The 122,510-nt window shown below is 49.2% G+C and overlaps 1 protein-coding gene and 3 long non-coding RNA genes across 12 annotated transcripts; 2 read left to right on the forward strand and 2 right to left on the reverse strand.

Annotated features, from left to right (window-relative positions):
• Positions 1-16,525: 16,525 nt before the first annotated feature.
• On the forward strand, positions 16,526-30,028 carry LOC137855434 (uncharacterized). Of its 5 annotated transcripts, none has more exons than XR_011095717.1 (5): positions 16,526-16,747; positions 18,500-18,697; positions 21,199-21,300; positions 21,458-27,915; positions 29,019-30,028. It is a non-coding gene; the product is annotated as an uncharacterized lncRNA (long non-coding RNA). The 5 variants fall into 5 exon arrangements; XR_011095718.1 differs by having other exon boundaries at positions 21,458-21,719; XR_011095720.1 differs by lacking the exon at positions 29,019-30,028 and adding an exon at positions 18,034-18,125 and having other exon boundaries at positions 21,458-28,849.
• Positions 30,029-54,563: 24,535 nt separating this feature from the next.
• Positions 54,564-101,815, forward strand: SMOX (spermine oxidase). Of its 4 annotated transcripts, none has more exons than XM_068679571.1 (7): positions 54,564-54,755; positions 80,485-80,719; positions 85,129-85,355; positions 92,442-92,615; positions 94,872-95,571; positions 100,033-100,193; positions 101,311-101,815. In XM_068679571.1, exons 2-7 carry the CDS (start codon positions 80,512-80,514, stop codon positions 101,446-101,448), a joined length of 1,608 nt encoding a protein of 535 aa, XP_068535672.1. In that variant the 5' UTR covers positions 54,564-54,755; positions 80,485-80,511; the 3' UTR covers positions 101,449-101,815. The 4 variants fall into 4 exon arrangements, with proteins under 4 accessions (XP_068535672.1, XP_068535673.1, XP_068535674.1 ...); XM_068679572.1 differs by lacking the exon at positions 54,564-54,755 and adding an exon at positions 76,059-76,291; XM_068679573.1 differs by lacking the exon at positions 54,564-54,755 and adding an exon at positions 76,059-76,248.
• On the reverse strand, positions 87,925-91,423 carry LOC137855436 (uncharacterized). Its single transcript, XR_011095721.1, has 2 exons — positions 90,788-91,423; positions 87,925-90,436 (listed from the first exon to the last, which is right to left on the reverse strand). It is a non-coding gene; the product is annotated as an uncharacterized lncRNA (long non-coding RNA).
• A 13,216-nt stretch (positions 101,816-115,031) lies between the features above and the next one.
• On the reverse strand, positions 115,032-118,706 carry LOC137855437 (uncharacterized). 2 transcript variants are annotated; one of them, XR_011095722.1, is made up of 2 exons: positions 118,284-118,706; positions 115,032-115,742 (listed from the first exon to the last, which is right to left on the reverse strand). It is a non-coding gene; the product is annotated as an uncharacterized lncRNA (long non-coding RNA). The 2 variants fall into 2 exon arrangements; XR_011095723.1 differs by having other exon boundaries at positions 115,032-116,123.
• Positions 118,707-122,510: the final 3,804 nt, after the last annotated feature.

Genomic DNA, 122,510 nt, shown 5'->3' on the forward strand with positions numbered 1-122,510 from the left:
AGAAGGTGAAATGCTCGCCTTTCTCCTCGCTTCTTATCCAAGATGGTTTTGCTTTGTGGTGATCTCCTACTCGGGGTCTCAACAGGGCTGCCAGGTTGCGGTGTGGACACCGCCACCTCCTCCCCTCCATAGCTTTTCTTGAGGGAACCAAGCCAGCCCCAAAACCTTCCTCCTGCCCCAGCATGAGTTCAGGACCACGAGTGCCACCACAGCCCTGTTGTCCCCCCAGGAGAAACGGGGTGACAGGGCAGCCATGGGACCTGCGTGTCCCTTTGGAACTGGGTGGAAACCAGAGTGATGGCAGTCCCCGGGGTTCTCCTGCTCCTCTGGGGTAGCCATGGGGCCACAACTGGGCTGAGGGACAGGGACAGGGGCTTTGCCACTGAATTTCAGCCCTGCCTGCAGGCGGTGGCAGTTTTGGGTTCCCCTGCTCTGGGTGAGGCCTACTGCCACCCGCACAGCCCAAGGGAAGCCATGATCTGCCTCACGGCCCCTCATCTGAGCAGAAAACCCAGAATTTGTCCGTGAACACCAACCTAAACAGCTCTTGGGTGCCACATGTGTAATTTCGCGTGTTTGAACAAAAATTCATGAGGTGATTTTGGGGACAGACCCCGTATTTGCCATCGCAGGAGGCTGGCCCATGACTGGTGCCACACAACCCATGGGGGGCTTTGTAGGGCTTGGCTGAGGTGAAGATGAAATCGGGCAGAAGAAAAGCACCGGCAGCTCTCGTGGGAGGATTCCCGTTTGACCTCGTGGTTGAGATTCAGCCTCCGGTGTGGAGGAGGAGGCTGCTCCCCTCAGGCTTCTTCCCAAACTCTGTTTCTGGGTGAGGTCCGCGCTGCCGAAATCTCAGCCCTCGGCCCCTCTGCTGGTGGCAGAAGTTGTGGTGTGGGCTCGGGTCTGCCAGCAGAAATGGGATTTGGTCACCTCGCTGGGTGTCAGTGGTACAGAGGACATAAAAACAGCCTGTCTGGACTGTCTGTCCCCAAAACTTGGCTTTGCCTGGTCAAGGGGACTTTGCCAGGCTGGTTATAGAAGTAATGCAGAAAGGAGACCTGGTGGGCCGAGGAGGAGATGGGCTCCTGCAGACCCTCTGTGGTCCCAGCACCCATGGCATATTGCTGCCAGCTCCTGGCCACCTTCACCCTGCGTCCTCCCCCAGCTCCTTCGCTGGAAATAATCACCCTCGTTTGCCCCTTTGTGATGCTTTCATCCAGCACAGGAATTTATCCTTGGCTCCCCTTCTCCCTCCTTTCTCTCCAGATCTACGGGATGGCTTTGCTGTCTGATCCAGGAGGCAGTGCAGCCAAAAAATTGGCAAAAACGAGACATTTCGGGAGTTCCCACTCCATCTCTGCCTTGGAGGTGGGACGCAGAAGACCACCAGCAGGGTCTCCTTGGGAAGATCTTGGGAGGATACTGGGGAGGCTCCTCCAGGAGGAGGCATTATCGGGGCTGCTTCCTCTGACGTCTTCTCCACTCCCTCTGTGGCATCAGCAGGACTTTGCTTCTGCCCCGTGCCAGACCCATGTGGAGCAGGGTGGAGCAGGGCAGACTCCTTCTCCTCCTCGATTAACCTGGGGCTTTGACTCATGCGTGGCTTTGTGAGTCAGGGGACAGCGCCGCTTCCACGGGGCTTGCCCACGGCTGACCCACCTCCTCGCAACCCACCCAAGGCACCTCGTGCTCAGCCTCAGCTCCAGCTGAACGAGTGGAGCAGGTATTCCTCCTGGGTGGCAACCCCAGCCCCGCGGCTCTTCCTCTCCTTCGGCACGCCGTGGGGCTCTGCTCCGCTTTATAGGAAAGGGGAATTGGGGTAAGCAGCGCCTGCATCCACGCTGGGAAACCCGTGGGGTCGGGCAGGATGGAGAGCCAATTGCCCAGGGTGTTTTCCTCCCACTGACGTCAGGAAAACGTTTCGAGTGTCTTTTTCCGGAGCACGGATCCCTCATTCCTGGGAAGCAGGAGATTGCCTGAGATGTTCTTGGGAATTGCCGTGATGCAGTCACATCTTCCCGTACCCCATTGATGCATTTGGGCTCTGCCTCCGCTCCTTTCCTGCAAAAAAGACCCAAATCTTTTCCCTCTGGTCCCACTACAGGAACCAGCTGGGGTGCTGAGACCCAGGCAGCTCTCGGTGCTCTGTGCAGGATCTGGCACAGGGATGGATGCAGGGGACAGAGAGAAGAGTGAGTGCAGCGTGGGTGGAAAACACAGATATTACACGAGAAAGTGCCCTAAAGGGAGGTCGAACCAGCTCTTCCAAGACATTATATGCATTATATCCAAGCAGACAGGGACTGATGCAGCCTCACCACACCGATGCTGCTGGGGCCACCCCAGCTTTGCTCTTTGGTTGCAATTTCCACTCGTTCAACAAAATCCACCCCAAACTGGGCAATAAGGACAGTGGTAAGGGATCCTCCTGGCCCAGAGCCACCGGCGGTCTCCTCCAGCATCCGGCCGCTGGCTGGGACCCTGAGGAGCTGCTCAGGAGGAATGCGAGGCGAGGGCCAAGCGAGGGTAATGCTTTCCACATTATATTTTCCCAGCTTCCGGCAATTTGCTGCTTCGGGACTTCCCGAGCCAGGGGGTTGTCTCCGGATCTCGCTGTTTAACAGCGCTCGGTGGGCTGGTGGAGACAGGGGGGTGAGCACAGGCACCGCATTTCCCCAGGCAAAAAAGTGCAAAAAAAAAATAAAATAAATTAGTGAGAGCTCGGAGTGTACGGCTCTGTGCAGCTGTGGTCGCGTTCGATGTGCTTTAAATATCCTAAATGTTTAAATATCCTAAATATCCTAAAACGCAGCGAGCTAACATCACCCTCCGCCTCTCCGCTGGCTGTAGCGTGGAGGGCTGAGCAGGATTTCCACAGGAGGCCGCGCTACGAAACATCTGGAGAACATCAGCCGTAAAGAGGCAGGAATGCTCCAAAGCAGGAACGGGGCCAAACGGCTCCTCGCAGCCCCAGACGGTCCCGCATGCACACACTGCCTCTCCCCAAATCCCTGCTGGGCCTTCGGATGGGTTTTAGTGATAGCTGCATCCCATCCGGGAGCATGAAGTCTCTGCCACCCCGTCCGTTTCGCCAGCATCCCCTCAAGACTCAGCAATTTTAGGGATTTTCAGCTGCTACGTGTGAAACAGGAGGTGATCCCACCCTTACCAGGAGCGGCAGCATCCCCCAGCATCGATGTAGGAGTGGAGGCCAAAATTCGTCACCACACATGGGTTCGGAGGACGGTTTGCTTTTTGGAACAAAAATTGGGTGGAAATAGGGATCTCACAACCAGATCGGGAGGATTGGAAGCTCAGAACATCTGTGTTAAATGCTGTCCCTCTGATCCCGGCTGTGATATTTCAATTTGGCACCACTCTTGCCTCAAAATTAGGCTGGGAAAATCCTAGCAGCAGCATCCACAGGGAGAGCTGGGGACACTTTAGCATGGGGGAAGGTGGTGGGATGTCCCCTGTCCCATGGCAACAGGAGCTGGGGACGCTGCCACGTGCAAGGGATGGCAGCGTCTGGGAGGAATCAGGAACATCCAGCAGCATTGGGATGAGCAGGGTGGTTTTGATCCTTTACACATCAGCTTTTGGAGCCGAGGACACCGGCTTTGGGACGAGGAATGCTGCTTTGGCAACCTGCCTTTGTGGAGCAAATCACAGCGTTGCTAACCCGCAGGAAGGAAGGAAGAAAGAAGGAAAAAAAGGAAGAAAGAGAGGGGAAAATAAATCCCCCAGAGCCTCTGCAAGAAATGACATCTCCAGCTCCGTCCTTGTGGCTACCAGTGGCCTGCAGCCGGAGGGGCCAATTCGCCTCCCTCTTCCATGCCTGAAAAATCTGGCGCAGCAGTCATCAAACGTCTGCGCTCGTTGCGTGCTGATTAGAGACAGATGCTGCTCCCGGGAAGCTGCAGCGAGGAAAGTCCCCACCCTCCCTAATGCATATTGCCTCCTGCAAGTACAGGCAGGGCGGAGACTCCCGATAGCATCGCTGCTCTTACAGACCAGAACCCCCCAAAAAACACCTCTGAGCGCTCCAGCATCGAGCAGGTTGAGCCTGGTGGGGACAGCGGGGATAAGGACACGCAGCAGATGGCACCGACAGATCCATCTGCGGCAGGGGTGACCCCAAATCTTCCCTAATCCTCCCTCCAGCGCTTGCTCCTCCAAGGGGGGTTGCAAATCAGCTCCATCACCCGCAGCAGCATTATGGGATGAAGAAATTCTTCCTGACATCCAATCTAAACCTCCCCTGGTGCAACCTGAGGCTGTTTCCTCATGCCACCATGTCCCAATGGGATTTTGCAGCTCCCAGCACAATTATTGCACACAAGCAAGGTGACATGGGACTTCCAGGGCGCTGAGGGTGTGAGAGGAAAATCAAGAGCCCGACTGGACCCCAAAATCCTCTTGGGCAAGTGTAGGGCTTCATAAGCAGGGGATACACAAGGTGGTTTTCTCCTCTCCACCGCAAAATCCTCCTGCCAACCCCTCTCCAGCAGGAGAAATCCCAGCCCAGAAGCGCTTTGCAAAGCAGGAGTTGCACCAGGATGGGATTTTCTCCTCTCCTCCCACCCCAGCGTGCAGGTCTGGTAGGGGAGGAGAGGCACCAGGACCGCATAAACCTCTCCGTGATCACCCTTGGGATAAACAGGAAGGCTGGAAGAGCCGGGCACGGCGACTGCAGTCATTTCTGGGCGGGGGGAAACCCAGCGCATCCGTCCCTGCCCGTCACCCTGCTAATTGTGGAGGCAAGGCCGTGTTTTCTCTTCCTGGGCGGTGCTGGGTTCCCACCTACATGATGCCCGGGTCCTGCCCTGGCCATGTTTATTTATGGACCTCAAAACATCCTGGAAGGGCGCTAATCCTCTCGTGGTCGATAGGGAAACTGAGGCACAGCCCACAGAGGGTGACCTGTTCTCCCCAGAGGCATCCGGCTTTGTAATCTTGTCTGGGCACTGAGAGAAATTGTGTCCCTTGGGGACAGAGTGGGGAAAAGCAGCAGCAACTTCTAGACCCATGGGAAATGTGTAGGGGACCTTCGCATGGAGAAAAGGGAGCAGGAGGTCCCGGAGAACATCCTACAGCTCCCAAAAGATTGGGATGTTCACGGGCTGAGCCTCGGAGAGGAATAATACCTCTGTGGAGCAGGGCTGGGAGAGCTGCAGCCCAACTTGGGGTTATCCTGAAGCCCTGGGAGAGACTTTCTGCCCAGGTTGACCCAGAAAATCCATCTGCTGCAGCCAGGCCATCCTCTTGAGGTCCTCCATGAACCACTCTTCACCAGCCCCACGGAGAGCCACGGCTTCCCCGTGGGTCAGCAGGTTATAGCAGGTTTTGGGAGCTATTTAGGATCACCGGAGAAGGCTGTAGGATGCCCCTGCCTCCATTCACGTAGCTGATGCCCCGTTTTGTGCTTTTTGGAGCACTTGACCTGGACGATGCTTCGTGCTCCTCTTGGCCGGGCGCCTTTCCCGTGAAGCCGGGGCGCAGCGCGTCCAGCTGGCAAGGCGCGAGGGAGCTTTGACTCAGCAGGGCTTGGCTCTGCCTCTGAAACCTCAGCCCCGGTCCCCCCCGTGAAAACCTACTCTCCTCGCTGGGAGGAATGCGCTGGATGAGCCGCGGGTCTCGCTCTGCCTTTTTATAGCTCTGTTTGGGTGCAGAAAGCCGAGCCGCCGCACGGAAATCCCCAGGGGAGGAAAAAAGAGCCTCGTGTAGGGTCTGGGTGCTCGGCGACACCCTCCAGATGGGGCTGACGGTGTCCTGTCCCCAACAGGGACCAGGCTGGGGTCCTCCTCTGAAGGCATTGAAGGGGGTGAGATCAGCAGTGCTGATCCGTCCTGCTTCTGCACCTTTTTTTTGGAGCAGGATGACCTCTTCCCCAGAGCCAGCAGCTCCTTCTCCATCCCTGCAGCGCCCGTGCCAGGTAGTGAGCGGGGAGCCAAGGTTTGGGGGATCTGTTTCCACCCCTGCCCTTGGCGCAGCGGCAAGCCCTGGCCACCCCTGGGTGTTATGCAACCTTGTGGCATTAAAACACGTACGTCAGAGGCTTTAATTAGCAAAGGGAATGCGTTTCGGGGACGCTGCTGGCAGGTGCTGTGCTGGGTCTCCCTCCCCGGTCTCTGGGGAAGGACGAGGTGTTGCTGCGCCCCTCCAGCACCCAGCGGCTGGAGCAGATGGCCAAAGGGCCACGTCCCTGTGTGTTCCCGGGGGTCGTGGGGACCTTTATTCCTGTTCTTTTTTTCTCCTAATCCCCTGATGTGGGCAGCTGGTGGCAGCTCGAAGCTCTCCTGGGCTGGACTTAGCACACAAAGCCAACAGCGGGGTGGAGACAGGGCCAACAGGACCCACCTGAGGTTCAGCAGATGTCCAGGACAGGATGGCTCAGCACCCAGCTGGGGGCAGCTCTGCAGAGCAGGACTTGGGACCACCACAAAAGCACATCTGGAAGCCGGGTCCCATTTGAGATTGCCTGATTCGGACTGGCTCAGGTTTTACAATTCCTCACCAGGAGGAACGTTTCCTCACCGCTGTCCCTCAGGCAGCACATTTTTGGCACGGGTGGGCTTCCACTTTGACCAGTTCCAGCGGTCAGAACAAAACTGCTGGTGCGTTATCGGTGTCCGTAGCTGTGCCTCAATTTACCTGCCTGGGGAGACCGAGCTCAGCTATGGGGCAGGGTCACCCTGGAGATCCTGCACCCCAAAATGCCCCCTGTGGCTCCGGCGCATCCCGGTGGAGCATTTTTTGGCCACCTCGTGTTTCCAAAGCTGGATTTCGGTGATTTCCAGCATGCGGTGGGAGACCTAGGACATTGCCATCCTCTAGTGGCTGCATCCAGAAGCACAGCAGCGGCGATGTCTCCGGAGTTAAAACTTTAGAAACCCGTATTTAAAACCACTGGTGATGTTTGGCTCAGGTCCATGTTGGACATGTTTTTTGGATAAACGGGGTTGCTGCATGACCTGCAGCGTTTCCCCATCACCACGTGCACCCTGCAGAGAGACCCCCTGCTTCTCTTGGGTGCTGATGGCCAGAAAAATGGGAATTGGTCAAAAAAAAGGATGGAAACAGCATGCCTCCCTGCTGGCTTCTGCCACTGCATCTGCTGGCTCTCTGGTGGCAGATGCGTGTGGTCAGGTTTGGTTTTGGGACGCCGACCCTATTTCCCTATCAGTCTCCTGCCCAGCAGTACAAAGGTTAGAAATGACAGCCGGTTTTTGAAGTTTGGTGCAGATTTGGAACATAGCTTGAAAAAGTCGTGGAATTCCTACCTCTTGGATCCTGCTTCATGAAAGGGTAGCTTAGGAACCAAACCAATGAAATCGATTAATAGAAAAATTATTGAAAGAAACAAATTAAGGAAAATACAGCAGGGATACAGATGATGTTGGCTGTTGAATGGGATCTCTGCTGCTTTTCCTTACTGCCCGGAAAAGAAAGAAAGAAAGAAAGAAAGAAAGAAAGAAAGAAAGAAAGAAAGAAAGAAAGAAAGAAAGAAAGAAAGAAAGAAAGAAAGAAAGAAAGAAAGAAAGAAAGAAAGAAAGAAAGAAAGAAAGAAAAGAAAGAAAGAAAGAAAGAAAGAAAGAAGCCCCAAGGAGATCTCTAACAATCCAAAAATTCCTCAGTCGGTGCCCCCAAGGTCTGAGTGTTTTGGTCGCTCTGTCCTGCTGATCCCAAGCGGGCTGTGAATATTCTTGGCTGAAGCAGAGTTTCAGATTGTTCGCAGCTTTTGCTGTAGCTGCAATCCTGACGCTTTGTGGTTACGATGGAAATTTGCTACCCTCCAGCTGTCTGTCACTGGATTACAGGCTCTGGCTGCATTTCTAGCTCTGCAGTGAGGTTTCCATGCATGTCCAATGCCTGAGCTGCCTGGAAACCCCAAATCAGTCTGTGTGATTTAAGATTGTATCCCCACGATGCTTTTGGTGTTCTCAATGCAAATCCCACATCCTGGCAGCTGCTGAAGCCCCTCAAGGAGGAGCCCCCCAAGCTCTGGGCAGCCTGTGCCAGGGCTCCAGCACCCGCCCGGCCCAGCAGTGCTGCCTGAGGGGCTGCTGCAGGTCTGGAAAAGACCAAGAGCTTCTGCAGACATCAGGGAAAAAATGAGTTTGTACCCCCACCCCTTCTCCCCGTGAGATGACAACTGGTGGCATCCATATCATGGGCTGTGGGGTGGCTGATGCCCGTGGAGAGCGGGCTGGGAGGACCTCCTCTGACTGTGGTTGTGCTCCTAGGGCTTCATCTGGATGTCGTGAAAAACATCCTGCTCTTTATCCTGAGCAGGGGATGGGTTTCCCAGCTTCTTACCACTATGCTCCATCCTCCATCCATCCATCCATCCATCCATCCATCCATCCATCCATCCATCCATCCATCCATCCATCCATCCATCCATCCATCCATCCCTCCACCCACCTTTATGGATGATCATCTTTAAAGGAGAGCAAATCTCTACTGTCAGCGTGCTCCTTGTTTCCAATTAAAAGACTTTGCCATTAATTACTGATAATCCAGCCAGACTCTCGTTTTTCTCCGGGCTGGCTGGCTGCCTCCAGGCTGAAATGTTTTTTGAAAGTTTCGGCTAAAATATTGCAGCGTTTTGCAAGAACGAGATTAGGAGAAAAAAAGTTTTGCCCCCGTTGGGTGGAGAGGGAAGGTTCCAGCTGTTTTCTGCAGCTGTTTCCTGTCTTGTGCACTGGAGAGGGCCCTGAAAGCCAGGGGACTGGAGGAATGGTCCTTGCTTTCACCGTACAGCAGGGTTTGCCAAGGATGGGGCTCTATCCCTGGGCAGATCTCGTCCTCAGATGATAGCACGGCAGGGCTGCTCCTTCCCGCAGTGCTTGATCAGGAAAAAGGGATTAAGGGCTGTATGCAGCTGCCCTGAAACTCTTTACGTCTTCCCGAGAATCCTTTTCAGTTCCAGAGAAGCCTGTAAAATACTTTTTGTCTTCAGCCCTCGGATTTTTGAGTGGTCCTGTGAGGACCCAGGAGTTGGACTCGATGAACCTTGTGGGTTCCTTCCAACTTGGGATATTCTGTGACTCCGCGATGAGTACAGAGCCTGCTACCCAAACTAGAGCATCTGGTTCTTCATTTTACCTCCTCTTTATCCACAAAAAATAAATTGCATCTCCTCCTGGGACTGCTCAGCTACGTGCTTGTAGCTCTGGTACACTGGTACTCTCTTCATTAATTTGCTCCAATTATTTCTTCCGCAGCTGTGAGCCTTGTTTCTCCTTTTGGTTGAATAGCCGTTGTTTCTGGTGGCTTTGGTGGCACGTAGGGACCTGCAGGAGAGCGTGCTGAGAGGTCACCGTGTCCCTTGATTTGTATGGTGCTTGAGGGTTGGATGGGGACACTGGAGGACCTCCTGCTCCCCTGTCACAGGATGTGTCTCGTAGCATTTCTGGCCTGACCCTAAATGGCTGCCCCAATGTCCTCCCACAAGAGGGACAGCCACGGGGCACGCAGGCGGCTGTGTAAATAAGTGAGTGTCGCTTTCAGCAGCTTGCCCTGAAAAATCAAAGGGAATTTGGGGCTGAGTCAAACGAGGTAAATAAACAGAACCCCCCCCCCCCCATTGAAAACAGAGTCTGAAAAAAAAAATAAAAAATAAAGGAAATCTGACTCAAAACAAAAGAGTTATTTTGGGTTTGTTTCTAGCCTTAACTCTGTTTTGATTTAGTACTGCTGGTGTGAAAAAGCCGTGGCAGATGTTGGCTGTTCTGAAACAAACCCCGCGCTTTTGTGTACTTATTTATTTTTTCATCTGGACAGAATGATTTGCCAAATTCAGGATTTCTTCTGACCACTTAAATACACATTTTTTCAGCGGAAAGGGCCATCTGAGCCGTGACTCATTTAGGACACTCATGCAAGCGCTGACCCACAGCTCTGCCTCAGCTCGGGGTCTCCAGATGCTGCTCTTTGGCCCTCGCTGAGATCACCCAGCCCCTTGCCGATGGTGCCTGGAGCTTCTCCGTGGTCCGCGGGTCCCTGGTGGGGCAGCTGTCGGGCTTTGTGATCCATCTTCTTGCTTCATCCTACCTCGGTACCCCATGAGGTGACAAATACCTCAGGGCCTGAGCAGGGACCTCTCCTCCTCACATGGTGAAAAAGGGCTGAAACAGCGTGCCTTGCTCTTCTGCAAAGATATATCCGTGTTGCTGAACAATAAATACACCTGGGTAGGCTTGTTAATTCATAATGAGGCCTGGAAAAACCCGTCATCATTTCAGTTCTGCAGCTGATGGGAATGAAGGAAGAACGTTTGGCAACAGGAGTGGTCTTCTGAAGTCTTGGCCATGGCACTGGGCCTAGCGTTAATTAGGATTGGCTTTTCGTTTGACAAGAGAAACAAACGAAACAAACTCTCTAAAACAGGCTTACTTGACTCAGACTTGGCTGAGATGTGGATTTTGGGTTTTGCATTTTGGGGAATGAATGGCCGTGAGGGTTCACCAAGTTCCCTTGTTCCTTGCCCACCAGCGCTCCTTCAAGGGCTCTTTTCAGAGCACCTTGTGCAAGCCAAGTCATTAAGCTTCATAATATCTCCACGTTAATGAGAAGGTGATTATTGCACCCTAGCTGCTGAGAGGAAGCCCACCTGATGGGTGACACCTGACCGTGGAGCTGTGCCCCGCACCCACGTGCCACATTTTGGCTGCTGCACAGCCCTTGGGAATTCCAGCAGGATCCGAAGGAGGCAGGAGATAACTGTACTAGGGGCCCGGTGTTAATGACATAGCCCTCATTAAAAATACTGGAGGGTTGCTGATAATGAAGAAGTGACAGGACCTGGGCTTGATTTGCCGTGGGAGGCAGGACCTCCAGCAGTCCAGGAACTTTGGTTTGCTACCCCAAAAAGGTTGGGGGTCTAGACCACATCTCCTGTAAGGAGAGGCTGAAGGTGTTGAAGGATAGCTACAAAAACCATGGCTCAGCCAGAGTCTCTCCTCTTTTCCACTGAATTTCACCAGGATGGACCCAAACCCAGACTCTGGTGGGCCCTTTGCAGCTCCGAGAAAATTCAGATCCAGAAGCTGGAGTCTGTCTCTTTTGTCTGTTTGTCTGTCTTGTTCTGGGCTCCGTCAGCACAACGCTCAGGTAGAAATGTGCTGTCAACTCATGACATCTGGAGGCAGGTCTGAGCACTTTCCTTGGCCAGCATCCAGGCAACAAATCCCCAGCCCGCTGGCAGCCCTAGCTCAGGAAGCTGTGCCTTTCAGCTCCTTCTCTCCATCGCTGTCACATCGCCGACTTGTTGGCCAGGAGAGGGTAGGAGAAGTTGCTTTCTCCTCCCGTTTCCTGAGCCAGCATAAGAGGCTGAATAAGGTGACACTTTCTGATCCTGGATGGTTTCTCCAGGGCTATACAAATTATTTGAGTTGCTTACACTTAAAAAATACTCTGATATGTTAATACTGGAAGGAAAAGCCAACAGAATATCACTCGCCCTGACGCTGGTGAATGCCCACCATTAACTTATATCCCATAACCCATAACAAGTAATCCCTAGCCATAAAAATCCATAACCCATGAGCTCAAGGTGGTTGGGTGCAGATTGTGGTGGCAATGTGCTGGGGAGTGGAGGGAGGAGGAGAAGGCTTCTTGCTGGTGGCCCTCTCTTATCCCCAGCCCTGCTGTCCCCGTGATGTTTCAGGCTTAGTGGAAGAAATAAGGAGATGAGAAATGATGAAAAATGGTAGGATGGCAGCAGGTGAGCAGAATATGGTAGACTTTGCAGGATTTGCTTTCCAGTGTCTCTTGTTGGGCAAACCAACAACAGTTTGGGATGGTGGAAGCAGTCACCTGCAAAAGAAGAAGACCCAGATGCACGGCTGGAATTTTTCTTTTATGCAACTGCATCAGAGCATGCCCTCACAGCCCAACTATATCTGGGCTCTGGTTCCATGCTGCCGGGTAAACAGGATGTTGATATAATTAGCTTTCCTGTCATCAACCCTATAGTAGCTGTAGAGTGGAAAAAACCCTCTTGGCAGTGTTGGGGCATTTCGTTATGGAAAGATCCAGTGTCTGATTTCAGCCCCCTCATTCCTTCTTCCTCCAAGCTGTAGGGGGGAGGTCCCAGAGATCTCCTGCTTCTCTTAACACTTCGCCTTCCTCACCATCTCCATTTGAATCCAGGAGAAAAGGTGTTTGGAGCTTGGCACAAGTTAAAAAAATGCCTGTGGGACAGGGAAGGAGACTGGCCTGCTCATTGCCAAGGATTTATATGGGGATTTAGGGATTCTGGGGATAAGGAGCCCTGTAAATACAGGGCAGTAAATGACAAAGAAACAGTCTGCATGTCCTAAAGGAAGGACTGAGCATTGAGTCCTTCTCCCAGGAATGCAAAACTCCCCTAACTATTGGTATGGTGACTATTGCAAGCACAACGAGACTCATTTCAATCTGGAATGCAGCAGCAAAACCAAAGCAAAACCCATCAACCCCCTCATAACCTCGCATTTTAGGAGGATGCAAAGCAAGAGATTTGCACAACACCAAACCTTTCCCAGCTGCCCTGAGCTGGGAAAAGCAATGTGAACGAGTCTGTCCCGTGGAGACACACATCCATATGTTCTGTGATTTTTGATTAGAGTATCCCTGCCTTGCTGATGTGCTGAAGCCCGGAGGCCGTGGGCTGGGGAGGGTTGTAGAGGTGTTTGTGTGTGTGCATGGCTTCCCAGACGTGTCCTTGGCTTGGGGCTGGGGTAAAACCAAATTGGTTTTGGTTGAGAGAGCTCCTGGGCCACAGGGAAATGTCCCGGCCCTTGATGTGAGACCGAGTGGGGGCAGTTTGGGGTGATTTGGGGCTTTACTTCCACAGCGTGGTGGGGAAGGGGCTGATGCAAGCCAGGGTATCGCTGGGATGTGGAGTGGGGAGGATGAGGCCTTGGGTGGGCTCTGAAGTCACAGGATCCCAAAATGTGAGAGCAGGCAGGGCCCTTGGGTGCTGGTGGTGCCCCCTGAGGGGCAGGGGGAGCCTCCGGGGCTCCAGGCTGAGGCCTCTGGGCCTGGCCCTGAGCAGAGCCTGGCTCCGGCCCCTCCACAGCCTATTTTCATGTATTTATACACCTCGCTAAGATCCCCCAGACATCAATAAAGCCTCCCAGTGTCTGTACAGAGCTTGTATTTCAAAGGGCGTGTTGCCCTCAGGCTCCTCACACGACTTCTCCACCGGGCGCACCACCTTGCTACGAGCACGCTGACGCCTGGCCTGGTAGGGCCGTGTGAGCAGGTTTCTTCACGAGGGGAACCATAACCCTAAACCAATGCAACTCTCGGCCTGCTGGTTGTTAACAGGCTGGTTGTACTTGTGCTGGTAGTTAACAGGGTCTTGCTCAAGGCCGTGCTCTGCCACCTTCCCCTTGCTGCTGTTTAAACGTGCCTCGGGGTGCTCCACACCTCGGTGGGCTCCGAGGTCCTGCTGGCCTGATTTTCAGAGGCTGTGACTGACACAGACTGCTCGCAGGGGCTGGCCTGGCCTTGGTTCACCCACGACACGATGGAAATACCGTGGTTTGTGCTTTCAGCCCATGGGAGCCCGCCCTGGGCTTGCTTTTTGCCTTGCAGCCTGAGCAGAGCCTTGCCTGTGGCCCGGCCCTCCGCGAGTCCTGCCCTTCCTCCAAACACGCGGAGCTGGTTGACCTTGACAACTCAGTGCTCTCGCTCTTTATTTTCCTCGCACAGACATCCCTCGGGGCTTTCCCAAGCTAGATTAAAAACAGAGCACCCACGGATTACAAAACAGAGCTGCAGTCACATCTTTTTCCTATGCTATTTTCCTACTCCCACCCCGACCGGCTCTCTGGAGCAGAGGCAGACCAGCTGGAGCCACTGGCACTAAAAAAGCATCCAGGACCCCAGAGCCACCCACGGCTCCTATCCAGCCAGCCAAAGACACTCAAACTGAGCTCAGGAGCTGTGAGGAGAAGCAGCAGTCAAATCCGTGGAGATTTAGGCTGGGTTGACCAGGAGGGCTCTGAAGGAGGGGATGTAGAGAGGCTTTGAAAGATTACACCAAAAAACCCAGCTGCATGAAGCTGTGGGCAGACATGATCTTACCTGCCAGCAGAAGTTACTGTCCCAGTGGATTTTCCATCCCACCCAGTGAAACACCAGCTACAGCCATGCCCTGAGCTGCTTCAGGTAGAGTTTGGTTACTCATGGTCATCGGCATCGCCTTCTGAAAACAAGAAGGGTATCGCTGGCTGCAGTCCGGGTTGGGTAGGTTGTCATCTCCTGATGGCCAAAGTCATTCCATATTGGCTGGCCAAGCATCCTGAAGTGTCCCCATACGCTGGAGAGATATGCTAGGATCAGCTCATGCTGCAAAGTACTCAGTACCACCTCATTTACTTGTTCTTTGCTTGTCTTCTTTCATGTAAAGCTCTTGCTCAGTTAGATCCTCTAGCACTTGGGAGCTGGATTTGTTTTTCCCCCAGCACGTGGGCAGGGCTGGGCCCGGGCACCATGATAATTTGAGGTGAGCGGCCATCCTTCCCTCGATTTCCAGATCCAGGTTGTAGATGTTATCAGAGAGGTGGGGTGGTGAGGCTTCACAGGAAGGGTTTTGCCATCTTCTTGGTTGTCTTCTCTGTGTTAAGGCTTCCTCTCCCTCTCACCCTCCAAAGTGACCACCTTTTTGCTACCTTTCTGATTGCTACCTGGGGCAAGGGAGCAATCTAGGACCCTGGTGGGCTGCCAGCCAGGTCGGTCCAAAGTCCCCTCCGTAAATAAAGCCCTCCTAGCAGAAGCACTGCAGGTCCTTCTGTGGCTTCATCTTCAGAGGTCCCGCATGAGCCAGGGCTTACAGAAACAGCCTGAATTTCAGGCCTGGGTTTGCCAAGGGCAACCCTGGCTGATGCTGTTTCTGTTTTGCTTGGGCTGCTGGCAGGCTCTCCGCAGCCTGCAGTGAGCCAGCTTCGCCCAGGGCTTGCAACGGCGGGCAGGAGATCTGAAAGCAGAGGGATTCCCCGCTCACATTACTGTTAGCTGCAGCCGGGGGTCGTGTGTATTGCTGCCAGGCAGCAGAATGGTGGGAAATGCCTACGGTGTGGCTCAGCCGGGCTGGTTGTGTCTCTGCGGGGTGGGTCCTGCTCCCACCTTTTCCGTGTTTTGGCAGAGAAGACCTGGAGGAGCATCTCCAGCATCCAAAGAGAGCTGGTGCCTCCTTCCCTCTACATCCCATCCACTGACCATGGGAACCAGAGACCCCACGTGCCCCAGATGTCTTCAGGTCGGGTCTGGACATCTAGCAATGACCCCATGGGGGTCTGCCAGGGGAGAAACCTAGAGCTTGTGTCATGTTGATCCTTGAATAACCTCTTCTTAGCAGTGGGTGGTGGCAGAAGTCAGACTGAGAACGGAGGTAACATGCTGCTTCACTCCTTGCACAGCCTTTCATTGCTTTTCCAGGTCCCTAAGATAATTGTTTGCCACCTTACAGGTCCAAACAGGGTTAGGTGAGGAGGAGCTGGGGCTTGGTTCTGTCTCTTCCCAGTGCTTGTGTCCTCGGAGGCACAACTCAGACTTCTGGGGCAGCTCACAAAGAGATTTCTGCTCATTATAAGGTCTTTATTGCTCTCTTGTATGGCCAAGGTCTTCTGAAGGACTGACCGATCCCTCAGTGGTAAGCTCACAACCTGTGAACCCTCGTGTGGACACACTGATGCTGGCATGGGAACTGACCTTTCCTAACGCTGAATTTAGAATCAGCTTTTAGTGTAAAGGCATAAAAAGAAGACTGCCTTCCTTCCTGGGGTGGGACTCTTTCCCCTTCGGGCACATGCTTTTGTTTGCTCGTGGGTATTAATGTTCAGGAGAGATAATGTCCCCAAAGCGATCGGTTGGCGTCATAGCGGGATAGTTTCCCTGCTGGGCTGCAGCAAAACCGGGCCCTTTTGAACATAAATGTCAGGATTGCTAAGCTCCTTAACTTCCAGTTGCATTACCCACTGGTCAGATGACTTCCACACTTCAAAGGGTGAGAGAAAGATGACGCAGGCTTGCGGTCTGCGTGCATCTCCTGGAGCACCACGGCACCGCTTGCCCAAGGGTCTGAAATGCTTCACCGAGCGGATGCTGTGCCAGCCCTGGGGCTAGAAGAGAGCAACCCTGAAACAAAGCCACCCTTGGGATAAGGGAGGACAGCGGGAGAAAGGCAGGAGGGTGTTTTCAACATCTGAAGACAAGATATTTGGGCATTTCTGATGTGAAATGACTCTGCAGGCCCTTTTGGGATCTGTGTCGCCTTCACAGCTGGATTATCTTCGCTGAAACTTTCAGCTGGTGTGGCTGCAGGAAGGGTTTTGATCCTGCTCCATTCAACTGTCCGCACACAGGCACCTGTGTCACCTGAAACGTCCTTGGTGTCAGGGCTCCGAGGGCACTAATAAGCCTTAACAGCCCTGAGCACCTCCACCTGGGGCCTCCACCCCACCCACGGACCCAGGAGCACTATTTATACTCAGCCTGGGGCCTTCAGACCATATTTGAGCTTTTTTTTCTGGAAGAGTGGTTGTATTCAGCTAGTCCATCAGCTCCTTGTTTTCTGCTTTGAGGTTTGGTTTGTGTCTCCTGAATGTTTGCTAAACCAGAGTGAGCAAAAGAGTGCTTCCTGCAGCATCTCTGAGCGTGCATGCAGAAAAAAAAGTATGGGATTCAGCTCCTGGACTGAGATGCTAATGGTTGGAAGTATCAACAGGCCAAGCCTGGATGTCCTAAGGTAGGCATGCTGCTGTTTGAGATGTCTGAGAACATCCTAGATTTCCATAGAGTGCTCGTTAGGACAAGGTAGACCTTTATTGCTGAAGGGGAAAGGCAGATTGAAGGCATCTCCAGAAGCCCTAAAAGCCTGAGCACCTGGATGGAGATATTCCAGCCTGCTGTGACTGTCTCCAGCTGGAACTCTAAGCTGGTCCTAAAGGGTGGCCTCCAGACCTGCCCATTCCCAGCATCTTTTCTCTTCCAGCCTCACCTCACAACTGCTGCCCTTGGCTGTGTTGCATTACCTTGCTCCCTGTCACCATGGGGTGACATCTTCCACCTTCCCAAGGCCCTATTAAGACTCTTTTTTTTTTTTTTCCTGGTGTCCCAAGCAGTAACACCCATCTGCTTGCCCTGCTCTATGACCGTCTGACTTCTGTATGGCCCACGGGGTCTTGAAACAGGAGAGCAGCTGAGGGAGGCTGGCCAGAGGACGAGCTCCTCGCCCTGTGGGGTGCGATCAGAAGCACGGCACCCTGGCAGGTTGCCACCCGAAACTGAACCGGGGCCACGTTCCTGTCATCAGCCGGCCTTGGCACAGCTTGCAGGTGCTCTGGGGTTTTCCAGGATGCTGGTTTCAGCTCAGGGCTTGTAATGTAAGCCTGCCCTGTAATGAATTTGGGGGTTGAGCTCCCGAAAGCGGCACGCTGTTCACTCTGTGGCTGGTGGTTGTGAGCACTGAGAGGTTAAAGTTCTGTAAGGGGGCTGACAGCAAACCCTGGGGCTTGAAGGCAATATGGTAAGTGACTCTTAGGATGGATGTAGTGGGTCTCTACTTTTTTCTATGTTGTAAAATGATTTTGAGGTTATGTGTAAGGATAACTTCACTTGATCACGCTGTCCCACTTACTGAAAGCTTTGAGATGTCTCGTCCACAGGAGTTTTCTCTCCACCTCTGTCACTAGCTGGCATCAGATCATGTCCCTCAGTCCAAACCTGTCAAAATTGTCCCACATCCCATCTCTCCCCTGCCAAGCATCGCTGTGGGTGTTCTTTATATACCATTAAATTGCCCTGAGGCAGTGAGGGTTGCTCAGCCAAGACCCCAAAATCTGGGGGATGCCAGGCTGCCTATGCTAATGTTCATGTTGTTCCTTGGGTGTGTGATGGCACAAACTGGAATCTTCACTTTCCATTATAGATATGCTTTTTTTTTTTTGTATTATGTGTGCACCAAGGAGGTTATTCAGGTTTATTTTTGTTTCCTCCCTGCTGCCCTGGGTGACTGCTGCCTGTCCTCTTCAGGCGGAGCGTGAAGCCCCGCTGCTGCTGGAGGCGCTGCGTGAGCTGATGACGCAGGTCTCCCTGCCACCGTGGGCATCTAGGAAATAAAGAAGGTGTGAGCGAGCAATCCCTTCCTTCTCCTCCTCCTACTTGAGGTGATTTAGTGTGGCAGCAGAGGTGGTGTCAGTATTTGCTGACGACATGCAGTGGCTTTTTTTTAGCAGCAGCCCTTCTCTTCCCTGCCTCGTGCAGGGCACTGTCCCCTGACCCCCCAGGAGAGCTGCAGACCCTGATTTCCTATTATAGGGTTCAGATTTGGTCCCAGAGCTGCTTTGTCCTCACCCCGAGCAAAATGAGGTCTGGTGGGGATGAACGTGAGCTCTTACATGCACCAGGACCTAGGGTGAGGATGGGGAGCTCTCCTGATTGAAGCATCCTCCATCACGTTAAAGTTTGACATCAGAATCTTCATTTTCTCTTAATGCAGACATTTCTGGCTATGAATAACGTAATGAAAGTGAAACATAAACCTGACACAGGTGCTCCAGCATGGGAGTTGTTCTGGATCATACGAGGCTGAAGGAGTGACAGCAGATGCTGCTTGTGGAGCTGTCAAAATATTTAATCCTTTGCTGGAAGTCGTTACCCAGGGTGTCACCGTGAAGCAGGAGATCAAAAGAGCACAGTGAGTATGTCAAAATAAAACCAGAGATGAAGGGAAGCAGCTAGCAGGGGATAATTACCAAACAAAATACAGAGATCTCTTCATCTCTGGAAATTCCCAGTGCTGTGAAAAGGTACGAGGTGGAAGTCAGGGGCTGCAGTGTCTCCTGCAGCCTGCAGAGCCGTGCTGCTTCCCCTTGCACGAGTCTGGCTCACTGCTACAAGCACCGTTTGGTGTTGGGACACGAGTTCCAAACTCAAAACTGTTTTGTCGGATTTATTTTATTTCCTTTTAGGGCTCCTAAAGTGCAATCGGTCTCTTTTTCCTTATCAATTCCTTTTGGGTGAGCTCTGCATCTCCCCGCCAGGCAGGAGGATGCTGCAGGGCTCTCCTCGCTGGCAGTGCCTTTATCCCCTGCTTGCTTGCTCATGTCTCTCTGCTGCACGCACGCCCACTTAATCCCCAAATGATTTCCTTTGGATGAGCTGTGCTGGCAGGGCACGTGGATTTTGCGTTGGGTACGGAGCAAGGCTCTGCTGAATGATGCCCACACCTGCACGTGGGGCATTAATTCTGGAGCACATCCACAACATCCTCATCTGCAGCATCCTCCTGGCCTGAGCAGCTGTCACAATCCCTCCTTTCTAAGGGATACAGGCTGGGATTTTGCTGCTGCCCTCCTGGCTGGCTCCCTGCCTGCTCTGGAAGTGGGGGAGAAAGCCACGGGATGCTACTCCAAAGTGTTTCTTCTGTAATTGTCACCTTAATGCTGCTTTTTTATGCAGGAGGAGCATTTTTAGGTATTTCCCTGGTGGCTTTCATTTTTCTCTCCTGCCTGTGGGTTTCTTATCTGTGATGGAGAGGAGCTATAAAACTATTACAAAGCTCATGGTAGGTCTTGGTGCTGAGTTTTCGGTCTGAATCTGTTTTATAAGCCCTGAATCAGGGATCCAAGGCAGGAGACGGACTTGGACTCCTCCCTCCTATCTCTGGTTCCTTTCAGGCACTGAAAAAGCGCACTGGAAACTTCCCATGAGAAGGAAGATCCTCAAAAATCCCAATTCAAGTGCTCCCTGAGCTCCTGGAGACCTGTTCCTGTACCTTTGGTCTGCCGTGGCACAGAAAATCCTAAAGGGATTAGGGATGTGAAGGCTTTTTGTGTGGGAGTCTGTCCTCGGAGTGTCTGAGGCATCTGTGTATGGCATAGGGGAATCATTACTTTCCCCCACCAATCTGCAAAACCCATCTTAAAGCTGGGGCTTTTGCTTTCCCTGCAGAACGAGCACGGGAAGTCCCCTGGGTGTGTTGGGAGATGCTCCCGCAGCTGGCATGGGGAGTGTTGATGTTGGATGAGCAACATCCAAGCAGTCTGGGTAAATGAGATGTGGCTCGTTCCCAGCGCTGGCACAAGATCTGTGCCAGAGCAGAAAATCAGAGGGAAAACCTGCTGGCTGCCACGGGAGAGCTGACACCCAGATTGTCTTTGGTGGCCTGAAAATGGGCATCTGGTGGCATTTGAGACACCTCTCCTGCTACAGCATTGAGATGCACACATTTTTTGTGCCATCTGAATCCTGCCTCTGATAAGGGATTTGCAGGATGGCAAATACAGAGGTACACGGTTGAGGGGAGAGCAAGGCTCACCCCTACCCACATCAGCATGGAGGAGCTGTGCAGAGGTCTCCTGGACACCTGGAGGGAAGCTCGGCCCTAAACCCACAAGAAACTCAAGAGTGGGGAGCTGGAGAAATGCTCAGAGGTGTCTCAGTCCTGTCTGGATTTGTGCTGTGTAGAGTGGTTTTTGGAAATGCCTTTGGTGATGGCATTCCTGGCGGAGCTTGGGTGAGCTGGTGGCAATCCTAGGGGGTTGGGAAGTTCAGATTTTCAGATGGGGAGATCCTGGGGGCTCCAGCCATTTGGGACCAATGCTGGGAAGAAAGTGGAGATGCAGCATGGGGATGTAGTCAGGGGAAGGTGATCCTGGGGGAAAGCACGTTTAATAGATGTGGCAAAGAAGAGGGGTAGCAGTGCAGGGGCAAGGCTTTTGTGGTAAGGAAGTGATGTGCTTTGGAAATGCTGCGTCTGGGAGAGAAGTTGGGCAGGATTTATCTAAGGCTAGTCAAAAACCAACAACAAAAACACCCAAAGCACTGGGAACTTGAGATGTGTAAGCTGCTTTGAGGCCGGGGATTTTGTCCCTTCGGGGTTCTGTTTCTAGTGGGTTTAGCTTTGATATTTAATCTTTCATTTTCTTTTCTTTCAGACTTTGTGCCTGTGTTTGAGGTTAACCCCGAGCCACGTACCGCAGCGTGCTCGGGCAGATCCTGTCGGAAGCAGCACTCGGTCAGGAGCTCGGGTTTGGGGGTGAGGCGGGATGTGGGACCCCCGTGAGGCCTCACAGACATCATCTCTCATCATAACAACGAGATCTCCTTGGGAAAACAGCCTTGGGATTAGAAGGGAGGTGCTCCTGGACTGATTTCCAAAGCCAGCTCATCCTGCCTCTCCTTTTTTTGATGCAGATGCCCACTTCTATGGATCAGAGCTCATGCTGGGTGGTGAGGACTCCTGGGAGGCATCCAAGGGTCACCCACGATGACCCAACTGATGAGCCAAGCAGGTATGTGATCACCTGGGTGCTTTTTTGGAGCAGGTCACACCGCCCTGCCTCCTCTCCAGGAATGTGGCACCCTGCGCATGCAAGGACGGGCTCCGGTGCCCTTTGCAGCTGCCTGCTTTGCACCTGGCTGCTTTCATCTCCCCCCCCCTTTCTCTGGGGAGAGGCCTCCAGAGCAGGAGAGGGCTGCCAGGTGCTTTCCCGTGGAGCTGGAGCTTCGTTGCTGCCTGTCCTGATGACGAGGCCTTTGGGATGGGTTCCTCAGCAGCTCTTCTCCCGTGTGGTTTGCCTGCACTGCCAGCAGCCCCGTGACAAAAGGCAGCAACCAGAGCCTGGGCTGGAAATCCCATCTGAGTGTGCTGAAGCCACCAGGTTCTGCAGTGCCTCCAGGACCTGGCATCAGGTGTAAACAATGTTTTTGGAGAGGTGGGTAGTGCAGAATGAGGTGATGAAGCTGGACCTGATGAAATTTCTCACCTGGTGATATTTTCACATCACATTTCTTTGATGTGTTTGGAGGTGCTGCAAGGAAATGCAGCACAATGAGCTTGGTTTCCCTAGTTTAGGATAAAAGGATAGGAAAAGCCCTCCAGAAAGGTGAAGCAGCCTGCTTGGTCAACAGGGTGACACTCGGGATCGTGTCCTTCTGGAACAAAAGTCCTTAGAAAGAGCCATTAGGATCCAAGCAGATGGGTTTTGTTGCCCGTGTTTCTGTGAAGGCAGGTCTCTTCCTGCCCTTCCAAGGAGGGACTGTTGATAAAAGTCCTAAAAAGCAATAGATGGCTTCATATTCCAGGGAATGTGAGTGCTGGTTCAAGGTCTGATTCCCAGCAGCGAGTGGAAGTGACAGTGCTCACCATAACATCCTTCTCATGACAATAAAGGTCGGATTTGGGGCTGTGAAACCAGGAACACTCAGAGCTGAAGACTGCCCACAAATCGCCCCCAGGGCCCTGCTAGGTGCAGGTGTCAGGGAAATGCAGGATGTTGTGTGTGTGCCTGGCAAGTCGGCCCTGTCCCAAGGAAAGGGGCGTGCTTGGTCTGGAACAAAGTCAAGAACCACTTGCTCTGTCTGCATCACCTCTCGAAGCTCAGCTCTGCACTTCTGACCTCTTGGGATGTCTTTGAGGTGATTTTACCCCTGGTTTGAGCAAGGTTCTGTTTGTTGAGGCTGAGATCCTGGTGTACAAGGCGAACTGTTTGAGTGGAGCGTGTGGTTGCCTTCTGGTGATGTTGAGAGGAAAAAGAGAAAGCACGAGGTCTGGTAAGAGGCTAAATGGGAGGATGTGGTGACAAAGAGCTGGAGGCAGCAGTGGTGTGCAGCCTGAAGTGGCAAAGGAGAGCTTGAACAACTTCAATGAGTAGGGTTTGGGGTTGTTCTTGGTCCTCCCTCTTAACAGTGAAGGGAATTGATGGTGAAGGCAATGCTGGAGTGACAGAACAAGCAGCAGGAGGCATGCAGGAGCCTGTATTGCTTTTGGAATAAATCTGAATGTCCTCTACCAGAATCTGAGCATGATTCTGGGGACAGCTTGCACCAGAGACTCCTCTCCCTGATTTCAGGTTGTATGGATGCAGTTGGTCTGCCCTTGGTGGCATCCCCCAGGACTCTAAGAGTCCCCACACCAGCATGTACCACTTTGCAGCACCTTAGCTCAGTCCAAACTCTTCAGGGACATTTCAGCACCACAAATGGAGCAGAAACACAAGAAATGATGTTGTCTCCTGGCTCCAGGAAAGCCACAGGAGGTGCAGAGGAGAACCAGCCCTGGGTGATGGGGTGGGGATGAGCACGAGGTGGTCTCACAGGGAAGATGTGAGCTGCTCGGCACCGCTGGGTCTTGGGTGAATCGCCTTCCGCAGGATAGATGTGGGTGCTGGGAAGGGGAAAAACTTAAAGAGAGGGAGAGGTGGAAGGACAGAAAGAGGGTGTAAAGAAGATTTAGAGGATTTGAGGAAAGCAGGTGAGGAATGGCACTCTGCATCCTCTCCTCTCCAGGACACAGGAGAGGATGAGGTGAGAAAGCAACACAAGTGGAGGGAGCGGGTGATGCTAATGGGCCACCTGCCTCTGAGACCTGTGCAAAAAGATACTGGAAAGGGAAGGGGAAGAGTAAAAAGCAGCAAAAGCTGCGCCTTTACACCCTGGGAGGGGAAGGAAAGCCCCTTGCATTCAGGGAAGCACAAGCCTTGAGCCAGCTGGGGGCTGGAACAAAACGCCTGCTTTCCCACCGCTTCCAGTGGCCGTAACGTGGCTGGGCTTTTTGGCAGCGAGTTTCCCCCGTCTATTTGTGAGTGGTGTGAAAAAGCACTAAAGCACTTCCCTTTGTTTGTTTTAAGCCTGCTGCCAGGCTCTCTCGGCACCTTGCAGTTCCTGCAGAGGGGGAAGGCAGGAGGGCGGCTGCTCCCCGGCCCCATTCCCTGCTGCCCAGAGGCACAAAAGCCGATGGGAACCGGCCACGTCTGTGGGAAGTTGCTGCATTGTGGCCGTGACAAAGGCTGCTCGCCCCCGTGCCTCGAGCTGATGTGGTTCTGGCTTCTCCCAGCCTCGCTGCAGGTGCTGCTTTTGGTCTCCATCGCTTGGGAAATTCATCGTGAGGAGCTGGGGGCTTGGTTTTGGGGGCTTGGTTTTGGGCATTTGGTTGTGCACTTGCTGCTGGCTGTCCCCTCCTGCTCCTCCTCCTGGCTGTGGGTGTGAGGAGGCCAGGTTTGGGAAGCAAAGTTCCCACCAGGAACGCAGCCCGGTGACGAAGCACAACCCGCACAAACACCTGGCAAGCGTCCCTGGCCCGGCTTCACACCTCGAATAAATCAAACCATCTTCCTTCCTGTGCAGGCAGCCCCCGAGGAGCCTCTCGCTCCTGCCACACACGTTTTCTGTTCTTTTCAGGAGAAAACGGGCTTCCTCTGGAAAGTTCACAGGACGAAAGCTTTTTATTTCAGACTCGCCCCCTTGACCGTGATTCCGGCCAAGAGCTGGGAACAGGGGACGCCGGTCGCCTCCTGCTCTGACTTCAGGCACGTTTCTGCGCATCTGCTGCTAATCAGGGCTCCACAATGAAAAAAAAATGGGAAAGAACCTCACAAACAGCTCGGGGATAGGATAAATGTTCTCCCAGTGATGTGTTTTCTTTGGCTTTCTGCAGCCTGGTGCTTGGAGGTGGGAGTGACAGGGTCCTCCTGTCTGTCTGCTGCCCTGTTTGTGAGCTTGCTGCCTGCAGAGAGGTGCAGCAGCCCTCCTACACCAAGCCAGGGGGTCCTTGATTTTAGCTCGCTTTCAAAGCATGATCTTCAGCAGAGGATGAGATTTGTGATGAGGGATTCATCTAGATTTCCTCACGCAGCTCTGAGGAAATAATTCAGTGCTGTGTGTGCCTGTGGAGGAAAATCACATTGCCTGCAAGGGGACCTGGTGCCCAATGTCCACCCACCTTCCTCTGGTTTCTCTTGATGCCACCCAAACCCTTCTTGGCAAGAGCACCACCACCAGGAAGGAGCTGTGTGTCCTGCCCTGCCTTGCTGAATTCCTGTTTTTTTTTTTTTTGGGAACTAGGCTCTGTTGGCTGCAGCTCCCTCGTGGTGCCTTGGATAAGATTTTTTTTAAGCTCATTTCAGCTGCCGAAGGGATGGGTGCTATTAGATTTGGCCTGGGGTGTCCTGTCTGTCCTCTGCTTGCTGGTCCAGAAGGACGTGGGTCTCCTACAGCTTCACAGCCATCTCAGATCCACATGAAGACAGCAAAAACCTTCTGAGGAGTGGTTAAGAGATCAGGGCTCCTTAGCTTGTGAAAGAAGAGACTGGGGGGAAACGGAGCAGGTCCCTAAAATCCAGCGTGATATGGGGAGGTGGGAGGGGACGGCTCATTGGCAAGTGGTTTCTTGGAGGAGTTCATAGCTGAGGTTTTGGGGTGCCAGATCTACCCCTGAACCATGTCCTGAAGCACCACAGCCACACATCTTTTAAATACCATCTACTTTACGTGGATGGAGAGGGTTACGAGTGTCGGCATGACAGCAAAGCACTCCTTTAGTTCTCCAGCACAAAACCTGGTGGTTTCCAAAAATGCTCTCAAAAACCTTTCCAGGTGTCAAACCCTTTGTCAGCTCAGCGAGGCAGGAGGAGGAAAGCACGGCGAATTCAATGGATTTTTTTTATTATTATTATTGTTGTGTGTGTATACAAGTATGTACTTGGAAAAGAAACCTCCCATTGTGTTACCTCGGAAGAGGGAGAGCTCCACGTGCCTACGGGAGCTGCAGCTCAGCATCCTGCTCCTATACAGCATTTCCACGTCCCTGGGTGAAAGTTGACACGAGGCTGCCAGCTGACGTTATCGAGGAGGAGGAGGTGGGTTTTTTTTCTTCCTCCCAAATGCCCCGGTGACACAAGATCTTTTTGTTTTGGAGTTACATCAAGAGCTGCTTCAGTCTCCCCGCTGGCGATGGGGGAGATTTCACAGCAAACCCCTTTTAGGGTTGCTCTTGTCAACAGCAGAAAGCAAGGAGGGGGAATACCGTATTTTGTCACTGTCAAATCTCGCCTCCTTCTAGAACAACGTATTCCCTGTCTCCTCAGCTAGTAGCTCAAGTGATTAACTAATTGTTGGTGATTTATGGCACCTCTCCAGCTACCGCCAGGGTTGCTGGGCTGACATCACCCAATGGTTCCCCTCCAGAGCCAGCAGATAAATGATGCTGACTTGTTGCTGCTGTTTTGGGCAGGCTTTGCTGAAATATCAGTGGGGTGAAGCACAGCTAGGATGGGATCCAGGAGCAAGCAGAGGCTGGGTGTGCTCGCCCATGCCTCCTTCTTCCCGCAGTGGCTCTCCAAGCTCTGGAGTGGAGCAGGAACTTGTGCTTCCCAGCATTAATCTCTGCCATAGCGGTTTCCAGAGGAAGAAAAAAAGATAAAAGAAGCCAGTAGCTGCATGCTGCAGGTGAGATCAGTCGCACCCAGCAGCTGAAAAGGCCTCGGGCTATGAGAGAACATCTTAAAATTGGCTCCTTGCACCTCCTGGCTGCGGCTGTGGAATGCCGAAGAGGTGGCGTTGCTTTTCCTTCACCTCTGGGTTTTCTGCCCCAACTGTGACCATGAACCTTCCTGTAGGCAGGTCCCTGGTGGTTTTGCCCTTGTTGCAGGTATTCTTCCTTTCCCGTTCTGTGTCCTCTGCAGAAATCTTCCCCCCTGGAGCTTGAACATCTTCTGAAGCAAGTCTTCTCTCACTGCGGTGCCCGCGGCTGCTGGAGCCGCCTGCCTTTGCCACGTAAATCCTTCTGGTTACAAATGGATGGGGCCAGGTCTGGCAGACCTGGATGTGGCAGGGGCTCTTTGAGCTGCAGAGCAGATGTTCACCTGTCTGGGAGCCAGGAGGAGAATTTAGGATCCATCTTCACAGCCCGTTTGCTGGGCTGGCCAGAAAGACAGCGGGCAGGAGGAGGTGGCCCTGTACCCTCCTTCCCTCCTGGGGCTGTGCTCCTCATTCAGTGCAGTCCCAAGTCTCCTTGCTGGTGTTTCATCAGCTTAGCAAGTAATTTTGGCTTCCAGCTGCTTGGGGATGAAAGAAACATCCCGGCAGAAAGTTTCCTCGAGCTGCTCACTTCTAAACACACCTCGCACCCCGCCACGGCAGCTTCGTCCTCAGGGATGCGGGGCTTGTGTCTCGTGGGGAAAAGTGGTGGCTGTAGGATTATCAGTGCTGTGGGAACTGATAGCTCCTCCTGCTATGGGCACAGGTTATTTTGTCACCCGGGGTGACTTCTCACTGTGCTTGAGCCCAGGGATGTGAGCTTAGGGAGAGCAGGGATGCACCAGCGAGGGGGCTGCCAAATGCTCTTCTTGCACTTGTTTTTTTTTTTTAAAAAATTGCTTGGTCTTGGCATTTTTTTTTACTTAATTTTTATTACTTGAAAGCAAAGGACAGAGAAGAAATTGGGCTAGTGAAGGAGGAGCCTTCCAAGTCAGTGGAAAGCTTATGGACACAGACATTTCAGCAGCCAAAGGCTGTTGGTGATGTCCTAGGACCTGCCTGTGGTGGCTCTCCTGCAGATATATGGGATACATGCAGATTTTTAAGATGTTTAAGATATCCTATAGTGTATTATGTATCAGCAGGCATCCTGTGGGCAGGCAGCTGACCCCTGAGTCCCAAAGGCAGCGCTCTGCCATCAAACTGCCAGGCTGAACTCAGCTGCTCACGGTGACCTCGCATCTCTGGAAATGGTGCTTTGGGTCAGGTCGGAAGAAGCAGCAGCAGAGGGAGCTGGTCGGCCGGTGGATGCTTGAAAAGCAGCGCTTAAAAGATGTTCTCGTTTCGCCGAGCAGGATTTGTGCCCTGCTGCCGTGTGCTGGGTCAGGTCCTGCGTGGTGCCCTTGCCTGGAGCTGCTGAGGCTCACACGGAGGGGAAAGGTCTGACGCAGGAGGTGTTCTTATTTCTGTCTTGTACAGATCTGCAGGTCCGGGTGAAGTTTCAGCTCTCCTGGGAGGTTGTATCCTCCAGGAAATCGTGCCCAAATCTGCTGGATTTTCCAGAAAGAGGCGTTTTGGCTGGTCAAGGAGAGGGCTGCCTCATCTCCTTTGGATCGGGCTGGGGTTTCTTCACGCAAAAAAGCGTTCCAGCTAAAGGTGTTTCTATCCTTTGCAAGCAAAATCTTTTCAGGATTATTGCTCTCCTCCTCAGAAAGCTGATCTTGGCGACAGCCCTAATTTCACCTCACTGAAATTTGCTTTGATTTTTTAAAATTTATTTTTATTCTAGGGTTTTAATGGTTTATTTTAAATTACAGCGTGGCAGGATTGTTCCACAGCTTAGGAAGATGTCGGTGGCTCAGGGAAAAGAAAAAAAAAAATGCAGTCCCCTGATTCTGCTATAAATTTGGGTGATCTTAGTAAATTTTAATGGATTAATCAGTGATAGTCTCTTGAGGTTTATGTCCTTCGAATGAATGGCCGTGCAGACAAGGGACTTCAGGATCATTTAAGGATGTGGGTCTACGCCTGGCCTTGCTTTCTCTTTGTGTTATCACTGCCCATAGCTGTGAAAAGAGGATAACTACTTGTCAAGGGAGGGGACCTGTCATTTGGCAAAGAGGCCCCCAGGATGGATTTTGCTTTGGGGAGACAGTTCATGCTGTTAAGCCCACGCTGAGCTTCCTGCACGTCTCCCTTTGCAATTCCTGCACTTACAGAGGGCTTTCATCTGCTTAAATTTGATTCCCTTTTTGGGGTTTTAGCAGGGAAAACAGATCAATACCTCCTAAAGGACAGGTGAGATTTGCTGCCCTGGGGTGGCTTTCGGAAGCTGCATCACCCCCTTCCCCTCTCCTCTCCCCATTCCCCTCCGTGAGCTCGTTAGGTCGTGCCACGGGCAGAGATCCATCCCAGGATATAACTGCCGGGGATGCTGCCTTAAGTGTCTCCTTCAGACGATGATGAGACTCGAGTGCTTCTCCTAATGCAGTCACAATTCAGAGTTAGTGGTGTGCTCTTAACTAATAAACTTGCAATTGCAGACCAGAATAGAAAGCTGTGTAATCATGGGAAATTGCTTTCTGATGGGTGAAAATGCACGAGGCTCGGGCTGAGATTTCTTTCCCTTCCCCCTTCTCTATCTCTCCAAAGGCAGAAAGCTGCTGGGAATTGGGGGATTTTGCACGGCGGGGGCTGCGAGGAGGGGAGAGGGAGGCAGGAGCAGCCTCCAATTGCTATAACGATGTCTCTTCTCGCAGCACTCGGCATTCAAATGGGATTTGACACTGGTTATCCTTGCAAATTATGGCTCTAGGGCAGATAGGAATGAGATACCTCCGAGGCGCTGTGAAAGCTGCTGTGCTCTGGGCTTCATTCAGCATGTCTCTAAGCCTCCTCCAGCGGTGCCAAGTCCCTGGTGCCCTGAAAAGGATGGGTCTCAGCATCCCGAGGAAAGGTGCACCCTCCTTTTGCCCACATTTTCTGATCCATTTGTGCTTCATCGGTGTGTACGTGAGCTTCAGAGAGAGTCTGGAGAGCCTGAACCCAGTCAGAGACCTCCTTGTCTTCAGGAACATCTCCCTGTACGCCTTCCTGGGGTCACACAGCTGATGTGAGGCACCGCAGGGAGCAAGGAGCCTGTGCAGCACAGCGCTGAGCCCTCTCCGAGGGGACTTGGGGGCGAGGAGCACAGCGGGGTCACCTCCATCCCCGGCACGGAGCAGGAGGCTCTGTCCTGGTGTCAACCCCGGTGACTGCAGAGAGAGGGCCAGGACGTTCCCCGGGCTGGAGCCAAGCCGTGCCGAGGTCAGATATCCAGGGGCAGGAAGAATAATGTGTCCCCAGGGATGTTTGATAGACCGATGGCTGTGTGTCCCTAACGCCTGGCCCCACGAAGCATGTTGATGCAGCACACGTGCAGCAATGAGGGTGCCAAGCTGCTGCAATTCATGTGCTCCTAGCTCCAGAAAAGCCAAATCTTAGATCTACGTTTCCCCCCTGCGAGGGCTGCCCTTAATGGGGCCCTCTGTGTTTATTCTAAATTATTCATAAATAAGGGTTCTTCCATACACACCCATTTTGCTTATCCTGCTTTGGATCTGTCGTCTTGCATTTCAGGCTGGCTCCGCTAATTAATTGGCACCTATGAGATTAGGAGGCGAAAAAATCCCTCCAAGCCCTTCTGAGAGCTTTGTATCTGAATTCACAGACTAACCGAGGACTGAGGTTCTGCCTACTATTAATATTCATTAAATAATATTTATCCTTATCCTTATCTTCCTCTTTTTCTCTCTCTTCCTTCCTTTGTGCTGCGTTACCTTAAGATGAGGCCATCACATCAGCATCGCTCAGAGCCTTTCTGGAGCTCCCAGAACAGGCTTTACAGACAGAATAAGTCGCTATATATGTCAAAGAACCTGACATATTCAGTTACAGAAGTAAAGGTGATCTCCCCATCAGTTTGGCTGGGTGGGAGGAATGCAAAGTACTGGGAACGGGCTTGGAGGTGGCTCAGCCCCAAATGCTCACTGTTCGTGGGTGTTTCCATGCCAGGATGGCCACCTTGTGAGGTCAGCTTATGGCTGATACCTTAGGGATGTAGAAGACATTGCCTCCTGACCAGACAGATTTTGATGATTTGAATTTTCCCTTGTGTTGTGTTTCCTTCCAAGGCAGAGCAAGTTACAGCCACGGAGCCTGGAGCACTTTGGGCTGTGGGAAACTGCAGCCAGCCCCGAGGAGGAGACGATGAGGAGGCAGATGAAGGCTGGGCTGAGCTGGGAGGAACACATCGTTCCCACCAGGCCTGCCGGGATGCTTGGGGGAATTGGAGAACACGCAGGAGCTGTGGGATGATGTGGTTGTGAGGGCAGAGGTCTTGGACAAGGGGGAGATCCCCAGCGGCTGCAGCTCCGTGCGTGCTCCTGCCTCTTCCTCACGCTGTGTTTGGGCTGGAGAAAAGACTTGAGTGCAGGAGGACCCTAAGCTGAGGGGCTGGGCCCACGTCCTGGGACCATTCCCATAGTAATGTTGGCTCTCAGAGGGTCTGAGTGGAAATTTGGGCTCCCTGGGCCTCACAGACAAACCACAGCCCCCAGCCTCTCCTGATAGGGCCTCTCTGCAGAGCTCTGGGCCGCTTCAGCCCTTGTAGCAGCTAAAGAGTAAAAAGGGCAATGAAACCGGCACAAACGAGCACAGAGACCAAGATCCAGGCCTCCCCGCTGCTTCTGGCCTGACGGGGAGCTGCAACAAACCCTTTTATTTGAAAGGGAAACCCACACAGCTCTCTGCCATTCGGCCCAAACACAGGCCCCTTCTCATCCCAGGGCTGCATGTAGGTGGGAGGAAACCACAGCGGCCGAGCACAGCGTTTTCCAGGGCATGTCCCATCCCTTTTTTCCAGGGGTGAATGGGTAAAAGTGGGTGGGAAGGCAGCCCAGAGCGTGCTGAGCTTCCTCATGTAGTTCCTATTAGGGTAAACAGGGCCCAGCAGGCAAAGGGAAGGGATGAAGGCATTGCCTGCCTTCTCTTTTCTGCTCTTGAAGAGGGGGTTTTGGCCCTCCTCCATGTTTTGTGGCAACCTTCAGGAAGTCCTGGATGCACCTCCACAAACCCTTTGATTTTTAGCCCAAAGAACACCACGAGAAGGAGCTCGTCCTCATGGGTGGGTCAAGGAGAAAGTGCCAGGCTGTGAGCCACGCTCCTCCTCGTGCTGCGTATGTGTCGGAGCAGAGGGCACAACACTCATTTCACCTTCCCCAAAGCCTGTGATGATGTTCTCAGAGGCATGCTCACACGTCGAGATGCTATTACCATCGCCCACAGCTCCATTTCTCCCAGCTCTGTGGCTTTTCCCCTCTGTTCTCCACTACAAAGCCGCTCGGAGCCCGCAGCCACCACTTCAGTACCTGGCTCGTCACGAGGAAAGTCCCTCAGAAAACCACTCTTGCCCTCTGAACACGTTTCCGTTTGATCTGCTGCCTTTTCCAGGCTTCAGCACTTACAGCACTGCTCGTTATTTTGGCTATTCGGTGCCGGTGCTGCTTACAAGGGATTTTAGGTCCCCTCTGAGCCAACATCACGGGGATTCAGATTTCTCGCTGGCGCGCAGGGATCGTACCAGGAGGGCTGGCGATGCCAGGAAATTCCTTGCATTTTCTTGGGCAATTTGTTGCCCTGTGCCTCCTTGCTGGAAGGGGCTCTGACACAGCTTTTGTTTGTTGCGGCTGCCTCAGAACAGAGCTGTTATCGTTCCTCTCCTCCGTGGGTGAAGCTCGTTATTGTGGAAAAGGGGCTGGCGTTTTCAGAAACCTGCTGAGTTGGCATCTTGGGTGCCAACGTCCAGGGCAAGCACAGCCCAAGATTTTTGGGCTCTCTAATGGGCAGGACACATCTCTGGGCTTGCAGAGACACTTGGACAATGGTTCAGTTCCCTAAATACAGGTTTCCAGTGATGTTTTAGGTACGTTTTATTCACCCCCTCTCCAAGTGGGCTTGGCATTAGCTACGTCTCCAGTCCTTCTACCAGAGTAGAGATTTGGGACCTGCCGTGGGAAGGACACGCTCCCAACACAAAATTTTTGGAAGTGATGGAGTGGAAGGAGCAGCATCGCCACGTGCCCCTCTTGTGGGCTGTGTGCAGGCAGGGCAGTGATCGATGCGCTCTCCGTGCCGGCGGTGGGGGAGGCTCGTTGCATTTGGGTTCCCTTCAGCAGCCGGGGTAAACCTGGCTGTTAGCAGGGATAATAAATGTTGCTAAGCAACACGTGATCCCAAATCGGCTCCACCAACCCTGTGGGTTGATGAAGGAAAAGACAAAAGGCTTGCGAGCGGGGATGTGAGCAGGGAAAATCAGCCCCCGGTGAGGAGGTGGAGGACAGCACCAGCCCCGGTCACCCTGGGAACAACACTGTCCCTGTCCCCATGCCCACTGGGGAGAAGGGGGAGCCCCAGGCTGGCCGTGCTGAGGTCCCCAGGGATGTCCTGCCCTGTGTGCTGCCAGGCTTTGCCTTCCTGGCTGGCTGGAGCTCCGCTGTTATCATCTCTGGTGCTAAAAGCCAGAGGCACCAACGTCAGCACGGAGCTAGCTGATATCCAGAGGGGTTTTCCCGGGGAGGGATAACACAGGAATTGGCCTCTCCTGCTTTTTCCGCTCCCCTCGGATAAGAAAGCCGCCTCTCCTTGTTGCCCTAAGCTCACAGCAGCTGCGGGATGAGCACAAGGGGTCACACATGTGTCCCTGGGCTCCTCCACGAGCCCGAGCAGTTTCCTGCCCTGCCCTGCTGATATATCTTCAAGCTCCTGGCTGATGTCCTTGAGACCTCACCATCATTCCTGTCTCATTGCAGCAGAGATGCCACCGTGCTCATCGACTCCTTCCCACGCAGATGTTAGGCAGGAGGGAGCGTGCTTTGAGCCTCTCCATCCCCACCCTGCTGCTGACTCCCTTTCTCCAAGCCCTTCCTACTCAGATTCCTTCAGCCAAACCCGGTGGCTGCGATGGTTTTTAGCCAAGAGGAGCAAACTAGGCAGCAGCTCAGCCATGGGGGCTGTCCCCAGAGCCATCGAGGGGCCAGGAACTCTCACGCTGGAATAAAGAACAGAAGGGAAAATCACAATGCTCCGTGTGCCGGCCCAGCCCTGCCATGGAGACAGCATCCCTGGGCCCAGAGGTTCTGGAGAGCAGAGAAAGGTGCAGAGAAGGGCAGCGAGGCCGGCAAAGGCATGGAGTGATAATCCCCTAAGGAACAGGCGGGTGAGCACGTGTTGGCTTCCAAAAGGCGGCTGTGGGAAGACACGAGGGTGATGTAGAAAGTCATGAGTTGTCTTGGGGGGTGCTGTGCATTTTTAATGCACAGCAGGGGAGCTCTTGTACTCTGAGCCAACGCAGTGTTGCTGCAAATGTGGAATGAGATTTTCTCCCCGTGGTTTTCGTTGTGCCTGGGTTAACCTCTTACCCACGTCTGCATCCACAAGGGGAGCCTCTGTGGGACGAGTGGTGGCCACTAGAGGGTGGCCATGCCCTAGCTGGCCTTGGGGACAGAGCCTTGGGGACCTCATTGGGGTAAAAAGGAAAAAAAGTGGGAGCCCAGGAGGTCAGGTACTTGTCAAGGCAGGGCCAAGAGTAATGCCCCAGCTGTGTGCCCTACGCCAGTCCCTGTGCCCTCCCCTACTCTCCCGCTGCGGATATCTGGTGATAAAGCCGGTTTCCTCATGCGTCCTCCTCCTGTTTTGGCTCTGCACAGGAGCTGGCTGTTCTCTTCCAAGGAGACTTTGGCACACAGCTCATTTCTTCCTTCCCCTCCAGCAGCCCCCTTCCTGCCCCGGCACTGTGCACGGCCAGACCTGTCCCCGCTCCGTCACCCCGTGCCCCCTCCTGCTTTGGCTCTCCCTTTGCTTTAACCTCCCGCCGGCTTCTGGTTCTCCTCCTCCTCGCAGCCCAAACATGATTTTAATCTTTTCCATCTGAAACAACTCTCCTTCAGCTCTGGTTTCCTCTCCAGCTCGGTCCGATTGCCACTTCTGTGCGCTCGCTGTGCCAAGCCCCGGATCGTACCTTCGCTAAAACATTGGCCGGGGTCTGACAAGTCCTCGTGGATTTTTTTGGGGTTGTGCCCAGCACAGCTAATCGCTTCCTCCTGTGCTGTCCTCGTGCCTTTTCTCCGAGCCTGAGGACAGCCCCGTGTCTGCTGACATGGTGAATTTGGCCCATCCTCGCTTCAGCCAGACCTGGGTGTTGTGCTCTGCCTGAAAATATTGCTGGTGCTCCCTGTGCTGTGCCCTTCCCGCTGCTCGGGGGAGAGGTTTGCCATGCCCTGGGTTGGAGTTTGAGTGAGCCTGGGTTACAGACTCTCTAATTTCAGCATCTCTTTTTGCTGGAGCTGTGATATCGGCCAGTGCCAGCTGCCCACGGCCAGGACCTGCTGGAGGTTTTGTGCTTCAGCCTGAGCCTCTTCAAGGCTTGGCTGTGCTCATCAGAAGGGCTGGCCGTGTTCGCACGCTCCCAGCACATCGCGGTCCCGTGCTCTGAGCAGCCCTTTGGGGGCCCTGACCACAACAAAGAAGCAGGGACAGGCATGAAGCCCTCACACCAGCTCGGGAAGGCTGTGATATCTGTGATCAGAGGCAGAAAATACTCAACAAATCCTCTTAACACTCCCCACCTCCCCGGGCTGTGGGCTGGGATCAAAAGGAGCCTGATTTGCTTGGCAGCGCTTCCGTGCCCTCCTGCCTCGGCTGTCAGAGCTTCCTCGTGTTGCCTCGTGTGATCCTGGGCAGGTTCCTCCCTCTGCTGACTTTGCAGACACCAGCAGGCACAGATGTTTGCCCGGCAAAGCTCATGTGCCACTGAGATCTGCTCTGCCCCTCTCCATCGCTTCCTCGGCACCTCAGGAGCTGGAAACGGTTCACCCAGCGCCTGGGGTAGCACAGGTGGAAAGGGAGAGGGGGGAGAGGTTCACGGAGGATGCTGATGGTCCCTGCACACCTTTATCAGCACCCTGGACCTTTGTCACTCACGCATGCTCTCGTGGGAAGGAGCTTCAGAAGCTCCTGGTCTCTTTTAGGGAGCATCCCGAAAGGTGGCTTGCTTGCCTCAGAAGGAAAATGAAGTTGGAAAAGGGTCAGGTGAGGACACCAGGATGCTCAAAAAGCTCTTTAGGGGCCACCATATCACTAAGCAGATGAGGACTCACCAGGGTGCAAGGGAGACATCTGAGAAGGGCCATGGCCGAGGAGAATAAATCACTCGGTGGCATGGGAAGGGTGGGCAGGGAGAGTTTGTCCACCTCTGCCTGCACAAGAATTACAGGGCAGCGGCTGAAACCAGCAAAACTCAAAACAAACACGAGGAGGTGGCTCTCCCAAGGTATAATTAAGCCGAGGAACTCCTTGCGACAGGATGTTGCAGATGTTGAAAATCTACGGCGCTTCGTAAGGCAATTAGGTAAATTCATGGAAGAAAAATTCACCATGGGTAATGAAGTATGAAAACGCTCTCCATGGCACAGGAAGTCTGGAAGCCACACATTGCTGGAGGCTGAGTGGGTATTTTGGGGCAGCATTTGGGGCAAAGCGTTGGCTGTATTCTGATGCCCTCCTCTAGACACCCGCTCCATGGCCTACAGACGAGCCAAAAAAAAAGCCTGTCCTCCGGAGCCAAGTAGATGCAGTCCTCTGCCCTGAAATTCTCTCTTTCCCATCTGAAGCAAAGCTTCAGTGAGCACGCAGATGGCTCCATCACGATGAGCACCCAGCTCTGCGGTATTATCAGCCCACCAGACTCTTGCCTTTTTACAGGGTGACTGCTCCAGGGGCTGAAAGCTGTATGGGAATCTGTGGGGATGGAAATGCCACCCTCATTTCTGGGCATGACCAAAGCAAGCTGGGCTGTTAGATGTGTGATCCGTGTTAATCCAGTTCAACTTGGAGACCTTTAAATCAGCACGTTCCCTTTGGCTACCAGTGGGTGACTTATTGGGGCAAGGAAAAATCCTCCTGCCTGGGAACCTCGAGGCTTCTGAGCCTTCCCATGCGGAGCCTTTTTCTTCTGTTCCCACAGATCACAAGGGAAAGGAGAAGTCACGGTGCCGGCACTCATTATTTTGATGGCCACAACTCTCTGCCTTGCTTCAGCAGCAAATTAACATCGGCTTCCCTCCGCAAGCTACGGTGGATATTTCCTGCCAGAAGGAGCCCAGGACAAGCAGAAGCCTGCAGCTGGCTGACAAGTGGCCTGCCCAGAGCCCAAAGTGAGAGGTGACTTTGCCATCGAGGTAAGGCACGAGGCTGGCTGGTTGTCCTCACAACAGCTCTTGCAGGTTTGCAGTTGGAGGATCCGAGGGCTGCAGGTGAGGGTGCAAAAGACAGACAGATTTGGAGGGGAAGGAGATGTTTTCACAGTCCTTGGGGTCCTCACCCCAGGCAACATCATCCCACTGAGCCTCGGTGTTGTCTGTGAGCATCATCACAGAAGCTGCAGCTAGACGGCGTTGGAGGTTGTCCCCAGAGGCCAGTCCCAAGCATCCCACTGGGATCCACCAGCTTCAGATTGATGGGGACTCCTGCTCCTTGGGCTGACATGGAAACACTTCAGTTCAGCTCCTACCTTCACTTTTACCTTCCCAACAGCTAAAAGTGAGCATTTCTACCCCAAATTCTATTTCACTGCTCAGGTCAGAAAGACCTGCAAGTCCCCAACTCATTAACCTTTGATGCAAGGTTGTGTGGGAGCTGCTCACTGCAAATGAGGAATCAATTAGCCTGCTACAAGCTAAACGATATCACTGGGATTCAGAGGTGTGAAGGTTACAGGCCACATATTAAGCTACCTAAAACCAGCTGGAAATTTGGAATAGCTGCAGGCTGCAGCACACAGGGCTGCAGGTAATGTACGATAAAGCTGAGCTCCCAGGAGCTAAGGAGGAGGGCTGACCCCGGGTGCAGAGCTGTGGGTTTTTAAGTGCCCAAGTACCAGTTTCACTAAGCAGCATAGAAAACTCTTAGGTTGAAGGTTTGTCTGCTTTGTCAGGAGAGGGGGACACTGTTAGCAGATCACTTGGAGTCCAGGATCCAACGCTGCTCATTGCTTGGCTTCTCTTTGTCATGGATAAGGTGTCCTGCTGGCCTGAGCTGGGCCAGTGCTTTCTCTCATAACAAGTTAAACCCTCTCTTGAGTTCACTCTGATTAAGCCATGCCACATGCTTAATGCCCATGCAGGGCATTTTGGGTCAAATGACCGTAAAATTCCTACTTCCTCTGCTGGGTCCCCGTTATCTCATCGGTTATTAAGATAAGTAGATGGATTGACAACAGTGGCCTTTGTAGGGTGGGAAGGACTCTTGCATATTCTGAAAACATGATCCAAAGGCCGGTTGTGGTTTGCAGTCCTTGCCTTTGCTCAACTGAAAATTTGTGCTGAGCTTTGGTGCCTGAGTGAGATCTGAGCTTGTTGGGTGCGTGCGCGAGTTGGGCCAGGGTTGACAAAATGTTGACTCTGCACAACTTCAGCTGGCTTGAGGTGGAGCTGAAGCACAGTCGTGCCTCGTAAGATGGTCATTGCCTCTGGTTTTCTTTCAAAAGGCCGAGAAAGATTGTTCCCATGTCTTAGAAGCCAAGAGCAGAACTGTTCCCCCAGCCCTGCAGGGCTCCACAAAGGCAGCCGGTGCTCTCTGGCCTTCTGCAGCCACTTGCATTTTCATCAGAAGCCTGATAAACGTCTCAGGGCCAAAGGACACAACCTTGCTTCATTTAATGACACCTGCCAGGAGAAGCCTCCTGGGGACGTTCCCACACTACGTGACTGCTCTCTTGTCCCCGGCTCTGGTGCAGGGAGGGGATGGGTCTGTCAAGCTGCCTTTTCTGCTCCTTGTTGACCATCTCTGGGGGCGTCCAACCTCCTCAGCTGCTGGTCCAGCTAGCCAAAGTCACTCCAAACATGGGGCTGTCCCTCCTGACCTTTCCAGCTTTTCCCTGAACCTTTGTGCTTGCGCTGCTCTGATATAAAGCTTAACCATTCCTACTACGGAAGGTAGCAGGAAGGCTTCGGCAACAGATAACCATGAACATGAGTTTTGGGAGATATGCGTCATTGGGGTAGGTACTACTTTGTACTTCAGTGCCAAGACTTTCCATTGGGATTCATTTCCCTTCCTTTCATCTATATGAAAGTCAGGTATTGAATCTAAACGTTGCCCAGGCTCCTTCAGAGGCTGGTTCCTCAACCAAAAAGAGGATGGAAAGGACCATTACAGCAGGAATACGCTTTGCTGTGCTTGAGCTTTTGCTGGGCCAAATCCTCTCTGCCCAAATCTCCTGCAGACTGAGAGCACCACTTCCCTGCTCCAGCCGTGGGCTGCATGGAGAAGGTTTTCCTTGCAGTGTGGTTTCAGCCACAGCTGGCCGAAAATTGGTCTGGGTTTGTCCGTGATGAGATGGAGGGGGAGGAAGAGGGCTTTTCTCCTTCAGCCCCCTCACCCCTGGGACTGCTGCCTGTGCCTCCATCTCCAGCTGCTGAGCCCAAGCAGCAGCCAAAGGTCACAGGCTCAGTCCTCAAACGCCTCAAAAGAGGAAGTGCTGTACATGCTGACACTGTCTTCTTGACAAAAATAATAAAAAAAAGCTAGACAAGCACCGCAGCTGGTGTTTAAATAGGCTGACCTCGAGTAACATGGGCCCACCAGCTCGAAGTGCAAGGTAAATGCCACGTTTAGGACCAGGGAGGTGACTGCAGGAGGGAAGGGTCTTCCAGAAGAGGTGAGGGCAGTGAGTCATGACACAGTCCTTACAAGGCCTTTGAACTTTTTTTTAAAAAATCAATTTTATGCATTAAGGCATCAGGACCAAGAGGAGACTCAGAGTGGGCATGGTCAGGCTGTTCCAGGCGAGTATTTCTGAGGGGTGTAGACAAGAGCCCCCAGCATCTGGCCTGGAGACCACAGACCGCTTCCCAGAGAGGGTGGCTTTGGCAGCAGGGAGATAGTTGGAGTTAATTAGATCATTTGTAGCTTGCTCAGAGGCCGTGAAGGATGTATTTCATCTTTTGTAATGAAAAGTCTGCAGCCTTATTTCACAGAGCAAACCCAAGGATCTAAGCCCTTGGGAAAGTACCTTGGCTCCACAAACATGACTGGCCATATGGATAGCTGACCCGTGAGGCCCTCGTTTGCAAAGAGGGTGAAACAGGGTAATTGACTGCTCTGGCTTGGTTTTAGTTTGGGGTTTCTGTGTGTTGGGAGCAGTGGGAGCACCGACATTTCCCAATGGGAGAATGGGAAGGGTCCCTGACTCCTTCTCCAGGGACCAGCCCCAACTACCACTGCCTTTTGGTTTAAAAGTGGGCATAGATGGTATGAGTGGGTATCCAAGTGCAGCTGGCCATGAGTCTCCTGGATAAAACAAAACAAAACGAGGCAAAACAAGACAAGATGAAACAAAACTAAACAAAGAAACAACCTGCATAAAAAGGCCTGGGGATGCTGGTGGACAGCAAGCAGCAGACTAGCCAGCAGCGTGCTCCTGCAGTGCTAAACCACAAATAATGCCACATCAGCAAGAGAGCAGGCTGAGGGAAGTGATGATTTCCTTCTGCTCAGCACTTGTGAGCAGTTACTGGGCCCCATTTTGGCCTCTCCATTACAGGAGAGGCATGGACGTCCTGGACTAGGCCTGGTGGAGGCCTTGGGGGTGGTTGAGGAGTACGGGAGGTACAAGGAGAGGCTGAGAGGGTGTTATCTGCGGAGGGGTAGGGCGACTCGTTATCTTCTTGCTGTTGACAAATAGGTAATGAGAAGGTGCAGAGACGATAGAGGAGATATGTCTTGGGGGTGGACAGTGGAAGGACAACATGCAATGGGCACAAGTTGCAACACGGGAGATGAGATGTGAGGAGTTCTGCCCCATGAGGGTGGACAAACAAGGGACAGGGGGCTGGAGAAGTGGTGGCATCTCCATCCTTGGAGATATTCAGAACTCAGCTGGAGTTCCCTGAGCACCCTGAGCTAATTAATAACCCTGCTGTGGGCAAGGGGCTGGACCAGAGACCCCCAGAGGCACCTTCCAACCTGAAACGCTTGGTGATTATAAGGCACGTGAATATACGTGTATGTAGATGGTGTTGTAGGCAGACACCTCGGGGTGATTTGTACATGATCTGAGATGCCTCCTGCAGTTATCCTTAATTCAGGGTGTGAGGGAGTGAGTAGTTATGGCTCCTGGGACAGCGTCCCAAAGAGAAGAGAGAAATTCTCTTCTTGGCTCGCCGCTCCCTTAATGCTCCTTTACAGTTTTGCATTATTCCCTTGTTTTGATTAACCTAAAATCTGAAATGCTGTCGCGTCCCTCCTGGGCCCCTTGAATTGGGTCACCAGCCTATTCAAACATGAGTTCGTATCTGGCACTGTGGCTCAGGGATTTGGAGCGGGATGGTGTGAGGGAGGTGACTGCAGACACTTTCAGCTCCTCCATCCCCTGCAGAAGCAGCAGCAGCAGCAATCCTGGCTCTCCTGGACTCCAGCTCCACTCCTTTGTCTCATCTCCAAGCCTTTCATCTCCTGAGGCAAGGCACCAACTCTGTCTTATAGGGATCAAATTTCCTTTCTTCCTTTGCTGCCAGAAAGCCCTGAGCCTGCTCTGTCTTCAAGGTACCGTGCAACACCCCCAGAAGGATCCTCTGCATTTTAATCTGCAAACCTGATGCAAATTTGGCACCAAATGCTCTTGCAAGCCCATGAAATCCTCCACCAGTTTCCACATCAGGGTAGAGATGGCTGATTGTTTTGTGCGGGGAGCCAGGCCCCTTCCTCCCATCAGAAATGCTGGTTTTTGGGGAGTCACCAATAGCAGCCTGGGTCTGTCCTGGGGTTATCAGACTTAATTAGGTGTCCGTCCGAAACTGCCCCGTTTGTTTTGTCAATACGCATGGCTCAGCTTCTTGGCGGAGTTTGTGGTCACGGCACTGCAGGACGGTGCTGCTGAGCGTGTTCCCCTATGTGGGGAAGTGATAAACCTAAGAAAACTGGCGAGCTGAGCCTGCAGACTTCTCAGGAATTTCACTGTTACGCTATCGCCTATAAAGTCACGAAGGACTTCTGTGAGAATAACCTTTCTTTTTCGGCCTTGATTACCACATCTGTCAACGCCTGCAACAAATGAGGTGAGGATACACAGAGGAAAATTGCTTTCCTTCTGCACAGCAGGGCTACCGAGGCCAACACACGGTGCAGGAGCTCTGCAGGAGAGCAAGAACCTGTGCATTGACCACCTTAAATGTATTATTTCCAGGTTTCAACCACCTGATGGCTGTGAGTCAAGGTCCCCTCACCTGTGGTTCATCTCTATCCATGAAACCATTGGCCAGACTTGCTAATTCTTGGCCCTGAGACCAGAAGAGAGTGGATTTCTCCTACAGGTTATGAGTGTAGCTTGGTGGGACTGTATCTCATGGGCAGGCACAGCCAGCAGATGAGTTTGAAGGGTTCTGGGCTGCCACGGCGTGAACGTTGTCAGCACTAGAAATTCCTGGGAAATGCCACATTTCATCTGTGTCCTCGCTGGCTACAGAAATATGTATTTTCCCTTCCAACTGGAAATCTCATAACATTTTCATCTGAGGCCGTGCCAAGTCCAAATGCTTCCAGACCTGTATGTGGACCCCAGGACCTGGCAGTGCTGACTGCACTGATGTGATGGTTGCCAATTTTAAGGCTGCTATCCCAAAGCAATGAGAGCTCTGCTGGTTTCAGACGGTGGCTGCGGGGATTTCTAGGGGTAAAAGAAGGAACAATGACCTCAGGCAACCCGACTGGGTTTAAGTCTTCTGAGGCCATTCAGCTTGATGGGTCCATGGACCCACCTGGCTGATGGGACAAGTTCCCCAAAAGTGAATCCAACATCCCAGAGATAACATGAGCAGGGATTGCACCTGTATGAGCTGCTCCAGAGCCACGAGCTGCCAAGCTTATCCGAATACATGACCAGGAGCTCTCAGAAAATAGTTTGGAGAAGTCCTGAGCTCATTGAGTCCTCTGGCTGGACAACCTGGGGACCCAACTGCAAATCCACGAGCCTGGCTCCCTGGAGGTAAGGACGAGTCAGTTTGTAAGGAGCTTGTCACAGCATCACACGAACTGGTGGTGGAAATTCGTCTTGCCTAGTGGAAACATCTCCCTGCCTGGGCTCCATCGGAGGTTTACTGAATGCAAAGCTTTTTCTGTTCACTTTCTGATGGGAAAAAATGTTGCTCTGGAAAGCTCCCAAGCAGCTTGCCTGGCCCTGCGTGGCGTGGAGCAGGCCTGGTAGCAGGGTGATGTTGAGCAAACACCCTGCGTCACGCCGGCCGTCCCATCTCCTGGGTGTAACCTCACCCCAGACCTGACTAACCTGTCGCTCTTGGCTGCAGGCGCTGGCTTTCTGCCCCTGTTCTCGTCTCCCCATTCTCTCCCGAGCTTGTTCCCAAGGCTCTGTGCCACGGGGAAAGCTGTCCCTCTGTCTCCTAAGGAAGCACACCCTCCATGAAAACCCTATGGGCTTCGCTATACGTTTGGAAGAGATGACTGGTTTCATCTTATCCTTCCCTACTTCCACTTCTTGAGGCATTTGACCAACTTCCATCGGATTTCGTGGTAGGAGAGTCATGAAGATAAAGTTTTTTTCAAATGTGCAGTCAGCCTGTAGTAGGGTCCAAGCACAAGGCACAAATCCACGGGAAGTCATTGGGTTTTTAGTGATTCCGCTGCACTTTGAGCTATTTATTCTTGTTCCCCTCCTGCTTCTGTCCTGGCAGGGTGAATTTTAGGAGAGTGAGGAGGCCCACAGCCTCCAGCAATGGCTGGGAGAAGGATGCTGCAGAGTTTTTTTGCACCCAATGTGTCCTTAGTAGCTGAGTCAAGCAGGGTCCCTTCTCTTTCCCTGGGGACGTCACTCAGCAGAGCAGAGAAAAGCTCTGGTGCCATCTGCCTAGGAAGCTGACCTCTGGGTTCTGCTTTGGCCTCCCAAATCTGCAGTGTTTCTGGAGCATTACAAAAGGAGAAGTTCACGTTTCATGTTAACGAAGCCAGCCAGATGCCTCTGCTGTGCAACCAGCAAACTTTCCTGTTTAAAATTCGTGCTGCCTGTGCTCCTCGAGGGACGGCAGGGAGGCACCAGGAGCAATCGCTCACACACACCAAGCCGTAAATTAGTCCTTCCCTCTTCTCTTCCCCACAAACATGGCATTTGGCTGAAGTTTTACATTTATCTGCCTCCTCAGCATAAAGCACCGAGCTGGAGGACTGGAAAATTCAAGGGAGTGGCACCACGAAACCTGGGTTTCTCCTCTAAATGTGTAAGTGCAAGGCTGAGCTTCAGGAGGGATGCTGACGATCAGGAGGCTCCTGATGACAAGGTGTGAGCTGGCAATGCCCCCCGTCCTAAAAACATCTCAGGGGGATAAAAGGCACAGAAATGATGTGTTCTGGCATCTTGTGAAAAAGATGAATTCTGGATTGGATTCATTTTCGCATTCCTGGTTTTGAATGGGAACCCCCACCCCAGCTGCCAAAATCTTCAGGGACAAGGGACAAGGGATAAGGGACAAGGGGCAAGGGACAAGGGGCAAGGGACAAGGGGCAAGGGCAGTCTGTGGAGGACAGCGTGAGGAAGGCCTGATCCAGCCGATAAACGGCGCCTCTGGGAGTGACCAGCACCAACCCAGGTGCCAGTGGCACCTCACCACTGAAAACTCAGCTCCTTGTCCAGTTGGTTTGACCGGACGGGGAGAGCCAGGGGTGGAGGGAAGGCAACAAGGTGTTCTCGCATCCCTGACCCACATCTGAAGCAGAATGGAGACCTCTATCTGATTAGAAGAGCCTTAATTACAAAAAGGGTGAAGGGCTGCCCAGCCTGGTGTTACCCAGCTGGTTAGTGGGGTTGCGGCAGTGCTTGCCATGGGATGGACACTGGGTGAGGGATGGGGACTTATCCCTGCTTAGGGCTAACAGAGAGGATCCCAATATAGTGAGGACATCGGGGACATCGATTTGTCCCGTATCACCACCCAGCTGTAGGGTTCTGCTGGTTGTATGGCACAAAGCCTGGCTAGGAGCCTGGAGCTACTCTGTCGTGGTTCAGGAGCTCTCTCTGATGTGTGGGATTGAGTAAAAACTCAGCATGTGTTTCAAATTACCTGCCTATGGCAAGGAGAGGGTTTGGCACCTGGTCGCATCCCCAACTCGCAGCTCCATCCTGTGAAATAAGGGATTATTGGCACACACGGAGGTGTGCCAGCACATCGGCCACCAGGTTTGTCAAGGGGTCTCCGTGTCAGGTACCCCATCCCATCGGGATCCCAGGGAAAAAAAAAAAACAAACAACAAAAACAGAAGTCCTCTGACTTCCCAACACACAGGAGGAAAAGACCAAAAGGGCTTTCTCAGATTCCTCCCAGCCTCCTAACTCTTAGCCATATATATGCATATAAATGGAAAAAACAGCTATTAGCCATATATGTATATATGAATGGAGAAAAAAAACAAAACTTCCTGTGCAGGCAATTGATCCGATGTTTCTTGGTGAGCCAGGACAATTAGCTCATCGTAGCTATACGCTGCGAAGCGCTCTTGCTATTACAAATAAAGGTCAAACACAAGACACTTCCTGCTACTTTTGCTGACACGTGGCTGCCATTTAATGATTCATAATCTCTACACACGGCTTGGCAAACAGAGGGGGATTTTTTTATAGGCGCTGTTTTCCACTTGTGCAAGCACAACAAAGGATTTAAAGGGACCCGGGAGCCGCTCCCAGCCCCGGGCACCAGCAGCTGGAGGTAGCTCGGAGACGTAGGGATGCTGTCTGCAGGGGGAACCACGCACAGGAGGGGCTCATCCTCCTTGTAGGAGGCTGAAAAAAAGTTGAAAGTTATGCCTGTTTGTGCTTTTTTTATATGGTTTTGCTTCTGCCTATCGCATTGCCTGGACGGGCGCTGATAGTGCCGAGCGGCAGCGGGGGAAGGCAGGCGCCGGGAGATAAGGAAACCTGGTGGTGTTTGTACGGGCTCGGGGTGGTCCTCTGCTCCTTGGGATGGGCTTTGGCCCTGAGATGAGTTTAATTACACCACCTGGGCAGTCAGAGGGAAAAATTGGACGTGGATTTTCTGTGGAGGGTCAGTTCTGGGGTTTGCTCAGCACCTTGGGAGCAGGGATCCCATGGTAGCCCTTAGGTACAGCAGCAATAGGAAAAGGTGGAAAGCACCCTTTGCTTTTAGGAAAACAGCTGGGCTTAACGTCCTCGTAACATCAAACAGTCTCTTTTATTGCCAAAGATTGATGTTTGAGTAGGAACACAGTTATTTTGAGACAACTTTTCTCCTTTTGTGTGGAAAGTGTCTGCAGGCTTCAGAAATGTGGAACACCGGGACACTGCGAGCTGCTGGAGATTTGGGAATTTGGCCTGAATGCAGAAAAGAGAAACGGCATTTTCAATGCTCTCTTACCCTTTCTCAGGCTGCATCACCTCTCATTTCAATTTTTTAAATGACCTGAGAGGAGACCTTTCCGATGGGAGCTGGGCTGGGAGGCACAGCCCGGGCTGTGTGTCCGTGAGCAAGAAATTCCACAAGCCCACGAAGGACCATCCTTCACCTTTGATGTTTGGCCCCTTTCATTTCCTTTCGGTAACCTTTTTTCTTTTCTTTTTTTTTTTTTTTTTTAATGTTCATGGAAAGTTCAGGGAACTGGTTTGAATTCTGCAGTTTGAGTGAATTCCTCTCTCAGTTGGGTGTTTGCATCCCAGCCCAGCGCAAACTTTCCACTGTGCCGGGCACCACCTGGGCCAGCATGGGCAGCTGAATGAAACGGGACAGAGAGGGCTGCCTGGGGAAAGGAGATCCGGGGCGGGCACCCACATGGGAGACCTGCCACCCATAGCCCTGAATCACACGGATTTTGTCATTTTGCAAGGCTTCCTGGTGAGGAAGAGACTCCGCACCACGTGGGGCACCAGCCACGGCTGGCACCCAGGAGCAGTGAATCAGCGGTGCTGTTTGCGGAGCTGAGTCACTTGCACGGACAGAGACAGAGACCTATTCACAGAAACTCTTCCTCCGTGAGCTAGAAACCTCCAGCCAGTCTGTAAAAACAACAAAAAAATAATCCAGGCCTCTTCTTGGTAGCCTTTTTGAGACGGCGGCGGTGCCCGGAGAGCATTTTGCTCAGCTGTGTGTCGCCTCCTCCTGAGGATTTATCCGTGGTTGTGCCCGGGTGCAGGATGACCCGAGGTTTCCAGCTGGCAGAACAAAGCCAGGGGATGGTGTTTGTCGGCTGTTTGCTCAGCGTCCCGGTAACAGCACATGGGGCACCTGGAAACTTTGGCATGAAGAACTTTTTTTTTTTTTTTTAATTATTTTATTAACAAAACACAAATTGCATAAGGGAGGCAGAAATTATTGTCGGGAGGCCAAGTTGTCACCTGCTTGCTGATAAACCGCTCGGATATGGGCTCAGGGGAGATAAGTGAAAGCTGAATGTGGTTTCAGGTACTGGAGGGACTTGTGGAAAATCCTGAGTGCCAGGGATGGAGTGGTGAGACACCACGAGGCCAAGGTGCCAGCACCTGATGTTCCTGGGGTACAGGCTCCGAGAAAACCAAAGGAGATGATTCCTCGAGCACTGGGTGGCTGAGCTTTCTTGCTGAAGGCTCTTGTGGGCCCTGTGAGCTTCAAGAGGAGAATGGGGAAGGGTTTGGAGGAGAGAGAAGCCAAATCCCATCGGGCTCAGCAGGTCCTAAGCTCAGATGTGTCCCAGCACCTGGATGCGCAGCTTTGCCTTTCATTTCTTCTCCCAGCCCCTTCCCAACCAAACCTGGACCCAACAAAGCAATTTTCCAAGCCAGACAGCCCGTGGGCCAGAAAAATGCGGCAGTTTTTAGGCTCTTTGTATGTCCCTAAGCAGCAGGCAGCCAGCCTAACATTTTGACTGAGATTTTTGACTGCTTGCTATTACAACTTCCCTTCTGTTTCTCTCCCAGCAGCACCGGGTAATTTTACCAGGTCTTGTTATGTCTTGTTTCGCCCTTCCTTTGTGGTCTGGGACCAGAGGAGGCTCTTTCCAAAAATTCCATTTGGGTACCAGCCTCCTGCCGGTGCCGGTCACCAGCTCTGCCCACCTTCCTGCCGTGTGCCGTCCTCCTTGCCCAACTTGGAGCCAAACACATTCTGTCCTTTGGGGAATTACGCCCTAGCGACCTGAATGTCACAGCAGGCTGCCCGCTTTAACGCAGGAAACATTTGCGCCTGCTATTTAAGAGAAATAAGTCGCTCATGTTTCCCTGGGAACCAGCCTGTCAGTCGGGCTTGCTCGACTCCCCTGTTATTAAAATGAAATGTGAAAGTGTAAACGGATACGTTGCGAGTCGTGGAAGGGTAAAATGCGACCTGGATATGTTTCGTATCCAAAATATGTGCCCTTACGTAAAGAAGGAGATAAATCCGAATGCTTTTTCGGATGATTTAGGTGCGCCGTTGTGCTTTCAGATTACTTCTGGGGCTGTATCTTCATGCACAGAACTTGGAGGCTGTCTGTAACGAAATCCCCGTGGCTCAGCAGTTGTCACATTATGTCTGTGTGCAGGTTATACACAACGCTTGCTCCCCAGACCCCTCGGCACTAGTTCCTCCTGTTGCCCGTGGGTGCACAGAGGCTGTATTTCCTTCTCCGTTCTACTCCTTAGCCTAATTTTCGGAGCATTTCTCCTCACCCCAGGAGAGCCTTTGCTCCTGACTTTGCAATCCCGACTTTACTCCCGACTTTTAAGCCTTACCACCCAGACCTGTGTCTTTTAAAGACTGCAGGTTACCCGGGGGGCAAGCTATTTTTAGGGAAGGCAGTACCAGGACAGCCCGCTGCACTTGGCAGCGTACACGTGCGGCAGACAAAGGCAGCCTCTGTCCCGGGTGGCTTGCAACCCCGGCGTGGTCAGGAGCCGAGACAGGCACAGGCAGACAGCGAGGCTCAGCAGACAACAGGACCCGTCCTGGGATGTTCCTGCCTTGGACGAGGTGCAGGAGGAGACGTGGGGACTGAAAACGGGATGGAAATGGTGGCGAGGGCAGGAGGACTCGGCGGACGGTTCACTGGCTTGTGCAGGTATCTGCCTTCGGCCTTTAAGGGGGAGCATCCAAAGCAGAGAACCTGGCAGTGCTGCTGCCACTTGGTCCAAAATGAGTCTTGCAGGACTTGCTTGCATTTTTTCCGCTGTTCTCACCGCAGTTGCTGTTGCTTGTGCCTCCCTCTGCTACCTGCTGCGAGATGCGCCGCGTTGTTATCACCAGCAGAGCCTCCTCCCACGTTTCCATATCCAATCCTCTTCCTTTGCACCCACCAAATTTTCATTTCCTGGACTCTCAGTGTTCAGAACAGCTCAAGTTATTGCAGTTTCATGCAAGTGAGGCTGAATTGGTTGCAAAGTGGAGTTGAGGTCTGTATCTGCTTCCATAAGAAGGCACAAAGCTAGGATTCTCCTGGAGATTACTTAAGAGGGGTTTTCCAGAGGAGTACAATATCTTGAAAGGCTTGGAGACAAGTCAGCTGTTTGCTGTGTTATCCAAGACCATGAGGTCATTGAATGAAGCTCGCAAGCTCTGAGCAAACCCAAGGTGTTTGGTTTAATAGCAATAAAAGATATGGCTCACCGTATCGCTAACACCATAAAAGATACAGCTCCTTGGCGGAGCTCCTTGCTGCAGGGCCTCAGGTTGGTAAAGGAGGAGCACAGACAGGCTCATGAAAGCAAATTCCAAAGGAAGTTTCTAAACACAGAGAAAATATCTTGAAAATATCTATTATGAAGTCCATGAGCAGAAAATAACTGAGATCAGAGAGGGGCAAGTCTTATTCTTCCCCATGTGGAGGCAGCATACTGCCCTGGATAGACCTTTGACCCAGGAAAGTTGTTCTGTTCCTCGTCAGACCAATTTTTCTGCCTTTTTTTTCTTTCTTTTTTTTTCTTTTTTTTCCTTTTCTTTTTTTTTTTTTTTTTTCTTTTCTTTCCCCAAAGCAGCTGCCTGTGCTGTGGCTGGGGCACTGCTGTCCTTCCCGGCGTCTCCTGAAAATAACTTTCTCTAGGTTTTGCAGCAGGATGCGAGGGAAAAGAGTCCATAATAAAAGCCTGAAAAGCAGAAGCGTGGCTCACCCAACGATGGTGTGGACTGAAGATACGGGAAGGATGCATCTCCTGTGTATCCCCCATTTGGTACGCACAGACAACATGCTGGCTGTCCCGGGATGTCTCACAGGACTTGTGCAGCCCATATGAAGCAGAAAAGTCGTGCAGGCTCCTTCTGGATGCCCCAGATGTTGTGTACGAGGAGGCAGTGGGAGACATCCCGGCTGTCGGACAGCCCCTGGATAGCACACAGATGCACGAGCTCGTGCGGGTGCCGATGTGGAGGGGACAGTGGTGGCTTTTAGCCTGCTTTCTGGCTGGGCTCCTGCAGAAATACTTCCAATTTCCCTCCTAGAAACGAACCCAAAGGGTTACTTTAGCCAGGAGAACTCGCAGAAATGGAATCGTACAGGGTTTTTAAATTTAATCAGAAAGAAGTTGTATGAACAAATATTTGGGACTTGCAGCCTGATAGATGCAAGCTAGAAAGAGCGACGCATCGCTGGCATTCAGTGCACGCTGCCTGCAACCATTTATCGAGGATTACAATGGAGATTGCCCAGAGATTACTTCTGCTGTTGTTGAGATCAGATGCGTTTCTCAGCAGCTATATTCTTCCAAGAAACCATGTAGATAAGTGTTAAGAGACAGCAGCTGTCGGGTTATTAGAAGAAATTATTGTAGGAGCTGCATCGTCCTGGAAATCACCTTCTTAGAAGGGAATACAGAAGGAAAAAAAAAAAAACCTTTCATGTCAAGGGAGTTTCAGGAGTTGTCCTTCTCACCTGGGCTTGTTGTGTGTCTCGCTGTAGAGGTGAGCTGGATGGTTATTCGGGATTGTTGGTCGTCACGGGGACGTGTTTATGATGGATCTCCTTGTCAGCTTGTCAAACGATGAGTGAGCAGCAGGCGTCACGATTATTCACTGCTCTGAATTTCTGTAGCTGTGCTGGAACGACTGGAAGGTCACAAAGCTTTTTAGCAAAGGGCAGGCTCTCTGAAGCAGCTTTTGAAAATGACTGTAGCCAGAATATTCTTTCAAAGGGAGGCTGCGGGGCTTTCGGATCCCCTTTGTAGTCTTGGTAAAACCTTTTATTGAATTATTATCAGAGGATTGCGAGGAGAAGGGGAAAAACATTGACAAGAAGTGATGCTGTTTGATCTTTGCCCTTCCCCATTGTGTTTATGATCAGTGGCCTTTCTTCAGCTAAAACATCTAGCGGGATTTTTTTATTTATATTAGCCTGTTTCTCTCTCCTGTGCCGGATGTGGTTTTGCTTTTTTCTCCTGGGAATGGGTGTTTTTGTGTGCCGACTGCAGTGTCCCTCCGCTGGGTGGATGAATCATGGAAATTCCTATTGCATGCGGATGGAAAGATGATAAAGGATTAAACCTGAGCCCCATCGGTGAGTTTGCCTCGCCTGCTTTGCCTGCAGCAGGTAAAACGGATTCGTCCCTCTGTAGTAAACTGTGCGGAGGATGGAAAAGTCAGCTGGGCTGTTTGGGATTGCTGTAATGGGATTATTTAACACGGGCATTTCCAACCCGTGCTTAACGGACTGCTCGGGGGAACACGAGCTGCCTTGAAGCCAAAGGCAGCACCCAGCTTCAACACCGCAATGATTCCTTGATTAGGAAATCAGAGGAGCCCTGTTCTGTGCTACGTATATCTGCTTATGAGTTAAACGGGGACATCAGTGCACGAGTGAATCCCTCAAAGGCATGAGCAGGTGCCAAGCTTGTGTTTTGCCAACCTTTTAAATCTGTGGATAAAAAAAAACACCACGCTGTGTGAAGATGGTAAGAGGAGAAGTTATTTTCTGTTGAATGTCAGGAATGCAGTGTTTTGGAGCACCGAGGAGTCCCGAGTGCTGCCTGCTTTTCATCTCCCCCCCTGCTCTCTTTTACAGGCAGCTGGATCTTTATTTTTCCTAGAAAAGCTTTGTGCCATGCTTGATCCTCATCTCGCCTGACAGTTCTAGGAATGGGGCATTATGTTGCTCAAGGGGAATCTGGAGGACAGTCGCTTAATGGCTTTGCATCATTATTTTGCTTGGCAGAACAAAAAGGATCAATCCAGCCAAGAGATCCCCTTGACAAGACTTCAAACACCCCTAAACCCAGAAGGACAAGTTAATACCATGTCCAGGTACCCCTCCAGGCCCACTGTAATCTGTCCTGATTAGTTTCCTATCCTCCTTCCCCCTTTGAAAGTGTGTGTGAGGACCTGAGCTATTTCTGGCCACCCCCAGAGCCTTGCTGTAATGCAGAAAAAACCTTCCAGAAAGAAACCTTCCAGGCAGTCCCCTTCTCCTGCTTTACGTGGATTAGTTCTGTGGCTTGGAGCTCTTGGCAGTCTCCTCAGGTGTGTTGCACAAGGAGATATTTCTCCCTGGCTTTTGGGTTATGTTCTCTGGACTTTCATCATTCACTTCGCATTTCATTCACGAACCTGCAGCTCGTGGGTTCTTCCCGGGAAAGATGCCTTATTTACCTTGAAGGCCAGCTGTTCGCAGACCACAGGCTAAGAAAAGCAAATTTCAGAGGCACAAAACGTCCTTGTTTTATGATTTCATCAAATTTCAAAGGAACTGCTGTCTGAATCAGCCATACATCACCCGTACCTATTAACTCTTCTTTCTTAATGCACCGAACACTGCATTAAAGATGTGCTTGCAATACGTTTTATCTTTGTTTCCCTGCAGGTAATTGCATTTCTACGCATCCTCAAAATGTCTTGCAAACGTGTCGAGGGCTCTCGAGCTGGCTGGGCTGTGTTGCCAAAATTAAAACTGGAGAAAGAGGGTAGAGCCCAGGGGACCCCAGCTACTCCGAGCTTTCTAGATTTAGTTCAAATCCTTCAAATTGCAGCCAAGTGAGCTGAAAGCTAGTGCAGTCCTGGAGCCGGGTTGTTTATTTGCTGTGGAGGAAATAGAAGTGCCATTCAGTAGGAATTGGCTCGCCAGCTTTGCCAGCTGCTGGATGACTAGCATCTCTCATGGGTCAGCTTCTCTGTGGGAACAGGGAGCACCGCTCTGTTCTTTGCTGTGGCTTCTCTTTGGCTTTGAAGAGGCACGGCCCCGGTAGGAGACAGCCCCCCAGGGCAGGTATTGCTCTGAGGAAATCCTGGCTTCCTCCCCGTCCCCTTCCAGAGAGGCAGCTCCAAGCTGGACCATGAAACTGACCCTATTTCCTCGTCATCTCAGACTCTGTCCGGTCCTGTGGGAGAGGCTGCTCTTTCCAGCCAACACAATCCACCTCGTTGCCAATTCTTCCCCTTCCAGATATAGCTGGTTTAAACAGGGAGATGGCTCACTTCCCTCAAGTCCTTTAATTTGCAAAGCTCTGCTTCCATCTGTAGGCTTGGTGGAGACCCCATGCCACGGGGTATGAACGAGAGCAGAGCTGCTGCCTCTCCTCCATCAGCACCCAGTGTGGGTGTGCAGGCTGGGGACAGCCATCCTTTGGCCTTTCAGGCTCAGAAATCACATTTTAAATGTAGGAAAACAGCCTGTGGCCGTGGGATGCCTGTTGTCCTACACCGGCAGTCAGATACCACCAAAGTTTCCCCATCTGTGTGCTTTAAGATGCTTTGCGGATATCAGCTACAGATATCAGTATGGGCAGTGATAAGAATGCAAGGTCTGGAAGGAAAAGGCCCACCCACAACCACTGTACACATGAAATGGCAAAGTTTGCACAGTTCCTATTTAATATTTGGTTGAAGCTGGGAAAGCCAGGTCCCGTGTTGTTGCTGCTTTTTTTTTTTTTTTTCCTCCAGATGTTTTGGCTGTCTGCAGGTGTGAACCTCAGGCAGGCAGATGAATGGTGTACAAACCTTAAAATGCTCGGAGGCGATGTGCAGACACAACTGTTCCCACCCAAAACAATCTTTTTTTTTTAAGACCACCCCTGCCATGCAGCCAGTGTTTGATGGGGACACCGGGGGACACCTGAGCCATTCGGCTCTACCGGGGGATCCTCATTCTCTGTGTTGCACATTCCTTCCTATAAACTTTTTCATAGAGGGACTTTAATTTAATAAAAATGTGCTGTTTACAGGGCTGCCTTCTGGAAACAGACTTTTCCCATCTATTTGCAGCTGCACGACAGCCATCAAATTCAGAAGCAGGAGAGCCCTGTCACTGGGCGGGCTGTTACGGGGCTCTGAGTGCTGCCTCATGGCTTGTTAAACCCTAACAAGTTTTTCACTTTCCCCTACTTTTGGGACAGGTCCGTATCATGAAGGTCTGTGCCCTGAGGGTAGTTTTTAGGATATCTATCTTGGAGCAGCCTCGATGGGATCTCTGAGGGGTGCTGTGGGTTAATGTTGTGATTCCCAGCGCAGTCCTTTACCCAGGTACCAGGCCTGCCCTAAAGCATTACACAGAGATTTATTAGACCCCATTTGACTTTTCGAAGCAATTTGCAGCACGGGGCTGTAGGTTGCAATAAATTTGAGACCGATGTGAGTTTTCTTGGCCTGTGCAAGCTGCTGGATGCTTTCAAGGGACGTCACGTAGTCGTGTTTTGGCAGGTAGGGACGGTGCTTTAGGTCCTGTGGGTTTCTTTCTAGGATGAGTTCTGTTTGTATCCGAGTGTCAGAAAGCTGCAGAAAGTTATTTATTTGTTTATTATTTATATTTATGCTGTGCAGGAATGAGATGGGAAAGCTTGCCCAGGTGGAAGTGTGGCACTTTGGAGAGCCATAATTGGGGCTAACTGGGGAGATTTGGGGAAAGCCATGCTTCCAGGTTGGCAGGAGGGACCGGAGGCGATTTTGGGAGCCAGATATCATCACTCAGTTGGGATTTGGCTACAGGAGGTGTTTGGGGTGACATTTTGGGGTGACGACAGCGGGGTCGTGCCAGCACGCTGACTCGGGGAGGGCGTTTGCGTTTTGTGTGAGGGCTTGGCCACGCCGGGGTGACACCTGTTAGGGCCAGTTTGGGGCTTTTTGGGGTGTCTTTCCATGATTTGAAACGTGGAGAGGAGCACTTTGGGGGCACCACCTGAGGCGGTGAGGCTCCTTTCGCCTCACACCACAGCCGGGGAGCCCGGCGCTCCGTGTGGGGGCGAGAGGAGGAGACGGAGGAGGGAGGAGACGGAGGAGGAGATGGAGGAGGAGGAGGAGGAACGGGGAGGAGAAGGGGGGGATCCTCGAGGCGGAGCCGGGGCGGGCCGAAGGGGAGGCGGCTGGAAAACAGGCCGCCGCTGGTTCTCGCCTCGCAGTGCCAGGAGCCGCCGCCGCCACCGCAGCCGCGCCGGGAGCAGCGACAAGCGGGGAGGGGAGCCAGGCGCTGAGGCGACCGAGGGCGGCCGGCGAGACCCCCGTCCCCTCCGCTCACCGCTGAGAGAGGTACCCGAGCCCCTCCGCCCTCAGCGGGAGGCTCCTCACCGGCCTCGGGGGCTCCCCTTTCGGGTTGGGGCCGCTGCCCGGCCCCGCTGCTCCCCTCCCGGGTGCCGCCCGCTGCTCCCCTCCGCGGGTAGCCCCCCGCGGCTGAGGTGGCCCCGGAGGGGGACAGAGCACGGCCCCCGGCCTGTTTCACCCCCCCTCTGCTCCCCAAAAAGCCCCCAAAATGTGCTGAGGTGGGCAGGAGGCGGCTGGGGGGGGCGGCTTTAGCCCTCTTTTGGGGAGGCTGAGGGGAAGCAGGTTGGGGACGCAGAGCTGGGACAAGTGGCAGCGCATCCCTCTGAGGTGTCTTTCTTGTCTTCTTCTTCTTCTTTTCATCTTTCTCTCCCTGTGTGTTTATGTCAGCGGACAGCCTGCACGGGATCCGTGTCGCTCCATGCCTCTGCTTCCCCTGCCTCGGCGGCTGAGGCGATGACAGGCGAGCGAAGGTTCGGTGGGGAAGGCAAGGGCGAGCTGACATCTCGGTGTAAAATCATGAGCCACGAAGGCTCACAGCCCACCGGTGTGCCGTGTGCCGTCTTTACACGGAGCTGTTACGCTACCCGGGGCAGTCTGTTAAGGTCCGGTGTTTTCGGGCACATCCATCGACGCCTGGGGATCTGTCAGGTCGCTGTGGTGGAGCAGGAATTAGCCCCGGACACGCAGGAGTGAAATGTGTGAAGGCAGTTGTCACCAAACCTGGCCTCAAAACAAAGCTTTTTTTGCAGTTGACATCCTTCATCCCAGCAATGCAGCTGCTCCGCTTGATCCTTGCTGTCTGAGCACCCCAAAAAATCCCGCCCTTATTCTATAGGCACGCTGCTTCAAAATCAGTTTAAAGTCCAATGTAAAGAGAGGGCTGAGGCCAGCTGTAATTACCCTGCTGTATTAGATGCAAACATGAGCTTTATGTAAAAGCGAAACCGTATGTATCAGCTAATACACATCCACTTCGCGATCCTGCACAAACAGAGTTGTGTCCAGGGCTCTGTCCTCAGCTCACCCTGCTGATCCCTTTTGCCTCAGCCCCTATGACACAGTCGGGTTCCCGGAGTTACGAGGCAGGTTTAGTGGAGGACACGGAACCAGCCTGCGAACATTGCTGCCTTGTGGAAGAACGCTGTGTGTTTTACAGTCTTTTACAGATGTTGCCTTATTGACTTACTGATAACATTTGGCTCTCCTAGGTCCTTTTCCCTTTTCAAACTGTTAGCCGAACACGAGCTAATCTTTTGCGGCACTCCTGTGGAACAGATGTGTGGTGCTTTTCAGTGAGTAGCAAGGTTCATAGTTTCGGCTGGTTTAGCCCTTAAGAAAGACAAAACCTGATTTTTCCCTCGTCCCCCTGTTCTGCCCTTTGTGGAGTGGGAAACAGATACAGACAAATACTGAGCTGGCAAAAAAATAAGGAGAGTCTTTGGTCTGACTTAGTGCCTGGATCCGAATCATTGCATCGCTGCTCAAGTATTTACATGGGCATCTTCGGGGTCAGAGGAGCAACGAGCTGGTATTTTGGCCCAACTGTGTGTGGAAATTGCCTGGAGATCTGGGTCTTTAAGTCCCGAAAATGGCAGCTGATCTTGGGCACTGTTGTCTTTTATAATCCTTCTGAATCCTTGGGCTCAGCAAAGCCCAAGCTGGACTGTTTTGTGCCACACTTTCTTGAAATGGTGGGGTGTGTTGCTGGAGCACCAGAAACACACAGCGTGTGTCCTGGGAGCCCCTGCCCTCATCTCTTCTGCTGCTGAAAGCAGTCCTGGGTAGCCCTCTGTGGTTTTCAGTTGAAGGGCTGTGCCTCTTCCAAAAAAATCTCTGCTGTGTCTTTCCCACCAAGATGTGTCAGAGAGCTGTCACAAGTTGACTGTGGAGTCTTTGCAACACATCTTTTCCTGTGGTGGTGAAATCTCAGGCAACCTGGTGGGCATGGAGAAGTTGAGGCAGAGTTTGAAAAGCTACATCCTCATAAGCAGAAGGATGCAGCTTATGGGCTCCCTACAGGACACTTTGGTCTAAAAGGTATGGATCCAGCTCTTAATACTCGTGTCCACCTCAGCCTCCACTGCTGGTAGCATGATTTGGAGTTTTTGCAACGTGTAGTAGGCTCCTGCCTTTGAAATCTGGAGGGGTATTCCTACACGTCCTGTGTTCCCGCTGCTTACTGTGAAAGTGGAGCAGTGTTTCCTTTAAACCCCGGGGACTGGGTTATAGCGCTTCATGGTTTTTGTGACTGTCTTCCCAGAGAAAAATAATCCCTTCTAATGAAATCTAAGGCTCTCCATTTAATTTCCTGCTGGCCCAAACGAAGGTCTAAGGAGAATGGCAATGCTGACTTCTGAAGTATGTAGATTTACTTTGTGTGATTGGGTTGTACTGAGAAGAAACAGAAATTATTTTCTCTGTGCCTTTGACAAGTATTAAAATACAGCCCGTTGTATTTCACAACTCTAACTGCTGTCTCCTTCTCTCAGTAACCATAATTAACCGACCAGAAAATGGAAAAATGTAGAAATACCCTTTCCCAGTGGCTACAAGCATCAGTCCTGTCTAGAAGTTAATGAAGTCAAGCCTATGAAAATTAAATAACTGAGTTGTTTGCTTCTGTTGGTAAGCTAAAAAGTTGTGTCAGAGTGGTAAATAATGAAGAAGTACAAAGGCTACCTCTTGGAAATGAAGCGGGTGGCGATGAATTTGAACTCTTTGTTCTCAAGAAAGTGGCTGAACTGTCTGGATAAAGGGTCTATCCTGCTCTGCGTTGGTGCAGAAATGAATCTGTAGGGTGGGAGGATGATGGCAACCCACCACGTAGTCCCCTGGTGAGCAAGGTGGGAGCTGGGTTTTGAATCCCCTTGCACAGTCATCATGCTGGCTGCTCTGCAATGAGGGGGCAGGAGTGTAGCCACAAATCAACAAACGCAAGCGAGCCCTTGTGTTGTGGGCTCCCGAGAAGTCAGCTGCCTAACGAGTTGTGGCATCCCCAAACGGCGTGCCATTTCCACAGCGTGTCCTCACGTTCCTGCTGAGGGTGCGTGGAAGTTCTGAGTCGCTTTGATGATGCACCCAGTTACCCTCCGCTCTCGTCGAGGAGCTGGCTTGGATGCGTCCAGGTATTCCTTGCTCTGCGCAGAGGGCACGCAGGGGTACGCGCAGCTGGGGTTACAAATCTTTGCTTTTTTGAAATCCGATGTTTCGGTGGTTCCTTTTATTTTCTGAATAAATTCCAGAAATGCTGTGGGTGGGAGTACGAGCTACTTAGAAAATCAGACTTCCTGGGGACTCGGCTGAGCACCAGTGCTCAGCTGAGCCCGTGTGGTTCAGCTCCTCCCTGTTACCTCCCGAGGATCCGCTGCAACCTGTAATAAAGCCTCCTGAGATTTAACCTGACACATGCAGTTGTCTTTCCTGGAGCAGGCTATCGTCAGTGTGGTTTTAGCAGTCTTCTTCTTCAGCTGTGTGAGGTGCGTGCTTTTTTAAGGAGTTCATGGCAATGTTCTTCACCTTCACCTGACCAGAGCACACTCATCACGTCGCCAAAACGCCCGGCTGTGCCACCAGGGTTTGGCTGAGCTCTCCGGTCATCGTTTGGGAAGAAAAGGCATCGGGTACAGGAGCCAGCACTCATGAGGAACCCTGGGGTAGGACTGCAGGCTGGAGGGACAGTGCTGGTGGTGGGGCAGCGCTTTGCTGCCCACCCTGGCTGCAGAGAACACAGCAGGCAGGGGTTTTGCAGGATGAACCTGGCCCTAACATGATGCAGATGCATGGTGTGTGTAGAAACACAGAGTATCTTGAGTCAGAAGGGGTCCACAAGGATCATCGAGTCCAATGCCTGATGTACCGGTGACTTTTTTTCCTCTGGAGATCTTCAAATTCAGTGGATTTTTAAAAAGTGGTGTTTCTTAGGTGAATTTCAATTAAGCCTTTTGGTTTAAGTGCAGTTCTGTGCCGCTGGAGTTTTTCTTTTATGACTTCTTCGGGCCAGAGACGCGGAGGTTGTAAGGATGGAAGCAGCGGGGAGTTCTGGCACTGAGGAAGGCTGCCGTGAAGGTGGTGAGGTGAGCAGGAACGAACAGCAAGAGGGGATCAAAACACCTTTCCCAGCTCCTCACGCTGGAGTTTGATCCCCGAGCTGTTGCAGAGCGGTTCTCTGCGACTGCGCCGCTCTTTAAGATTTTCTGCAAGTCCAGGGAAAACAACACGCCTATTGTTAGTGCTTTCGGATCCCTCCAAATTGTGGCGTCTGGGAACTTGCCGGGTCTGAGCGAGACAGACCTCGCAGCCCTGGAGTAGGGATTTGCACAGAGCTTTGGTTGTCGCATGCTCTGTCTTCAGGGCCTTCGCCCACGTCGTCCTCGGAGGCGATTTGCAGCTCACTTTTGGGAGCAGGAGGTCGCAGCTGGAGGCCACGGAGCAGGTCGGTGGCAGGCTGGAGGTTGCAGTCAGCCAGGCAGATTCGCCGCTGTGGGAAGTCCAGAGAGCTGAACTGACGTAAATAAAGCTGATTTCAGGAGTCTTTGGTTGAAAAAAAACCCAAACATTTATTTAATAGCTCTTGAAAGAACTGCAAAGTCTTTCTAATGGCTTGAAACTTTCGTTCAGATCTTTTTTTTTAAACCCGCTGAGCTCAAAGGCAGGAACTACCTGTTAAGAAGTCAGAAAATGTTTGTTCTCCGGGCTGATGAAATAGAGAGGTAGGTCGGTTCTGAACAATGGGTAGTTATTTATTCTTTTCTTCATAGCTCATTATTCAGCATAATGGTGGATTTTTTTATTTTTTTTTTTTTAAAGCGTGCTCTCCAGATTTAGCTGAATGGCATTTAACAGCGTAGGTTGCTGGCATGCTTGGAATGACTCAAATATTGGACAGGATATGATGATGTTTGCACACTTTGAGGAGAGAAAAGGAAGAAAAAGCTTTGGTGTGGATCATTTCCGTTGTGAAATACCTGCTCAAGTATCCAGAGAACACCTTGCTGGAAGCTAGGCAGGGAGTCCCGGCCTATCCCTAAGCTGCCTGTTGCATAGAAAGGAATGTTTGCTTTGCCTTTGTAACACCTCTGTTCAATTTAATCCATTCTGCAGGGGCAGGTGGGGAATGCTGGAGTGCCAGGCTTTTCCTCCAGACCTCGTCCAGGTGTAACTTCCTCGTGTTTCTGCTGGACACACAGCCACTGATTCTGAAACGGAACTCAAAATTCCCCAGTCCCACGGGCGTGCGTGTTCCAGGATGTAGGTGTAACCTCCTGCTTTGATCTCCTATCTTCTTCGAACAGGATTTTCTTTTTTTGGCCACGGTCACAGTTGTGGTCCCAGAGGACCCTGCCAGGAAGACGTGCATCATTAAAGTGTCTGCCGAGCCTTTGGTTGAACTCCCGACAAGCGCAGACCCTTTCGACAAGTTGCTGGAAGGAGCACGATTTTGCAAGACGCTGGCACTTGAGCAGTGAAACTGCATCGAGATATTTTCACTGCGCTGTCCTATCTCTGTCTGCTTATTTCCTCTCTTGCACAAGTGCTCTCCACCCCCGGCGGGGCACGGTCTCACGGCTGGCTTCCAGAAATTGAAGGCTGGTGAAGGGCTTGGTCCTCTTCTTGCTTGTCTCGCTGCTGTGACCGTGGACGAGAGATCCTGAGCAGGGATCCCACCCCACTGACAAAGCCTTGTACGCCCCCCTGCCTCGCTGCTGAAGCTGATAGCTCCAGCTCTAACCCTGAGATAAAGGTCAGTGCTTTGGGGCTTGCAGTTTACAGTCTGCTGCCCGGATTGTCTGATCTCCCAGAACACTATGTGCCATTAATTAACGCTTGCAGAAACACAGTGCTTCCAGTAATGCAGCAGACTAAATTAAACCTCTCTTTTATAGTCGTGGGGAGCTCGCACCATTGCTCCGGTGATACAACAGCATCTGGTGCCTCTGCCTGGGCTTGGAAGAGAACCTGTGTGTGACAAGGGGCTTCGGAGCACGGGGTCATTGCTCTTTTTGTCCCCTGGGGTGGGATCCACGTGCGGTGTGGCAGGAGGCTGGGAGGGGATCTGGAGTTTTGGTGAGAGCACTGCCTAAAACCAGCTTTGCTCTCAGCAGCTGGCTGCTGGGCTAAGCTGGAAGGAAGCACTGGAGATCGAAGATCTTGGGGAGGACCAAAAGGAAAGTGCTAAGTAGGTGTTTCTGCGTGGAAAGGTGAGGCAGGTGGGGTTTCTCATGCCAGGCTCCCAGCCGAGCACGGGGACTGGCAGTGCTGGAGGGGAGAGGAATCCGTAATGCTAAGCAGGTGATCTGTGAGGGTTTTTTGTTGTTAGAAGCACAGACGTTTTGCTCCGAGCTTCCTGAAACATGAAAGGGATCCGGTCCTGAAGATAACTGTGAAAATATTCCAGAGGAAGAGGAGGAACAGCAGAACGACCCAAGAAAAAAAAAAAAAAAAAAAAAAGAGCGCTCCTCTGACTGCAGGGAGAAGTGTAAAGGAGGCAAAATGGGAGGAAAAAATGCAGATGGGCTCGTGGTAACAAGCGTCCCCGTGCTGTGAGATGCAGGAGAGGCACTCAGCTGCGAGCTGTCTCGCTGGGAGGGCTGTGCTGGGCAGCTCCTCTGCACACACGTGTCCTGGAGGAGCCGGTGGCGTGTGCTCTCTCTGTGCCGTTCCTCCAGGAACGGAGCGAGAGGTTAGCACGTGGGAACGGGCAGCTGCTGCTCACAGCACCTCTCATTTCTCTGGCATACCCGACGGGGATGTTAGGAAATAATTCGGAGAGCTCTCCTGCTCTGGGGCTGCTGCTGTGTGCTGCTGTCGTATTTCTGGTACGAGCAAAGAGCCGCAGGGCCGGAAGGGCCCTTAATAAATTGTCTAATCTGACCTTCTGCCCCAGGGCTGGGTCACATCTAGCTAAACTTTCCCAGCAGATGTTTGTCCAACACAGTTCTTAAAAGCCTCCCGTGATGGGTTTTCCCCATCCTCCCTGGGCGATCCTGTGAAGTCCTTCATTGTTCTTGCCGTTACTGAGATTTTCCTAGTTTCTGCTTCTTTTCGCTGACCTTTTGTTGTTGCCCTTTTTGTTTTTGTACAGCGAGCGTTGCTCAGTCGCCTCCTTGCAGATCTGTGGCCAGGCTGTGGCTGCCTCTCGCCTGCAGTGCTGCATCTGGCACCTGCCAGGCACACGTGGCTCTCACATGCAGACTTCAGGACACGATGGATTCCTTCGTTTTCATTCTGGCAGCTGCACAGATAACACGTTTTGTCCTGAAAGCTTTCCTTAACGGGTTTACATCTCTCCCACCCACTGTAAAAACAGGGCGCATGCTTTTCTAGCACATAAGTTTCCCAGGGAAAAGATCCCTGGGATGTTCACCAGCTGGCCCAGAACAGCGCCTCTCCATCGGAGGGTGAAGGTCCTTGCCAGCTGCTATCACCAAGGCTTTCCCCACGATGAGGAGTTTGCAGTTTGGGCAACGGGGCTCTCCTGATCCTGACCTCCCCGCTCTAGTTCACGAGTGACCTTCTGTGCTCGCAGCCTGCCGTGGTTACACACAGTACATCTGATCTGTAGGTACTGTCTCTGTGTTTCTGTGAAGGTTTTTCTTGCATTTGCAGAGCTGTTTACGGGTGGCTCTGCAGATTGTTCTGAGAGGAGAGGTAATACTCAAACGGAAAACAGGACAGAAAATACAGGGGATAAGCGTTAGAAGCATTCCTAACAAAGGTAAGCTGGGTAATGTCAGCCACAATTAAAAGAGCCATCAGGCATCTGCCTGAGAGTTGCTTGATAATTATAATTTTAGGGAAATGATTCCGAGTGGCTGTTGTGTGACAGAGCCAGATATCGTGGTCGTTTTGGGTGAAGTGTGTTTGGGTCTTTCTGCTCACAGGTGGGCAGATGTTGAGACTACACAAAGCACTGGAGTTTGCATTCGTTGGTCTTGCTGTACACCAGAGCTGTATTTCTTTTGTCAGGTTTTATAGGGTTTGTTTTTCAGGATACTCAGAGGAAAGTACTGGTTTCATCTGAACTGTGTCTTACCTGCTTCACTTTGTGGAGTGCTTCACTTTTTGGAGGGAGCAAATAACTTGCCTGTGTGTATTGTTGCAGTCACCTTCTCTAGATCCTTTAACACCTCTTACACTTTTCAGTGGGAGAGAGTAGGAGGCATGTAAAAAAGGGATGTCTGCGTACAGGGAGCCTTCGTCCTGAGACACATGAGGATGCTAACACCAAAATGAAGGCTGGTTTGGACAGGTCTGAAATCCCTCTTGGCATCAACTCACATTTATTGCAGTAGAAAGAGCAGGTAGGGAGGAGTAATCTTGATTTTAATTTTTTGTTTGTTTTGTTTAAACCATCACTACATACCTTTTTTGAACTCCCCCCTGTTTTCTTGCAGAGCTTTTGTAGAATAACTCCTGTAATGTGATTCTCCAGTGTCTCTTGTTCTGTTTCAAAGAGCAGTGATAGCTCTAGTGTTTTCTTTCCTGCTCTTTTTCTCCCTTAATTACAGATAAAGAGAACTTCAATCATGTGGAAAGTATTTTATTAACAGCTTTTGAGTCTAAAGCACTTGTTAACAGTGAGCAGGTGTACGGTGCTGTAGGCTGTTGTGCAGAATCCCATGCTCCGTGTTTCTTCATAACGATTTTTTAGAGTTTTAGAATAAAGTTATTGGGGAGTGCAGCTAAATTGGATGGTTCCCCAGACGCAGGCTCCTTGGTGCCACTTCCCTGAGCTCCTGCCTACTCCTGTTCCTGGTACGGAGCAATACGGGGCTGGCTTTCATCGCTGCAGGGACACACCGATTCCTGTTCACCTTACTGTCCGCCAGGATCCCAACGTGCTTTTGGAAGAGCCAGTACGTTCCCAGTTTGTATTGAAAATGGGTTTTCTCCGTTTCAGGTGCAGGACTTGATATTTGTATTTCTCAGCTCTATAAGGTTTCCTTCAACCCCTTTCTCCAGCTGGCTGGGCAGTCCTGCCCTCCGCTGTATTTACTCCAGTGTGGTGTTGTCCCTTTGAGCTCAGTTCTCCAACCAAATTTTAACCACCTTGTATTCCACCCACACCGCCTGTATCTTCCCAATTTGTGGGGACAGGTTAAGTGTCTCTAGGACAGCCGTTCTTTTCAAGATCTGCTAAAGAGAGAGACACTTAAAAAGAGGAAAAATTGTGTTCAAATTAACCTATGTGGGGCTTTTCTATATGGAAAGGGTGCTGGAAGAAATGGGGCCTGAAGTGAAAGTGTATGGGAATCTTAGAAATGCTTCTTGATCTCTTTTTCTTCGTTGATAAGCCAATGGTCTCTTGTTAGTTCCATCCTGATAGCTTATTTTTAAGTAGTGATTAAAACGAGTGTCCAACTTGGAAGAGCCAAACTGAATTTTTCCTGCTGTATGTCGGAAGGAGGCTTCCTTCAGACTGTGACCTGCCTGCTTGCCTGGGCTGGTCTGTTCTTTAGAACATACCTGGCTCAAATGGATCCAGCTTTATCTCATACCTGGTGTTTTTTAATTTCTGTGACTTCTCGTTGTCCTCCCCAAGATTCTCTCCAATCCCCTTTAAAAAAACAACGAACATTTTAGTCTCACAGCAGTGAGCAAGTAAGGGCAAAACCATGCAGGTAGAGCTGACTGCTTTTCACAGATCATCACTGCAGGCTGAAGGTTGCCTTAATGCAGCTGTGAAACCTTGTTGAACCTCACAATTATACCGTGACCCTCAAAACTGCAGAGCCTTTTCTGGAGTTTTGCTACCCAAGAAGTTGCTCCCCCTTGTTGCATCTGTACCTGTGGTTTCTCTGAAGCATTTCCTCTTGTTGATGTTGGACCAGTGTGTCAAAAGCGTTTGGAAATCTGAACCTGTACCCCATCATGCTTGCAGATCCTCCCAGCTCTGAATCATCTCTTGGTTTTATGTCCATGCATTCCAGTCTATCAACCAGATTGGTAATGAAAATATTGCACAGCTCTTCTGCCTGGCTGGACCCGCTTTCCAGTGCCCTCCCAGTTAGATATGAAACCCTTGATAATTACGCTCTGAGAACTATGTTGTCAAGCAGCCATTTTATCATGATTGCATCTAGTTCATGTTTTCTTAGCTGGATCTTTCGGGAATGTCATGTGGAACGGTGTCAGAGTTAATAAAGATTGCGTATCCGAATATCCTTATCGCTTCTGCACAGGCACACAATTTTTTCCTGCTGATGTATGTATCCTTTATTATTCCATAGATTTGGGAAGATAAAAGGGGCCTTACAGGTGGTGAGATTTGCCCTCGTCCCCACTAAAAGCTGAAATGTGTGAGCCGTGCCAGATTTATCAGGACTTTCATAACGGGACAGTTGCCATATGACAGCTCCAGGAGATCAAGAGGAAACAATCGTGATGTGTTTATGGGTCCCAAACAAAATAAAACAATTACCTGAGTCCAGCCTTCAAAGCAGCCTTTGAACGAACCCCAACCCTCTTTCTGCAGGGGCTGGAAAAATAAAGAACGTGTCTAATCTGTACCAGCTATCAGCCAACTGTTATCTGTGCCTACGTGCTGTTACTCAGATCTCGTTAGCCGTCTAATTGGATAATAGGCAGTACACTTCACAACTACATAAGTATATTAAACTTAATCTGCTTTGGAGCTGGGAGGGGAAGATATGCTTGGTGACAAATGGACACAAGAGGCTGGACAGGGGTGGAAATGTGGCTCTCTGTGCCCATCACTTCGTTTTCGGGAGCTTTATGGGGCAGAGGCTCTGTGGTTTTAGTCTTTACATTAATATTTGAGTCCCACAGCAGAGCTGCAACACTTTCAAACTTTGCCCATGTTAGCTGGGCAGCTTCACATTGAAAAGCAGGGTTGCTCTAGCTGTTAAATCCCTTTCAGAGGTGTCTTAATAACGCGTGAAGGATGATTTCATCTCTGGTTTTAAATCCAACATGCCGTAACAGAGACACATCCTATGCATGCGTGGCACACCTGGGCTTTGCAGCAGGTTCCTCGTCCTAAAGATTATTCCAGCATTTGAAGGAGATGCAGAATGGACAGAAAGCTTTCATGCCTGGTTCTATAAATGGAAAACTCTGCTATTATGGAAATACTTTTCCCTTTCCTTCCTGAGAAGGCGCAGTTACTGCCTTCACCTGCTTTAAAACTTCTGAAGTGGATCGACTCTTTTCAAAGGCATAGCTAAAGCAGCCAGACTCTTGTAAAAGATGCGTGTTTATATTTTCCCAGCAGCTAGCTTATTTGTTGAAGGACGGGCGGATATGAGCACATTTCATCAGTTGTCACCACCTAGTCCGTATTCCCAGGAGAAGGTATTTGCAGGGGACATGTCAGGGTACAGAAGGCTCATCCACCAAGGGGATCTTGATCTCAAGGGACTGGGAAAACGACTGTGTGAAACATGCACTGTGCAAATGTTTTCTGGCTTCCCTTGGGATGGATCGAGAGTTTTGACACAACGCTCCAGTTAAGCCCAGCTTCTGTCCCTGTATCTTGAGCGAGGTGCCTGGGGCTTTTCATTTATAGCCTGCTTGCCTCATCGAAGAAGCATCTTCAGCTTTTCATGCTGTCTGACATCCATCGGTAGTAGGCAGAGAAGATGGAACTAAACCTCTTTTTCATTGTCTTGAGCAAATCTAAACCCTCTGAAGTGTGTTTATCACCCAGCAGCTCAATCACCAGCTGGGCTGAGTAGCTGGTGGTTCATTTATCTGAGAGGTCTGGAGGACTCTGTGATGCTTTCTGTCTTGACATCCGTGTTGTTTTTGGCCAGCAAGAGTTAAGAGTTCAGCACTTATCCGTGTGAGGAAACTGCTCCCCTGTCAAGTAGGATGTGAATTGCGAGCATACTGGCTATCCTGTGGAAAATGTTATTACATAACAAAAACCGTAAATTGCCTTTATTTTGGATGAAGGGGAGAGATTGTACAGGAGTTGCTCTGCTCCATTTCTGTGCAGCCAGGCTCCCAAGCCACCAGTTTTTCGGATGAACGAGGGAATAGCTGTTAAATGCAGAAATGTTTGATAGTTATCCACACCTGATATAGTGCCTGAATTAAGAGCATGGACAGCAGGGAAAATGTTTTATTATTATTATCATTATTTTTTCTTTTTTTTTTTCCAGAGTAATTCACATCCTAGCATCTAAATGACTTGGAAAGGCTCCAGAGACAGTCCAGGTCCTTGCTTTGACCCCATAGAAACCCATCCTAGCGAGGCAGTGGTGGTAGGTAGCTACAGGTGACTGTTCCTGGGATGCCTGGGATGAGTTTCAGGCTGAGGCATCCAGAAGAGGTGAGTTAGGGTGATCTGTTGGAGATGGCCTCCCCAAAGTGTCAAATGAGGTTGGGATAACAACATCCACTGATCATCCTTTTCTTCCCCATCCTTATCTGCTGTGCACTGCAGTAAACTCCCATTCCCAATCCATCACCAACTTTGAGTTGGGCTTGACGTCAACCTTCACTTATTAAAGGCTGAAGAATGTGCCATCGTGTGCAGTTGATAAGGGAATTCCGAAATGAACCTGGATATTAAGCTGTCAATGACCTTTTCCCTTCAGCTTTAGGTGGAAAAAAATTAATGGCATAGGCATTTTCCTCCTCCTGTGTGGGCAGTCTCTAGACATGCCCTGCACTTTCAGAGCTGTTTCTCAAGCCCAAAACAAGCCTTTTGGCGGTCCTGCCTGCTGCAGTTCAAGCCCACGTGCAGTAACTTGTCCATCAAAAGCCGAACACCTGCTCGGATGGTCATTAGTGTCTTCTGTACAAAATGTTTCAGACCCCAAACCTGACACATGACAGTGTGTGCTTTCAAGGAGATGAGGTTTTGAGGTTTGTGATGCTTCTTAGTTCTTGGGGGGCTTCAGCACTATTTTAAATTTCCTGAGCCCAGGTCATCGAACATCTTGTGTCTAGAGTCAAGGCCTGGGCTGTGACGGACAGGTCCCTGGAAAGCTGTGCAAAGATCCTCCTGTCTCTCAAAAACAGCGGCCTCGATTTCAGAAAGGGACATTGTGAGCGAGGAGAACAACTTTCAGATCACATGTACCCAGCAAGTACTTTTCTTTCGCTAGGAAGACTTGTTGGAGAATGTTAATTGAGGCCCTTTTTAAAAGAAGGAGCCTTTGCTTCCTTCCCAAGTTTTCAAAACAAATTTTCCAAATACAGAGCCTATGTTTCATTCAAGTGTAAATCCTTTCTCTTTAACCTGGAAGTTATCCCAGAAAAAAAAAAAAAAAAACACCATCCATTCACTGCAAGACAGACCCTCGTGGTTGCGGTGGAAAAAATGAAGTGGATCAAATTGTCCAAACAGGAAGGCAATTAAGAAAAGACTTTGCTCAGTGAGTTTAAATGGTCTTCCTTCAAACTCGACTTTATATCTCGGTTGCTTCTGAAGCACAACACAATAGCTGAAGTGTCTGCTAAATTTAGCAATGACAATTTTTTCTTGCCAACCTGCCCGCCTATCTGGAGGCTGTATGTGTTTCAGCATGCAGCTATGGGATGGATGCGAAAAGTGATTTGAAATTCATTGGCTTGTTATCTCTTCCGACTTCCACGCTGCTCAATAGTCCTGTTGGGTATCTAATACCTTACACTAATCCCTTTTCATTTGAGGGCGTTAATCGAAGAGCTTTTTTTGGCACAGCTAGGTGCTAGTGCTGCTCTACATGTGCTGAAGTTGAAGTATGGAGAGGATGAAGCGTGACATGCTAAAAGAAATGAGCCCCCATCTGAAAACATTGAAATTTTACTGTATTCTTAGCAGCGTATGGCTAGGCTTGTTATTCTGTTACCCCAGTTACACAGGAAGGCTGTGGAAGAACAGATCAAACACCAGTGTACCCGTTCCTGGTCTCAACTGTTTACCACATGACAAGTCTTCCTGCTGTGTGAAAACTCCTCTAGATCTAAAATATCTGTCTTTTTTTTTTCTCTGCCTGTGCTGTGTAGTTTTTTTCATTTTGAGCAACACTTTATCTTTATTTTGTAGTGGTTTGGGATGCGGTTTGCTGAAGAAGAGCCATGCAACCCACATTTCTTTTTCTTTCAGTAAAATGTCTTGGTCGAGGAAGAAATGTTTTCGGATTCAGGTGTGTCAGGAGGAACGACAGGCGCCTTGCAGAAGGGATGATCCATCCGCTGTGTGCATCCCGTAGCAATTCGGGCTGCAGCTGCCTGCAGGGCATTTGGTAACCTCAAAGCACAGGAACCTGGCTGGAAGATGTGTTCTGTCGGAGTTTCCAGACAAAATTGCATCCTTGGGGTTTGTTTGCAGCAAGGTGGAAACAAAGCCCAAGGGGTCAGTGTTGTATTTTTGTCTCTTCCCTCTTCCATCCTCTTTTCCTTGTCTTTCACCAGCTGTTTCTCCAGCAGGGATGTGAGACGTAGCAGTCACTGACTTCAGTGGGTACTTGTGGGTGACCTGAATGCAGACAGTGTTTAGGGAGGAGAACGTCTGTGCTTTTGAGCTGAAACATGAATAACATCAGAACATTTAAGCTGTCATATGCAAAACCCCCCAGTTCAAGGAGCACAGGGGAAACACTTTCATCTTCAAGGCGATTCTCTGGTGGGCACAGATCTCAGAAAGCCGCTGAGCCGGCCACGACCCAGACGTCATCAAGATCTAAGGACAAGTTTCCCAGCCTGATTTCCCCTGCCTTGGGGCTCCCGTCTGATGTGTGAGCGTGTCTGTGCAGAGAGCAGGACGGGGAAAGCTGCGCGTATCGCAGCGTGCTGGAGCCAGCCCTGCTCGTGCCTGCTGTCTCAGGGCTGGAGCACTGTCGTTTGCATTTGACTTTCCAGCAAATTACAGCCCGGGAGAAGAAGTCCCCTCGATACAGCTCCACCTGGAGAGGCACACGTCTCCTGGACTCCTGTCAAGTCTCTTCCAGGCTGAATTCAATCCAGTTGCTTTGGGAGTAAATCAGCGCGGTGCTTGGCTTTTCTAATTTCTGGTTCTCATCCCCTAGTGTCTCTCCTGCATTATTTGATGATTTTCCCTGTGGCTTGAATGGTAAAGATGTGGTAACTGCTCGGGGATGGCTTGAAATCAAAGATTCAGCGTGGGTGTTGCTTTCAAATAGAGAATAAATGATGCTATTTAGAGAGCCGTGCTGCTATTTCAGGGCAGTTTGTTAGGTCTGGATTCTGAGAAGTGGTGAGAAAATATAATTGCTTTTGGGCTAGCGTGTCTCATATGGTGTGTCCTGAAATGATCCTCATGTACACATCGAGTTGGAACTGAGTACTGAGCCTCTCTGCATGCTGACTCCTTCCCAGTCTCACCCTCCTATTACGCAGGATGGGAGGAGAAGGAGAAGATGCCTGTTGAAACTTTGCTCCCAAGCTTGCTGCAATGAGCTTAAAACACCAAACCACAAAGAATTCCCAAATGTAATAGGGACAGCAGTGTTTATTTGACTGAGACCCCATTGTGTTCTGAGTTGTGCAAACACGGGCATGTTTCCTATTTAATTAAGGCCGGTTTTATCAATTACGTTTCCCAAACAATTGCAGAGAGAAGGAGGGTAGCAGAGATAAGATCGCACGGTTATGCCGATGGGATGGGGTACAGCTCTTTTTGGCAGCCAGAGCACAAGTTCTGCAGGAAACTTGTTTGCAGCATTGTTCTGATCCAGTATGCCAATGGTTTTAGCTTGTTACCTCTTTTTTTTCATACAGTTTACTGCCTCTCTTGTCTTCCTTTTACAGTCTGAGCACCAAGCCTTGCTTTGCCGGGAAGCGTAGCGGTGCGGATGCCTGCCAATACCGAGTGTGAGTGAGGAGCTGGAAACACGGGGCAGATTCCCAGCACTGGGGCAGCCAGAGCTTGGCAGGCTTGTGGGTCGGTATTGACGCCCCGAGTTAACTTTGCATGAGGAATACAAGAGAGCAAAGTGCTGGCACATGGTGCAGGGCTGACCAGTTTGGGTCTGGTTGTTACTGGGCCCGGTTAGCTCAAGAGCTCTGTTCCTGAGCTGTTAACCCTCTGCGTCAGCCGAGGCCAACGTAGCCAAACTGCTTCTTGCTGTGCTGGTTTAGGTTCCAGCCAGCTCACGGTGTTGCTAAGTCCCTGATTGCCTGTATTATGCAGAAACACAACGTTTTCTACCCCAGATGCAAGAATTTGTGGCTGGGTCATGATTTCTATCGCCAGGGTTAAGGCAGGATTATCCTGTCCCATGCAGCAGGTCAAATACCTCTCAGGTGTCCCTATTTTCTCCAGCTTCTCCTGACGTGGTAGAAGAGTGTTCTGGCAGTGTAAGCTCTCCCCGGTGATGGAGCAGGTGTTGTGGGATGTCTTCGAGGTTGGCGGACCCTTGTACTCATCTCCGTGTCCTCCCAAAATAAAGGGCTTGCTGGCGTGCCAGCTGCGGCACAAGTTTCTGTCTTTGGGGGATTTCTGGAGCAGAGGATTTACTGGATTTGCTGTTGTGCAAGGAGCATGCCAAAGCTGTGCTCTCTGTCACTGCTCCGACACTCCATTTAACTGTCCTGTGCAATGCTGTAGCCTCTGGCACGCGAACCACAGCGCTGCAGTGCTGTGATCTCGGCAACTGTGTGGGCAGGAGAAGCTCCACGGCCCAGACCGCGTGGCGCAGGGCATTCATTGTCTCAGCAGCAGACGATCTGCCCAGCTCCGTGTGACCACAGAAGCTGCAGTAAAGGGAGGAGGGAAGGCTGAAGGTGGAGGAAATCATCCACTTCTTAGTTTTCTCCCCACACTGTAGGTGAAGATGCCGACCCACTGGCCAGGCTGCCTTCAACCAGGCTGCAGAGGAGCCTTTTGAGGAGAAGGTCAAGAGAGCCTGCTCCCTGCTCAGCATCTCGGAGCTGGCTGTGCCTCCTCTAGTCCCACGGTGCCCTTGAGCCAGAGGAACAAGCCTGAGAATCAGCCACAGGCCAGCCAATTATTTTGATTTCTTTTCTTTTCTTTTCCCTCGCATGAGAAGGGTTGGAAGAAGACATAATGGCGTGTTTTATCAGAGAGCTTTAAATGGGGTGATTCATTCCCCGTGTTCTTGGCGTGACGCTCTTTTTTGGATATCCTCGCGGTTCTCTTAGTGCCAAGCGCTGTATGGAAGTGCCCCGTGGCAGACAACCTGCTCTGCCCATATGCTGGCTTTAAAAAAAAAAGCACCTCATAATGGGAAGCCTTTATACCACATGCCAAGATGCTTTGGGCTTGTTAAATTATCTTTTGCTTGTCAACAACTACCCGACTGAAAAAGCAGCCTGGGTGCGAATTGCTTCTGAGCGAGTTCATTTGACTCGGGGGGTATTTGCAAGCACTGAAACAAGTTGGATCACGGGCGTAAAAACACGCGGTGCTTCCCTGATCAAAACCACAACCGGTGACCCTTTACAAAATACCTTTAACCTTTCAGAAGCGCAGAGAGATTTGCCCAGTTAGCAGGTTTGCGAGGAGTGGAGGAGGCTTGCTGGGGCAGGTGCTTCTGGAAGCCGCTTGGTGTGTTACTGGGACACTTGTTGCAGCTGGTACAAGCTGAGTATTGATGTATTGAATATTGTATGGGTGCAACAAGAGCAAGCATCCTGCCATCCTCCTTTGCCTGAAGTCAGCATTGCTCAGCGGGGTTCTCTGGCTGCAGCAGGATTCCCCCTGGGCTCATTAATCATGTGCAGTGCTCTGTGCTCCTCAACAGGTTTGTTTCTAAAGCCAGCACTGGGGCTCCAAGCGGCACTGAGAGCTCTGCTCCCTGCCCGCTCCATCCTTGCTGGCTTCTTGTCTCAAATTGTCCTCCCAGCCCGCTCCCCTGCCAGCTCTGCAAGTCACCTCTGGCCTGGGAGCGATGGGAACGGGAGCTGGTGGCTCCTCGCAGCGCTTCTCTTTGTCTCGAATTATTACAGATTCTGTTCTTTTCTCATCTCCTGCTGTCCCTGGGCTGCTGCTCCGGTCATGCTGAGATTTGGACACTAGCTATTTGCGTCTTTCCTTGCAACACAGCTTCAAATTAGCTTTGTCTGCTCAGAAAATCAGGTGCCCAGTGCCTGTAAGCTAGCAAAAGGTCTTACCACAGAGCCTCTTTCACCATCTTTGCTGATTCAGAGCTCATTTTAAAATGTCTGATTTGATGGTTCATTCTTTCTCCCCTATGTTTTTCCTGGTTAATGACGTTACAGTGAGAGGCTAAGGGGACAGCTGTCTTGGATCACATGGGAAATACTGTTTTGCAGAAGATTTTTGCTGTTGGGGTGAAGAACTTCAACATTTCTGCTCCAGTTCCAAGGCCAGCAGTGTAGGACCACGAAGCGGTGCTGCTGTTGGAGCCTGCGGAAGGTCTGACGGCCTCAGCTCAGACATCCAGCAGCTTCAGGCTGTTTCTCATTCATTGCTGGCGAGGTTTTTTTACAGAAGTGGGTCAGGGTTATCATCCTGATATGACATACATGGGTAAAATGACTTGCTGAAGGTCCCACAGACCATCAGTGGTCACACCAGGGGTAGGAGCCCATTATTTGTGGGGTGTGCACTGAAGAAGCACGGCTTCTTCTCAGCTCACGAAGAGGAAATATGAGAGTACGGCCCCATTTCTGCCTGTCCTGTGGGGAGGTGATGTTTCTGGGGATGGTGGTGGAGGGACAGGGAGCTGCAGAGGCGGTGGAGGTGCAAGGAGCCCGTGTTGGTGGCAGTCCTGCTTGGAGCAGGAGCCTGTCGGAGGCTGCTTTTGGGGGAGTTTTGGTGAGTTTCGGTGAGCTGCTGCTACAGCCTCCTCTGCCTGCCCACGCTTGGCAGCTGCCAGCGAAAGAAACCAAACAGCAGGACTGGTCTGGGGCTGAGCGACTTGTTCCAGCTACCCACATCCAGCTGGCAACCTTGTTCAGCCTAAAACCCCAAAATGTACAAAGCCTGAGCGTGGGGATGCCGAGGAAACACCGCTCTGCGGGCTCCTTCAGCCCAGCAGCAGGAGGCGGCTTCCCAGCATGTCACCACGAATTAACCTTGATCTCAGCGGTGCTGTCACAGGTTTACGAGCTTGGGAAGCTCCCCGGTACGTACGTGGATGGCCGAGGACCATTCTCCTGCTCCTGCAGCTCTCCGGGTAGCTGAGTAAACGGGGTGTGCCTGCATCCGCTGCAGCAAGCCTCCTGTTGCGCCGCAGATGCGAGCTTGCTGGGCTGGTGTTTGCACAACCGTGGCAAAAAGTGTTTTTAACAGCAGCCCGCTTCGTGCACGCACGCATCCGAGTGACGTGGAGTGCTTTGGTTCATTTACTAATTCTCCTGCCTGCTGTTGAAAGGCTGCTCGTGCTTAACCCGTGCTGGTGTAGATGCTGAAAGGGATCGGGAGCGAGTTTGGCAGGCAACCTGCCGGATTAAGAAAGAGCAGGGAGGGGGAAAGAAGAAAGAGAAGGATCTCCCAGTTTGACATATTTACAGCCCGGAGAGCTGGGAAAGAGCATGCCGAAGTAACAGGCAGCAGGGATTAATGTGCTTGCTTCTGAGAAGGCTGATGAAAGGAGAAAAGAGGGAGAAGTTACAAAATGCCTGTTTGCTGTGCTGGGAGCCAGGGAGAGCACAGCTAGAGGCGACAGGCAGCGCTGAGGCAAGCACAAAAACCTCCTCCCTCTTCTTTTCTGAGCCCCTCGGTCTGCTCTGGCCTCACTGATGCCCAGTGGGCAGCCGGGGTCTGAAGTCTGCAAAGGTGCTGCAGGAGATAAAAGCGCTCCAGCTAGAACGATCCCTCCAAGCACTTCTCCCTCAGCTTAAAAAGCATCTCGGAGATAATAATTAATTTTTTTGTTATTGCAGTTAATGAGGTGAAGGCTATGCACTTGCTTGATACAAGTGGAGCTGCGCTGTGCGATGAGTTAAGGGTTTAAATGCTGGCGTGGCTTCATATTTGTGAAATAAAATGCCATTCAGGAAAGCCATTCAGCTTTCGCGTGCGGGCTCTTCTCGCAGTGCTTTCAGGTAGCCATTCTGGTGCGTGCCCTTGATGAAATAGTAGGGATTATCACAGCTATTGGGGAAAAAATAATCAAACTCTCAAAATATTTGCTCTTTTTCTTTTTTTTGCAAATCATTTTCTGTTTCCCACGTTGTAGGAGATGCACTGCACTGGGTGCTCCGTGTGATGGATGCTCATTCCTAAATTGAACAGGGGTCACTGGAAGCCACCCGTGTTGCTCTGTCTCTCCAACACCATGCTGCCTGTGCTTACAGACATACAGCTGTGCACGACTGCAGGTTCCCGAGGTGCAAAAGCCAGAAAGTTTTGTCTTGAGCATCGCTCCTGGCCTTCTGCATCATGGGGCAGGAGCACTCCCAACACCACAACCCTATATTCTGGTGGCACTGGGGCATGAACGTCTCTGAGGGATTTGATCCTGATATAAAAGCTTCAAGCAATCTCCTCTCTGTCTTCAGTGGAAAGTGTTTCAACAGCTGATTAGTGTCACTATTAAAAATAGACATCTTATTTCTGTTCTGAATTTGTCTGGCTTCTGCTGTTTGTTGCTCAATCTTGCTTTGTCTCTGGATTAAATTAGTCGTTTGGTGTCAAGTATTCTCTGTTTGTAAACACTTTCAGCCTGTGATCAGAGAACCTGCGTTACAACCACGTGTGTATGCTGTTGTTTAGGTGTCTGATTAAGGACGGTGCTGAATTCCCAGCAAATACAAACCCAGTGGGAGCAGAGTGCTCCTCCTGTTTATTCTGGAGCTGCCTGGGCTGTGTGGTCAGCGGGGAATTTGTGTTGATGGGGCATTTCTCGCTCTCCAGACTGGCTGGAGCTGCTGCTGTGAGGACTGTCAGTTCAGCACTCTGCAGAGGGATGGCAAGTTCAGATGTTGTGGTGAAGAAGGAAAACCAGGTCCTCAGCCTCAGGATAGGATGTGTGAGTAGTCACTGGGTGCCTGTTTGGGACCTGCAGTTCCTCTTAACCTTATTTTAGCTGTCTGAAGCTTTGTCTAGGGCAGTAAGTGTGCTCGTGGCAATCAGAGGTGAAGTGTTGGTGAACTAAGTGGTGCTGAGCACCCCGTGTCTACCCTGTGTGTGTCCCTGGAGGTTTCACTCCAAGGCCAGCTCCTGATCCTAGCTAAGCTGCTGATGGAGGAGGCCTCCGAAAGGTCTGTAAGCTTCTTTTCAGCTTCCCCATTGTCAGACAGATCCGCCTAAAATCTGCTGAATTACCCCTTGGTGGTTTCTCTTCCTCTCCGCCAGCTGACAGGCCGCAGACAGCTGATGCACGTTGGCACCCAGGTAATGAAACGAGACGAGGCCCACCTCGGATTGCCATTATCATCACCCACAGGAGGCTGCAAGCTCCCAGCTCCCAGCTTGTGGGCATAACACAACCTGCTCTGCAATATGAGGCAAAGCCTCAAGGAAGAGGAAGGTCTTTTTTTAGACTAGCCAATCTCAGTGAGAAAAAAAAAGAAAGAAAAAAAGAAAAGAAAAAGCAAACAGCACCACAAACCTTGGAGCACGCAAGCCTTGCTTTCAGTACGTTGCCTTCTGTTACCGCGGCTACGACGAGGGTGTCTGGGTGAGCCAAGAATAGGAGATTTCCTTGAGAAATGTTTGTGTTTATTTTAGTTTTGTATTTTTAAGTTGTCTGAACCTCGGTGACCTCTTTGCTTAAGGATCCTAGAAGAATAGCCTGATCAGAGAGTATTGTTGTAATAAGGAGGGCAGTTGGGAACAGCTGTGTTTCTCTGGCTTCTTCCTTGTGGCCGGCAAGGTTTTGTTGACAAAGTTGGAAAAGAAACCATGAAGTGGATATGCCTCTCAACTTTATCATTTTTTTTGCAGCTGGATTAGAGGTAGAGAAGAGGAGCATGACGTTTGCATCTATGCTATTAGTGGGTTGCCGTTGTCTGTGGGTCCATTGTAATGTAAGTAGGTAGCAGGCACTCCGTGCCAAATGGGATAGATCCAAAATATTTCTGTATTAAAGGGAATTAAATTATTTGCAAAGATTTGTCTGCTGGGAAACAGCAATGGAGCTCAGTTGTTTTCTTTTTTTTTCTTGGGAATGTTTTCAGGGTTTTTTTTAAAGGGATTTTTTGGAATGAAGCAACTGGACTGTAATAAGAGGGGCTGAATGAAGGGTGGTGGCTCCTAAGGAGGCAAGGGCAGAGTGGTGACGGAGACTGAGAAAAGGGAACAGGTCTGGAAGATGAAGTGATGAAAATACCATGAGTAGGGCAAGACGAAAAAGGATCAAAGCTACGTTTTTAAGACAGAAAGATGTGTATGTGTGCTTCTTTTTAGTGGGGTGTAACCTGTCTGTAAGCTGTCTCAATAGAAAGCTGTAAGCAAGACAAAGCAAGGGGGATTTTACTCCTTGTGAAGCTATGATTTAGCATTACACTTGGTTTTGGATGGACATGAAGTAAAATTACAGCCTCGGAGAGATTCACAGCAGAGCAGCTAACACACTCCTTACCCTGTGATTAAAAAAAAAGAAAAGAAAAGAAGAAACACAGTCCTTTTTGGCAATCAAGAAAGAGTCAGAAAGCCGGACTGTCTTTGTGTAAGAGGACCTAGTAATACTCACGGGCTCTGGTGGCTTGGCAAGTACTGAAATCAGGGCAATAAACACAAAAAGAACAAGTGTTTTATGTGCTTATCTGACTTATAACAGCGTGTATAAATGATACTGAAATGAAGTACAGTGGGGATTCATATATTTTTATTGTCTGTTCGTTTCACAATGGAGCATGTGTCTGGTTGGGAAGCCCAAGCTCTTGCTAAATCTTAATTGCCTGCCCCTGCTCATCATACGGTAAAGGCTAATTAAGGGCGGTTTCTAAATCAGGATTCTGTACACACAAAATACCCTGTTATTTTCTCATCTGTCTAGACAGCTCACCTAATCCGGTATTAAGATGCTGAAGCAGGAGGGGAAAACATTTTCTTGAAGCTTTCATGTTGAAGAATTCACATGAGCTTGCCGAAGCTGGGATTAGGAAAGCTGTACTTAAAAAAACTGAGCTACAACTGTTCAGTTCGTACGGAGTGTAGGTGGCAGAAAAGACGTTTCTTTATAGTAGCAATTAAAACACTTGCACCAAAGGGTTGTCTGGAGACTGGCTGAGAAGTGGAGAGCGTTGTTGAATGGGTATGGGTTGAAATAAATCCTGGAGACTTTTTTAGTAAGGGTTAGTTCAGCTGTGAGTTTATACTAGCTCACAGATGGGCAGGTCTGGCCGGGTTAAGATTTATTTCTTCTTGAAGATGACTAGGATCATGTATTAAGGTACTTAATGCTGGAGAGGATGTGAACAGTGGATTACTGTTCAGTATTTCCTATGACACAGTTCTAGAGGACGCCCTCAATTGCGTTGGGTTGTGGTTTTGAAACCACCAAGAGGACATTGATGTTTGCTGAAGGTTTATAGGCTGAAGTCCCCAGGGACGTTCACTCCACCTTCCAACACCTCTTCTCGCAGATAACTCGGGATAGGGCTAGAGGGAATGACCCCTCATCTCTGCGTTTGTGTACATCCCTTGAGGGGTGGCTTTCTCTTTCATATCAACCTCTGACTGGTGAGGATTTAATCCGTATATCATGGAGCAGATCTGGACTAATTGCCGAGGGAGGCCCTTGTTACCTGGAGTGCTGCGTTCCTGGTTATGGCAACCGTTCTGAAAATCCCCTTTCAAAGTGGATTAAGCTAAACAAGAACAGCACTCTGGTCCCAGGTGAGCATTGTCCACAGGAGGAATGAATCGGCCTCAAAGCCAAGCAGAGACAAGTCCTAAGGGAACTGGGAACTTGGCCCATCTCACCAGTTGCTGTAGGAAAGGGGCTTTGCATCCTTTTCCTCTCTTGTCTGTTGATTGCTGAACCTTAGGGAAAAAGTTCTCGCTGCTCCTTTTTCAAAGTATTTTACTGCTTTTAAATCCTGCTCACTTGGAAGTAAGATCAGTGTCTGGTTTGGGCTGCTCACAGCTTTCTGCTTGTGATTCGTGACTCTTGCCATGGACTAGAAAGCATCGAATGCTTGACATGTTTGACTCCAGCTTGGAAATAACTCTCCACAAACCGATGGCTGGCTCCCTGTGACAAATATCTGTTAGCAAAGGTCTGTTGGCCAGGAGATGGAAACGGTGAGATGATTGATGGCATGGCAGGTAGGAGTTTTTAGCGTGGCTGCAGGCAGGGCTGGCTCCCTGACCCTGTTGGGTTGTTCAGCAGTGGCTGGGACATGCTGTGTTGGCAGGAGCAGTTTGCTCTTGCTCTGTGCTAATATCTCCTGCAGGTGAGCACAGATCGAGCTGAAGTTGTTCCAGTTGAAACTAAACATTTTCAAAATGGTTGTCAAGATCACCTGTAGGACCACTTCACTTTTCATACTGCTGCTGAAATCACTCCTGACTGCAGTCTGGTGTCACCTCTGTTATATAAATGCTTTAAGATCCCAGAGTAAAACGGACTCTCCAAATGAAATCACTATTGCTTTGTACTTCATTAGCACGCTGGGTTATATACTGCAATAGTTGGGCAATTTCTCAAGCGCAAAGGTTTGGTTCTTCTCCTGGTGATGCAAGAGAGAAGCAGGAGCTGGCCAGGTGCTGGGAGAGCTGGGGAAGAGTTCAGAAGGAGCACCCAGCAGCTCGGCAAAAGGTAGCAGCAGCATACTGGCTTCTTGGACTTCTCTGCTTTCAGTAAGTGTTGGGAATCTTATGCACACGTTGTCCAAATTGTTAGGCACCAGCTCCTTCCAGGGCTGCTGATTTTGGGGTTACGTTTCTCCTTTACAGACCAGGACCGGTGCCTGGTGGAGTATGGATCTTTGTATGCTGTGTCTTGGTGCTCCTGAGGACAGGTGTGAACTGACCCAGAACCTGATCCCTAGACGGTGACATTTGTGTGTAAAGACATCCTACAGAGGTGATCCTTGATTAAAGAATCACCTTAACGATAAGCTTAGGCCATCCACTAAAATAAGGCAACGGGACCTGAGAATTAACACCATGCACGTTTAAAAAATGCCCTCAAGGATTTTGCCAGGAAGAAAATAGGATGCTGCTTGGAGAAGGAGCTGGGTATGTTGGGTAGGTGGAGGTAAACTTGTTCTAGTCGGGACTGGTATGGGTTTGAAGCTCCTGATGTGGCAGGACAATGCAGGCTCTAGGGGCTGCATCACACAGACGTGAATTTTTGAACTGTCCCCTGTTGGCTCTCATCAGTTGAACCATTTTGTCTGTCTGTACCACTTCTGTAAGGGTTGGTTTTGATATCTGATCTCCGTGCTTTGAGCTAAATCCTCTTTACCTAGTCCCGTAGTTAGGCGATGTGAAGGTTGTGCTTTGTGGTTGCCACAAAGGCAAAGCGGAGCTTCATTACTGTGTTGTGGAGCTTGTCGGCACTGGGTATGTGGTTTTCTTTTTTGTTCTTTCAAAGCCTTTACCACAAAATTGCTGCTTGTGGAGGTTATATAAAGAGATGGGAGTCTGAAAATCCTTTGGCTCCTCTGGAAATAGTCTACATGGTGCAAGAGGGTGGGGATTTCTGGAGTTTCCAGTGGTGGAGCTCCAGGCCAAAAAGCTGTTGCATCCCGATTTGACCTCAGTTATCCTTATGCATCCCGTTTGGAAGGCTGGTTTTGTACACAAGCTCACTTTCTTTCCTGCTGGACATCTATTTTCCAGAGTTCTTTAGGATTTTGAACTGCTGAGGATACGCTTGAGCCGAGTTCCCTCAACGCACTTGTCTGCTTTTTTCCATAGGTTCCTTAGAAAGAGAGCTTGGACGGCATGCAAAGTTGTGAAATATCTGGAGACAGCACGGATGATCCTCTTAGTAGTGGCCTACGGAGAAAACGACAGCCTCGAATAGTAGTTATTGGTGCTGGGCTTGCAGGCCTGTCAGCAGCAAAAGCGCTCTTGGAAAGCGGTTTCACGGATGTAACTATCCTTGAGGCGACTGACCGAATTGGAGGCCGCGTGCAAAGCGTGAAACTTGGTAAGAGCAGCGTTTTCAGAGCAATTAGCTTTTTTTTTTTTCCTCCTAGCAGGCCTTTGTGTTGTTATTAAGTTAATTTGACCCTGGAAACTTGCTTTTCAGTCAGTGTGCACGCCTGAAAGGTTATATGAGGTATGGTTGTGGGTCCTTGGGTTCCTTGCAGGGTGGTTGGATGATCTTCTCAGGGAGGGCTGCTCCAAAACAGACCATATTTCTATAAAATGAAGATCTTACTGATCATGCTCACTCTTACAGGAAGCACTCTGATAAAATAACTGTCTGAAGACGGTTTCCACCAATGTCTTCAGCTTGACTCCTGACTAGGAACAGTCAGAGTATCTCCTGGCCAGCAAATGTCTGTTTCTCTGTGACTTACATGACTTGCAAAGGGACAAGCTCAGAGCTATTCTGTTTCACAAACAGCCCCATTCATTTCCCTAGAACAAATTTACTGTGTAGGACACTACCCACTGTGAATCAGGCCGCTGGAAAAACCTCTTCAATGTATCCTTTCATCCTGATTTGCAGCTTTCCTACCTCTGTGGATTCTTTTCTGTGCGTAACAGAGGTGCAGAAACTGGATATTTTAATTCTTTGTCAACTGGAAGGGCTTGTAAAATACCTAAATGTAAAATTACTGGAATAAATGTTGCCCTTTGCAGCACAGTAGTCAATGAAACATTCCTGGGTATCTAGAAGGGTGTTACCTATCTCTTCTCCACAGGAGGTAAAAAGCTCTTCTTTTATTGAATTTCCTTCCTGACTTCAATTAACTCGTTCTGTTTCTAATCCAACTCTGTGTTTTTATTAACTTTGGCCTCTTGCTGGCCTCCTTTATTTTTTTTTTTTTACGTCAGGTGCTTACATCACTTACTACGTTTTACTCGATAAGCTCACCGCAGTAAATAAACAGCAGCGTCCTATGAACTTTCAGAAGGGAAATGAATGAAAAGGTAGTCAGACAAATCTAATCTGCAGGGTTTGAATAGGGCACTTCACATTCTGCTGAGACTTGGCATAGAGGCTTGAATGGGAAGTGTGTCCTCTGCGCACAATACACTGTATTAAAAATATCCTGCATCATGTCTGCGAGAGGAGGGAAGTGTTAAAGGCTTGAAATCTTCAGGGAGCAATAAATAATTTTGTCAGTGCACCTGTGAAATAACTCTGTGGTCCTAGCAGACCAGTTCTCTCACCTTTGGACCCCCTTCATGTTACTCCTGTCTTTACCTTTGCTGGGAATCTGCCTCCTGTTTATTACCACTTGTTAACTAACATGAGGCAGGAGCAGGCTCCTTGCAGATCAGAGGACTGGAAACTAAAGTTTTAGTCTTGATCTCTTAATGTTTGTCTTAGAGCTATAAACTGTCTTGTTTTGGTAACTTTTGGTAACTTTTGCAAGGTACCAAAATTACATTGCATAGGTACTGACTGCAGTTCTTTCCCAAGGTGGGTACATGTCCTGGCCCCCTGTGTGCTTCTCAGAGGAACATGGCTTTCAGCCAGACAATTTTGGAGCCCTTCTAGGTGGTGAACTCTTTAGAAGCAGCACGTGCCCAGAGCCTCCCTGTTCCCTGGTACAAGGGCAAAAGAGCTGCATGATACTGGGTTGTTTTTTTTTTTCCCACTTCCATACTGCTTAGAGCAGCAAGATTGCACCTGGGGCATGCAAGACCTGCTCATTTCTCCGAACTGGCTAAAACTTCCAAAAAATGTTTCAAAAGTGATAATTCTGGGTCTTCAACACACAACCACTTTGACCTGCTTGTCTAACTGGAATGTAAATGTTAAAATTCTCTGCCTACTCCCCTGTCTGTACCCTGGGCTGAAGATCTAATTGAAATCTTCAGCAGAGCAATGACAGCCCCTCAGGGTTATATTCTAATACTTCTGCTTCACCAAGCAATGCTGTATCTTGCAGGGGGCAGTATTTTCCCTTAACTGCATGTTGCTACTAAGCTCAGGGGAATAATATGGATTTTCAGAGATTTGGTTCATCATCTCTAGCACAGGTGAGGCAGGGAGTTTGTGCTTGTGGACTGTGTGTTTCTTGTAAGTGTTCTGTAACATCTATATCCACTACAGGTATTTCATAACAGGATGCCCAAGGAATAGTCAGGGCTTTGAAGGGAAGTGTGAAATTTCCCTCACTATGCAATCTGTGCATTCCTTTGGAGCGTTGCCAGTATGGTTTATCATTGTATATAGTCCTGTTTTGACTGCTGCTTGTACCTTGGTAATCACATTCACAGCTTAGGAGGCAGATTTTTTCTATCTTTGTTGTATCGACTGATTCATTTGAAGCAGATTAATATTGAAACTAAAATCTTTAAAGGCCCTGGAAGTATATTAACTTTCTCTGTTTAAGAAGATGTCTTTTAAATTTACACTTTTAAATGATTCATCATGCAGCTTACACTAGGTAACAACTGGCTTATCTGCTTGGGAGTAATGATAATGAGCTTCTAAGTACTACAGGCAAGAATGACTCTTTTTAATTTGTTGGTATTTAATTGCATTCCCCACAGCTCCTGAAAACAGGAGAATCGGAATGCATCATTAATGCTACAGAGCACCAGTGCAGAGGGACCTGCTGGCAGGTATTTTCTTTCGCAGATCAGGTGCCCCGTAAATAAGACCTACATGCAGGAGGATTGTTAGTGCTGCAGAGAGCAAGCTCCTGACAGAAAGCAGCAGGCAGCGTTCCTGCTGCTGATCTGGCATGTGAGGACTCGCAGGAGGATTGCATTAACAAGGTGACTGCCACATGCAATATTTATGAGCTTTGTACCTTTGGCTGCCAAGGTACAGCAGTCATTTCTGCCAGGCTGGGTGCTCTCAAAGTGTGTTTGAGTTTGCAGCTCCTTGCGACTTGATGCTGCACGCTCTGAACCACACGCTTGGTATTAGGAACACCTAGAAATCTTTGCACCCTTGAGTGCTGTAATGCATATTTTGAAGGGCAATCAGCCTGCTTCTTACCAACAAGGCTGTTGTCTGCTTGAAAAATCAGCCGTGTGGGGTTTCTCTTTGAGGCAGTGTCTCAGCCAAACACTTGGAGCTTTCACCTATAACTTGACTACTCTGGTACAGTGTTGTGATGTCTTTCTAGCTGAGCATCTATTTGCATGTTAAGCAGTCTGTGATGGCTGGTAACTGCAGGATGCTTACTTCATCAAGCTGGATCCTATTAACGATCCCACTTAATCAGGCATTCAGACACCTCTGCAGAGTGAGCTGCGCAGCGTGGTGCTGGCTGCGATGCTGGGAGAGCACCGCTTTGGCAGATTTTGCTAGAGCACTTAGCTTTGGATTCAGGAGAACCTGTAAAAATGTGAGTGCAAGACTTGACCCAAGCTTATTTTTAGCGCTTCCTTTCAGCTGCTGAACGTTTTCCTGTGCAGTCAGCCAACTGTGGCAGAGCCCTAGAGCAAACCTTGTATAAGGAAGGAGGAGAGTGGGGCTGGCCAAGCTCTTTGTTTGCAAACAGAGGCTACAGGTGATGAAGACAAAGTGTGCTTGGTGTTTAACCTGACAGTGCAGCTTTTTTTAAGAACTTGATTTAAACTTCCATGGGCAGAAATAATAAAATATGACTTGTCCCCTCATTTGGGGAATGGAAATGCATTTTTGTATTGCAGTTGGTCTAACTATGGTAACACAAACCATCTTTGTAAATAACATGCATTTTTAATCAGAGGACAGGGGTCAGTATGCAGGCCAACGTTGCTATCCCAGGGCAGTCCCAATTTTTCCTGCAGCTCCCTGACGTAGATCCTTTTCTTCTTGTGTCTCTGTATCTGTCTCCTCCTCTCCATAACAACAGATATTTGAAGTCTTTAGATAATTCTTATATGCTCTTTTCCTCCTACTTTAATATTTATTTAACGATCCTCTTATGTTTTTGCAATAGTAGTACAGTGTAGCTTCTTACAGCTCTTTTCCTTTTCTCCCTCCCCAGCTCCTCACTAATAAATAGCTTGAGCTGCACCATGAGCCATGCATCCTCTGCTGTCCAGTTGTTGTTTTAGGTGCAAGGTTAGGGGAGATGATTTCGAAAGGCCAAGTAGCAAAGATAGAGCAGCTGGCAACAGTGATGGTAAGGACTGTGAACCTAAAAAACTCTGCATTTCACCTTAAGTATCAGAGGTGTGTAACTATGGTGCGTCTTTACTGGAAACATCCCATCCTTGTAGCACTATCTCACCTTGCATCCCAAAGGATTGGCTTGAAGAACATTGGTATTGTCCTTGTATAAGAGAGAAACCTTGTTTAACTGATGTTCAGACATGATGTCCCTGGGCAATCGTTCTGCTTTTGAATGTATACAGTTTATTTAGGGCTGAGTGTGATTTGCTTTCAGAAAAACAGGCTTCCATAACCTGTCTGCTTCGTTTACTCTCCTGCAGGGCACGCCACTTTTGAACTGGGAGCTACGTGGATCCATGGTTCGCATGGAAACCCAGTCTATCATCTAGCAGAAGACAATGGTTTACTCGAAGAGACTACTGATGGTGAGAGAAGTGTTGGCCGGATCAGCCTTTACTCAAAGAATGGGGTGGCTTATCATCTTACCAACAACGGGCAAAGGATCCCGAAAGATGTGGTTGAAGAATTCAGTGATTTATACAACGAGGTTGGTATTCAGCTGCTCTGCCAGGTTTGCCTGAAACACTAGCAGCCCTTGGCATTCCAGGTACTGGACAAGGGTAGAAAACCAGTCATGTCTTGAATTTCTTTTCAAAAAATCAACACTTAGATTGTTCTCATCTACTTAATTATAACCGATTTGTCTCTGATGTCTGCTTAACTCACTGTTGTTAGGATGAACAATCTTTCCACATTTGTCATCAGTTTAATCACTTCCAGCAGCTATTGCTGGTGAGATCCAGTCATTTGCTCTAGAAAGTTGCTACTTAATTGAAAGGGTAAAGGAAGGATCAAATTACTAAACAAAGTAGAACGCAAAACCGTAGCAACGACCAGCTAAATATTGTAGCCTGCGACATTTTATTGACGTTATAAATACCTTAGTGTGCAGGGTAGTATGCCAAAGTCAGTGCAGTAACATAGGAATTGCGAGCTTTATTGCATCAGGAGGAAAAGAACATCTTTTCTGGTAGATTCAGACCAGCGTTGGCTTCAGTTTAAAGTTATTCTGACTTCTTTTGCTCGATGTTTACTGATGTCCTCTTCCGTTCAGTGTAGATGAAGGCCTCAGTATGTGACAGCAGAGCAAAACATGAAAAAAAATCAAACATAAAAAATATGGAAGTAGAACCTGGAAATACTAAACAGAAAACTTCAAGATGGGAATGGAAATGCACATTTAGTGGAAATATTAAGCTCTGCTGAAGAAGCTGTAAGTCAGTGTTAGGCTCTTGGACAAAAAGGGCCAAGTTTACTTTGATGTAGGTAGGCAATGCTGCTATTGATCCTAGTGTTTCTTCAAGAGGAAAAATGAGGTTTCTTATACTGATTTGTGTGATGAACACGTGAGATAGACAGGTTGGTATTACTTCCATCTGCTTTCAGTAGCGATGTTTAGCTTCAGGCAGAGTAAAGAGAAAGAAGGAGGCTTGCTGAAGTTAAGTATAATTATTGCCAACATTCTTTGTATGTCATTTATGAAGTATGTTTAGGGAGGTCGATGCAGAATGTCTAGTTCTCCTTTTTACCCACGTAATATGACCTCTCAGTGGGTTATTTAAAACACAGCCAAACATTATTATTTTCATCAGTTTGTAGTCACGCCTTGAACCCTTCAGATTGTCATCTGACAGCGAACTTCACTCGTATTTGACACATGGCTGAACACACACTAGATTGAGGTTACTCTTGGATATTTTATGTTTAAAAATATGTCTGAGAGCATTTAGGAAACCACCAAGAGAAAAATCTGAAAAAAAGAGGTTTTTCAGGCTCTGTTTGTAGCCTGAAAAGAACTATGAAGAACTGAACGTGGAGCAGGAATGTGGATTTTTTGCTTGGAAAGACTTTTAATACTGTGTCCTGGGGCTCAGAACAGGAATCTGTATGAGATGGCGTAGAATTATTTCAGTTTTAGAGAGGAGGAGTAGGAATTTCGAAGAAACCCATTGTGGTAGGAATTTAACGAGTTTTGGAATTCAGCATGGAATTATTTAGGAATTCAACGTGGAAGGTAATTCTTTCTGGATGAATGCAGGTAGAGATTATTCATCTGAACAGTGCTTTCACATTACTGAATCAAAACCAGAACCACAACGAGCTGGAAAAAATGACAGCTAAGACATGTGAAGCAAGATTAACAGAAAATAAGAATAGAAGAGAGAGGAAATAAGTGAAAGTGCTGCAGCGAGCAGCATTACTTATGTAAATGGAACACCACCAACTTCATGCAGTGCTCAGTGATCATCCTGACTTAAAGATGATAAGAAAACCTCCAGCAAAGGGAGGGTGTCAGAGGCAGGCAGGCTCTGATAGAAGAGAATACAAAGATGAGAGCTACTTAGCTTTGAGATGCAGCCGATAAGATAAAGGCTGTAACAAGGTGCCAGTGTTTTAAAAATGATTAATTTGGTAAATCTACCCTTCCTTTTAAAGCAAGAGAAAGGGGACAGCCAGTGACATGAGAGAACAACACATTAAAAGTTAATCTTCTTTACGCAACACATAATTAGCTTATCGTTGCTGCAGGATATCTTTATCGCTAGGAGACAGAAAAGGATTTCACATTTATGGATTGTAAAAATGTCTACAGCTACTCTGCAATAAAAAAAAAATAAATATGTAGGGGACAGCTTAAGCCAAGAAGAGGACATCAGCCAGCCTCTAATTGCTGTTGCTGGGGAGGTGCTTTCTCTGTAATCCATCAAAGTGTGCTGGAATTTCTTGTGGGGCAGCTTACAGTTTTGTTTAGCTTCTTGTCCCAGCCTCTTTGGGGTGTCAGATTGGCCAATCTTTAGTGATTTAAGACAGTAGACTGTTTGTTCTTCCCTCCTCTGTTTAGGAAAAGTGGGAATTAAGGTGGTCTATGCGATCTCCTGAAAAACACCAATTAAAAAGACTGTATGAAGTGCAAGTGCCGCAGTAGGCTGGAAGACAGAAACATGTGCAGCAGGCATGCAGCTTTGGGAACCTTTTCCTCTGGCATAAATTGCAAAGAATGTTTCTGTTTACATGTGCTGAGTCAGCCTGCTGCATTTCTGTTTTTTTCATCCCCCCCCCATCTTTTTATTTTTTTGCTTTTTTTTTTTTTTTTTTAGAGTCCATTTCCATTCCATTCTTGTTATTATGGGTAGAAATCTGGTCTTCAGTTCTGTCTCTCTGCATTTTTGAGGTGGGATTTTTGGTGTTACGACATCACGAAGCTGTCCAGCATAAACAGCCATTTTACAGATCACCGGGCCCTGAGGTCAGGCTCCTGCTCCTGCTGCGTAGGAGCTCCCAGCCCCTTCTCAGAGCCTTGGGCAGCCTGCTGCTAGCAGTCCCAACGTCATCTTGTGTCATCTCTCAGCCTGCATCTCCTGTAGAAGAGGCTTAGATAGCACAGGCTGTGACACAAACAGCCCTGACTTGAGAAAAAAAAAAAAAGGCAACAAACACATGATGTATGTGAAGCCTAATCAGGGACTGGCATTACCAGTGGAAAATGTAGTCCTGAATGAACAGGGGCTAAATTTGTCACGGGTTCAAGTGCCTGCCTTCCCCTGCACAGCCGGCTCGCTTCCCAGGCACTCACTGCTCTCCTCTCGCTGCAGCTGCTGCCGTGTGCTTGGGCCCTAGTGCATGCCTCCAGCTTCTGCACCTGCATTTCCCTCGTCCCAGTTATCTTGTCATTTGGACACCCGATTCAGGGCATGCGAAATGCAGATCATCTCCCTTGAGCGTTTCACTTGTGTACGTGGAGTCGCTGAGGCTGGAGCCTGCCAAGGTGAGGTCTGGCCCTCTGCACGCTGAATTCCCCTGCTGTGAAAGGCCGAGCACCCCATTACCACTCAGCTTCGCCTCACCAGTTCATTTGGAGAGTCCTTACTCTTTTCCAGGCACTTATCCAATCTTTTTTTTTTTTTTGTTGTTTTTTTTTTTTTTTTTGGCTGGCTTCTGCTTCTCTCCAAGTTTTGCTTCTTTTTTGTTTGCAGTAGCCTGGATTTCTAATAGCTGTGGGGATGCCTCACAGAAGCCTTTATTTGGTTACGAGGAAGCTGAGCAGGCTTCATTTCGGTAGCAGAAAAGCTCCCCACGAGAGGCTGCCTTGAGTGAGAAGCCGGTGCACTGAATCGAGGGCAGTCAAGATCTATCATCAGCTTGTGACTGCGCTGACCTGAATCCTCCAACATGAGAGCAAAAACGAGCTGGGGGAAGGCCTCCAAGCCCACAAAGCAGCTCCCTGGATTTCCAACCACTGGGAGAAAAGGCATCAAGCCTGCTGTTGGCAGAACAGTTCTCCAGACACTGTTGTTTTGAGATTATCCTTCAGAGACTTTGTGTTGTGCAGGGCTGGCACTGCTTAGGGTCATTTGGTCACACCTCAAAGGGGCAAAAGCTGTGGAAGGTGGTTCCCCGGGGGGGTGATGTCCATGCCACGTGTTTATAATCTCCCCACTTTTCTCTCCACTCCTGCTAGGGTAATTTGGGGATCCTGTGGCTGGGAGGGATTTAGGACTCTGCTAATTATCATGTCTGTGTGACCCACAAAGAAAAGGGACAGGAACGTGGCTGCTGAGGGCCGTGTCCGCAGCTGGGAAATGTAAATGGGGCCAGCCCATGTCAGAGTTGCCCTTCTGTCACTGCCAAGTCCTCATTTTCCTCTGCAAACAGGTATTTCTGGCCAACTCCCAGATGCTTCTGAGGGGTGGTGAGTTTGGCTAGTTAAATACAGGTGAAAAATCACTGCTCCCAAGGGTTTCACAGTGTAGCAGCCAGCCTGGTTTAGGAACTGTGCCTCTTTTTACTGAGGCTTCTCAGTAGGGCCATGGTCCCTAAAGGCCCGCTTTACAGGAACCCTCCCTTTACCAATTGGCTAATTAATGTCCTCGTTATCTGTCAGCTTCCTCCTGTGTGCTGCAGGGTTTCTGGGGGAGGGCTGCAGCCGAGGAACCACGAAGATTTCCCCCCTTCTGCTCTCCCCACCCCATGCTGGGCTTCGTGCCATCCCCGATTAAAGCCTGGCCTTGCCGTATGGGGGAAGCAGGCCCAAAGGAGGTCACCGGTCCCTCCCTGCCCTATTGCACTGACAGATGTCTCGCTTGGTAACAGCACGGACCTATCTCCATCAAGGTTTTTTTTTTTACTGACCGGGGATTAAGTCACTCGAGTTTTTAAGCCAAACGAGAAAAAGACAATGCTGCGGCTCGTCACCGGCGCTGCCAGGAAGGAGTGCGGCCTGGGATGTGCTTTCCTGACCTCCTTCGGTTCGGAGAAGCTTCTTTATTTAGATTTGTGCTTCCTAAGGGACTGCCTCTTCCCGTGGTAGAGGAGCACGTAGGTGGTAAACACGTGGAGGTGGAAGCCTGTAGGTAATGGGGAGAACATCTTGGGGGAGCCCACCTTCCCTTCACAGACCCGTGTTGTGGATGCCCCAAAGCTGGTCAGAAGGAAGACAGAAAAGCCAAAGTGGATCCGTTTTAGGATTATAACCTTTCAATTGGCTTTAAATCATGATTACCTGGCTTCTGACTGATGGGATGATAGCAAAGGCTTGGTGTTCACAGCACAGGGATCGGGGTCGCCCTACTCTTCTCTGTAGGGCGATGGAGAATCCAGTGGTTAATAAAAACATACCCATGGCTCGCTTATCCTTCTGGCCAAGTGGAAGCTGGGTTTTAACACAGCTTTGCTTGTCTTGTGAATGCCTTATCTGCTTAGAGTGTGCAATCGGCTTAGGGAAGCTGAGCTGTGTTGTGCTGATGCAAGGTCTGTGCAGCTTGTGCTTGCTGGAAGTGGTCTGGGCCTTGGAAATCAGAAGACTTGAGAGCCATGGGATGCTGAAACTGCCAAATTGCTTTTGGCATTGTGAAGCAGAGAAGACATCATTTCCTTTCCTTTGCTGTAAGCCTTAATTTCATAAAGGGAACTGGTCTCCACCTTTCTTACCTGGAAACCTCCTTGGAAAGGCTCCGTGTCCAAGTCTGCAAGTCTCGTATGTCTTCAGCAGTTCCACTCATTCTTCTTGTGATTTCTTCTCCTCTGCTCTTTCAGTTTATTTTTCCCTTTTCTCCCTTTTTCACTTATTTTCTTCTTCCATTTTCTTTGTGTCCCTTGCTTACCCTCATCTACTGTCTTTCCTCCATTCACTCACAGACCTGCTCTCTCCTGCTCCTACAGCTCCTGTCCGTTTTCTCTCAGTACCTTCCCTTCCTCATCATCCTTCCAGTCTACCTCCTCAAATTCACTTTACTTATAAAACCCCAGAGAAAATCAAGCTTATGGGGAGCACTGTGATGGGAGTAAATGAGAACACGGTTCATAAGCCATGTCGAAAGAAAATGAGAAGATCTAGGAGACTCTGAAGGAGAGCTAGCTTCCTACCAGGCATTTATATTCAAGCTGAAGTCCTCAGCGTGCCCAAATTATCTGTCTCCAACAAAAAAAGATCATAAATTTTAGTCAAACCATCTTTGACAGGAAAAACTCATTCAGCAGGGATCTTGCCTCTCTACTTGTAAGAGAACTGTGCACACCTGTGGCATGATACTGAGGAGAAGGTGACTCATTTTGGGCAAACAATTTATTAATGGGATGAGTTGCACTTCTGGGAGCCACCTTTTAAAAGCTTTGCTCTGTTAAAAGATTCCTTGGAGTTTTTACGTGGAAACGAAGGGCCATGATTCAACTGCAGGCTCTGCTGGGAATCCTGCAGGCTCAAGCACTGATTACTCCAGACAGCCACAAGCAGATGGCCAAGGTGGATAGCTGCTTGCTTGCTTTTAAATAGCTGATGTGGTGGAAAACAGGGGCTTAAAAAAGTCAGGATCTCCTTCAAAGAACATTGTCAGGAAGGGATCTTTTTGAAGGTCCTGCTCAGGCTGACTCTGGGTGGGGGCTACCGAGGAAGTTTTTGTTTCCCAGGGATCTGTGCCTATCTTGTGCTCATCAAGTAAAATGATTTAGCATACAAAATTCATTTTTTGAGTGTGTGTTACTTATTTCCTATTTTTGGGGGGACAGCAGGAAGCTAAATATGAAACTGATTTCCCCCAACCTGGTGGATTCTTGAGCATCATCATGAAGCAGTTAGGTTATAACAGTTAGAAATAACACCTAGCAAATCCAAGCTGTCTTTGTAGAGGTGCTCAGCAGCCTGCCCTTGCCTGGCTTGCTGCTCCAGCTGCAACATCTAAACAGCTGGCTGAATAACAGGCTTTCACTACGGAAAATAGCAGGACTGCCTCAGCTGGTCTTCTGCAAGTGATAGAACGGACACCCTTAAATTAATACGAACTTAATAGCAGCTTGTATAATGACTTAATGGTGACTAGACTGCTGCAGAGGTGAGTGAGGGTGATTATCTTTGCCTGGAGGGAAGTTTTGTTTTCTTCCTTCTGACCAGCATAGCTGTGGATGCAGCGGGACACGGTGTTGGAGCAGAGGGCACAAGAAGCTGCCACAGCTGATCTCTGAGGCTGGCAAGGGAAGGTGACCTGAACTTGCTGGTTTAGGATGGAGGAAAAAACATCCTGCTTGGGGCTTGCCTTCTGCTGTGATTCACATTGTCCACCTCCTGTCCTGTCTCTTGCAGGTCTATAACCTGACTCAGGAGTTCTTCCAACGAGGTAAACCAGTCAATGCTGAGAGCCAGAATAGCGTGGGCGTCTTTACACGGGACGTGGTCCGCAAGCGTGTCAAGGCCGATCCAGATGACACAGAGGCCGTCAAGAGGCTGAAACTAGCCATGATCCAGCAGTACCTTAAGGTGTGTGTGCACGTCGTGGCTTATTTGGTTTTGCTAAGGGCAGACAAATCTTCAACCTCAGACACCTCTCAGGAATTGCTTTCTGGGGGCTCTTGCTGCTGGGGCAGTTCCTGTTTGTGTCGACAACTTCTCCTCTTGAGGCACGTGCTAAGACTGGGGGCTGGAGGAATAATGCATTCGCTGTTTTTTTCTTATCTTAAACTTCCAGTTTTCTAATTAGAAGGGGATTTTCTAGGCCCTGTTAAATTTTCTAGTGTGATTTAAGGTTTTCTTATCAACTGAAGCTACTCTACTGTCAGCTTGTTGTAGTAATGCGCAGTCTTGTGCCTTACACCTGGGACTTGATCCTGCCTGAGTATCTTTTACCCTCTTCTGCCTCTGCCCATATCTCAGACACCAGAAAAAAAAACATAGCTTCAACACTAGTAATTTGTTGAAGAAATCCCTGGAAAGCATTTTGAAGGTAAAGCAATAAAGCCAAAGGTAGCTTGTATAAACCCATGTCCTAATCATCTTTCCTCACGGCTTCCCTAGTTCTTTTTATCTCCTTGATGCCTTGGCCTAAATGAGATCTCTGTGGGATGAGGACTTAATGTTGCATCAAGCACTCCACAAGTAAAGTGTAACAGTCCTTCCTATTTCAATTATAATGACTTAAAGGCTTATGAAATGAGGCAGGGGAGCCGGGCGGCACTCTGTGACATGGTGTGTGGTAGGTGGGAAGCTGAAACACAGATAAAGACCTAAAGAGTCTCTTGCAGGAGGTCTGTGATAAAACTGGGATTGAGCCCAGGCATCCTGAAACTGTTCTGATCTCCCAGAATCCTAACCCCAGAGCTTGTCTGCCAGGGCATCTCCAGAGCTGCTACACAGGGGCTGATTATTTTTTGTGTTATCCCCACGCAGATGATGCTAGCCATTTGATATGTCTCTGTTTTTTTTTTCTGGTGGTTATTTCTGTGGTGGCTACAGGTTGCTACAGCCAGAGACTTTCTGCAACTCCTGCAAATCCCTTCTCATGTGTAAATACCTGAGAGCAACAAAGCTGCTGATACTTAAGGCTATCAGATCAGAGTAGCAGCTGAGAGAGAGGGGATTAACTGGTACCTTTTGTTGAATTACAGGCTTGGTAGTTGCGTGTTTTTCTCCCTCTTAACTGGTTTGCAGTTTTCCTTCATGGTTGAAATAACCCTCTAGCTGTCAGGAGCAGCCTTTGAACTACTTTGTACAACTTTGACCTGTTCCTAAAAAGCAGCCTGACTCCTTTGCATGATGTCTTAGCTCAGCACAGAGATTTCTTCCCTGCATCAGGGTGCTACACACAGTGAGGGTCTGGGCTTGCCATGCTTCCAAACACTGTCATGAAAGCATGAAAAGGCCTGGAAAATTGGCATGGGACTGTAATGTTCCCTTTGCCTAAAATGTTTAAAGAATTACAGTGTGAGAATCATTGTGACCTGAAGATTTTAACATCATTATGTCTCATGTATCAGTATTGTCATTAAAAAACTTGCCATGAGACAGACCAAACTTTCTGCCTTTGTTTCAGGGATTGGTGCCAGCTGCTTCTATGCCTAATGCTCTCGTTAACATTAACCTACAGGGCCTGGATCTAAAGTTTGGATAATCACACCAAGTGAACCAAATGCAGGTGTCTCACGTCTTGGCATTTCTCTTTCCTGTCTCCTTCGGTTCCTTCTGTGTTGGGTGCTGCCACCTCCTGCAGATCGTTAGCTTGCTGATTGCTGTCTGACAGCATGTTGAAAGCTGCAGGCAGCATAAAAATTGCTGCCAAAAGTTTTTCATGGCTCCTCACAGGAACATTTATTGACATTGGGAAGAGCATCCGATTATCACAGCTCCAGCTGCTGTTGTAGGAGCACCAAGCAGCAAGTCCCTGGCCAGGGCTCTAGGTTTTCAGATGCTAGGAATCAGTCAGAACTAACCCCCTGCCCTCAGGAGCAGACACATCATCTCCAAAAAGTGGCTGATGGAACCATGACCAGTACAGCCAAGGCTGATGCAGCGTGTGACCATAACAAAGTGGTTTGTCTGATTAGAAGCAAGGCTGAGGGATAGATTTCATCAGGTCTTGCGAAACACTTCTTTGCTAACAACAATAATGCGGTTTAAAAGGGGGATTCAGGATTCCCAGCTTGTGAGTCTGCTCTTTTTGCCCTTGCAGTGTTGAGCTGTGGCAGAATGACCCTGTGGGTTGCTGTGTGGCAATGTCGCTTCTGTCTTGCTTTTCCTTAGGTAGAGAGCTGCGAGAGCAGCTCCCACAGCATGGACGAAGTCTCGCTCAGCGAATTTGGGGAATGGACCGAAATCCCCGGGGCTCACCACATCATTCCTTGCGGTTTCATAAAAATTGTGGAGATTTTGGCCCGCTCCATTCCCGAGTCCGTCATTCAGCTCCGCAAGCCGGTCAAGTGCATCCACTGGAACCAGTCGGTCAGCAAGGAGATCGAGAGGGTGGCCGACCACAACAGTGACCTCCCCGAGGAGGACAAGGGCTCCGATGTCTTCGTAGAGTGCGAGGACTGTGAGTTCATCCCAGCCGACCACGTCATTGTGACCGTGTCCCTGGGAGTCTTGAAGAAACGCCACGAGAGCCTCTTTCACCCCCGCTTGCCCGAGGAGAAAGTGATGGCCATTGAGAAGCTAGGAATCAACACGACCGACAAGATTTTCCTGGAGTTTGAAGAGCCTTTCTGGAGTTCTGAATGCAACAGCATCCAGTTTGTCTGGGAAGACGAGGCGGAGAGCGAGAGCTTGACTTATCCCGAGGACATGTGGTACAAGAAGATCTGCAGCTTCGATGTACTCTACCCGCCGGAGCGGTACGGCCACGTGCTGAGCGGCTGGATCTGTGGAGAAGAGGCTTTGATCATGGAGAAGTGTGACGATGAAACTGTGGCGGAAACCTGCACCGAAATGCTACGGAAATTTACAGGTCAGCCATGCTCTGGTTCGCTTGGGGAGTGGAGGAAGAGAGGGAGCGTGGGGCTTGGGTGTTGAATAACCATTAGGAAGGAAGTACGCTGGAGGAATTTTTAGTTCTTTGGCATATTATGTCCCTGTGAATGGGCCGGGCAAGTGCTTCCAGCATCCCTCCTGCTTGGGTGTGCCTGGAGGCTATTTATACAGAGGAGCTGATAACCAGCTCAGGAAGTGGTGGGCTGAAGTGCTTGAGGATCCCACATCCTCTGCTTTATTTAATCACAAATTATACGCAATTGTAAGAGGAGTGTCCTCCAGATTAGATGCATTTTATGCTATTCTAGGGACGGGTCCCGTGATGAACCTATTTATATCTGCCTGATACTCGTGTAAGCCAAATCTCAACGCCCAGTGAGTTTCCAGCCTTGCCTCTTGTCCAGTGACCTCCGTTTAATCAAAGAAATTTTCCTTCACAAGTGCAGCTTTCCCCTGTGCTTACAGACCATTTGCTGCTGACCATGCAGGGATCTAGAGCAAGGGACCTGGAAGCTGAGGACTACTCACCTAATTGACTACTGCCAGGAGAGTTTTTGCCTTTTATTACTCTTTTTAGAAATCATAGGCTAGCCTGCGTGTTCCAAACCCCTCTTGCAGGGACCAAAAGGGAATCCTTGTCTCGGTCTGCTCAGTGGTGCATTTGTGGAGGATGCTGAACCTTGTGGCTCCCCCGCAGCCTGCGGCAAAGCACAATGAATCAGTGTGTGCTGGGCTCTGGGCAGCTCCTGCTTCCTGAGCTCTGTGTTTTCAGCAGTGTGAGTTATCCCTATGTTACGTTGCGGTAGCACAACATACACAAATTCATTCCTCCTGGCCCCAGCAGGTCAGCTGCTGCCCCACAGAGGCATGGCAGGAGGCCCTTCTCTTTAGGGCCAAGTATTTCTAGTGCTGACATCTCCCACAGAGTACAAACAACCTCGTTCTGTGGCAGCTTTTCTTGCTTAACCCCCCTTTTTTTTTTAAAAAACAAAACAAAACAACACTTCAATTTACCCATGGGACTTTGTTTTTTGGGGTCTGTCTCAGCTTGGCAGATGGGAGGATACTCTCCCTCTTCCTTCTTGTGCTCCTTTGCTGTTGTTATTGTTTGCATGCGTTGGATGTCCTGGGATTTCTTCCTCCTGGGATGGAAATATGCTGGCACTGGCTCACCAATACGTGCTGCACTTGCTGTTCCAGCTGATACTGCACCTGGTCACTGTCCATCAGGCTCTTCAGTGGTGTGAGCTCTCTCTCAACCTTCTGCTGATCCCGGGTTATCTAACCCTGGAGAAATTCAGGCTGAAAAGTGCAATGAACATTTCGTTCACGAGCTGAGAGATCCCCTCAGCTGCTCGAAACCGCAGGAAGAAAGCCTGTCCTTGGAGCACACATTGCACAGCGTGACCTGTTCCACTTTCTGCTGGAAAATAAACTTGTTGCTTTGTGGAAAACCTTTTCACCTGACTTCCAGGATGGCCTTGCTAAGGTAGCAAGGTTTACCCCTTACCCTTGCTCCCCTGTTTTCCTTAGGGACTTTGCAGAAGAAGCAGTACCTCGAGGCTGATGTGGGCCAGGTGCCAGGCAGCCTGAAATAACACAGGTGTCTGTACAGCAGGGAGCTCCTCTTCTTAGCAAACGATCATGTTTTGAAGTCTTCAAAACAAAATGTTCTAGAACTGCCATCGGCAGCAGCTTTTTTTCCAGCAGTTTTGTTTGGAGAGGGGAATAAAGCAACCTTTTATCTGTGATCCAACTGTAGTCATTCCTGAAAATGCCCGGGCCCCTCTGGTCCACATAGCCCCACCAAACCCAGCTTTTAAAGTGCTTCCCATCACCCAATGTCATGTTAGTCAGCTAGCTCAGTTGGGAGACTTGTCCCTAGAGGATCCCAAGCTTGATGGAAGGAGAGCCTCTTCCTTAAGGTCATTCAGGGCTCCCACTCCTCACCTGGAGCTCTGGGACATCTTCTGGAGAAGACTGAATACAGAGAGGGCCTTCTGCTCAGCAATGAAAACAGGTTGTATGAACCTATCCATTCTTTTAGACTGGATTTTACTTTATTCTGAGGATTTCTCTGTAAGAGGAGGTGATATACCTCTGTGACCTCAAATTTCACTCGCAGGTTAGTGCTGGGGCTTATCTGGCTCTGCTGTGAAAAGCTCTCGGGATTGTTCTAGCCTAAGAACCATCGACAATTACAGCTCTTCACAACTGGGTGGCTGAAAAGCCCAGCATCCCTGTAAATCTGATTAAACGGGATGCCTTCAGACAATTAGAAGTCTTGCTCTGGTTTCTTCGTTGGCTGAGCTCCGAGCGTGAGAAGCCAGAAGGCAGTAATTGCAGCCCTGCTCCCTCTGAAGGACTCCCTGATCTGTCAAGCTGAGGCTGGAGACGCCCTGAGGAGTCCTGCCTCCACCTGGATTTATCTGCCATAGCTGCACAAGAGGGAGTCAGCAGCATGATAATACCTGTCCTCCTATTTTAGTGAAGGCTGAGGTCCTTTTTCAGGCTTTTTATCTCCGTTTGGACAGTGAACGTGTGCTCAGCTCTTACAGGTTTCCACATCTATATTGATTGTTGCTTCTAACTCCAGGCACATGTTTACCCATCCATTTAACAGCAGATTGAGAAAGTCCAATTAACGATGTTCCTTGAAAGAGTCTGGCCCTGCCGGTCTTTGTGGTTCGTGTCTTGCAAACACGATCACAACCAGAGCTTCTGTTGTGTGCTCCTGTGAGACCTTTGACCAAGGTCTTCCCATCTGGGTGCACCTGAAATGGAAAGTCTCTTTTTTTTTTTTTGTCTTAGAAGCAGCCGGATGAGAACATGGCCAGTGTTATGGCCATGGTCAAACACGACCAGATCATTTAACTGTTTAATGCTAGAGAGGTGCAAAGCTGTTGGTTTTACCAGTCTGAACGACTCCTGTATTAAATAGTGATGGATTTGTGCAGTTGTTGGTTGGGCTGCTGACCCCACAAATGCTTCTGTTAACAAATTTCAGTCTTTTAGATCTCCTTATCTGTCAAGCCGTTGTCTCATTGCTTGTAACTCTGTGTGTTCCTACCGCTAATCATCTTTATATCAGCACCTTACACGGTGACTCCTGTAGCGAAAATCTTCCAGGTATCTTGGCAGGGGAACATGAGAACACGTGCTAGCTGCAGAAGAGGCATCAACAGCCCACCGCAGAGACTCCTTTCATTTGAAAATACAGCGTGTGGTTTGTTTTTCTTTGTAGTGCAATGTGATGGATGACTGCTTTGGCCCTGCCTGGTGCTGTGCATTCATGGTGTGTTCTCCTGGGCTTTCCCACAGCCCTTCAAAATCAAACGCAGTTACTTATTTCCTTGACGCGTCTGAGAGCTCCCTGTTCCCTGACTCCCCTGGGCTTTTCACTTCCATCCCAGGCATTCCTGCTTTGATCCTTCTTGGAGGAGCGTCTTTTTAGAGGCTTTGTTATGCTAAGGTCTTACTCCTGAAACAACATCCATTTGTAAGATGTGTTTTGTTTGTAGGGTGTATTTGTTTGCTAGTCCCTGCCATATTTTGATCTGCGGGTTAGTGGTTGGAAAGTGTTCCCGGTGTGCTCCAGCAAGCCATCCAGGTGCCTCTGCTGTTTCCAGTGTTATATTTCTTAGCCCTCGTAGACTCACCGTACTCCTAAAAGCAGTAGCTGGACCAGGGAAATAACCTGCTCCTGATTTTAAGGAATGAAAGGCACAACTAATTCATTATAAACTAATTGCTATAACTAATTTCATTATAAATCATTGTAAGAGTCTCAGCTCCTACATACAGAATTTCTCTTCATTGCACTTCTGCTGTAACTTTTGGATCTCACGTGCTCCTGTACATTTGGGATGGGGACAGTTGCTTATGGTGACACTATTATTGATTCTCTCAAGTGCCCCTCACCTCCTGATGGGTTTTCCTATGCCCCTGCATATTGTGGATTTGCCTTCTACCTTATCTCTGCACCTTTTTGGAGGTGCACCTCTTACTGGACTATCTTAACATCCTGGTTAGGCTGGGCACCCAGTTAGCTACCTAAAATTGGGTGAGGTGAATCACACAGTCACCACCAGGCTTGCCAAGGTAAATGAGATGAGGAAACACTTTGTATTTTCACCCAGAATGTGTCCAAGCTTTCCTGGAGCTCTCCAGTCTTGCAGGGACATCTGTGTTTTAAGGGTCTTTCCCAAAATGGAAGGCTGCAGGTGAGATGACTGGAACTGAAAGGGATCCTCTTTCTGATATTTAGATACCTGGAGCTCAAAGACAGAAAGGAGATCTGGTTTAGGGCCCCTTCCCTGTATCCTGCAGGCTCTGCCAGGATTTATTTCCAATAATTTCCAACATGCCACTCCACAACATGCATTGATGTTTCCTTGGACGTGGTCTCACTTTTTCTCTCCTTCTGCTTTCCACCCAGGGAATCCAAACATTCCGAAACCTCGCCGGATCCTGCGGTCCTCCTGGGGCAGCAATCCCAACTTCCGTGGATCCTACTCCTATACCCAAGTTGGGTCTAGCGGGGCCGATGTAGAGAAACTCGCTAAGCCACTGCCTTATGCTGAGAGCTCCAAAACTACTGTAAGTATGGCCCAAATCAGCTCTGTGGCAAGAAGACTAACATGACACTGGGCACTGGGTTTTCTGGGACGTAGGTTGAAAGAGACGATCTCTTGAGGGGCCTCCCATAGCTTGTTTTCCATTTTTTTTTTATCCATACCCCTTTGGACAAATGATGTATAGAGAATTTTACCTCCTTAGTGACTGGAGGTCACTAAGGAATCCCAACACCTCAGGGATTCCCACCTCTCTCTCCGAAAGTATCAAGAGCTGGGCATCCACGTGGCTTTTGGAATCATGATCCCTGTGTTTAATGTATGTTGACTTACTGGCCAGTCAAAATTCCTTAGGAATGCACAGTTTATTCTGATTTAAGGCATACATTGAATATTTAACATTAAATACAAAACCCCTGCTAGTGGCTAGGTCTGAACGTTTTGGAGATGCATATCAGGAAATCCTGCTGTGTTGGCAGTAGAGGGTGAGGGAGATCCAGTCCTTGGCATAGGTAGTGGTGGATGAATGTACAGCCTTCAAGCAGCTGTTCAGTCCATTTCTTCCACCCACAGCCACCCTGCAATTTTGTTCAGCATGGAAATCTGTTAAAATGGGTAACAGGAGCTTTAAGAATATTTCTCTAGTTCTCAGGGAAGGTCTGAAATCCCTGCCTCAGAAGTGAGTTGGGAGCAATTTCCTCAAGCACCTGACTACTGATGTAAGAGCTAAGACACTGTCTCACCCCCTGGGGTTCTGTCTTGGCTCCTGAGGTTCCAGTCCTGAAAAATAAATCCTTAATGCTAATTAAGGCTAATAATGTATGATTTGGAGGAGCAAAGAGAAAGAAAAGCAGAGAGTTAGATGCTCAGTGCCTCATGCAGATGATTTTGAGGTTATTGGAGCTCGGATGGTGCTGCAGCCCTGCCAAGAGCTCTGTGCAGGCGTACCAAGGGTGAGCTTGACATTGGCAGACCTTTCCTGAGGTTCACCACACCGGGATTTCAAGAACCAGCACTCCTGCGACCACCGGTGTCATCTCGCGGGGATGTGGGAGGGCACAGAAAGTTTTGTCTCCTTTTTGCCTCACGTGTGCTTTCCAGTAAGCGCTGCTGAGCTTTCCCACTTTTCTTATCCTCTCCAGCCCATGCAGGTGATGTTTTCAGGGGAGGCCACTCACAGGAAGTATTATTCCACTACCCACGGTGCTGTGCTTTCTGGGCAGAGAGAGGCTGCTCACCTCATTGAGATGTACCAGGACCTCCTCCAGTGCCGGAGCTAAAAGGCCCCGTGTTTGCAAACACCACCAACTCCCGATTCCTTTTACAGGTGTGTGGAGGGGGTTCTTTTTTTTTTTTATTATTATTTCAGTTCACAGTAGAACAGCCTTTATCTTTTCTATTAAAAAAAAAAAAAAAGCCCTAACTGTTTAAAAACCTAGTCATCAATAGCTTCATTTCCATGTGCTGTATTGTTAACAGGGAAGGGTGCTCTTTTCGTCTGGTAAACTGTTTCTTTGTCATTTTAATTCTAACTGCACTTTCGGTGCCTATCATTTTTTTTTTCCTTTCTGTATTGTAAGTGCCTTCTATACTAAAATAAATGTTGTAATAAAAAGACTGGGTGCTTTGGTAATTCCTGGAGACTCCGCTCAGTAAGTTATTACTCTTTTTTTATATGCTCATATGTTTTATATGTTATAAAAAACAGGGGTTTTCTTCCTTTCTATGAAATTTGGAGTAGGAGGATCTTCAGGTAGATCTGGATACTGTCTGTACTCATTCATCTTACTCACGGTGTGTTCGAGGAATTGTGCCTTAGGGACATAATCATTTGCCTTGTCCAGCTTAGTGCTGAAATCCCCCCGCATCACCGTGTATTTAATTGTGTGCCACCTGCCCATCAGCTGCTGCAGGCCCTTGTGCTTCAGCAAACCTTCCTATAATTTTGTGAGGGAATCTGGGGGGGGTCTAACCTGTTACTTGTCCTTCACAAATTCTTGAACCACATTCAGAAGAGCCAAGTGAAAGCCCCAAACGACCTCAGTAATGCAGATACAGCTGGAGTATAACCTACAGCTGTAATGGTAACTTGTCCAAGTGGGAAACACCACACAAACTGGTGTGGGAGTGTGGGCAAGAAGGAGGAGGATGAGAAGATGCATTCTTGAACTATCTGTGCGATGAAACTCCACGTTTTGTTGGACAGCAGTGCCCCAAACAGGTGAGGTTTCCACCCCCTGCCTCCAGAAAAGAGGGTCCCAAAGTCTAAATGACACCACTCATGGGAAGAGCTCTCTCAGGGAGGTCAAAGCCATGCCCACTAGTAGGGAATTGTGAAGGGATGTGAAAGCATGGCTCAGACATGTTGTATCTAGATTAATATTATGCCTGCAGAGTTAAGACCTTAAGACACAGCCTCTCTTCAAGATGGGGAAGCTTAACTTTCCCTGCAGGGATGCTGCATTTCTCACGTCGATGGTTTTTACTCTGTCCAGGAGTAGGTGGCACCCCAGCACCTCTGATACACCCTGAGTATCCCTGCGGGCCTCCCTTTTTGTTCAGGCTGCACCCAGCTCTGTGTAAATGTGCTCCCTGTTTTGAGCAGAGATCCTGCTGAACCATGAGAAGACATAAACACCAGTGCCAAGGATAAGGAATGCCTGGCAAGGGCTGGTTTTGAGCCTGCCAGCTTTTCTTTGGGTGATCTGGAGAGCACATCTTATCTGAAGAGCACCTCAGGCAGCGGCCGTTCTTGCACCGAGCAAGTCAAACTGCTCGGAAATGCACTCAGATGTGCTTGAGAACAACGGCTGGAAATAAAGCTGAGCAAAAAGGGGAATTTAAGAAGAAAACGCTCTGCAAATTTACTTGGCGTGAGCGACTTACTACAAGCTTGTCCTGATGTGCACCAGTCTGGGGAGACAACCAGGGTGAAATTACCTTCTGGGTAATAAAACTGCTTCCCCCAGGAGCCTTAAAATAATCACTTGTAGCGATCCTAACGGAGATAAACAATCCTGAGGGTGTCAGAAGTGCATTATACAAGCGGTGTAATGCACCCAGCGTGGAAGAATCGCTCCGAGCTGGGGTTTTCCTACTGCAACGACACAATCTGGACCAAAGAGGAGAGCTTAGTGCAGAGTTAACGGGTGGAGATAAACGAGAAACCATCTGCGTGCTGCGTCCAAGCCACCCCTCAGCCAGCTTAGCAGGAGGATTCGCCTTTGACCTAAATAGGCTTCCTGAAAAGAAACTTGCTGTTCATTTCTCAAGCAGGTTCTCGCTTTAGTCACCGAGGCATACGTGGGTGTGTGTGTTCGTGTTTTGTTTCCCTCGAAGGAATCTCTGACCGCGTGGGCAAGGAATAGCTGGGACATGTTTTTTTTGTTAACCCCAAAGCCACGGGGCAGCGGAGCTGAATCGCAGCGTGTCCTGCAGAGGAGGTGGGTGCAGAGGCAGGGAACTTGCAGCTCATCGGGGGCTGCAGCTCTTGGGATCCCCCAAACTGCGTGGGTTTAGAGGGGAGGCTTTGGACAGCTCGTGCTGGCTTCGAGGGGATGTTAGGATTTACGGTAGGGCAGCAGCTTGCTCTGAGAGTCCCATTTTGTCCTTCGGTGTCCCAGTGACACCTAAATCCTCGGGGGTGTTTTCACGCTGGGAGGCTTCGTGGCAGGAGGGTTGGAGGCTCAGGTTTCTGCTTTCGGAGCCTCGTGCCAGGCAAAGGGCTGCACGGGTCGGTGTTTCACCCCAGTGACGTTTGGCTCTGCTCTCCCCCAGGGGTAACAGGTTCAAGGCCTTGTATAAATGAGTCCCTTTGTTAATGAGTCCCTTTGTTTTAATTGCATGTCCTCAGGCTTAGCATGAGCACTCGTCCCCAGTCCAAGCAGCCCCTGAACTGTGGAAATGTGCATCAAAACCAGCAAGGTTTTGTCCTAACTTTATAAAAAATGCCTTCTGGAATATATATATTCTCAAGGATATAAATCCTTTTCTTTTTAAAGTCAGCTGAGCAAAACGTAGACACCAGCATAGTTTTATGATGTCTAAACAGTGTGTTTTTTCCCCCCAAAGTAAAAAAAGTTTGCAGGATGAAGAGGACACGTGTTTAGCTGTTGCCTTATCTCCTCGCATTATCCATCTGCCTGGCCACTGGCCAAGGGCTCGAGCGAGGAGCAAAGTGATGAATGCGTCTGTTTTGGCATCTGTTGCCCCAGGAGAAGCACGCGTAGGCTCCTTGTGGTTTCCTACCAAGCATCTGGGGTGGGAGTCACGTTGCTCAACTGCAGCTATTTAGGAGTGGGACGTCCAGTTGATAAATGAGGTACGGGGGGCTCCTTCTACAGTCAGCAAAAAGAGGGAAAAAGAGGGAAAGAAAAAAAAACCACAACTCGTTAAGAGGGTAAGCCAGCTCATCCCAAGACACAGTTGTCTGGAGAGGAGGCGCAATCCCTGCCTGCCCCCTCCAGCCTCAGCCTCAGGGATGCTTTCCTGGCTGTGCCAAAGTTGGGGAGGGTCACAGCAGGCTTTGGGATGCTTGTCCCTTTTTATCACAGGAGCAAAACTCTTTTCGTGATGTTTCTGAGTTTCAGGAGTTGTGCTGTAGGAAGGGTGAGCAGTGCTTTTGGATTGGAAAGATGGAAAGTCTGTCCTGCTTCATCACCCGGCTTTTGCCAAGGGTTATCCTCGAGGACCCAGAGCTGGGTTCCAGCAGCCCCAGCACAGTGGAAGCAGAGCAGAAAACGGAGTCCTTTGGGCTAAGACACCAAAAAAAGCCTCAGGACTGTCACTTTCTCCCATGGCTTCTTCATCCTGGGATATCCAAGAAAAGCTGCGATGCTGGTAATCGGGGTTTCAAAGCTCCCTTCCATGTGCAGGCACCACGATGACGGTGTCTGATCTTGCTAAATAGGCACATAAATAGGAAACAGCAATGGGTTGCAAGCCACGTTCAGAAGAAGTGTCCCAGGACCCTGGATTTTAATGAAGATTTTTCTTTCCATACTTTGTTTCTCCCAGGACCATGTGCCGTTTAGCTCTGGGGTCTGGTGCTTAGGGTTCACTGGAAATGTGTGTGTGGGCAGGTTGATGAAGGAGGAGGGATGAAGGATGAGGGATGAAGCTTTGCACCTCCCAGCGAGGTGCTTTTCATGCTCCCTTCCTACGGGGGCTTCTAATCCACGTCTTCAGGAAAACCTAGCAGGGCGAGCCCACTTCGGCTCGTGTTTCTCCCCGAGACCCTAAATTTAGCAACTGTTTACCAAGAGCTGCTTAAAATTAGCAGCCTCTGCAGCAGCAAAGGTGGATGTGGCAAGGAGAAGTGACCCTGGCATCGCCATAGGGCCCTGGGACCGCTGGTAGGACCCCGTGCTCTGCTCTCCCTTCTCCTGCTCCTGCAGCATCCTGGCTCCTGCCGCATCCCCAAAACACCCATCAGTAGGAAGAAGGTGGGTGGGAAGAGGATATGGGTGCCACGATGGTGAGAGCCTCCAGATTTCCTAGAAATAATTTAAAAAAAAGCTCGTTTTGGTTGGGAAAGTGGGTGCGGAGAGCAGGGTGCTTGGAGAGGTGTCTCAGCACCCCATCCTGGCTGATGGTGCCACGGGGATGTGCACGCCCGTCCCTGGCTGCCCATGTCCTGGCTGAGCCTTGCCCTCGGTAGCAAGAAATGTTTTAGCTTGAGAATGGCTGGAAAAGATGAAATGAGTCCTAAAAGCTTCCCCTGCACCAGAAGGGTGGTGTTACGGGCCAGCTCCTGCTTTGGGGCTTAGCATCATCCCCCTTGCAGGTCCTGATGTGTGGTGAGTGAGTGCGCAACCTGTGTAGTGTCACTGGGGGGTTAGTGGTGCAATAATGCAAACAGTGGAGTTTGGGGGCCAGGAAACCACCCTGGTGCTGGTTTGCACCAGCAAACACAGACCTAAAACCTCTTGAGAAAAGGGGACGATGAACCCCAGGGGAGATACAGAGGATAAGAAGCAGAAATTAGGGGAGTGGACAAGAAGAAATAGCGAAGTGGGGAGAAGCCGGGTGTCCAAGCCAGGCTTGGAGGTCGCCTTGGAGTTATTACCCGAAAACTGGACAAATTCAGCAAACCAGAAGCGTGTGGAAGGGGTGGATGGTGAATTGCAAATGTCTCGGAGGTGACCAAGGCTCCCCCGGCTCTGCACCCTGGGGCTGGATGTTTTCCTCCTGTGGCCATCCCTGGGGTCAGACCTCCGGGTTCTTGGCCCCAGTAAGGGATGCCTCCTGCAACAGGAGGGCAAACTGGTGAAATGTGGTTTTATGCTGCCATCTTGTGGCCCAGAAAGACTTCTCGAGCCATATTAAAAATGACTTGGTGTAAACATTATATATATGTTCGTGCACATAGGTGTGAGTGATGTTAAATGGGAGGAAACGCAGATCTGGGTGAAGGAGGAGGGCGCTTCTCAGTGAGCTCTGCTCCTGGTCCGTGCAGATGAAAGGCTCCCCAGCCCGAGATATCCAGGGGTACTGAGATTCCCTGTGCCAGGCAGAAGCTGTGGAGGTGGGTGGAATAAAAAAATGGCTCATTTTTAGTCTCTCAAAGCCCATCTGTGTGAGATTTTGGGCTGTGCTGCAGGTCCCTTGGGGACCAGGTGCTGGTTTCGTGGTGTTTTGGGGAAGAGCAGCCCGTACCTGCCTGGCACAAACCCTCAGCATCACGGCATGGCCGTGGCAGCTGGCACGCAGACCCTTAGGGACTTTGGGTGGCCCCTTGTAGAAGTAATCAAAAAAAGTGATGTGAGAGTGAAAGCAGCAATAAAACAAACGATTTTGCGCTGGTTTTCTCGTGGGCAGCGTGGCCCCAGCCAGGGCGGCTTCCAAGGGGCAATTTGCGAAGCATTTAGCAAACGAGCCAGGCCTAATGGAAAAGCAGCAGCGCAGGGAACGATTCAGGGGCTGGAGGAATTGATTTACGGGGGCAGAGATCGGGGAATAAATAAATTAGCAGAGCCGGCTGCGCATCGCTTGGCTGGGTGGCCGGGGAGCCGAGCTGGTGCGCTGCCAGGAGGGCGAGGGTGGGGAAGGGTTTGTGGCCCTCGTGGGTGGCACCGGGGGTGCAGGGGGTGACGATAGGGACAGGGGAGTGGGCACGCAACGGGGACGTGCCAGGCATCGGCGGTGCTCTGCTAAAAGCCACCAGCTGAGGGCCATAAATCTCCAGGAAAACTTCGGTTTGGGGGAATCGGTGCAAAAATCTCTCCTTCACGGTCCTTGTGTGGATGTGCTTGTGTACAGGCAAGCGAGCTTCAGAGTCCAAACCAGTGCATTCTCCCTGACCTGGGGATGTTCAGCCCCTCTGGATAATACCTGGACTTGCTTGTGCTCATAAATATGCCCAGAAATCATTGCTTATTCCACCCTGCAGTTTCCTGGGTTTCCCAGGATAAAGCACACCGGTTTCCTTCTTACCAGCAAGCCCTTTTGGTCTCATTTCACTAAAATATTTCCTCGCATCTTGCAGCACAGCTCTGGACATCATCACCCATACGCAAGTGGCACACGGGGTGTGCTGTCACCTGCACCCCAAGCACAGCATCCCCTCTGGATCCGAAAAATGCCCCCTGGCAACAAACTGAGGTTTGGTCCAGCCCTTCTAATTCCTGCTGCCCTTTCAATTAAAACACCAACTTCTGATGGCACTGCTGGCTGATTTTCCGTGGCTGTTTCATGATGCTGAGCCCAAGGAAACCTTCCTGCTCTGACTTTTAAAGAGCACAACTTTGCCATCCCCAAAGAATGGGAATATCAAGCTGCCTGCTGACACAATCGGCTCTAAATGGGCCAGGCTTTCAGCACAATCAGGATGGAGCTTTTTCCTTTAATGCCTTTTCAGTCGAGGATTAATTTTAGGCTGCCTGGATCACCCCTCCAGACAACACGGTTGCCGTATTATGTATGGTCCCTTCCTAAATCCGTCTTCTGCCCTGCACCTCACATTCGCAGACGGAAAAGCTGGGTTTGAAATAATGTGTATCCTTCCCAAACTTCATGGAAAGAAGTGCTGAGGCATTCCCACCTCTTGGCTAATCTGTGCAGAAATGGGAAGCAGTGGGGTAGGGAGAGAGCCGGGATGGGTAACGATGGGTGCACGGGGTGGGTTTGGATAAAACACCCCTTAAATTATTTGGAGCGGGATAAACTCACTACAGCTGAGTTTTGTTTGCTTGAATTGAAAACTCTTGGTGTATATACGCACAAATCTATATGCACACACACTTTTGGTGAACACACTCTTTATATATACATTTAGGGAGAGAATTACATGACTCTTCCTCCCAGGGATCTCCTAGGCAGACGCTGCCGATGCAGTTGGCTCTGCAGAGCAGCCGCACGACCCCGAGCTAATCAGCCTGGCTCTGAGCTCATTTCCCACCCAGATCCCTTCCCGAAGCTCTCCGGCCGTGCACTCTCCACCCTCCATCCCATCCCCTCGGCCCTTCGCAGTGTCATGTCCTTGCTATGCGCTGGCGTCACCGCAGCCACGCCTGCTGCTCCAGGACAAAGATTTCCGCTGGGAAATGCAGGAGAGTGAGGGAAGGAGCCTTGCCGAGCCAAGCCAGGCTCCTTGCTGCTTACCCCTGCTCTGAGGACAGTTGGGATGTGTTCTTCGGGACCCAAAGTGACCCATCTCCATCCCTCCTTGGGATGGGGCAGGGTGCTGGAAGACGTGGGTCAGGGTGGATGCAACCAGTCCTGGGGGCACCAAGAAGAGTTTTTCTCTGGGTAAGGAGAAAGAGAGAGTAATAAGGTAGAGCTGGGGCAAGGACGTGATGCTGGGAGAGGGATCTCCACGAGAGAGATGCTCTGAAGATAAGGCTGAGCATGCCGGTTGTGGGGTGTAAATGACACCAGGAATTAATGCAAACTTTAGTGCCCCTGGAAATGCTTGATGGGTCACTGCACTTCCATGAGAAATGCTCAGCCTTTTCTCTTGATCTGAAAGAAGCTGGCCGTGTCTTCTGCTCTGAAGAGTTTTCTTCTGCAGCACGTTCCTGACCCGGTGTTGGATGTACAGAGCCTTTTTGCTCGGGAAGATCGGTGTGCGGAGGAAGTATTTTGTCAAAAAGTGGGGTGAGGGGAGATACCTAAAGCTACTTTGTTATTTTGGTTAAAAATAAAAATAAAATAGTATTTAATCAGGTCCAAATACAATGTAAGCAAGTTAAACACGGGTTTGGCAGGGCTCTCTTCTTTTCTCCTTGGCTGAAATTTCTCCACTATTTTTCAGGACTTGATACAGTTCCCTTTGGGACCAGCACCTTGTGGCACGGCAGGTGGCTGCACAACACCGGGGCACAAATCCCTGCTTTCCCTGCTCCCTTCTGCCCCCTCCCCATGCCCACCACCACTGCGATCTTGCCCCCAACCCCTCGGTTGGACGTGGGTTGCTTTGGCCCATCTGGAGAGAGGGAAAATCCAAGTGGGGCTGCAGGAGGAGAAGAGACAGAGGTGAGAACAAGAGCCCAGTATTAGGTGAAAAACCTCTGTGAGAAGATCTGCTGAAAATAAATTTATTTATTTATATATTTATTTATTTTTGGTGGAGGGTGGACAGGTTTTAAGAGGTTCCCAGCAGCCTCTTCCCCCGGACGCTTTTCACTCCCCAGCTCTGCCCAGAATCAAAGTGGCACCATGCTGGGCCAGGAGCACATCTGTAGGCAGGTGAGGAATGGCAGGACATGAAATTAGGGACAGGAGCAGGGCAGGGACTGCTTAGAAACAGTAGTGAAATATTACGGGATTTGGGAAGTCAACCAGCAAACTGGTACCATTGAGCAGAGTTGGTTGGGACTGGTAGCACCCTGAGCAGGGTGCCCAGCCCCACATCCAGGTGGCTGCTGGAGCTCTCCAGGCTTTTCAACCTCATGAGCAGCCAGATTTTGAATGTCTAGGAGAGCCCTGCCAGTAATTTTAGGTTAACCCCGGTTGTTAAATCTGGGTAGAGAAGGTGGGAGGCAGAAGGAAGGTTAAAAGGTAGCGTGGTGGCACCGTGTTTCATGGCTATGGCACAAGCTACAGCTTTGCTCCTGCAGTGCCCTCAAAAGTACGTGCAAATGGGATGTTTTGTCTCCTGGGCTGGAGAACTCATGTCAGCTGGATGAGATATGAACACCCTCAATTTCTGCAGTGTCCAGATGAGCCTGGCTGGCTGAGAGGCTTGGACATTGCTTTGCTTGGGTCAAAGCAAGTGGTGACACATTGCTTTCTGTGCCCTCACAAATGGTTTCAGACATCAGTCTTGGCTTTGGCTTCTCCTTGGCGTGCTGGGGAAAGATTTGCATGGACACAGTTCATAGGTTGCTGTTGTTTAAAATCTCTTTGGAAGCAAAACCAAGAAAAGAAGAATTAAAGATAAACTCACTGCCCACTACACAGTTTGTCAGATTTGTGTAAATCAGTGAGGATTCACCAAATTACACCTAACTCCATCGGCTTTCCCCAGGTGATGCCTAGAGGGACTGTTTGAGTGTTTGGACACACTCGTAGGGATGCATCCACTGACACCACAAAGTGCCTGGAAATGGGTAAAGCACTGAGGTTTTAATAGCTTTAAGAAAAACAAACAAACAAACAAACAAACGAGCAGGAAAATGTTGATGTTTTGCACTGGGACACAAAGCGAAGAGTCTGGGACTTCATCCAAAGCCCATTAATGAGAAAAGAAGACTCATGATGACGTCAGGTTATTGGAGGTAGCTGGTTGCCAATTGCTCTGCATCATGTAGACACGTAGGAGCTAATTTAGTGATTATCTGCCTCCTGTAATAAGGCACTATTTCCATCTCAGTCCAGAAGATTCTGATTTTTTACATATGTTCCATACAGCTTCATATAAAATGTTCCTACTGCTTCACCTAGCCCTTCATATTTGCTGGGCAAAGACCCTATTGACACAAGGACGTAGAAGATGAATTATTTATAGGGAGTATTTAAAGCTGAGCCCCAGATACAGAAATGGTTTCATTACAGAAGCTCACAGTAAAGCTCTTGATCCTGTTTCGGTATGGAAGGTGGAACATATAAAATAAGAATATAAGCACATCAAAGACGTATATAAACTGAGAGGTTCCCCCCATGCTGGGGGTCCCTTTGAGGCAACTGAGAAGAGCAATTGGAGAGCATGAACGCCTTAAAAATGTTTATGTGTTGGTGTGTGAGTGGGATGAGAAGGAAAACAACTCTCAAAATGGTGCTTGCAGTCCTTCATCTAACCTCCCCCTGAGGCAATATCAGCTCAAGTGCTGCCCCATGCTAATATTTCAGCATGGTTTTCAGACACGAGCTGCCTCCCACTAGGATCTCCCTCCCTGGTAGACCTTGCAGTTTTGATTTTGGGGTAAAATGTAGATGGGGCAGGCATGACAGCCCCCTGTCCCTATAGACTTGCCTGTAGATTGCTGGAAAAATCCCTGCCATGAACCTTGAATGTCCCTTGCCTTGTCTCAGGAGGCCTTCCCTGGGGGGTCCAGAGCATCTGGCCATTTGGAAGCAGTTTAGGTATGAGGTGAAAGACTCACTAAGGAAAAGACAGAAGGATTGGGATATAGGGAAGGCTTCATTTATATCCAAAAAGCCTTAAGATGTGGCTAGGGGAATTACAGGTCCCCCTTCTTTACAATTGTCCTGGGGAAATTAGTTTGAAATGATGTTTATAAGCAGGATAATGACATGTAAAGGAGATAGCTTACAACGGGAGAGCACGGACCCAACAGCTCATGGAGAAGAAAAACCCTCCTGAAGGAGCTATGGGGCCACGGGATAAGTGGGGAACTCTTGTTGTGGTCCTACAGCTGTCCTAGGAGAAAGCAAAGGGATTACATGGTCAGTTATGGCCAGAGGTCACAGTCTGGTGCTTAGTCCCAGCCGTGCTGTGCTGGTTAATGGGCTGCTACATGGCTTGGAAATAGAGGCAGATGAATCCACTGATGGCACAGAACTAATTTAGGCAATCAAAAGCAAGGAAGAGCTTCAGAGATGCTGAAACAAGCCAAGGGAATTAGCAACAACATAGCAGAGGAAATTAAGCACTGATAAAATGCAAGATAATGCAGAAGAGAAGAGAAAAAATTGAGCAAATCCTGCTCTGGACAGGATTCTCAGATAATCTGTGCCCGCCTGAGAGTGACACCTCTGTACCAGGACAGGCGGTTCAATACAAACCTCTTTTCACTCTATAATTGCAGTCAGGAAAGCAAACAAAACACCAAGATTTATAAATAGTGGGATGCTGACTAATACTGATAGCGCCTTCATATAAAAATCAATGTGTAGTCTTCAAAAAATTAATGCCAAAGTCATGCAGGCGGTCGTGACTGGGATCCAGGACCTAGAGAAACTTGAGTCACAGGGAGAGACTGAACAACATTTGTATCATTTACAGCACAAATTTGGGGCAATTTTGCAAAAACGTGAAATAATACAGGCTGTTTCATGCCACGTGAGGCAGAAGACCAAGGATGTTTTGGGACTTGCTTTTCTGCAGGTTGAAAATACAAATTCTGTGCCTGCCACCCCAAAACACCGGGTGCACGTTGGTGGCGGCACCTCCCCGGCTCTCCGGGTTTGCTTTGACAAAATGAGTTTTTTTAGACACTTCGTCATAAATGCTGGCCCTTTTCCAGAAAGTCAAAGCCCCGGTAGCAGCAACCATATGACAAATTTGACAGCTTCCCTGCACATTTTGAGCCATTTGGAGAGGGGCAAACAGACACTTTGCAGGCTCTTTTTTTTTACGCAGGCACTTACTGGTAGGTCTGCTCCCGTCTCAGTTTTGTCCATTTATGATTATTTACCTTTCCTCACCTGTGAGTTTGGCCTCGTGTGTGACCAAAATGTTAATTTTTGATGTAATCAAGTGTGCTCTCTAATGTAATTGGGAGGAAACTCAACCCACTGGGTGAGTTTGGCTCAACCTGGTGGGTTTTTGTGTTGCCTGTGCCACATCAGGTATCCAGCAGGGCCTTTGGTGCCACATCTGCCCTGTAGGACAACATGGGTTGTATGGGATACAGTGAAAAGAGGGCTCTGAGTGTTATTCTTGTAGGTAATGATGCTTTCCGGGTAATTAGTGTGGGTTTGTTGGGCATACGGTGGGCTGGAGCAGGTGTCCTTGTGGTGGAGGTGAGGGTTAAACTGTGTGCAGGTGAAGGGGGTTTGGGAGGGAGGAGGTTTTAGATTTTTATTTATTTTTATTTTTAGGGTATTCTGACCACAGTCAAGATTTTTAGAGGGGATAGAGAAAGAGAGGTGCTGCTGTGATTTGTAGCACTCCTTGTTCAGAAGGACCGTGAGGTGCACGGCGTAAGGAGGGATCAGCTGCAGGATCAGCGGGCTTTAATAGGGGACTGCTTGTTGGCAACCCTCCCAGCAGATCAGGGTAACTCAAAGATTTATATTTATTTCCTTTAGAATTGATTTTACCACCCTAGATCAGGGCATTTTGTGGTTAAAAGCCACATTTGGGGCCTTTATTGAAGTACAACTCTTTGAGATCAGAGCAACAGCCTTTCAGTAATTGCAACGATTTTCTTCTTCTTAGCTCAGTGTCATTAAGGAGGAGGATAAAGAGAAGGAGAAGAACAGGGGGAATGATGCTGAGCACCTCGGTGTCAGATTGTCACTCCAGGGAGAGGCAAATAATGGGAAACTAAACTCTGGCACCCCAAATCCCAGGTGAGGAGGGAAGAGCCAAGGTGGCTGTGACGCCGGAGCCCACAAAAATGAGACAACTGATGGAAGGAGCAATATTTGTGAGCCAGGAGCAGCCCTTGGGTCTGGAGCCAGCTCACAGCATTGCAGAAGTGCAGACTGTTGTTAACGAGTTAATATCACTAATGATATTGTTTCTCAGGGCTGGGCTTGAGCAGGGACAAGGAAGATGAAGGTGGTACCCAGGTGAGCTGACCCCTGCCCTCGCACAGCTGAGCAGATGATTTGTGTTCACCTTGCTTGAAAGCAGCACTTTGCAAAGAAAAAAAAGCAGGGAGAATTTATGGAGGACTGAAAAGGAGAGAAAAATAAGTTTTTCTAAATAGCTGCGTGCGTACCTTTATGAGAGCTGGAGAATATGATAGCACTTTTATCATAAACTTCAGTTACAATAAATAGACCATTTTACAGATCCACCGGGGAGGCCTGATGAAGATGTATTAGCATAAAAGTGACTCAATCTCTCTAAGTCTAGGTTCTTTTGATTGCACTCCATTTGTTTTCTGCTTTTAATGACAAACAACATCCAGTCATCAGCAATGTTAGCACACCATCTTTTTTCCAGCTGATGATATTTACACGCCTTTTGTTTTGGGTTTAGAGAAAGCCAAATGAGGCTGGAATTTTTGGGTTTAACTTTCTCCATTTTCTGGGCAAATTCTGTTTGTGGCCCCTAAAGGACTGCGGGTCCTGGCTCCTGGACCCTGATGAGCTCGGAAGGATGCTGGGGGAGATGCTGTTGACCCCAAACATGTGGGGTCCCCTGGCAAAATAGGTAACAGCCAGCTCCTTTTGTGAGCTGATGGTTCCCCTCTTTCGCCCTGAAATTCTCAATTTTGTGAGACTCGGCTAGCAAATATCAGGGTGTTAGGGCAGGAAGGCCCTTCCCTTGGACATGTATTGCGTGACCTCGCTGCCCTTGTTGTCACCAGCCCTCCTGATGACAGCAGAGATGTAATGAAGAGCTATGACCGGTCAGCACAAAGTCGGGTGATGAAAACCTAGGTCATTAATGATTTAGCGTCGCCGTCAGGGCTCGGGGTGTGCCGACCTTAGGAGTACATCTGAACTGAAACAACAGGGACGCTGATTTCCCTTGATAGACACAAATCAAAAACAGCAGGGAAGGAGAGCATATTTACATTTTATTATGGACATTTTGAATATTCTGGACAGCAGCCAGCATTTCTCGGTGCAGTATCTTCCAGAAATGTGCCCAGCCAACTCTGAGGCCGCCGGAGGAGTGTGATATGGCCACTCTGTAGCTTGACAGGAGCTGATTCTTCCAAAGCTTTTTGGAGCCTCTAAGCACGCCCTCCTGTTGCTTCTCTCTGGAACAAAATGACTGCTGCAAAGCTCTGCACTCGGCGTTCGTGCAAAAAATGGCTTTTTGCACTGGAGCCTCAGAGGAGTTCAGCTCAACACAGATGGCAGCCTACAGAAAAAGGCTCTCCTAAAGGGAAGAGATAGATGCCTGCACTCCATTTTCCAAAGAATTGTGGGCTTGAGGTGTAAACGAGGTTGTGGGTCTCTATTTCAGACCCTGTTTAACCATGGGACAGCCTCAAGGCCAGCTCAGGTTGCTCGGGGTCTTGTTCAGACCCTCTTTTCTCCAGCCTGGAAGTACCCAGCTCCCTCAGCCTCTCCCTGTGTGCATGCACCAAGCTCCTGACCACTGCTGTGACCTCCTCGGGCCCCACTCATGAAGGTCTCTGTGCACAGCAGCTGGGTGTCCCAGCAAATCCACCCTATCCCCAAAATGTTGGGTCCCAGGGGCATCGCCTGCAGCTCTGCTGATGCATCTTGATCAACACCAGACACCTCCCCACAGATTTCCTCCCTGTGTGGGGAAAGAGAATACTTAGTGAACTTTTCTTTTCTTTTCCTTGATTAATTATTTATGGTCTATGCAAATGTGAAGGCTAAATCTTTTTTTTTTTTTTTATGTATTATTTTTTATACATTTTTTTTTCCTCTTCATACAGCTAGTGATGGTATTCTCACTGCTCTGTTTGATCTGAGGCTCTCAAAGCAGGAGGTTCATCCAGGTCCTCTTTCAACCTCCCTCACAGTGAGCTGCAGTGCGCGAAGCCTTTTCCTCCTTTGTTCTGCACTCAGCTGAGAGATTCCTAATTCATTTGAAGATATTTCCAAATCCTTCCTCGGTTCTTTTGGTTCCTGATCCCTCCATTAGTTATTACCTTTTCAAGAGACCTAGGGACTGGAATATTTTTAAGATACATTAGGTACTTATTACCTAGTGAAGTTATGGATTTTTATTTTTATTTTTATTTTTATTTTTAAATTTTTATATTTACCTAAACCATTAATGGGAATAAACTTATTTATGCAAAGCCTGAGTTTCATCTGTTCACTGCCCGTGACTTTTATTTCTGTGTTGCTAACAGTATTTTTAGGAATACATTGGCATAAGTACCATTTTCTGGTTTAAAATAAATACATGACCTTCTTACTTCGCAGTTGCCTGTCACATTGGCTTTGCTCTAAGGCTGTCCATTGCTCCCATGGAAAAAAGTGTTTGATCTTGTGAAGCTGGCATGAGATGCACACTGCACACAGTGTCCATGCACTACTGGCCTTTGCAAATTCCTCTGAAGTGATATCATCCACCACTCCTCCCCTTTTCTTTCCCATAAGTCAATATTGTCTTCTTTCATGAAGGTTTTGTTGTGTTTAAGGTCCTGGGCATAATATTCAGCGGTCTACCTAACTTTTCTAGGCTGTCATAGGGTAAGATAAAAGGTCTTCTGCTTTAATAAATTGTGGAATAAACAGAGAAGAAGAAAAAAATTATGATTAAATAGGCATCTTTCACAGTGGAGGAATTTTATTAGAAATTTCCTTAAGGTAGTGCTGGGACCCATACCAGTCACTGTATTCTGAAAAGATCTGGGGAAAGATATAAATAGGTTGGTAACAGTTTGCTGACAATCCTTCATTATTCAGGGTAGTCAAAGTTAATTTTCAACACTTGTGGGAGAGATTTCATGACATTGGATTGCTGAGTGATGAATTTGGTACTAATGAATGCAAAATAATGTAGATGAGGAAAAAACTATGCATAGATGGTCATGCACCCAAAAGTAGTCGTTAGCATTCAGGAAAGATGCTGAAACTTTGTGAATAGCTCAGCTCTGTGCCCAGCAAAGGTCAAAAGGGCCAATACAACATTAGGAATTATTAGGAAGAGAGCTGAGAATAAAGGAAAAGTATCATCGTGCCATGTGCATAATGATGTTATGCACTTAATGACATCCCTGGTGGAACTACGGCTGAAATAGGCATGTTAACTCTGGCCACAGGTTCTGAAAAAAAGACCCAGAAAAGTTCAAGGGGAGAGAATTAATGACGAGTGTTTGGGAAAAGTTCAGATAGGGTAAATAGCAGAGGACTCCGCTGGAAAACAGATGGTGAGGATGAACTGGATGGTCTATAAACCACAAGTGAAGTGCACCCAACCACACAGAGCAGAAAGGGAACAAATATTCATCTTGTGTCAGAGTTCATAAAGGGGTGTAAAGAGAGGACCGAGAGATGCACCTCTCAGGTTGTCGGTCACTTTCCTTTCTCTTCTAATAAAGCCCTCCAAAATAAATACCTAAATGAAAATAATCATAATAATAAAAAAGAACTTGTCTAACCGTCTGGCCAATTTCCACCAGCTAAATATAGCTGCAGGGGCCCTGGATAGAAAAATGAAATGCAAAGAAAATGATCACCAAAAATAAAGTAAGAAATAAACAAATGCCTGAGCCTCGGAAGGGAAGGGAAGGGAAGGGAAGGGAAGGGAAGGGAAGGGAAGGGAAGGGAAGGGAAGGGAAGGGAAGGGAAGGGAAGGGAAGGGAAGGGAAGGGAAGGGAAGGGAAGGGAAGGGAAGGGAAGGGAAGGGAAGGGAAGGGAAGGGAAGGGAAGGGAAGGGAAGGGAAGGGAAGCAGCAGGAGGCTCAGCACAATCTGTTTTCTCCTTTCACCAAAACAGATGCAATCTTTTGGCAATATTTTAAACTCAGCACGGCTAGACAAGTCAGGCAGAAAAAAAAACAAAACAAAGCAAAACAAAAAACCACAAAACATTTATTTTTAAAGCCAGACAGCATATTAAGACAATTTAGCCTGACCTCCTGTATAGGAAGGGCAGGAAAGCAAATTTTTATGTCAAGCCCATTACTTCTTCCCTAGCTAAAGCATGCATTCTAAAATGATTTTCTTTTTTTCCTCTCTCCAGCGCCTTGCATTTCAAAAACCTCTCATATCTTTGAGAGAATTTGCTCCGGTTGTTAATTACTCCCTGAGTTCACTTGGTTTTTCAGTTGAATTTGCCCAACCCCAGGTTCCTGCCAGCAGCTTTATTAGTCTGTTACCTGTTGAAAGGAAGAGTCTTGCTTTCCCAGATCCCAGACCACTGCTGTAGATGTGGTCTGAAAAGAGAGGAGCTCAGTTAAAAGCACATATGTTTCGCAGGAATAGTGTTGTGCTAGAGGAAGGATGATTGTTTAGAGGCTAGCAGGAGAAAGTGCAGACTGGAAGGGAAAGGGAAAACAGTAATTCGAGTAAATTAATCACCAGGAGAATGTTTATTCCTTTTACAGGCAACTTATTAGTGCAGTCCTTTGCTCAGTTTTGGCACACTTGCAGGGGATTTCTGGGGACTATTTGGGCCAGACACACTTCCCCATTATTTATTTATTTATTTATTTATTTATTTATTTATTTATTTATTTATTTATTTATTTTTCTTATATGGATTAATGTTTTAGGCCTCAAAGTCCACTGAATTTGGCAACTCTCAGCAAAAGCCTTTACAAAGAAAGACCTCGGGTCTTCAGCTTTTTGTAAGTGCAGTTTCAGGGCAAGGAAAGTTGAAGGAAGGAATTTTATTCTTCCCACCAAAGTGTTGAACCTTACACTTACTGTACCAGGTGAAAGGAATTGTATTTATTTGAAACCATTCCTTAATTTTTTCCAGGATTATTTGGGTCTTGAATTTGGAACTAATGCTGTCCACCATGAGCCTTGACATTTCTTCTACTTTATATTTTATTTAGTTTTCATAAACACAGTCTGTTCTATGTCATCTGTGACTTCCCTATGCAACCTATACAACCCAGATTTTAAAAACTAGAGGTGGGGTTAATACCTGTAGTGCATTCTGCAATGAACAACTAATTCACAAAACTAGAAAATATGTTTTTCTAATTCCTTATATAGGGAAGAAAACATATGGGACAGCATCCAGCATAGAACGATATGCCTCAAAGGGACCTCAGAAGGCTTAGATCACCTCACCACCTAAAACATTTAGATAGGATGGATCATCCTAAAACACTACCTAAGACAAATATTTGTCTAGAATCCAGTGATGCAAACTCCACATCTTTTCTGGGCAACTAATTTTAGTAATGGATTATTGAAAAACTCTTTACTGGTTTTTGCATCACCAAAATGGTGGTTCAAGAGCTGCTCTTTAAGTACCATCTTTTGGGTAGTACCTTTTGTCCTGTGACAGCCTGGGCTTGAAGCTAGTCATAGACAGAGGAGTGTTTTTGTCATGAGAACATGAACAAGTATTTGAAGTATAAAATATATACATGTTCATATGTGTATCTATGTATATCTATGCAGACATATCTGTTTAAACACATATATGTTGTCAAAACCCCCATACCCTAAAGCTTTGAGAAACAACATTTACACTTGCAAGCCTAAAACAGGTTGGAAATGAAACCGCACCAGCAGTCAAAGTTAAATTGGATTTGTGCTGTGAATCATTTGTTGAAAGCTGTAGTAATAAACATGCATAAAACAATGGCAATTTACTCACAGATTAACATTAGCGCTGCCAAGGTAGCAAGCCTTTTAAACTCATAAAACTACCTTGCTGTGATAAAACACAGGGTTACCCAAGGGCATTCCCTTTTTCCAATAAATAGTTTAAAATTCCGATCTGTGCCAAGGCAACTCATAAATGACAAAGAGCTCTTTGGATAACAATGTAAATGTAGTTTACCTGTGCATGCTCGAGTCAGTGTAATGCTGTTTTTTGGGGGGGTTTTGGGGGATTTTATTTTTTATTTTTTATTATTATTACTATTTCATTAGTTTTAGATTTTTGAAACAACTTCTTTGGAATTCTGGAAATGGGATCTCTCCATTTCACATGGAGAAACTCTCTTGTAATGGTATTCTTTGTATTACCATGCCACCTGAAGCCTTCTGGCCCTGGACAGGACTAGCAACCTTCCTTTTCCAAAAATACCCTTCTGCCACAAAACAACTCAAATTTCTGGTCCATGTGCTATTAGGCTTTACTGCGTGGCAACCACAGATCTGCTAGGAGACAGCAATGGGGTTTGAACAGGTGATGCTGTATCTCTGAGCAGTGGTGCTGCTACTTAATTACGGTTAGATTTCAGTAAAATTCCAGAATTGATTATAATGCCTTTTAATTAATTTATTTATTTTTATTTATTTATTTTTGATGCGATCCAGAAGATAGCAGCTGTGGAGGAAGTGTAAATATTGAATCACAAAAGCTGGATTTTTTTTTTTTTAAATATCCAGATACTTTCTGTAAGGTCTTAGTAAGATGTTAACAATGGTCATCTGAACCTATCAAGGCCAGAGTCCACACCTTGTTTCAGATTTTTTGAAGGTAAGGGATACAAATCCAGCAATTTTCAGACTGTGTGAAATGTCCTGCTTGTGACTGGATTATGAAAATTAAATGGTAGAGCTGGGCATAATAAAAGGGATATAATGTTTCCAGGAAAAGCACAAAAAACTATTTTTGATGCCTAGACCCCACCCTCCAAACCCCAAGGCATTTACTATCCACTGGGATTACACAAAGGAAATCTTTAAATTTAGTTAAATTTGGTTTATTGAACTGAATGGAACTGAACATTTTGCTCTAAGCCCTCTTTTTCTTGCCTCATGGGACTCTTAGATAGGTTACTATCTCTGACTTCTTCCTACCCCCTCATAATTCTGCCTCCCAGGATGCCCAAGGGACTGGGCTGTGTGGTTGGTTCATCCTGCAAGTCAGAAGATTGTCCAAGTTTTGATAATACCCTGAGACACAATAAATATCTTTGTCCTCTTTCCCCAGGGAAAAGGGATCAAAACCTCACTTTCTGCCTGCTCTTTGCCCAACATCTACCCGGACTAGAGATCATTGACTTTTGCTATGTCCCTCCATCAGTTTTGCACAGCAGGTTTTGTGTCCTATATCCTAGCCATGTGCAGATGTCTTGGAAAGCCTTGGATGGTTCAAATGGTACGAAACACTTATCTTCAGACAGCATTTTTTTTTTGCCCTAGTTCTCCATAATGGGATTTAATCATCTGGCGCATACATAGATGCCTTTTTTTAATGGAGATGTGTTAATCCATGAGCTGATTCTCACTGAAGTTAGCTAGCTAAGAACAAAATATATCCTTTTCCATGGTTTTAGTGTCACTACAAGTGGTCTGCACCTCCATGGAGGGATGTTTAGATGTCCAAAAATGAAAAAGAAATGGAAACCATTGCACCAAATGGATGAAGTTACTTTGGAGATATCTGGACAACTCCTGGCCTAAACTGCAAGCCTGCCTTCTGTGGGAAGACCTTCAAAGTCTGTCTGTTCAGGGGCTGCTTTTTCATTTCTGAGTGGTATTCAGTAATGGAAATTTCCCAGTGGGAAACTGAACACAGGGATGGCAAAATAGTATGGCCTTGTTGACCTAATGTACATTGAAGACCAACCTTGAGTTTTTGGTATATATTCCCAGCTTAGCCTATTGGTGGAGAAATGGACAATTTAACGATGGGATAGGCTACCCAATATCCAAATAAAGAATATTTACAAATTCCTGTACCAGTTCAGAGTCTGGGTCCTTCTACCTGAGTAGCTGCTCTCTGACAGTAGGAACTTCAGGAGGGACAGAGGGGAAGGAAAAGCCTACAGTGATAGCCTACCTTTCAAGCCTACCCTTGAAATATTCTCCCAGCTGACAGCAATCACTGCCTCAGGGACTTTTCAGCTCAGAGATTGTATAAATGTTTCCAACAGCCCTTGATGGACTTTTCTGTCATGGAGGCACCTAATTGCTGTTCTAACCCCTATAAACTTTTGGCAGATGCAGTATCTCGTGGTGATGAATTCTATGATTTAAGTATGTGCCATGTGAAGAATTACCTCGCTTTGTTCATTTTTATAATTGGATTTGATGCCATTTAGTTCTTGTATTATGAGAAACAGTGAACAATCATCCACTATTTGTCTTCTCTCTGACACTCCTGATTTTATCGACCTCTATCGTGTTACTCCTCAGTCATCTCTATTTTCCAGGAAAACGCGCTTTGATTTAATTGTTCTTCAGACAGAAACTACCCCATATCTTTGGTCATCTTTGTCAGCCTTTTCTGAACCCTTTCTAAATCCATTTTATTCTTTTTCAGCTGGGCTAATCAGAACAATAGGTGGTAGTCAAATTAAAGGTATATGATAGATTTATTCAGAGGTGCAAAGATGTTTTCCAGGTTATTTGTCATCTCTTTCCCAGAAAACCTTAACAGTCAGTTTTCCCTGTTACTGTTATCAAAT

This window comes from Anas acuta, chromosome 4 (genome assembly GCF_963932015.1).
Source record: "Anas acuta chromosome 4, bAnaAcu1.1, whole genome shotgun sequence".
NCBI lineage: Eukaryota > Metazoa > Chordata > Aves > Anseriformes > Anatidae > Anas > Anas acuta.

Coding starts and splice junctions, on each gene's coding strand:
- SMOX (XM_068679571.1), top strand. CDS start 80,512: ATGCAAAGTTGTGAAATATCTGGAGACAGCACGGATGATCCTCTTAGT. Junction 92,616..94,871: donor TGATCCAGCAGTACCTTAAG/GTGTGTGTGCAC, acceptor GCTTTTCCTTAG/GTAGAGAGCTGCGAGAGCAG. Junction 100,194..101,310: donor CTGAGAGCTCCAAAACTACT/GTAAGTATGGCC, acceptor TATCCTCTCCAG/CCCATGCAGGTGATGTTTTC.